We start from the raw sequence: 121896 nt of genomic DNA, 5'->3' as shown, positions 1-121896 counted from the left end.
TTTAGATTAAAGAAGAAACTTTACTATGAGGGTGGTGAGGCACTGGCACAGGTTGCCCACAGAAGCTGTGGCTGCCCCATCCCTGGCAGTGTTCAAGGCCAGGTTGGATGGGGCTTTGAGCAACCTGCTCTAGTGGAAGGTGTCCCTGCCCATGGCAGGGGAGTTGGAACTTGATAAATCTTTACGGTTCCTTCCAACCCAAACCATTCTGTTGTTCTAAGACTCTGCTGATTGCATTGACCCTTCGTCTCCAGGAACTACAAGTGGGAGTTTAGACCTCTGGCTTTTGTGTAAACACCTAGAATTTGCCAGGACAAACCCCTCTATACTTCAGGCTGGGATGATTTCTCCACTAGAGGTGCCTGTACTGTACTATAAAGTGTAGGAGAGCAATTAGGCTGGACACAACTATCACACAGCAATGACAGCACAGTGGGAGGGGATGAGATGGTGGGTGGAGGAGTTCCTCCTGCCACAGGTGGAGAGTACTGACTGTGTGCCCCCTCTCCACTCCCCTCCACCCTCAGCGTGCAGGGCTGAGCAGGCAATGCTCTCCCGCCTGGAAAGCCTGTCAGGAATGTGAAAGCCCCTCCTTGCTTGTCTGAGCTGCAGAGTCCCACACAACAGTCAGGCTGTTTGCAGGCACTTCATTTCTGACTGAGAAACAAGTCTTTCCTCCACCTCTAGACTGGGGACTTGTTTAGACTACATGGGCTATGATCTTTTTTACCTATCTATGTATTTAGTTAACTTCAAAACCAGAATTTTGCCCGTAAAAGCCTTTACAGGGGATGTTGGAAAACCAGTTTTTGCTCTGAAAAGACAGATAATGAAACCAGGACGAAGCCTGGTTTGCCATCCAGCTCTAATCAGTTCTGTGGAAACCCAGTTTAAATCTTAAGTATTAGATCAATTTGAGTCCAGACCCCAGGTAGCTCCTGCTTTGCTGTATGTCTTACAGACATGAAATCATAATCGCTATCATTAATGTGCTGGAAAGACTTGCTCTGATTTTACTATAGCTCATGCTCTGCCTACGGCAATGCACATGACTACTGGTGGAGCATCACACATGGTCAACAACTGTTAAGTCGCAGAAACATCTCTTAGAGCCATTGCAATGTTCATCCTATGTAACAGCTGCATTACCATTAACAACCACATAGCATTTTCTTCTGTGGCAGAACTTTTATTTGGAGGGAAATTATAACTTTTGCATTTACATGGCACAAATTATATACAGTACACTTTCCATGATAAGAATTACGATGCTGTTCACAGAAAGGTATCAAATTTGAGATAAATAATGCATAAGCTAAAATATACAAATGAGGGGTGGAGGTGAAACTATTGGCCATTTTTATTATCTATAGAAGAATTTAAAGGAACAATGTTAATTCAATGTTCAAAAATCTTTAACAAACTTCTAGTAAAGTTAATTGAAATATTTATAATACTATTCAGTTGTTGCACAGTATTTCCAATATACAATCAAGAAGATGCACAGAACACAACACTTAATATGAAAAAACCTATTGCACCCACAACTTAAAAGGTTTCACTGCCTTTTGGATGCTGCACTACCATATTTATATAAACATTTACAACACTTCAGTAAACACAAAGGTTCTAAATGTAGTGCAGCATTATGGGGGCCACTTTCAGCTCTTAAAATAAATGTTAAATGCCCATATACTGTGCCATTTATTCTAAGCTGATGGTTTAAGCTGTGACCCTTAATTCCCATTGTGAGTAGCAAACACACTTTCTCCATGTTCAGAAGATTACCATCCCCTCTGAATATTTAGTTTATATTCCGAGACCTAAACTGTCCTTGGCTTCATTGTCATTTTGGCATTTTGCCTCAGTGCTTGTGACAACTACCCTTATTTTTCTCTTTTAATGTCCTGTTAAGTAGTCCTGTGTAGAATCTGAAGCAAAAGAATCTGCATCTTCATTATCAGAATCATCACTGCTGTCATCAGCTGCTGGCTCTCCTGTCAGCGCTATCCGAGCATAATCATCAGTGTCTATAGACTTGCAGAAGTGAATGGCATACTTCAGTTTTTCCTCCAATACTTGCTTACAGGAATACCTGGGCAGCTTCAGGAGAAAGAAGCAAGTGTACGACTCAGGAAGGAAGTGGTCTGGAGGATTGTATTTATCCAATACCTGTTGAAAACAAAACACAAAATAGTTTTGATTCATTGTCCAAACCACAAATAAATATCAAAATTGAGATTTTTTTTTTTAACAGCACGTTAGATTTGTGATTCAGATGCTGAACTTTCTTAAAAGAACCATGAAAAGACCAAATCCATTTTCTCTACATTGAGTAAATAAATAAAACCAGGCATATATGAGCTTCTTTGATTATGACTGTGTGGTTGGGAACAATCTAAACAAGATTCTATTACTTCAGCAAATACCAAATATGATTTGAAGATTGTGGGGGGCTTTAATTTAGCTGAAATGATTAACTGAGCTGAATCAAATGCTAAACAAATGGCAGCAAAAGCAGCTGATGACAGTGGAAAGCTATCAAAATCCAGAGAAGCAAATGGTTGGGAAATGAACACCCAGTTGCCCAAGTCAACAGAGGAAAGTATTTATATACATTATAGGTCCCTGTTGCACTGTGAAACCTACAATATAATGTGGCATAAACATCTTCAGGAAATCAGCCTGTTCTCGCTGTGTTATGCTATTAATTCTCCACTCCCAGCTTTTTACAATAAAATTCCCATGGGCCCATCCCATATGCATCACCTGAATAACAAAGTCCCTCCCTCTGAAGTCTGCAATAGTCCTGGGCAGCCTTGTTCTGCCCCACACAAAACGAAGGAAGAGAGATCGCTCTGTATTGGAGAAGGATTCCATCACTTCCCAGAACCACTGTATCAAGGAAGCAGTTGGCTCGATGCCTTTATAAGTTGCTACAGATTTCAGAAGGTGAAGTGGAATATCTGGGCTTCCACATACCTGAAAAATAAAACGTACAGCTACAAAATTCTGAACAAATCAACTACAGGAGATTTGTTCCCTCCATCCTTTAAAATATTTGATCAGCTTTTACAGCAACAAAATGAACATTCAAATATTTGCAGTGCTGTGTACAGTCTCCTATTACAATAGCACTAAATACAAATCTTCTCATCGGGGCAAGAATGAACCTTCTTTCATTTCCCTGAATCACAAAGAATCAAATATTTACTTGGGATGAAGATCTCCATTTTACCTCCTAGGTCCACACTTTGTGGGGTTAACAACTGATAATTCAGAAATAATTCATTACATCACTGCTCAGCTACATCAAAATCATAGAATCACAGAATCAATTAGGAAAAGATCTGTAAGATCATCAAGTCCAACCTTTACCCCAGGACTGCCAAGACCACCACTAAACCATGTCAATGAGGGCCTCATCTACATGGTTTCTGAACACTTCCAGGAACAGTGATTCTACCACTTCCCTGGGCAGCCTGTTCCGATGCTTGACCTCCTTTTCGGTGAAGAAATTTTTCCTAATATCCAATCTAAACTTCCCCTGGTGCAGCTTGAGGCTGTTACCTCTTGTCCTATGACTTGTTACATGGGAGAAGAAACCAGCCACCTTCTTGCTCCATCCCCCTTTCAGGTAGTTGTAGAGAGCGATAAGGTCCCCCCTGAGCCTTCTCTTCTCCAGACTAAGCAACCCTCACAATCTTATTAATACCAAGAGAGCAAGTAAACATTTTCTAGTCTATCCTTGGACAAAATGTTTGCAATCACAGAGTGATCACTGTAAACAGTATATAATGAGGGAGTGGGGGACGAACGGGGCGGGGGGGGACGGGTGTTGTTCAATTAGTAAGATGTAAGTGACGAATCTCACTCCAAATTAGCCTGGCAGAGGTAGCAAAGCAGAAATTGTTACCATAGTTTCCAGTTCATATCCTGTAAAGAGTGAAAGTAGAGGAACTGGAACAACACGGGCCATCCCCTCACGAACTGCTGCAACTTGTTCATCAAATTCGTGAAGCCTGCAGAGACACATTTTTCAGTGTTTCTGTGAATGCCATTTCTAGCAGTTATTTCCAGCAATTACTGTACTATCAAGGAAACTCCATCCATTCTCCTCAAGTCTCCAGCTATATGCTAAGGAACGTTAATAAGCATTTATCACACTAAATAGTTGACTACCTGGTTTTTACACCAACTCATTGCACAACAAGCTCAGTATGGAGAAGTATCTCCAATTGTTTAGGATATCTTACTTCCAGTATTATTTGTGTGCTGTGCCTGGAAACAACAAACCCCATATGGCCTGGCAAGAAGAAGTGCCCCATATGGAAACAAGATGCTCTTGGGAAGAGAATAGCTGTGTTTTGGAATTCTGACCCCAAACATTCCCAACCCTAGACAGAGACTATGTTAAAAGAAAAATGTGTCTGAACTAAAACATGATGTTCTGAGGGGACAGTAGTATTTCAAAGCAGACATAGGTAAGTCTTCTAATGTTAGAAGACCCTGCTGCTTCTGTTGCCACCCATGATTTGTGGCTTGCTTTTTGTTTTCTTGTCAAATCATTTCTGACATGTTTTACAGAGCTTTCCAGAGCACAGATTTGCATCATTGACAAATCCTGTCCTTAGGCTCGTCATCATCAAAATAAAACAAGATGTCAGGACAAACTTGGTCTTTTGCACCCAACTTTTCCACATGGATTCTATTCAGATGATAGTTTGTATTTTTTCTCAAAGGCTTCATATAATTAAAAAAAATTATAATGATTCTAAGCAGTTAAATGTTTCTGCTTAAGACCTTTTAATTGTAAAATGCTTTAGAATTGCTCATGACCTTTAAGGAAATTTCTCATGTCCTTTGAAGATAACCAGAACTGGCAAGAGAAGAAAATCACTTGTTCAAAGGAACATAACAATTTACTAAAATTAGTACTAAATCTAGAGCTTAGATGATCAGGCCCATTACTTTATTATAAAGAACTAGATGGAGGGGGCATTTCTCGACCGGACTGGCTCCACTTCCAGCTGGCTGACAAAACTACTGTCAGGAAAGCTATTCAAATTTAGTCATATCTGCTAGTTTATTTTATCCTAAAAATTAAGTTTAATCTTTGGATAGATTAAAATAAATAAGAAAATCAGCTCTGTAATCATATGAAAATATTAAAATACTTGCATACAAGACATTAAAGTACTGTATTACTTAAAAGTTCATACATATTTTTCGAACAAAAAAGCTTATTTATGTCAGTAGTTTAAATAATGTATTCAACAAACCTGTAGTTTATTGCCAGCCTCACATATTCAGCTCTGTTATCCAGTGTAATATGGGTGTACTTGGAACTCAACTGAATATCTTGACCACTTGCATTAGGCACAGTGAATGGGAGGCTCATAGCTTCAAACTCTTCTGAAGTAGCTTCGTTGTCTCGAATATACATAAGGCCAGGAATAAAATCTTTATCAACCTATTGAAAATAACAAGCCCGAGTTAAAGTCAGTTTACTAGCACTATACATCATCTTTCATACCAAAAGCATCCCTTTCATACCAAAGCCATTCTGTCTCATCTACCAAAAGCACTGTCCAACCTCTGACCACAACTGATCTAACTTAATTTCAAAGATATAAAATGGCTTAGTATTTTACATAAAATTTCATTATACTCTGATGTGAGAGGGTGCATGTGTTATAGATTTCAACCCTTTGGGGGAGCATTTGCCAAGAAACTGCATTACACAAGAAAAGAGATTTAAAGCTTAAAAACATAATAATCTCTACAAAGTCCAATGCTTGTTTTGGTACAAAAGGAATCTCTTTACTGATGAACAAATGACTTGGTGCTTTTACAGTAAATACATATCTACCTAACAGCATTGGAGAAGAAACTCCTCTTCATAATGAAGACCTAACTCTTACTCCACATTTACTGAGCTCAGTAAACAGAAATTGAAAGTCTGATGTCTTCGGTACATAGGCACAAACTCTTTTCAGTAGTAGCCTGAACTCAATTTTCTTTAACTTCGAAACAATGGAGGTGTGTGCACCTAATCAGGTACTGCATCTTCGCACAACAGACAGTAACAGCTACAGAAAGGTCTACTGGAAAGTTGGAGTGGGACTACATTTGGCTAGTCAAATCCATGAGAGGATTTGCAAATGTTCTAGAATTCAAGTAGCTTATTTAACTAATTTCAAATTACTTAAATTTACAGTTTTAATAGTGAGTACAAGTCATTCCTGTATAACTGGCTCAAAATGTAAAAGGCCAGTCAAAATTCAAGCATATAGAAACCAGGGAAGCAAATCACTGGGGAAAAAATTATGCTAGAGTCTGCTTGTCTTCTGTACATGACATTGTACTCAGGAACTTCACACTTACCTCACTGAGATCAGCAATTGTTAAGTTCATTCCTGCAAGCTGTTTCCACACTGGCTCAGCCAGGTTGAGGCTCAGAGGGCTGCCAGTACGGATGGCAATGCCCAAAAGTACACCTGTAAGTTTAAACATAAGTTTTTGAAATGTTTGTTGTTAGATTCCCAATATTCTGAATATACAACATAATGCAAGTAGAACGTTACAGTGTTGCCAAGAAATTACCAAGAAAACGGAACATGTTCATATGCAAGAGTGACTTTGCAGCAGGATTTAACAGGAAACAATCTCTGTTTGCTCCAGATTCATCTCTTCCATTTGGTGTCACAATTAACAGAGGGGTGAGCCCATTCTGAAGCTCCTCACACATTTCTGCTATTGATTCACTATAACCTCCACCGCAGTCATCCACAGATTCACCTTGGAGAAGAAAAAAGGCTCAATATTAAATGTTCTTTCAAATCATATTTCTTTCTACAGGGGTGACTGAACAAACAAAACTTTACTAAAAGCTACACTGTCATACCTGTTCATACAAAAACCCCTTTATGTTTTGCTTTTGGTTTGGATGTTTCCAACTTATTGTACATCGTATTGTTTAGAAGATTATACAGCATGTCAGAGTGACAAAAGCACTGTTTTACCAGCGTATAACTAGCATTTTTGCCTAATACACTAACCAGAATAAGAAGGGGGGGTTGGAAGGAGAGTCAGAGCAAGAGATTCCTAAATGACATGTTAAACCAGATGTATTTTACGTATCTTATATAGAATCATAGAATAGTTAGGGTTGGAAAGGACCTTAAGATCATCAAGTTCCAAGCCCTCTGCCATGGGCAGGGACACCTCGCTCTAAACCATATCACCCAAGGTCTCGTCCAACCTGGCCTTGAACACTGCCAGGGATGGAGCATTCACAACCTCCCTGGGCAACCCATTCCAGTGCCTCAACACCCTAACAGGAAAGAATTTCCTCCTTATATCCAATCTAAACTTCCCATGTTTAAGTTTTAACCCGTTACCCCTTGTCCCATCACTACAGTCCCTAATGAAGAGGCCCTCCCCAGCATCCCTATAGGCCCCCTTCAGATACTGGAAGGCTGCTATGAGGTCTCCACACAGCCTTCTCTTCTCCAGGCTGAACAGCCCCAACTTTCTAAGCCTATGTTCATATGGGAGGTTCTCCAGTCCCCTGATCATCCTCGTGGCCCTCCTCTGGACTTGCTCCAACAGTTCCATGTCCTTTTTATGTTGAGGACACCAGAACTGCACACAATACTCCAAGTGAGGTCTCACTAGAGCCGAGTAGAGGGGCAGGATCACCTCCTTCGACCTGCTGGTCACACTCCTTTTGATGCAGCCCAGGTTGGCTTTCTGGGCTGCAAGTGCACACTGCCAGCTCATAGAACAGCTCATCAATCTAAAGTATTTTTCATCAAAAAACTCAAAGTGATATGTGAATTGCAAAAACAACCCTACCAATAAAATTGGCTACCCGGGATTCTTTACCAATTCAGACAGCTGAAAAGCAGGTTTAGGTTTTGCAGAATGTTTGTTGTAAGCAGAACAGTTGCTCCTGGAATTTGAGGAGAATTATAGACATTGCCGCTAATCCTGAGGGCTTTTTATAACATCATTTTAAAAGGCTTTTTTGCTTTCTAATGTTTCAAGCACCTTCCTCTGCCTACACACATACATTGTTTTCCTATACCCCTTCCTTTCTTCAGGTCTTCCAAAAGAGTAAACCTGAACAGAACTGTAAAGTTAAGTGCAAAATAGCTGGGGAGTAAAGAATCATCTTACCAACAAATTTGACTTTCCAAACACGATGAGGAAGCAGAAGGCTGTCAGGGCTAAAGGAACTCATTTTAGCACACATCTGTCCAAACACTGACTTTGTACCATCAGGCCCAGCCAGTCCTCCTTTACTCCTGGAACGTTTTACCTATTGAGTAAGCACATTGTAAAAGTCACTGTAAGAACATACTTCAGCTGGCATCACTGTGCAGATTAGACTGTAAGATTAATCCTTATAAAATACTAGTGTTCAGTGAAACATTTGCAGAAGTCCACAGTGTATCTTGTGATATATAGAAAAGAACAACCAAATTTCAAATTCAACATTATTTTTCAGTATCCATCCCTAGAAAGAGGTATCAAAGACTCCTATTACATCCCAATCCTCTTCAGGAGAACGAAAGGGCTTTAAAACTCAGGCTGTTAGCAAGCCCAGAACTATTTCAGAATCACAGGATGGTTACAGTTGGAAGCTATGTCTGGAGGCCATCTGACTCAAATCTCCTTCTCAAGCAGGGCCAACTAGAGCCAGCTGCCCAAGACTGTGTGCAGATGGCTTTCAAGTATCTCCAAGGATAGAGTCCAAACCTCCCTGGGCAGCCTGTGCCAGTGTCTGGCTGCCCTCACAGTGAGGAAGTGTTTCCTGATGGTCAGAAACCCTCCCATGTTTCAGTTTGCCCCATTGCCTAGGGTCCTGCTGCTGGGCACCACTGAGCAAAGCCTGGCTTCATCTTCTTTGTACCCTCCCATCAAGTATTCAAACATGCATTAATGCAATGCCCCCTGAGCTTTCTCTTCTCCAGCTGAACAGTCCCAACTCTCTCAGCTTCTCCTCACAGGAGAGATGTTTCAGTGCCTTTGGCATCTTCTTGGCCTTTCCCTGCACCCTCTCTTGTGTGTTCACATCTCTTGTACTTAGGAGCCCAGTACTGGACCCAGCACTCCAGGTGTGTCCTCACTAGTGCTGACTGGAGGAGAAGGATCACCTCCCTTGACCACAATGGCAATTATTATTTTATTTTTAATGAAACTAAAAACTTTGGAGGTTGATTCTGCCTTAATAATTTTAACATACTGTTACAGCTGGAAAAACAATAGACGTGCTCATTGCAGCTAGACAGAATGATTCTCGCTAGTCCAGATGACAATGCCATGGGCTTTCTTTCCTAGATAATAAATTTTACATTCCCACAACACTGACACTTTATCATTATTTCAAACCGTTCCCTATTTACCTGTCTCTACTCAGCATTGTATCTGTTCACCTTTAAAAAAAAATGGAAAGACCAGGGGGTATCAATGATAAAATCTGTTGATAAAGCCTTCTTCCCTCATTCTGAAGAAGCAGCCAATGCAGTGGTAAATTCAGTTTGTCTGGACTGAAATCCGCTTAGGTAATGCATCCTGTCTCTCACACACTCAACTGTCAAATCTGAGTAAATTTTCCATGCATAAAACAGATCAGAAGCAGTTGCATTGGCCAGAAAATTGAACAGATATTATTCTTATATTCATTAATGATAATACTTTAATATGACTCTATGAGACTTACTAGAAATCTCTAAAAATGTGTAAGCTTTACCAAACTACATATACACAGAGTAACATTTTACTCTGCTTAGGCAGTTACAGGAAAAAATGGATTTTAAGATTTTATGAAGATTCATAAGAAACAGAATACAAGGAAAATCCCATGGATTTTGCTGCAAGAGATGCACACTAAGTGGCTAAGAATACAAAAAGCATTTCACCAGTACAGAGAGGAAAGAAACAGAAAGCTGGAGAAACACAAGATTTTCTTCCCTCCTCTTCATGTTCTGCAGTTTATATTCTTAATCTCCCCTGTCTGCAAAGGTGCTCCTACAGTGCATGCAGTTCACCAGTTTCCATGGGATTGTTCATTCAGAAATAACCCAGACTCATCCCACTAATCTGTGTTTGGTCTTACTCCAAACTACAGTGCATCTCAAAAATCAAGTTGTTCTGGTGCTTTGGATAAAACATCCACCAGATTTCTTTCAGGTTTTATTGAAAAGCTGACACACCCTAGTTCTCCCCCGGTATAAGAGGTTCTGTATCTGGTTTTAATTCAATGGATCTCTAAGTAATTTGTATGCCCAAGAAGTTTTAAGTTGAGAACTCACTGAGTCTTCTCTTAAAAAGAGGAAAGTATGAGTAGAAGGTCTATGAAAGCAGTAGTTAATTCACTGTTTTTTCAAACCTCAGACCTAAAATAGAAATTAATCAAGTGACAACAAAAAGACAAGCAATCCAGCCTGAACTGAATAGGCTGGCATGCACATTTGCTATTACACATTTAATTTAGTATTCATTTACTAGCAACACAAAATTTTCATTTAATTTGATCATTTAGATGCAGGAATGGTTACAATTTGACATTTAACAAAGCAATGTAAGAACACCATGAAAGATTATTGGTATTCCTGCCAGCATTTTAATATACTGCTTGCTGACAAAGACAGATGCCCATATTAAAGTTTACTTGCTTAGTAGCAAAAACACTTTACTGAAAAATGGCAAAAATTCATATGAACATATTTAGGCCATGATTACCACACAGGTATTTTAGCTTTTTATTGTACAAGGCTGGAACACAGCATCTGGCTCATGTTTCCACATCATCCCTTTTAGAGGCGTAATAAGTATCCTGTGAAATCTATTTGGCTGACTAGGCTGAACAGGGTCAGATATAACCCTGATTTAATACATGCCTTATTAAACACAGATTATGCAGTATCTCAAGCTTTTTAAAATACAGTTCCAGCCTTCTTGCTGATAAGATAAATTTGTAGCACAAAACACGTTCATATATTGATTAGAACCCAAGAGGGATTTTCATAAAACAGTCTGCCATTAGAAGATACCAGCTTGTGGAAAATCAACTTTTCCTGGACCAAAGAGAAATGCAGCAGCTTAAAAGCAGCATAGAGTGAAGTGTGGAATAATGAAATTCAAGAATTTTCTCCAGTGAATAATCACTTATTGTGAGCAGAAACACTGCAACAAAGGGGAAGAGTCAATCAAATTAATCTGTGATCTCATTAAATCATTGTGAAATGATGAAGACCAAAATTTAAGTTCTTTCTCTGAATCTGAAGAACAAAACTTTGTATTTGCCTCAAGCACACTGAGACTGCCCACTGAAATCCTGGCCATTTGGTGGAACTCCCTCCAACCCATCTGAACTTGGGAGAAATGTAGTACATAAAGCCATGCACGGAGAGATTAATACTGAAGTTTTCAAAAAGATGACAGCTTATGAGCTGGAAACAGCTAAGAAAGATAAATATGTATTTTTAACAGAGAAAACAAGTCTATGAAGAAAACAAACAGAATTCAAGGATATGTCATGAAATCAATCTCCAGAAGAGGAAGCATCGCTGTGGTAATTGCAAAAGCACAGGCACCGTCTCACCTGTACCCTGAAGTTCCACTTATCTATGCTCAAACTAAAATGCTAAACAGAAAAATACAGTATAAAAAGATGAGGGATGGAGAAAGACTATTCTACACAAGCAGACAAAAATAGTGTAGCCTGATCAGTGCAGGAAAATGAAGACTTTCATTGAATGTGCGTTCTTTAAAGGCACATTTGATAAGGCAGAAGACAGTAACCAGGACAGAAGAATGTGATTTAAAGTGAAGTATGACACTCACAAAGGAACAAATAATTCATTCATTGATATATGCTGTGCCTACTTTAAGATCAGATAATTTTTAACCATCATGACAGTGAGATTTCTGTAACCCAAATTTAATAAGAAGTCCTAGTAAGGGGGGAGGGGAGAAATGTTCTTAAAATAGGATTTTGTATTTTCATATGTATGACATTCCTCCCATGACAACAGACAACACAAGACCAGGAGATCCTTTGCAATATTACATTCCTGAAAGCAGACATCCTCCTTAATAACTGAAATTTGTTCCCCTTGTAAAAGGGGGAGATTCTTTTCAACTGCTGTAATAAATCTTGTCCATCTAAAAGCAAAGATATGATTTAACAGCATTACGAATCTGTCTGCTTATAGGTCATAACACACTGACACCACATGAGCTACACTGCTACTTAAATACTAGGCAACTCAAAATGCCCAGATGCGATTTTGGAACATTTCGCTTAACAACAATTCCCAAAAAGTAACATAGATAAAACTGCATCAAGTTTGTTTTCTTCTGCCCTATGCAGTTCTCCAATAGCGTCCCAAACTGTCTCTGTGCATTCAAATCTGCCTTCGTGCTACACCTCAAAGCATAAAATACCTATCCTCAATTTTGTGCTAGAGAAATACCAGTCTAGCATGAGTTGCAGAGTTGGGTGAGTTGCAGAAATTTCAAGTGCCCACAAAAAATGGCAAAGCAGCAGAAACAGGGTCATCCAGCCACAACAGGATGTATTCCATTCACTAAGAGAAAACTAGTTAGTTGAAATTTTACACGAATTCTCCACTCTAACCTTACAAAGAACAGGGTTTTTTTTACTTTTTACAATGTACAATTTAAAAAACTCAAAAAACCTCCACCACTAATGGAAAGAAATGCATGAGGACTTTGTAAGACAAGGCATCAGTCCATTTAAACAATATTGTATTATTCTATGTTACAGAAATATCTGAAAAAAAGAGACTCCTCTAGCCTAAGGCACAACATTCCATTTTCCAACGTCAATGATAAGGAAAAAAGCCTTTTTGTATCAAAAGTTTTCTACAATCAATATGACCACGTGATAACCAGCAAAGGATAATTTATCAGCCTGATTTTTAATTATATTCAAAGGCACTTTTTTTCCTTGCCCTTTCCCCCCCCCCTTCATGTTCTCTGTTATGAAAGCAACAGCTGATTCATTCATCTGACCATTTGGAAAAGTAAGAAAGGCACCAGAATCGCTACTCTCTTAAGATTATCTAATGCAGCAAGTTTTGAAGAAGTTCTCCTTTGTCAAGCTGGACATACTTTGCTCATTAGAATCTAAATCATTCACTTAATATTTCAACAACTGTCCTGCTCCCTTGCGAACAATTACAGCATGGATGAAAACATACTGTAAAGAAAACAATCAGCCCTTGCTGCATTTATTTTTTTCATTGTCTGATTCTGATAAAAATTCAACTCTTTAGTATTCATACATCAAACAGTTACAACAAAGGGACTGGATAAATGTATGGAACTGCAGACAAAACAAAGATACTAAAATCTAAATTTCAGCTTTAGATACCTGTATTCTGTTGAGCTCTACGACTGGCCCGTGCTGACGATCTCTCACCATAGTTGCTTGCACAACTTTTCTGAAAGCTGCCTCCTAAAAAAGGAAGACACAAACAAATAAAGTAACAGCAAAACTGCAATCAAATAAGAAAGCTGCATATGCTTCACAGATAAATACATACTTAGTTCAACTTAGGGAGGGGAGAACGGGGAGAAAAAAGAAGACTTTTCAAGCAAAATAGAGAAACTGATTCTGCAATTGGATCTATCCTTCAGCAACTTCCTTCCGAGTAAGTCACAAAACACTAGAAAGGGCATAGTACCTCTAGTTTTAATTTAGGAGAAATGCAAACAAGCATCAAACACTTTTGAAATACTAAAAGAATCCCAAAAAGCAACATAAGATAAAGCTGTGAGATGTTGGTTAAGAATCGTGTTATTTGCGTTAATGCAATTCAAGTCCGTAACAGTTGGAATACTAAAGTAAAGAAAAAAATCTCTCCTGTATCCCTCAAAACCATGGCTGGAAAGCTGGGTGCTGTACTGCACCCGGTCAGTTATTAGTAAGCAACTAACATGCCACTGAGTACAGGTATAAATCAGTTTATACCAGAATAATACATGCATATGGAGAACAGTTGATGCCAGAGAAAAACAATCAAGCAAAAAAGACGAAGTTTAGATAAAATAAAAAAATTAACTCTTCATGCAAATTCAAGTATCTGAGGTTCTCTCACTAAATACTTGGATCAAATTTTATGATCAGTTTCAATCAAGCATTAAAAAGATTTTCAAGTCTTTAGAAGCTCTGAAGGTAAACCTGCCTTAAATGCCTAGACATGAACACGGCATCACAAATTCTGGTGTCTGTGTTGAATGCCTTTCACATAAAATATGCCTGATATGACATTTAATCTTACACCCAAAGACTTTCTGTAACTATTCTGCAAACTCTTAAGTAAATTATGTTGAATGGGCCTCCTGCACAACCATTCCTATACTTAACATTGTACACCTAAAGACTCCCTTATCTATAGCACTAACATTTGAAATGGTCATGAACAGAATTAGCTAGGATTTCTTTTTCCTTTTTTTTCAGTTTAGGTCTTGATGGAAAGCATGTGATCTTCTCTTGGTCTGTGAAGCATGTATTCTGCTGGTTTGCTCTACTACACAATCTCACTGGAGTCTGAAGAAAGAGAACTTCAGACAGTATGCTCTAAGGAGTGTAGTTACAGGCATGTCTTATTTAAGGGCATAGAACAGCACTGCAGAGGGAAATATAATTGCTTCTCTCTTCATATGTATCTCCCAGCAGATATTGTCTGTTTATATAAAATTATAATTTTTCTTGAGACAAGTTACTATGACATTGAGAAAATGCAGAGCCAAAACTGATGATCATACTGAAGGCAAGTCATGTTTTTAAAGACTTTCCACTTCTGAAGCTTTTAATAAGTGTTGTATCCTTGAAGCATTGTAATTATCCAGAGTTTCTCATGACTGACTTTACTTAGAACTACATAAAAATCCACTTTCTTTACCAATTTGAGAGTGAACTCTTAGGTATTCTGTCGTCTTTAGAGTTTTAACCCAGTCTAAAACAAGTCTGTACCTGCATAGAGCTTTGGATCAACTAGCGTGTCACCTGATCATGACAACTGAAATATGAAAAGCAGACAATGTCCATTTCATATCCATCTTATATTTTTTTTCCAGGATAGCATCTACTGAATAATCTAGGAGAATTCAGCTATACTGCAAACTGAAGATTTACAGTGTAAAGTTATTTTCAAGATCAACACAAAAAAGCACTATGATGAAGAACTGAGGGAAACATAATAAAAAGATCACACTCACAAAGAGAGAAGTTTGCATAATCAGAATGCAAATTGAGATATATAGTTCTATTCTTCAGAAACAGTTAAACAGTACATTTCACTTACAGTTACAAATCTCTGCTTTAAAAACGTTCTGATAAATACCTTTCCCTGTGATATCAGTATTCCCCGTAATGTGTCAAACCCAACAGAGGGTCCTTGGCCAGTTTCATCAAGTCTTCCTTCAAGATCAAACATTGGAATGCAAGGACAGAAGAGTTCAGAAATGTGATGCAACAGCAGAAGCCTGTTTCTCAATGAAATTATGGGAATTTCCTGCAGATGATTGTACTCCATAGGAACCTATGATAAAACAATATCCAAATGTAATTTAAAACTATTGTATACCTGATTTTATTAAACAGAACAATTCGTAAGATTTGTAGGTAAATTTGTATTAGAAATTCAGATATCTGCTTACTCACACTGTTAAAATTTAATACACAGAGTTCAGTTGTTTATCAATGATACCAACAGTATCTATCTAAACTGAAACAAGTATTAGAAACATGACAGTTGGGACTACTCTTGCTATTCCCTATTTTACAATTCTCTCTATCCATAAATAGATGTTATAAATAGATATTTTACATCCTGTCATCACTACACCTAGGCATTATAGTTGAAAGTCAGAATACTCAAAAAACCTATTTTCTCAATGTAAGGCAAACAATGAAGAATTCCCTTGGAAGGCATAAGATTTTCACAGCTGTAATACAGAATTAAAATGCATGCAGACTTGCAAACTGAACTGCTGTTCTGCACTGGATTAACAACAGAATGAAGAGGCTTTCTCACCTCAGAAAATTGGAATCCTTCTTTGGAAATATGGAAGCAAACCAAATAACTGGCTCAAACTTGAAATCAAATCAAAGCACTGAGCTTATGTGGAAACTTAGAAGGGCAGTATTTTTACTGAAAGATCAGCAATAAGTGTACTATGTAAGTTTAAAATCTGAATGTAATAAGACAAAAAAATAATACCTGTGTAGGGAGCTTGCCAGCATTAGCAGGTTTACTGGTTGACCAAGCCAAAGTATGTGCTGAGCCACAGGCTACTCTGTTGATCTTTTTACCCTGAAGTGCTGCAACCAAGCGCGGTCTTTGAATAGCATTAGTTGTTCCATCTCCAAGCTGTCCTTCATCATTATCTCCCCATGTATACACTTCCCCTAAACCAATAAAAAAATTAATTGTTCTAAAGGTAAGATAGAAGCTCTTTGACACCACCCCCCCTTTTTCTTTAATTAGCATTTATGAAATAATTTCATTGAATGAGGCCCTGGACTGTGATCAAGATTTCTAGGCCTGATGGCCACCCTGAAATCTACTCTCCAGTGTAGATATATCTTAAGTGACCCATGGTCTACACAGCACAGCTAGTATAAGATGCATGTATTTTCTCATAGTCTGTATGAATTAAAACTTCTGTTCCAGAACATAAGGAAATGGTGGAGCATAAGAATTAACAATGGATACACTAGAAGCCTGTATTTGACAGTTCGATAACAAAAAAAGCTGATATTAAAAAACCATTTTAAAAGGCTTAACATTTCACATGAGATGAAATAAAATATCTTGTAATAAGCTGTATTACCAGAGAGGACATTAAAATGTGTGCTTACTGTTGCAAGATAATTGGAAAATACTTTTAAAATAGCAACCTTATTTCTGAGCGTTCACTTTCTGCAGCTATATCCTACTTCACTCGGTCGCGGTTTAACCCCAGCTGGCAACTAAGTACCATGCAGCCCCCTGCTCCTATAAAACACTCAGTTATTGTGCAGACTTGTTAATTAAATGTAGGAGTGAATCTGCTACAAAGAGTATTCGGTATCTCAACCTGCTCTGTATGAAGCAATATTGTTGCACAGTGCTTCATTTAGCAAGTTAAACACCTCAGCAGGCTCAGAAAGAAAAGCCAAAATCCAAATCCATTCATTTTATTGCTTGACCAGTAAAAGTTACTAAAAGCTACTTTTAGTGCTCTGTGTTTTCCTTTGACCACCAACATTTATAAAGGTTAAACTCTATTTTTTATTAATTATAAAATTTCAGCTGGTTTTATGTGATCATTTTAAATCAGTAACATGCTTGTTGCTCAATAAATATGCAACTCAAGCAAACACAAGATATCCCAATCACACAGATGACCAGGATTTTCAGCAAGGGCAACCTACCAATAGCTGACTAATAAAGTTTTGTTTATTTCAAATTCAGTACTGAGAACTAAGTAAATTTGATTTTATACCATCTTCAGTGCAGCAAACGCAGTGCAAAGACCCAGTAGCAATTGCAATGACTTTCTTTCCTTGCAGTCCCTGTACTTGTCGCGGTCTTCTAACATGGTCATCAGATCCATGGCCTAACCGATGGTAATCTCCTTTGCCCCTGCAGAGAGAACATAAAACATTTCAAAACTGTGTTTTAATTGTGGAAAAAAAAAAAAACAAACAGAACAACAGACTGTGTTTGGTGTTTGATCTGTAGATGACATAAACAGCCCAATACTTAACATTAATCACATCCGTAGCTTGTGCAACATTTATGTGCTTCTGCTGATACAGTAAAAACTCTTAAACCTCCAATATGCTCCTCCTACTTACTCTGTGTAGGACTTTTTACCGCTTCTGCGGGGGTTGGTTGTTATCTGCCTCTTAAAGGGATCAAATATTAGAAGCATTCATCTGTATGTTTATTGACCTCAGAGACTGGAATCTTGTACAGTTTAAGGGTCCCCATAATGCCATGCAAACAAGGGAGCAGAAGGATTTTGGGATGGTACTTTGCTTAGTCTTTTTAAACATTTTAGTAGTTTAAGCTACAAAATTTGGAATGGCATAGGAAATTAAAACAACGAACTAAAATCAAGTTCTCAGACTACAGCCATCACAAGTTACACACAACTTCGATAATATACCAGAATGTTATTTATACTATAATCTTCCACCCTGCATGATACTTCATGCTTTCTCTTCTACTGACCTCCTTGGAACTTATGCATCTTGCAGTGGGGTCAGTGCCTGGAATGTCAACTCTGTTCCCCAAAACTGTAAATTTTATTACTAATCAAGACAGAGGAACTCAAAAACATTTTTGGTGGGTGTGGAGGGAAAGGGAGAGAAAATCCAAACAGTGAAGGCAGTATAACAATGATGACTATTGCTGACAAGGTTGCATCTAACACTGTCAGAATACCTAATACAAAGTACTTACCACGTATATACTGCTCCAGATTTGGTAAGAGCCACAGAAAATTGTGATCCACATTCTACTTTAACTACTCCAAGGCCTGTGAGGGAATCAATCTAGGAAAATAATATCAAATGAAATCAAAGTTAATTGAGGAGGCTATAGTTTCATACTGCACTGTCTTAAGTAAAACACAACATGTAAGTGTCTATGCATGAATTTATAAATTACGTACATGAATAGCAGAATTCTACTTCTTTCATATTTCTACTATTTACTACTTACACATTAAAAAGAAGCTCAGATTTGGTGAACTGTTGAAGATCACCTCTAGTATGTTTTGCCAACAGTTACTCAGCAACTGCCCCTCAGTAGACACAGTAAGGCTGTCTCCAAATACTCAACATTAATCATCCTTAGCTTGCATGACATCAAAGCAATTCTGCCAACACTGGGAAAATATTTAAACCTCCTGTACAATCTATTTATTCTGTGTAGGTCCTTATGCCACTTTACCATCAATTCTATGAGACTGATGATTGACAAAACATAAACAAGCTATTTTCGCTTTGTTTTACATGATAAAAACTTATTTGGGACTGGCTGTTAGACTTTGTCTATTTGGAAACAGAATGGGGACACTTGTATCCAGGTAGTAAAGTGTGATTCTGGACTAAGAATCTAAAATCCACTGTGCACAGGTATACACAGTGACACACATTTCTCTAATACAAATAATATTGACCTCCATAACAAACGCTGGAATTCAAATTAGATGGCTACATGGATTTCGTTTGTAACATATGAAGAAATTCCACATCAAACATGCATTCACATGAAAGGTTTAATATAAAATAGGATTACTTTTTAATCAATTGATTACCCCTTTCTGGAATGAAGTTATGACTTCAAAACAGTGTTATGGAAACTTTTTTTAACACATGGAAATACAAAGATTTCTTGGCAAAATCTAACATTTTGATAGGAACCAAAATTAAAATCAGAAATATTTCTCCAAAGGAAAAAAACCCTTCAAGCGCAGCTTCAACAGCCAGCACAAAATTTAAAGACTCGTCATTGCAGCCTACCAAGTTCATTCTTAACAACAATCAAAAACTCCTAATGTCTCAGGATGAATGGAAGTTTGCACATATTGGCAGATCTGTATTCAGTGTTCTCCATCAATGTCATGGCTTCTAAAACAATGAACAAATTACATTCAAATACCTTCATTGGTACTTTACAGCCATCACTGCCTCCTCTCCCAAGCTTTCCATAATCTCCATCACCCCAGGACCAGACTGTATCATCATCAGTCAGGCACAATGTCTGTGCATCTCCACTGCCACAGGCTATGTCGATCACACGGCAGCCCTGGAGAGCTTCCACCTGTGAAGAAATCCCCCATTTTTGTTAACAATGAAAGGCTTAAGTGATTTACTTTCAGAAAAGATGACAAATCCAGCTTGGAGACATGCTTCACTGGAACTTCAGGTCTGAAACATGTTGGTAACAAGCAAATAAATGCAACTCAGAGGGCTTTGCTATTTTCAACCCAGTAAAACAAAAACTAGCTATGGATCATTCTTTTTAATTAGTGAGCTAGTTAAATTTTTTTACCTAAAAAATCAGGGAAAACAATTTATACAAAACACGCAAGGTTATCAAAGACTATATTCTCTTGAAATTATTTCAGGCTCTCTGGGTGAGTGTTGTATATAGTAATGGGAAAAAAAAAATCTCATTTTCAAAAATCTCTTATTAGTTTACAGTTTTCTAGCACTTGCAGCATAATCTGAATTTAATTAACATCTTTTGAAATGCTGCCATCTAGTGATAAAGTATGGGATCTGGATTCACAAAGTAAAGGGATGGTAACCCACATACACCGCATCCTCCCAACCTTCACCACTACTTGAAACAGGTTATAGGCAGCACAATCTGTACAGTACTTCACATACTTCGACTCATTCACAGATTATCTATTTTCAAAGTAACCAAGAACATAAAGGGGAGGAAAGATGTATAAGAAAAATGGACAGACCTTGTAGTTTTGGAGGCAGGGGAACAAGAACATGCAGATACAAGTGATAAGGTCCCAAACTGGACAAAGAACGCATGAATGTATGATTATCTCACCATACATTCTCATCATACATTTAACTACTTTAACACTCACTTCTATATATGTAGGCAGCTTCAAGTACTGAAAAAACCTTAATGCTTGCATGAATAGAAATATATGCAGAGAGACTTGACTAAAAATAGCAAGCTAACCTTCAATTTGATTTAACTACAGTAATCTTACCCTTGGCTGAATTTTCAGCAAGAGAACACAGGTAACAAAACGATCTCAGATTTCAAACAGTCAGGGCAGTTGTCTTAATATTACTAACTTAAGTTTTAGTCTAGCTCACAGGAACATGACGGTTGAATTATAACTCGGCAGATAATCAGTTTACTCATTCTTCCTACATTCCATTCTGTCCTGGTTCTCAAATCTACCATTTCAGCTGTCTTCATCAGTAACTGCTTAAGTGTTTTTGGCAAATAACAATTAAATACTTCATAATTACTTAGGTTAAATTCTTACTAACTTAGTATATCGTTCAGTTAAATCCCAGTACTCATTCATGATTAATTGAGAGTACAGTAACATTGGGAAACAGTTTGCAAGTGTCTAAGTGGGTATCACTGTCATCACTGGTATTTTCCATGTGGTAAACAATTGGGGTACTCAGCTGATAAAGAGCTCGCTTGTTACTTCCAGTGCAAAGTACTCTTATGAAGGGGTAGAATTTACTCATGGAGGGGCGGGGTGTTTGATTTGGGGTTTTCCTGTAAGTCTTCTCTAAACTGAATTCCTTATAAGCTGTTTAGTAAAATCTAGTGAAGTTTTGCAGCTCTACTTTCAGTTTATTCTTCAAATCCATTCCTGTTTTCTAAAGCAACTGCTCATTTCTTACAAATACATGCTACCATTTTGCCCTTTCATTTCTTTATATGCAAAAATGCAAGAAGTTACTAATCGGAAGGTAAGAACTGGACTAAGAAAGTATAAAACTCCAAAGACTTCTTACCAGTTTAGGTTTCAGCTGGTCCTCACTGTCTCCATGGCCCAGGCGTCCGTATCTTCCCTTTCCCCATGTGAAAAGGTCTCCTGCCGCTGTAATACATGCGCTGTGTGCTCCCCCAGCAGCAATGTCAACCACTTCTATACCTCTCAGAGATTCAATTACACGAGGACGATCACAAGGGCTGAAATAAAAATACTTGCCTTGACAAAACTTTTAGAACAGACCATTCATGTTCAGAAATGTATACGGGGAGAGGGGAGAGTTAAAATAAGTACAAGAACACCTAAAATAACTGAGTATTTGCTTCTGTTTCAGTTTAATATCCTACAGATTTATGTTTAATAAGCCATGCAAAAAGTATTTTTAGAGGACTATAAAAGCTAGATATATTTTATCATACATTGAATTACAGCATTACAGGCAAGCTGAAACTACAAAACCACTTCCATTAAAATCAAGTGAAAGCTAAGCATTTACCCTGGAAAAATTTGGTATATAATTTAATATAATCAATTTAACCAATGTAATACAGATTATCAAAATTCCTAGCATGAAATGCACTGCTGCCCCCCATGGACTTCAGCATTCCTTTTTGGATCAAAACATTGCTGTCTCTAACACAACAGAACTTCTCCATTAACAGAGACAACAATGCATGTGGAAATCAGAAGCAGAATGGCAGTTCTGCTCTCTCTGAACAGCACTGAAGTTCTGTATACCTAAAAGAGAGATCCCAAAGGAAAATCACCAGACTTTAGCATCCACAGGTATGTTAGCATAGGTATATTTTAACCATCTTGAGACAGGCTAGTTTTACCCTACTGATGTGTTGTTGCAATAGTAATCCTGCTCAGTACGAGAGGAACCGCAGGTTCAGACCCCTGGTGCGTGCACTTGGCTGAGGAGCCACTGGCGCAAGGCTACCATCTGACTGAATGCCTCTAAGAATCCGCCTAGATGCTTTTGCTATTGCGTCGTTGTTGCTGTGATTGACCCAGGAGATGACAGCCTTGTACAGAATGCATGGCTAAAGCCCTTCCCGAACCTTCGTTAGCGAAGACAGGCCTTCCTCATAGGAGAAGGAAAACTCCTATCTTCAAACCCTGGCTGATGGAGCTCTTCTAGCCTTGTATGGTCTTCCATCAAAGAGAAGGACACTCTTACGAAACCTACGACCTGTGGACTTTGCTGTCACCATCCTAGATAACTAGGCCGTGCCAGTTAAACCTCAGGTTTAAAGGGTGGGGCCAGTTCTGTTCAAGCTGCACTCCACCTAAAAAAGCCACTGTGCAGGCTGGAAGGGCTCACTCTCACTTCTCTGTATGGACAGGCAAGGGCAAAACGGCAGGTGACAAGGTGCATGGGAAGCTGCAAGATCCAACACTGCATGTGGGCGGACCAGCGCATGCGTAGCTTGAGTTAGTTCAGGAGTTGTGAGTCGTGGTCAGACACTTTCTGATTGCCTCAGCACCCTTTTTTCCAACCAGATTTGCATGTCCCACATACCCTTGGTCATCGTGCTTGTAGTAAGCGTGGTTAAAGCCCTTCCCAAATCTTCGCTCGCAAAGCCAAGCCATCAATCAATCAATTTTAACAGATATGTTAGAACACAATATCCAATTACAGAAATCAGAATAACTGTTTATCTGAAAAATACTTTGTGATTCTCTCATCTAAAAATATAAATTTCCACATCACTACTTTAACACTCACTTATATATATGTATATGCTGTATATACTATATTACCTTATTAGTGTATATAAATATATAAAGGGAGAGTGTCACGAGGATGGAGCCAGGCTCTTCTCAGTGGCAAACAATGATAGGACAAGGGGCAATGGGTACAAACTGGAACACAAGAGGTTCCACTTAAACTTGAGAAGAAACTTCTTCTCAGTGAGGGTGACGGAACACTGGAACAGGCTGCCCAGGGAGGTTGTGGAATCTCCTTCTCTGGAGACATTCAAAACCCGCCTGGACACGTTCCTGTGTAACCTTATCTAGGTGTTCCTGCTAGGGCAGGGGGATTGGACTAGATGATCTTTTGAAGTCCCTTCCAATCTCTAACATACTGTGATACTGTGATACTGTAATATAGTATAATATATATACACTGCACATATATAGGCAGTACTCATATGACACTTCAAATACATAACTATAATAAGCATCCATTAATAGTTTTTAAAAACCACATTTCAAAGTGTTACTTACCTTCGATTTCCATGGCCCAGTTTACCATCTTCTGCTTCACCCCAGGAATAAACTTCTCCCTCAGAAGACAATGCCAAACAATGCTTTCCTCCTGAGTTCACAGCAACTTTCTTTATAAACACATGTTGAATGGATTCTAGTAAAGTTGGAGTAGAAACTGACTCTGTTCCTCCAATTCCAAGTCTGCCACCTGCTCCATATCCAGTGGCATACAGCTTTAAAATGAAGAATAAAATTGAAGAACACTCACTAGAGCTGTAGAGAAGAATTCTTAAGGAACATATACTAGAATACAGCTAAAGAAAAAAATGTCGCTCTCTCCTAGGAAGTAAGAAATATTTTGCAGTATTTCACACAAAAAAAAAAACAAACAAAAACCCACAAATAACAACAACAACCAAAAAAAAAATCTGTGAAAATATGGCTAGATTCAAGACCATATGAACCGTTAATGACTTAATGGGTTTTGGTTTAAAACCTAAGGCTAATCCTGTAAAAGTATGAAAAAATCATAGCACTAAGTGATAATGGCACAAAATCATCTATCACATGTAGGTCTCTTTCAAGCAGTACTAGTCTTGTTTTCTTTCTTCTGGGAACTGCACACACCTGAACACAGCTGCTTCTTCCCCTTCCATCCCATAAATGCAGTTTTAAGTACTGGTTTTCACTCTCTTTTTGTCTATCTGAAAGTAATTTCTCTCAACAGAATGATCTCAAGCAACGTCAGTAATCTGCCTTTACTCTTCTGTGAATCCTTAACAAGGACGATACTGACTCATTACAGTATCTCACAATATGAATGTAATTTAGAAAAAGCTCAAGCTAAGTTCTTGATCAAATACTTCACACAAAGCTGTGAACTATATAAAATACTTTTTCAAATTTGTGAACTTACTTTTTTTTCTCCTATACCTCCCACTAAGCCTCTGCATAGGTGCTCCTTTTCACTCAGGATTTAAGCATCTGCAAATTAGATCCTCCAATATCTAACTTAGAGGCATTTAGCCAACTGCCAACAACCTTAGATTCCAATTACACCTCTGTCCTGTCAGAGAGACATAATCACCACCACATTTTACTGTTTACCCTGGTTTATGGGACTGTGAGCACATTACTTGTATTCCAAAATCTCATCACAGTTTTGAACTGAGAATTAAAATACACATCTTGTTTCATGCATTTAATGCTATAGTACACCAAATTCCTAGACTGCACTGGTAGAGCTGGCATAGTTCCATTTCCTTGAAAAAGTAAAATAAATTAATTATAATAAATCTGTGCTATACACATCACTTTTTACTTAGACAAACATATTCTGATTGGGGATAAAATATTTCAAGGGAGACTAATAAACAACCATTTGTTGTATCCTTACTTTCCCATCAGCAGTCACTGCAAACAGAGTCTGTTCACCACCAATTAACTGCACTGGTCTAAGGGTAGCAAGGGCTTCACATGGAGTTGGGACTTTGACTTTTGCCCCTTCGATCCCGCCAAGTTGTCCTCTGTGATTATGACCCCAACCATAAATAGTTCCACTCCCTCCAGCTGAAAGTGTCCAATCATCAGGTCGTCTGCAGAAGATGCAAACCAATCAATTTTAAAAGTCATAAAAAATGCATTTTATTGTTATACAACAACAAAGTATCAGAAGACCAAACCAATGACAGCTGAAAGAAATAACCTGTTCATCCACTGGACAAGCTGCTCATCTTGTTCTCTCTTAAAGACATGATGGCACTCATGCAGAACATCCATATTTTCATTATCTGCCATTAATTCTCGAATTTTCTTTGCCACCTGTAAAATATTTTGGATTAATCAAATTATCCAAACTGCCAGTTACTCCCATCTCAGTTGGCATAAAATACTTCAAACTCAGTATATCTTTCAAATGAAACACTTTCCTGTGTTCCATGAACTATTTAAAATATTTCTTCAGTACCTCATCAAGGAAAAGGCGAGGTAATGATGTTCTTTTATCAAGAGCCACAGCAACCCTGGATGCCATACAGTATCTCCTGAACCAAGCCCATTTGTGTGTCTCTGCACAGCAAGGGAGAGTGTCCAACTCCAGATCACAAGCAAGAGCCACGAGCACCTGTAAACAATCAGAAAACATTTTAGAGGTATATCAAAAGTGTGTAACAAAAAGTAATATACATATGATGTAGCCGAACAGCTCATAGACCAGTAGAGCCTGAACACAGTCTCAAAGATGTGTAAAGTGCAAGGGGTATTAAAAGCCATTTTCGCTACAGTCATTGGTGGGGCAGCATCAAGTGTACCCACATTATCTCCTCTTCCAACCCAGAAAATTTCATCTCTGTGCCACAAAAAACATCCCTAGATTAATCAGCTTTTCTGTATCAAATACCATGTGCCGAACTTCCTTCTTACCTTGCATTTCTAAACTAAGTCTCCTGTCTAGAATTAAATAAATTTTCAACTGATTTTCAATTTGATTCAATTTCAAGTCAATGTTACTGATGAAGATTGTGAACAATGGATTACTTCTTCCCTGTATAAACCTCTACATATTTTAAGAATTTCTTTTCCATAAGACAGACAAGTCCTTTCAATTTAACTTCTACTACATAGGAGGCTTTTTCAGCCTTTTATTCTTGTTGCTCCTTTCTAGAGTTCGTCAGATTGTTTATTTTGAAGTACAGGATCCAAAACTGAATAGCCTTCCTTTAAAGACATTCTTACTTGTTCCAACTAGACATAAATAAAGCCTTCAGAATATTTAAACAAATCAGTAACACAACTGTCCTATTAGGATGACTCAGAAATCACTTCTTAAGTGTAGTTTACTGTACTTTCAAGCTGTTTTACTGACCTACCTACCTCTGCCTAGCTAGGTCCTCCTTATCTTTATTTGTATATTTGATTCTCCTTTTAGCAGTAATATTCTGATTTTGTCAGAAAACATTTATGATACAGGGCTATGTGAGCTTACCAAGTCTCACAAAAAATTCAGAAATATACTAATGAATTCTTTAATGTTTGTACCTCATTACCTTAAAGAAAGGGCTGTGGAGCAGTTGTTTGCCACCTCTCACAATGGGGTCTTCATAGTCAAACTGTCTCTGCAAAGCTTCTGGAAGACCTTTAACCAAAGCAGCTAATGCACTCCCTGTGAAACTCTAGAGAAACCACAGAACTAGAAAGTTAGTCTTACTGTATGTGGTACAAAAAGTAAATTATTTAGATGACCATGACAAAATGTTAATAATTACCCAAACTAGAGTTAGCTATGTGAAGTATCACTTCCATCCATTTCCTATTACAGAAGTATTCCTACACCACTTTTTGCCAATTCCAAAAGCACAATTGTACAGTACTGGAATTAACAATTTTATTTTTTTTTTCTAAGATGAAGTACCTTTACAGACTTGCAGACCTGTGCAAGAAGGCTATAAATTTGCCCATTTTCCACTCTGTCATCAACAGCAAAACAGTTGTTCATCAGGGCTGGTATTTTAATGCTTTTTATACATCTTAATGTGCAAAATGCAAAGAGAAGAGCACCACTGCCTTCTTACCAGAGCTCGTGTTTCTCCTTCATTATCCCCTAGAATTCGGTTGATGTTAATAGACTGGCCAAACTCTGTTGTGAGCAGTTTCTGTAGTCTCTGCAAGGCCCACATTCTGTGGCCAGCAGCTAAGGAAACATAAGCACAAAAAGATAATAATTATTTAAAATAGTCATTTTAACTTCCAAAAAAATGGACTTAATTTTAAGACCACACCTACCTAAGGCACTCAGTTGAGCACACGCTGCAAGAGAAGCTGCCAAGCGAGGAACTATACTCCTGTTGGAAGCAAAATTTAAGCGAAAATCCAACAAACACGTAACCAAATCCATTGAAGGACATGAAAGAATGCAACGATCTGAAAGAAGGTCTTTAGGGCCTGCAAGAAACAAAAAGAAAAAAGAATTAAAAAATTAAAAAGGTAGGGAAGGTTTGTCCTCAGACTGAAATAAGAATAGAACATAGGCAGGATTTAGCTGACCAAACACAGAAGGCTAGAATGCCAGTCTGCATCTCAGTTGGTGCATTCTACCTCCCTTGAAAGGGACTGGAAGAAAGAGGCACTTCCATGATATAATTCAAACTAATCCCAAGAATTTTACATTTAAAAAAACAGTAATAATAACTTCAGATTAATTGTGCCTCAAAAGTATCCTCTCTTCACTGATGAAGAGGCAAACTGGAGTGACTACAAATTATTTTTATCCCTTCCCTGTGTAAAAGTGCACCTCTCATGACTTTGTTGAAAACATTTCCTAAGTATGAATGAAAATATTTTCTTAGTATGAATAACAATGTCTTCTTAACAGGAATGACAATGAACTCTAAAACTCTGGCATGTAAATAACATGCCATAAATACAAGTGTAAAAAACAGACAAGTAAATGTACTTTCTTGTCCTTCTGTAAACATTATATATGCTATCTTACCTGCAGCTGGCATGATAGGGTAAACAGTGAACCGCCATCCCCATCCATTCACAGAGCCATCGCTGATGAACTTCCACTTCAGTTCATCCCCTGGAATTCGCAGTTCACTAGACCAATCTGACCACTCACGACCTGTTACAGTAGGTATTATGAACATGTTCATCTATATTGTCTGAGCCAATATGCAAGCCACTCACCAACACCAACTCCCCTTCATGATTATAAACACATTCAAGGAAAAAAGCTACCTAAATCATATGAATGTAACTACAATGATTATCATAACTTAAGTCTTAGAACAGTTCAGTTAGCACTGCTAACGGATAGTACTTTAATACCAGTCAAAAGACAATTATGAGATCTTAATAAAATCCACTGTCCTATTTTCAAATTACCTTTTCATATTACAAAACCATGTAACATCATATGCATTAAGCTTTACAGCTTTTTCTAACCAGGAATCCAGTCCGGAATACCTCAAATCCAGAGATAAGTATTTCAATAATGAAACAATGTGCACTTGAAACAGTCTGGGGAAAAACGGCCAACAGTAAGAGGCCACACCCTAACTGCTAAGAAATGTTAAGCACAAGCAGTAACTACTGAGACCCCTGCATATGTTGTCATCTACAGGTAGGCTCAGTGTAAAATCTGATGAAATTAAAAATATTCCTCTAAAACCTACTGCAAATTTATAGTACTTAAAAATGAAAACAGAGAAAACCAGATAAAAGATGTGAAGATTTCATGTAGTGTCACGTACACAGGCCAGAGTAGAAAACAGAAAGAGAAAGCCTAGCTATTATTTTGGGCATTTGACAGCAGAAGAGCTTTTGTCTTGACTGTATGAAAGCCTAAAATTCTGTCAGCACTACTTGAAAATGAAAAAACTCTAACAAAAGAAGTATCCTTTTCAAATCGTGTTCCAATTTGTTAAAATATACTTTGATTATACAGAAATTCACACATGTTGGCAGGGGTGTTAAACACCAACTTTTTATACTGTAACTTCTCTTAGGAAGAGCAGGACAACATGCTCTTCTCAGAGATTCTCTGTATTCAAAGACACAAGATCACTCTTGCATGTCTGTGCCTAGATCCTACATCTTGTTCAAAACACAGTATCAATTTATGTAGTCTTCCCTGGTTTTTTTACTGGCATATCCCTCACAATAAGTTGGTCACAGACAGTGATACATATTATTCAGCATTTAACAGTAAATCACACAAGACATTTTTGAAAAGCACTAGTTCTCATAACCTGATCGGACAGAAACAACTCTGTTGACACCATCCATTATGGTGAGTGGATCATGACGCCGCTCTGTAGAACACTGGCGATCAAATTCTACCCTCAGTCCCTCAGCACCTAAACAGCAACAAAGAGTTTACACATTGCTACAGAGCAATCAATACCACAACAAATGCAGTATTTTAGAAATCCACATGAAATCACAATTGTTTGGAAGCCATAGCAGTCATTAATAAAAGTAACTTCCTTTGGTTTAATGACATTATTTGTCTGTAATTTCTTCTCTTTAAGAAGCTTTTATATCATAGCAAGCTCACATGAGCAGGGGCTAGCAGTAAGAAGACTATATTCGGAACATTCCAAACTAAATTTGCAACAGACAAAAAATGTCTATTTACAGTTAAGGCAAACAGCTCTTTGTTGCCCATACCTTCTGATAAGTATTAGGTAACATACTGAGAGAAGCACTAAGTGAAAAGACAGCGTTAAAACAAAAAAGTATTTCCCAAACACTCAAGACTAGAAGGTAGGTGTTCAATTACTGACCCTGAAAAAGACCCAGTCCTTCTCAGCTTTGTAACTAAACAGAAGATAGCAATGATAAAAAGCCACAGGCACAGGCGGTTAACCTAAACATGCATATTTCACAGGATCAAGATGTTTGTTTAGTATGCAAGTGAAATTTAAGAAATACTTTTTACAGTGACAGGATACATAACATGGCTTTAAAAGTTCAAGGCACATTTTAACAAGCAAAGGAAAAAAATTATGCGTGCAGGCTTGAAATGAATTAAATTTTACTAATATAACTTTAAGAATTATATACCAGGTATTTTAACTGTGCCACTAGAAGATGTATCATCAGTATATGGATGGCTGCTTTCTACCACAACTGGCTGAGAAGAGAGGCGACCACTTTGTGAATCAGTTGCTACATCTTCGAGTTCAGTAACACACAGCTCCAGCAACATATCAGCAACCTAAGGAACAAAAACCATACACTTTATGAAAAGCTTGATTAGTCCAAGAAATCTAAGTCAACTACCATTCTTCACAATTTTTAAATAAATAAATAAATCCCTTGTTTTCAAAATTCTAATTCATAAGCCATCATATTCATTTAAAAATACTATTTTTGGTGGTCAAAGATAGAAAAACTCCTAAAACTAAAAGCAAAACTATGTAACTTTCCAGTAAGTAAATAACAACACAAAAAATTGTTTCCCCTTACAGAGAAAAACAAACTGTAAAATCTGAACTGCAAAGCATAGCCAAAGCAACTAATGAAAGGTGTAAATATTTAACACCATTTGCATTTAAAATGCAAAACACACGTTAGAGAGAAAATTCTAATAGTACTCATTTTTAAAGAGCCACTTCAAATAAAAATTCTGACTCTTAAAAAAAAAAAAAAAGAAGCAGACAAACAAACCACAAAGACAAAATTATTCAGCTACTGAATTCTAGAAGCAAAACACCAAGATTACGGCCCAGCACAAGCAATCCAGGAGGTTCCTCGATTGTGTGGAAGACAACTTCCTTCTGCAAGTAATAGAGGAACCGACAAGGAGAGGTGCCATGCTTGACCTTGTGCTCACCAACAGGGAAGGGCTCGTTGGAAATGTGGCACTGCAGGGCAGCCTTGGATGCAGCGACCACGAGATGGTTGAATTTGAGATCCTTAGGACAGTGAGAAGAGCGTGCAGCAAGCTCACTGCCCTAGACTTCAAGAGAGCAGACTTTGGCCTCTTCAGGAACCTGCTTAGTAAGGTTCCATGGGATATAGCCCTAGAGGGCAGGGGGGCTCAAGACTCTTGGTTGGTCTTCAAGGATCACCTGCTACAAGCTCAGGAGTGTTGCATCCCAACTAGAAGGAAGTGCAGCAGGAGGGCCAGGAGACCTCCTTGGATGGATAAGGAGCTGCTGAGGAAAATTCAAATGAAAAAAGAGTTTTATAGAAAGTGGAAGCAAGGACAGGCGGCCTGGGAAGAGTACAGGGATGCTGTGTGGGAAGCTAGGGACCAGGTTAGGAAAGCTAAGGCCCAGTTAGAATTAAACTTGGCTAGGGATATTAAGGATAACAGGAAGGGATTCTACAGGTACATAGCAAATAAAAAACAGACTAGGGAGAACGTAGGCCCCCTCAGGAAGCTCTCGGGTGAACCAGCTACACAGGATTTGGAGAAGACTGAGGTTCTCAATGACTTCTTTGCCTCAGTCTTCTCTAGCAAAGGCTCTGACTGCACCACCCAAGTCTTGGAAGGCAGACGCAGGGACTGTGAGAATGGAGACCTTGGGCCCACTGTAGGAGAGGAATTGGTTCGAGACCATCTTAAAAATCTGAACGTGCACAAGTCCATGGGTCCTGATGAAATCCATCTGCGGGTCCTGAAGGAGCTGGCAAATGAAGTTGCTAAGCCGCTGGCCATCATATTTGAAAAATCATGGCAGTCAGGTGAAGTTCCCAACGACTGGAAAAAGGGAAATATAACCCCCATTTTCAAGAAGGGGAAAATGGATGACCCAGGGAACTACAGACCAGTCAGTCTCACCTCTGTGCCTGGCAAAATCTTGGAGCAGATTCTCCTGGAAGGCATGCTAAGGCACATGAAAAACAACAAGGTGGCAGCATGGCTTCACTGAGGGGTAATGCTCTCTGACCAATTTGGTGGCCTTCTATGATGGGGCTGTGGAACTGATGGACAGCGGTAGAGCAGTTGATGTCATCTACCTGGACTTGTGTAAAGTGTTCGACACTGTCCCACACGACATCCTTGTCTCTAAATTGGAGAGACATCAATTTGATGAATGGACCACTCAGTGGATAAAGAACTGGCTGGATGGCCGCACACAAAGAGTTGTGGTCAATGGCTCAATGTCCAGCTGGAGACCAGTAACGAGTGGTGTCCCTCAGGGATCGGTGTTGGGACCGGTCTTGTTTAACATCTTTGTCGCTGACATGGACAGTGGGATTGAGTGCGCCCTCAGCAAGTTTGCCGATGACACCAAGCTGTGTGGTTCGGTTGATACGCTGGAGGGAAGGAATGCCATCCAGAGGGACCTTGACATGCTTGTGAGGTGGGCTGATGCCAACCTCATGAAGTTTAACCATGCCAAGTGCAAGGTCCTACACCTGGGTTGGAGCAATCCCAGGCACAGCTACAGGCTGGGCAGAGAAGAGATTCAGAGCAGCCCTGCGGAGAAGGACTTGGGGGTGTTGGTCGATGAGAAAATGAACATGAGCCAGCAGTGCACACTTGCAGCCCAGAAAGCCAACCGTATCCTGGGCTGCATTCAAAGAGGCGTGACCAGCAGGTCGAAGGAGGTGATCCTGAACCTTTATTCTGCTCTCATGAGACCTCACTTGGAGTATTGTGTGCAGTTCTGGTGTCCTCAACATAAAAAGGACATGGAACTGTTGGAAAAAGTCCAGAGGAGGGCCACGAGGATGATCAGGGGACTGGAGCACCTCCCGTATGAAGACAGGCTGAGAAAGTTGGGGCTGTTCAGTCTGGAGAAGAGAAGGCTGAGTGGAGACCTCATAGCAGCCTTCCAGTATCTGAAGGGGGCCTATAGGGATGCCGGGGAGGGACTCTTCATTACGGACTGTAGTGGTAGGACAAGGGGTAATGGGTTAAAACTTAAACAGGGGAAGCTCAGATTGGATATAAGGAGGAAATTCTTTCCTGTTAGGGTGTTGAGGCACTGGAATGGGTTGCCCAGGGAGGTTGTGAATGCTCCATCCCTGGCAGTGTTCAAGACCAGGTTGGACGAGGCCTTGGGTAATATGGTTTAGTGTGAGGTGTCCCTGCCCATGGCAGGGGGGTTGGAACTTGATGATCTTAAGGTCCTTTCCAACCCTAACTATTCTATGATTCTAAGATTTATGTATAGGTGTATACATAGCATGCATCTAGTTAGGGTGGGGGGGGACAACTACATCTACAGAATATGGGTACACCTAGCTGATCACTGAAAAGTGGGATATTAACAATTTGAGAAATAGCACTCAATTGCCTCTACATGAATAGCACCAGTTAGGCTTTCCCACAATCCTAGTTTACTCAAACAGAGATATCAGAAGATTTCATTGTTTGAAACAGAATTTGCCTTGTCATTAGTAAGTGAGTAAAATTTCTACTATCTCAATGCATTCTCCTTAGCAAAGTCATTATCGATCTTTTTGGTCAGTGAAGCCAAGTTTCATAGAGGAATACAAAAATCAGCTTTGCATAATCCCTTCTGATGTTTCAAATCAGTCTTTAAGATGTTCAAAGACAGAATTAACTAGATCATATGACCATCTTAAAGAAACACAGTTACTCATGGGGGGGGGGGGGATATTTGAAGGATAAAGTTACCAAAAAATTATTAAACAACTTTCAGTTCATTCCTGTAAGCAGATATTTTATAAATAATTTATGATTTGTAACATTCTTTCATTCTTTTATATAGCTGCTGGCAATCAATATTGCAGCATTCATTGATTCTGTTTGTCAGTTATCCCCAAGAAAGAAAAAAAATGACAGTAAAACATACCCATGGATACTTTGTAAATAGCTAAATTTCAATACACCAAATGTATATCTTAAGAATTAACAGTTACTAAATCATCAACAATGTATTAACAGTATTTTTAGCAATCCAAAAAATAAACCCAGATGCAAACCAAAATCAACATGCAAGTTTTTAAACTAACATTCTGCAGATGTAACAAGTAGGGCTTTGTAAAGTCAGCTACATTCCAATAACCACAGCCGCTTGTCTTACACATAAATACAGCTCATTAAGCTTCTATTTTAACATCTAATTGGAACATGACAAATCCAGGAAATAGTCTGTTACTGACATGTGTAGCACATGCATATGTTGACTTAATATTTCCATTAAAATCATTGATTCACTTGCATTTAATTTCAACTCAAATTTTCATGTTTATTAGTTTCTCAGTATGATGAGCTGTACTTCAGATACAATATTCCAGTAAGCCACTAATGAAAAGGACCTAGTTAAAATACAACAGAAACAAAACCTGACCTGTGGGTAAGCTGTGCCCATACCAGACAGCACAGCTGAAAGAACATCTCTTCCTTTTTCACCCGCTCGGTTGGACACAGCAAGCTTTAGCAGGTCAACCATGACTCGTGTGTCATCTGGTACTAAGAGACTAGTAAACTCATCCAAGTACTGTGGCTCTGGGCCAGATACTTTACTTTGACTTTCTACATCCTACAAAACAAATTGCAGAAATACTTAAGACAGTGAAGATTAAAGAATTTCACCAAATCCAAACAAGTTAACTTAAGACATTCAAAAGGCAGTTTAAAACACAATTCACATATCCAGGATTACGCAAGCCCAGAATTAACCTACTGTTAAACTCATTTCTCTAGAGAAAAGGCTTTCCTGCAACTAACCTACTTTAACTTCATTAAAAATAAAAAATAAAAAATCTTCTGCCTTTGGATATTATTTCAAGAATGCGGTCATTTATAGGGTAACTTTAAAAACACAAAAATAAAGCAAAACTGCTTGATAAAAGCATGGTAAGGAGTTAAGTTTTAAGGAAGGTGTTGACGACATTACTTCTTTGGTTTTTGTCATGGTTTCTGCAATGATACTGGCAGCTCCAGGATCATCTGTGACTGGAATGAAAGGACGGGAAGAGGCAGCAGCAGCTGAAGGAGTTACAGCAGATGGTGTCACAGCATCTTCTGAAGAAACAACCTAGCCAAAACAGACAATAACTAACAGAAGCTGCAATAACATATTGTAAAACCTGTAACAGTCTAAGGGCTTATGGTCAAAGACAGCAACAATTTAAAAGCAGCTATATATTCAAAAAACAACAGATTCACTTCCTGTATTTGTAGCTTCTATTTTATGTTGCTAGGATGGCAAACCAGCCAACACCCCCCCCACCAAGGCCAGCTGGTACAAAATGTACAATAAAATGTCAGAAAAGCCTACAATGTAGAAGACAAGCTACCAATACAAGCCAAATTAACAGTTTGTTAAAGTAAAGATCTCTTCAGTAGGAAGACTTTTCTTTTTAATGCTTCTGTTACCAGTTGGGAATCAACAGCGTACAATTCCACCCAGACATTCCTGCCTACATTAGCTGACAGAAGGTTACAATTACATTTCATTAAATAACAGTCAAATATTCCCCTAGTTTTGAAGTTTTGTTTTGTTTTTTTTTTTAAAAAGATCACTTCTGTAAAAGTAGTATCTGGTCGAATGGTTAATATGTTCATGTTAACTGTTAACTCTGAAATACTACCAGAAGTCATCAAAATTGCAATTCATTCAGCATTTAACAGTGCATTCTGAAAGTTCATAACTGACTTAACTCTAAAATTTAAGTTGCTTCAAATCTCACAGAGTAACTACACCTGAAATTAGGGCAAGAAAGAACTGATTAATCTCTGCTATTATCAAATTAAACCAGACAATATTTTTCAGTTTTTCCATTAACCATAGATGGAAAAATTCTTCCGACACTTTACCTCCCCTCTCCTGTCCTGCCATGGGTTTGGGCTCAGTCTCTCTTCTATATCTCCTAGAAGCATGCATTCATCACCATTCACAGAGCTTCCTGTAGAAGTAGCATCTGATGGAGGTGGTGGTGATGAAGAGGGACATTCTACTGGTGCAATCATACTTGCAGGCATCAGTGCTCCAACAACTGCATCCCTGAAATCATTTAGGACAGATCAACATAAACCTGACTGTATTCCCTTTTTGAACTTAGAAAAAATATACTAACTTGTCTTAATAAAATCAGGAAAGGTTCCCACACTCTGGAATTTAGAGTAATTTATCTCTGTTCTCCTTTGGGCCCAATGCTTAAATACTGTGTTTTAAGGCCACTATTTTATGTGAGCTCCTTTTCGTAAATTTTAGCACAAATACTCTGTTCTCCACCAACAAGGAGGGCACTGTAAAGTTTTATTGTTCTTTCCATCCTGCCTCCCACTGCTCCCTCAATGTCATCTATCACGATTTATTTACATGCCTTTTACACGATTTAATTGAGCATTCCTAAATAAACAGCTTTTCACAGGCACTGGGAGCTTCCGTAAAGAAAACAGCACAAAGCTAACACCAACATTAAAAAATGATTAAACGAAGCTTATGCCTATCCTGAGAAGTCCAAACAATTTATACCCAACTCAAGAGACGCTGATAGAAGGTACGTAACCCAGATAGATGGTAAGCTATGCCATCTTTTGCTCTGCATAAGAACAGAATGTTTGCATGCCTACCTGGCATACATGATTTGCAATGCCATTAGTATATGAGATAATGCCTGCTGCTTGGCGACATTCCCATCAAGTGATAGGAGAATCTTAGCAAGGGAAGGGCGATTCGGCTTGGAACTATTTGCCCCACTGATTTTGTTACTGGCAGCAGAAGAATCTGCATCTGAAGGAACACCTGGAGTGAGGGAGAAAAAGAGAAGCCAAGAATTCTTTAATGGTGTAATACCTGACATGAAATCAGATAATCTCCAGTTAAGTCAGAAGACTGTAAAACTTACTCTACAGTAGATTCATAAACCATAATGCCTGAAGTTACAACATTAAAGTCAATACTGAGGCTTTGCAAAGGGCTTTCATAAAGTAGTGTTCCACCTTGTTACTTCATAAAAAAGAGTAAGGTAATTCAGATAAGAATATTTTGGTGATTGGCATCTGAAACAAGTTTTACTTGCACAGAAATTTCTCAAGTAGCAAGAATATTTATTAGGTACTCTTAAAAATACTAATGAAATAGTCTATATATGTAGTTCTTCCTCTTTTTTAAGTACATTGCCTTGTTCATGAAAAAGTTTAATCAGCAAATTGTTTGGTGCTTTTATATTTGACACAAAAGAATTAGGAAGACAAAACAGCAATGTTTAGTCACCTGCCTTAGAAACAAAAGGTAACAGTAGAATCAAGAATTACAGCAACAGGTAAGATGTAATATCACCAACATTACAGTAGCATCCATTTACCATTTCCTCCATAAAGCTCTATCCCATATTAAAGATAGTCTTTGAAGTGTTTGATGAAGCATGTTGCATTTTTATTTCCTGAAGAACAATAAAAGTTCAAAGTAGTGCTACTTCCAAACAAGTGCTTTGCAACTTCCACTGCAAATAAGGTTTTGTTGGGGTTGAGAGTTGTGTATGTTTTTGTTGTTGTTTTGTGGTGTTTTTTTTTTTAAAGACAGTTTTCTTTTTGCACTCTTCTATCACCTATTAAACCACACACACAGCTAACTCTCAAAAGGCATACAAAACCCAAGCAAAAAAAAAAAAAGAAACAAACCCCTCCCCCCCAGAAAAAACCAACAACCACCAAACCAACATAAGACAATAAATACCAACCAAGATAAGAAGCACCTAAAGGGTCCCTCGCTGTCTGGAAAAGTACTGGTTCATGAACAGATGGTGTAGCTACATCCACTGTTGTCCATGCTACACTGTGAGAAGACCCACAGGCAACCCGGGTGATTTTCTGGCCTTCCAAGCCCTGGACAAGAGTGGGCTTCCTATTAACAGTAGTAGTTCCATTTCCTTGTTGTCCATGGTCATTGTCACCCCACGCATAAACCTGCCAGTAAACATTTCCACATATTACTTTGCTTCACTGGTTGCTTCATTTGACTGTTTCTTAAAAATTCCCCCAAAGGAATTTTAATAATTTTCATTATTAACCTAGGACACCTTAGAGAACCTGTTGTCATGACATCATCTCCCCATGCACCATTAAATAAGACAGGCATTAGCATATATTAAAAAAAATATATAAAATCATAGCAGCACTTTGTCAGATGATTCATAAATTATTATTCATTCATAACTCATCAGTTGATTCATAAATTAGTCAATGTTCACAGTGGACAATAAGCTAGAAGAGTTAGTTGCACAGTAATTATATTGGGGATCTGAATCAATACTGTGATAATCATAATGCTGAATCACAGCAGAAAAATTTGTCTAGATTACTGCTTCTGTATTTCAAGATTGAGAAGAAGAAAACTGATCCTGAGATAATACATCAACTAGGAAAATATTACAAAAGCTACTATGACAACAACATTCAAGCTCTGATTATAATATGAAAGCTAATATATTTTAAATTACAATCATGCTTATTCAGGACTTTGAAAAGCAAGTAAATATCATTAGAAATTTCTACCCCGTTTAATCAGCACCAATGCTATTACATTCTTCTTCAACAGTTTAGTTCATTCCTTTCTGGACCGAGTAAAAAGGGAAAAGAAGTGTGATGTACAACATACCTGTCCAGTGTCAGTAACTGCTAGACAATGGAGTGCACCTACAGCCACATGCACAATCTTTTTACCCCTCAGTCCTTCCACAACCTGTGGCTTTCGTACATGCACATCTGTGCCATGGCCTAGTCTGAAGTAGTCACCCTTACCCCTGCAACAGATAGTAAATGTAAAACTCAAAAAAATTATATTGTTTACATAGAAGTTGTGATTTTTCCCTCAAACTAGTACAAATTCAAGAAGAATAAAAGTTAAGAAGCCATCCTAAAGTGCAGACATGCACAGTTGAAACAGACCCAAAAACTCCCCCTGTAGACCTGTAATGTCATAAAATAGCTGTAGATTTTATGACTAGATGTAACAGTGTCAAGACAAACTGGGGTAAAGAAGGAATGAACTAGAACTTTGCAAAGAGTTCTTAGAGAGTGATAAATTCCCTTTCTTCTAACTCCTTTCATCACTACCAAAAGAAGAATTTAAAAGCGTGAAAGCAAAAGAGAGAAATAGTTTCCCGTGACCACTCTGAGAAATGGCACCTATGCTAAAATTTTTTTCAGAAGTAACTTATAAAAATTGAAGTTTTGAGGATTTCTCTTCATATCATTCATCAACTAGTGACAAATAATACAACAAAACTGACTATTTTAAGTCTTCTTAGCTTTGATATATGTCAAGCCTTATTACACAAGGATGGCAGTTAAGACCTTGATCTGGTTAGAGCTCTGAAGCTCATCTGCCACACAGTCAGCTCTCAAATTTTACAGAAAGGTTTATAAACAACTCAAAAAGCCATGTTTGTCTTCAAAATAGAAGCAAGCAAATAGAAGAAATAAAAACGGTTTTGGAATAATGCTATGCAATAACTTTGTATCAGTTCTTGCTTTGAGGTAGCATTACTGACAACTCAGTGACCTTCTGAGCAGCAAAGAGCTCTATAAAAACCGTGTGTTCCCAAGGAAATTCCTCCCATCTCCTCTGAACTTCAGCTTACTTCCTTACTCTACTACATCCTTACTCTCACAGTGTCTGCTGTAGCTGTAGGCTACATACTCCAAACTTTGATAATCATGTTCTTTTTTTGCCAAAGTCTTGAATTAACATTCCTTTACAGGCTCCATTGCTCCCAAGAGAGGGAATGATCTTCCCCTTCTTCCACTAATTCAGTAAGACCCAGGCATCCTATCAGAGTACAATATACAAGTGAGAACACTACAAGACAGTGTTGGAGCAATTGAACACATCAGAGCTTGCCTTTAGGACTTGCCAATTCAAAAGGCAAAGCACACAGATAAGGCACAATGGAGTTAAGACAGTCAAATATCAGTAAATACAACACATACTTAGCAATTGCTTTGTTAATACTTTCTGGCAAATGTAACATACCATGTCCACACCACTCCTGACTTGGTCAGTGCCAACGAAAACTGTGCACCACATTCAATCTGACAGACACCTTGGCCATTCAGTCTTTCAATGTTCTGAGGAATGTTGCATCCTTCACTTCCTCCTCGGCCCAGTTTTCCAAAATCACCATCACCCCAAGAAAACACCAAACCTAACAAACACCAAACTGCAGGTCAAACAAGGATCACGGTATTCCCTTGGGCTAGAAATCTTCTGGAACAAGATATCCCTACCTTCATCTGTCAAAGCAAGAGTCTGAGCATCTCTGCTTCCACAAGCAACCTGAATGACTCGGTGGCCAAGGAGCACTTTAACCTACAAAATAGAGAAGTAAGCAAGAAGTTTCAGAGAAATTATGTTTTAAAACCTTAGAGACAGTTTCAAGCTCTTCTGATCGATTTTGGTCATTGTGCCCAGCCTGAGCATGCCAGTTAGCACAGGATCATCTAGCCTTCCTCACTCAGGATCAAACATCATTCAATCACAGTAGTAGCTTCCACCTATGTATCAAAGAAACACAGCATGAATGTTCAAAACAGCAGTAGCCATTTCACCTCACTTTAAAAAAGATTGGATTTTACTGGCCTTTCTGAAATAGCTTGCCTGTTAAGAGGTATGTCTATCAAAACCTAATTTGGATCACTCCAAAATGATGTCTTCACAGTGTTTTCATGTTTTTTGCCTTTACTTTAGTTTTTATTTATCATTTATTAAACAAACACCTTCACATTTCAGAGACAAGAGAGATTTACCATTTTAGGTTTCAGCTGTGTGGTATTATCGCCATGTCCTAGCCTTCCATATTCTCCAAGACCCCATGTATACAGTTCACCACTAGAGGTAATGGCAGCACTGTGGGAACTGCCACAAGCAATATCACGGATGCGTTTGGTTTTCAAAGCTTCTATCAATCTGGGTTTATCACAGTTCCTAGAGAAAAAGAATAAGGAATTAATTGCATCAATTATGAAAGAATTGCATAATATACACCCATCTTTATAATCCAGACAGTTTTGTGCAATAACATCAACCTAAAAGTAAGAAGCAACATTATGATTCCAAGATATACGCTGTGGCAGTGCCATAAATCTAAAATTTACGCTATTTAAATGTACTTCAAAGTTTTATTTAAAGAAATATTTTATGTATACGCTGCAACACTTAGGTGACAAAGCCAAGATCCAAAGTGATGAATTAATTAAGAAGCATATAATACAAAGTGAAAACTGATATCCTGTTATTACCCAAAGTTGAGCATTTTGTTAGCTGTGGACACAGAGCCAGGTAGTAAGATCAAGAGACGACATTCCCATCCCAACTTTGAACTTTACAAGAGAGAAATTAGAACTTGGGTTTACTGTTAGGCCTCTGTGAGAAAACTGGAAACTTTATATTCATTATTTGTATAGCTACAATATTCTCTAAATTCAGGGAAGAGTTTCAACTCAAGGCTTTCTAATACTGTGTATCAGAACCACTATTAAAGTTTTATCAAATTATATGCAACCTCTGGAATATTTGCATCCATGAAACGCCCAAGAGTATCAAGTCTCACTTTTAATAAAATTACTGAAAACACAAGACAGTTGAACAATAAAGAATACTGCTTTAATCTGGACTTCACTTCTTTTTTTGTTCCTTTCAAAACATTGTTCTGTGGTGCCTACAAGAAAAAATCCCAAGACAATTCAAATCTTCCTCAAAGCCCTACTGTGGAGGATTAAATTATGTATTACTGGAAAGTGTAAGAAATTTATTTCTGGTTAACAAGTCTGTGAACGGATGTCTAAAGACAAGGGCTATTAAAAGCTCTATCAGGCTTACGTCATAAACTGTTACAGCTCAGTAATGTAAAATTGCTATGGTTTACACCTCAGAGCACCACTGTAAACCCTACCTTATAAAAGTAACCAAATGTGCGCCATTTCATCAGTAACATTAAAAATACTATTGAAAACTTTATCCACCAAGTATGTTTCCAAGTATTATATTGTCTCCTTTTTAAATGGTGATGGCTACAAATGCTGCACCATAAATTGACATACACTGCCGAAAAAAAATCCACCTTTTTCACAACCTAATTTTTTGTTCCCATTGTAATAAAAATCCTATCGTTGTCACTAGTGGTGGTCAGCTGTCTTGCAACAGGCAACACAGATGTTCTCTTACTGAAATATTTCTATGAAATAGAGACAAATTTGGCATACTTACATTCGACTGAAGTGACCAAGTTTTCCATCATCTCCTTCACCCCATGAAAATACTTTTCCATCAACAGTTAATGCCATAGCATGCCGGCCACCTAAAAGTGTAAACAGAAATTTAAATTTTCAATCTTTCAAGTGGGAAGCAGGTCTAGCAAAATCTCAGAATATTGACACTGCTGTACTTTAACAACGTAATTGCATGAGCCTTTCAACCCAATATGCATTACTTATTTTCTTCAGACTTACGTGATTTAATTTAAAATACAAATATATTCTTTGGATCAGACTGAAAAACTGTTAAGAAGTTATCAAATTTAACTTCCAGCGAGAAAGAAACTGTGTATAGTCTAAAATTACAGATTTTAACAACAGAACCGTTAGCTTTAATTTGACATTGTATGCAACAGACAGAACTTAATAAACTGTATTTATTTTTACAAAGTTTTTAAAAACATCAGTTATGCTGGGGCATCATGGCACCCAAGAAAATTGCAAAGCAACTATTTTTAGGCTTAACATGTTATGTTTATGTATCTAGAAATTGTAATAGTCAGTACCTGAGTGAACAGCCACTTTCTTTACCACATAGTTACTGAGAGCTGTAATCTGGCGTGGAATAGGCACAGTTCCGCTAGATATTCCTAAACCCAGCCTTCCATTTGTGGCTTCTCCACAAGCATATACTTTACCCTCTACAGTCACTAAAATGAAGAAATAAAGTTTGAAACATCATTAAAGTTTCACAACTGGAAATCCATTTCTTCCCTTAACATATTTATATTTATTTCAAACTTATATTACCTGCAAAGAGGCTTTTGGATCCTCCAGCTACTTGTACAACATTCAAGGCAGACAGGGTTTCAGAAAAGGAAGGGACCTTTATCTAGAGCAGACGGGAAATGAAACTCACTACAATTCACTGAAGTTTTATACTTTCAAAAGAAGAGCTATTCTTAAATCATAAACCCTATAATCTAACAGGTACTTTTCCTTTTTTTAAATATATGAAAATCTGTGTATTATTCAGACACTTCACACATACCAGGTAATATACACCAGGCAAAGCACAAAAACCAAGAAAAAGCATTTAACACTGAAACCATGATAAATACAAAGCCTGGGAAAAAAAAATAAATGTGATATAAGCAAGAAGTTTCCTTTAAGTAACGTTTTCTTGAGAAAACCACAGAATACAGAAATGGTTGATCTTTTGTTTCTTGAAAGGCACTCTATGGATACAACAATATACATTTTATTTGCAACATAAATTAAATAAATGCTCTCAACATACTTTTCACATTAACATTTTAAATTTATTAAATATTCATCATGTATCTCTGAACCTGTATTGTATTTAAAAATTATGTGTAAATAGCTGCACACAAGGCTAAAATTCCTTTCAAATTACACTGAATTGTAATCAAGTTATATCAAAAGATGGGAATTCAACTTTCTGATGAGTGTACCAGGTCCAAGTACTACACAGAAAGGTTCACCACTACCTTAACTGCATGCACACAAACCCAAAAGGAACAGAATGTGTATAGAGTGCTAAATAGTTTTAGAACAATTAGTTCACTGTCAACCAAAACAACAGATTAAGTGGCTGCTAATAATCAAACTGGATTTGAGAGAAACAACCAAAATGCAAGTTTTCTCCAATCTTCCACCCAGCAGATATCTAACATGTCTCAAACCAAAAAGCCACTAGAATTTATTATTTGTAGGTTTGATATTACACTGTAGAATTCTGGTTAAGTTTGAATTAATTTTGTGTTGTGTGAGACTTGTACACTTTATTTTGTACTGAACTATGAAAACAAACATACCTTGGAGCCTTTCAGCCCTCCCAATTGGTCTTTGTCATTCAACCCCCAAACAAAAACTTTAGTTCTTATTGTAGCCGCCGATTCCAGCCCAGCTGCCTTCTTTCTAACAAGACTGAACATATTGAGGAGAAAAAAACAAAAAATTAAAAAATATCAGTTTAGCAATGTGCATAACTATAGCATAGGCATCTTTTTACTGTATTTACTGATTTTACAAGAGTTTCAGTACTCAAGCACCACTACTACAGTTAATTGGTGGCTGTAACAAAACAAAAAGAAATCAAACAAACATGCAAAACAAACAAAACCCAGAGTATTTTGCTGAGCAGAGGTAAATATACCACATTCCAAACATAAAGTTTTTAGCTAGGTTTTCAACTCCAAGCATGCTGCACAAGCTGAAGAGTTGTACAAAATGTTACCACCTCAACAAATGACCTACTTACAATTCTGACAAACTAAGATACTCATTTCTCTTTACTACCATTCAACCTAATTAAGTAGTTGTTCTTACAATAATCTCCTGAATTACAGGACTATATCAACACTAAGGCTCTCCCCACTTTGCCACTGAAGTTACCTACCTCCCGGTGTTAGCTTTATCATCATCCTCTTCCTCATTATCAGAAGCAAGGAATGGGACTGCAGCCAAGTCTTCATCCTCTGCTCGTATACGTCCCAGTATGCTGAGACCATGTATTTTGCAATCAATCCCAGAGCTTCTGCACTGCTTGATTGCAATTTCAATATACCTGTGGTACTAAGAGGGAAAAGAAACCTCACTAAATTGCCATCTTTTGGATCCAGTGTAACCTTTTAGAAACATACGAAAGATTTAGAACTTCTGTTTGATTTTTCGCCTCATCAAAATTAATATGTAAATACTCAGCTTTTCAACCCTACAAAATTCATACTTTAAGATAAACATATGGCCTCATTAATTTCAGAATTATTTCACTTCCAATCTCCTGAAAAGTCATTATGCATTCCTCCTTGCTGTTACTGAGAAAGATCAGAAATACTATCCAAAATAAGCCCTAACACCCACCACACGTATCCCCAAAGTTAAGTTTATTGGGATTTCTTCTTGGTTCATAGGTATATTGATTTACATCAAAAGACCTAAATTAGCTTTACTACTAAAGCTATTAGAGTTATACTGAGATTATGGTAACATTTATCAGGGTAATCCACTTTAGTAAATTTCCAGAACTTAGAACAAAAGTAAAATACACAGGACACAGGCTTTAATAATCACAACAGTGCTTTTTATCCAGTTCTTGCAGCAAAATATTTTTCCATTACATAACGAGTTAATTCTCACACAAACTTCACTTACTTCTGTACAATCACTGAGAAGAGGCACTGTGGTGTCTGTCGGATTTATATTGATTGTCTTTAGCTCTATAAGGTTATTTAAGGAATTCCCCCCTAAAAACAAAACACAGAAAGAAAAAACATTTTCAGATATGATGTTTGTTCCATAAACAGGCACCATGCACTTGAAATAGATGACTATGTTAAATGAAACCTAATAAATACCTACTGCTAGATGTACAACACCAAAAAGTAATTCAGACTTCTCAAAGAACTTACACATACCTGAAACTACAACTAAAGAGGGCATGTAACTGCTGTCTGCAGGGTCCACAATCATCGTCAGCCTATGAACAAGAACATCTGGAAAAATCTCCAAGCGAATCCAGTGCTAGGGGAAACACAAAGAATTTAATTTTCAGTTAGTATTGCTAGGACCACCATATGGTTGACAAGAGTAAGTGTGTGCAGTTTTTGAAGCAAGCATGAAAAACATTTATTAATGGTATACAATAGCTGCGATGCATGGCGACTGGCCAAAGGAAGAGGACCTTGTGAACTTCTGACATGGACAGTGGGATTGAGCGCGCCCTCAGCAAGTTTGCCGATGACACCAAGCTGTGTGGTTCGGTTGATATGCTGGAGGGAAGGAATGCCATCCAGAGGGACCGTGACACACTTGTGAGGTGGGCTGATGCCAACCTCATGAAGTTTAACCATGCCAAGTGCAAGGTCCTACACCCGGGTCGGAGCAATCCCAGGCACAGCTACAGGCTGGGCAGAGAAGAGATTCAGAGCAGCCCTGCGGAGAAGCACTTGGGGGTGCTGGTCAATGAGAAAATGAACATGAGCCGGCTTCAGTGTGCGCTCACATCCCAGAAAGCCAACCGTATCCTGGGCTGCATCAAAAGGAGCGTGACCAGCAGGTCAAAGGAGGTGATCCTGCCCCTCTACTCCACTCCTGTGAGACCTCACCTGGAGTATTGTGTGCAATTCTGGTGTCCTCAACATAAAAAGGACATGGAACTGTTGGAACAAGTCCACAGGAGGGTCATGAGGATGGTCAGGGGACTGGAGCACCTCCCGTATGAAGATAGGCTGAGAAAGTTGGGGCTGTTCAGCCTGGAGAAGAGAAGGCTGCGTGGAGACCTCATAGCAGCCTTCCAGTTACTGAAGGGGGCCTATAAGGATGCTGAGGAGGAACTCTTCATTAGGGACTGTAGTGATAGGACAAGGGGTAACGGGTTAAAACTTAAAACAGGGGAAGCTCAGATTGGATATAAGGAGGAAATTCTTTCCTGTAAGGGTGGTGAGGCACTGGAATGGGTTGCCCAGGGAGGTTGTGAATGCTCCATCCCTGGCAGTGTTCAAGATCAGGTTGGACGAGGCCTTGGGTGATATGGTTTAGTACGAGGTGTCCCTGCCCATGGCAGGGGGGTTGGAACTTGATGATCTTAAAGTCCTTTCCAACCCTAACTATTCTATGGTTCTGATTCTCACCTGACCAACCTTCAAATGCAAGAGAAACAGCTGCAGCAGCTCAAGAGCGACACCATTGATGAGACTGAGAAAGCACAATACCACTGGAGGTCAAGAATTGGGACACAATGTAAATCTTTGATTACAGCCTGTAAACAACCTGAAGGAAGGGTACCTGGGGATATCCTCAGCATGGCCATCAATACAGCATCAAAACACACGGGACAGAAGTGTAGCTGCAAATCTTGGTATCTACACTGGCCACAAAGTAATGCTGCAGGCTGATAAAACCGGTAAACCACAAATTAAGCAACAATGCTTTCTATAAGTGATCTGGATGTAGGAGTCAAATGTATGTTAAGCAAGTTTGCCACTGCCACTAAACTAGGAGAAGTTGTGGCCTACCTCAATGGGTAAAGAGGACTTAAAAGAGAGATCTGAAGAGACTAGAGAGATGGGCAAATACCAACTGCATGGAACTTCAGAGCAAGTGTGAGATGCTCCACTTGGGATGGGGTAAACCTGCTTATATGTACAAACTGAGGACAAGAGCAGCTATGCAGAAAGAGACCTGGAGATCTGAGTTGATGGCAAATTGAACAGGAGTCAACTATGTGCCCTAGAAGCCTAAAGAGCCAACCAGACATGTCCTGGGGTGCATCAAGCACAGCACTGCTAACTGGTCGAAGGAGGTGACAGTTCCACTCTACACTGCACTGGTGCAGCCCTACCTTGCACACTGCAGATAGCCTGGGGCACCTCAACAAAAGGAGGACATAAAATTATTAGTGTCCAGAAGAAAGCAGCCAGAATGGTAAAAGGTCTCAAGGGCAAGACTTATTTTCAGCTTGAAAAGAAGGCTGACAGGAAACCTTATCACTATTTAAAACTTCCTCAAGTGGGAGCAGCAGAGGAGCTCCTCTCTGGTGACCATTGATAGGACACAAGGAATGTATCAGGAGAACTTCATTAGGAAAAGGTTTTTCACCAAGAGGGTAGTCAGTCACTGCAATAGGTTACAGAGAGAAGTGGTCACAGCACCAAGCCTGTCGGAGTTCAAGAAGTATCTAGAAGATGCTCTTAGTCATGTGGTTTAATTAGTCCCACCAAGAGTAGGAAGTTAGACTCTGTGATCCTTATAGGTCCTTAAACTTGAGGTATTCTATGCAAGTGAGAGTGCTCAGAAGCAAGAGCATAAGTGCTTTTTGTATTGCAACACTTAAGTAAAATATAATCAACATGATCATTAAGAACAACTCCCCATTGTTTATTATACTGAAAGAGCAACTGTAACCATATAACCAACTACACAATAATTACCCCTTATTTAAAAAAAAAACAAAACAAAACACAGAAGTTCCTTATAATGAAATAGTTCACAAAAGTTTCTTCACATAAAATAATTAAAAAGATAAAGCTTAAAAAAAAGTCACATTCAAAAATATAAAGAAACATAGTTTTGTACGTGAGATGTCTGTTTTTACTACTCTTCTATCTTACAGAAAGGTAACATATATTTCACTACGTTAAATATTTTTCCTCTTCATAAAAAGTATGCCAAATTAAACTAGTTATGGCTTAGTTACCTTTCCTTGTGAACCAGAAGACTGCCAGCACTGCTCACTACCATCAATAAGACGTGAAGCCTGATTCACAGAGGAGGAGACATTCAAATTCTTAACTATTCTTGACCAATCATCCAGTAACATTCCCCGCTGGCTGCTATGCCGTCTCTTCAACTGCTTTCCAGAACGCCCACAAAATACTGGAGACTGACCTGCATGTTTAAGTGAAACATTAAGCATGTATCTCTCTAAGAAAACTGCTTCTATTACACCCACAACCAATGTGAAAGGAAATATAACAAAGCAAACATTTCAGGTATGTAATCTGAAAGCAGAGAAGCATGTCACATAGGTATAGTAATGCTACTCATGCTTAAAGGGCACAGCTCAAGATTTGGGTATTTTTAAAGGAGTTTCAAGCACTTTACCTGACCACAAGCCTTCAATGCAGTCACTGGGGATAGTCACACTTTCTGTTCTTACACTTATTTGTAAGTGTAAGATTACACTTGTGTTTACAGATTAATTTGTACCAAGAAACCAAGTAAAATATTAGAAACAAAAGGAAAACTACTCTCTTCAGGAATGTAGGACACTAAGAGTAATACATAAAATTGAATGATAAAATATTACAGGGGCACACAATATTTAAACTGATTTTTTTTTCATAAAAACAAATTCAATGCATTTTTAATCAAAGAACCACTTAGATTTTTTAAAAAACTTACCTGGCTCATTTATTCTTCCAAAAGTATGTCGGGTGTTATGCTTCCTGGTTTTAAAACAAGTTTCACAGAAATCAAAATCATCACAGTTTCTGCATTTGAATCTAGGCCCATTGATAGGAAACATCTGACAGCCATCACACCTGATTTCACAAAAGAACAATGAGTAAATACATTTCCAGTGGTCCAAGTTAATCGAGACACAAGGCAAGATAATGGAATCAAAACAATAAGGCTAAAGGATAACCCATATACATTAAGGAAAACTTAAATCATCACATACGTGACTCCAGGATGAATGCTCGGAACCAGTTCCATTTCTGACAACAAGCCAGTCCAATGAGACTGCTGAGGGAAGTCTACAATGACATCTTTTCCATTGGCACTAAAAGCTGTGACAAAAATATGGAGAAAACAGTGTTGCAAATTTCTACAAAATGAAGCAGGAAGAGTCCAGTTTGACATCAGAGAGCAGAAATACTTATTAAAAATTACTTTCAAAAGTAATCTTTTCTTGCAATGGAACTATGCATTAACTTTGTCAGTCTATGAAGAGAGTTCTAAAGATTTTTTAAAGGTATATATTATTCTACTTCAGTTCTTTGACTCTGATTTTTTTCTTTTATTAAAAAACAGTTCCCAAAGGGACAGAGTACTTCAAAGAAGAATATAATATGACCAAAAACTGTACCGCCTCAAACAATCTATGCTGAACAGACTACTTCTGTATTTTATAGTTCCATCATCATGCAATAGTCCACAAAGCACTGTGATTTGTAAGTGTGTCTAAAATATTCTCTCCTTAAATGCAGCAGAAAGTCTGTTTCCAGTTATATTGCCTCCCCATTTTGAATATACATTACCTTTGACAACTCCTACACTTCGGTGAGTAACTGATCCCCATTTGTATTTGGGTGTGGTCACAGAGCTTTTCACACGCACTTTGTCACCTATCTTGATATGAGAGGCAGAACTCTGTGGTGGGAATCCTAGCAATTGCAAGAATAAATACATGGTGAGTGGCTTTTTTGCTTCCAAAAATATATCCCCCTTAGTGTACCACTCAATTCTTTATTAGAAAGCAGTTAGCAGTGAACTTACCTAACAGCTCAACATGGATATATCTGACCCAGTAGGTACCACCCTTCTGTTGCCAATCACACTGTACGTTCAGGTCATGCAATCCATCTCGATCCAACTTAATAACTTTGCCTACATCTCCTTCACAAACCTCCTCGTAGGTTCTGCAGCACCTAACCATCATTCCCACCTAGGGAAAAAGGACAACAGAATGCCATAGCTATGCAAAGACTTCTGTACAAGAAGGAAACTAGTTTCAATATAGCATTTGAACATCATGCTTACCTGAATATTCTCCCTCACATACACAGCATAGTCATCATTACTTAAGAAATCAGATCGTTTCTTATAGGTCTGGCTCTCTGTTACAATAGCACCACTTGGCTGCAAAAAAATCCAAAATAAACATAAAGCAGCTAGAAAATTACTAATAAATAAAATTATTAGTAGAGACTGAAGATAACCCCCCAAAAAACACACTTAATATGTAAGATACATGCCAATATGAGAAACGTCTTCAATAGGTCAATTCACAACATGGCTAACATTTATGAATTACTTTGAAGTTTAGTTTCTGAAATAACTTGTCCAGGAATGTAGCTGCAAGTTCTAAAAACACATGAAACAAGCTACAAGTTTCTTTTATGAAAATCCGTTTGCCAAAGAAAATCAGAACAAAGACAAATTGCAAAAACAGTGGTAAATGGTAATCTCCTAGCTAAAGTACACTACAAAACTTTTTGTTATATAATACAACAGGACTTAAAGTATTCCCTTAGAAAAACAAGCTGACAAAAAGCGTAAGATTGCAGTTATCAGAAATTATTACTTTCACAATAAACTTAAAAAGACAGAACTGCTGCATTCCAGCTGTAATGAGACTTTACAGAACACTTGTTTCGAGGATTAAATTTTGGGGTTTTTTTCCATTTGAGTCAACATACAGCACAATTTCTCACTCCAGTACCGGCAAAAAATGTATTGAAACAAAATGCCAAGTTAATTTCCTCTAAAATATAATGCATTTCTTTCAATTACAAAATCTCACATTTGCCAGAAAACTCAATATCTCCTTAAACATCCTTAAAAAAATAAACAGAAACACAGAACCCATTTCATTTTATTGGCAAAACCTTACTGAAATACTTCCTGAAAGTCAGCAATAGAAGACCAATATAAATTAAAGCCATCACATTCAACAGACACTGTAAAGGTCTTTTTATCACCAGTACATGAGAATAGTTTTTAGAAAAAGCTGTTATTTCACTGACTTTTTTTTCTTTTTTTCCATTTATTCACTAATTGCTCAGTCATTCCTTGCACCTAATACACATTTGCTTTTCAAGCCAAAGGAAGGTGGAGGGGGGATACGGAAAAAAAAATAAATTAAAAAATGAAGAGTCCTTTCCAAATATTACACTATAGGACTGACTATGTGAGATGAAACTAAGACCAACTATCATCGATACTTACAGCTACCATTACTGAAACAACTATCTGGATTTCACTCTTACATTGTGCTACTCTTATATACGTATTTATAGATACTTTGACTTCTTTTATGATATGCCTTAGAAGCATATGGCAAATGTCATCCTTGTTACAGTCTTGAAAGCTTGCAACAGCAAAACATCCTTGCGCTCTAACCAAGGTCATAAAAGGAAAGAACTACAAAATTTGCAGCCAACTAGCATGACTTAGGTTTTAATAAGTTGATACTTACCACAGGGCAAGCAGCTTCAGCTTCTTCCACCTCCTCTACTATCTCCTCATCTGAATATTCATCAGAGATAGTATCAGCATCAGAGAGATCCGTAATTTGAACATCAGGGTGATCCAACAACCAGCCAACTAAGGCTTCCACTCCTAATACAGAAAAACACAAACTCATTCTGTCTTTAAGGGATTCTCTAACATTCTTAAGATAGTATCCAAAAAGAGAAGTAATAATTGCTCCCTTATAAGTAGCATTTTAACTACTCACAAGTTGCCTCCTACTATCATTAATTAAATGACATACCTGGTAATCCAGAAGCACTTCCAGAGGTTCCAGACAGAGATTTTAGTGCAAATTCTATGTTTTTCCTAGGAAATCCCATTTCCATAAGTTGAACTACAATGGGGAGAGGTGGAATTGGAGACTGCTTGCGTTTCTTCATTTTTGTGGGTCGGATATGCTGCACTGTGATGGGTGTTGTAGCTTCACTAGAGCTGCAGTCTTCAAACACTGGAGTTGAAGGATGTGTAGACTCTACAGCCAGATACTGGCATACTGCCAAAGCAGCAGCCTAAATGAGAACAAATAAATCAGTCCAAGTTGAAAAAAGCATATTTAGTATGTTTTTGTGCACACGTGCGTCTGAAATTACAGGTTATTTGCCAAGAGGGGTTCAGTGACATATTTTTAAAACCCATAGCTTAACAACTTTTAGTTGTAATATGAATTAGAAAGATTTATTTATTAGGTTACTTGGCAGAAAACAGACTCTACCTCAAGCTCTTGTTTGTCAAATATTGCTTTCACAGGTGACGGTTGTGTAGCAGCTGTCAAAAGTTGCTGTAGAAGAATCATTGGAGGCTGTGGTCCTTCAGGAGACATATCTCCGATGTCAGGAGAGGCAACTGCTCCATCCTCTTGAAATAGAAACATTATTTCAACCAAAACCACGTTAAGTCAATTGCGAGATTTATGCTGGAGCCTACCAGTGGATCAAGGATATTGTTGTCTTTCCCACATTTCTTCTCCACAGCAACCTCGAGTTTAAGATCAAACCATGCGTGCCACTATCTCCATAAAAAGAAGTAAATGAGCAATTTGTAGATAAACAATATTTTTACTAAAATACATCTAGAACATATCTAGCAGACACTGCTCAGTGAAGAGTGAATTTGTGCAAGTATCTTCTGAGTTCACCTTTGACAATAGGACTATTACAAAGAGGTTCTTCCCCCTTTATACAGACAGCCAGCAATTTCACTGACCCCCAAATCACAGTGCATACTTTCTAGACTGAGTAATTTCCCCTTCTAATACACCTCTTAGGGAAGAGCTCCCTGTTCTGGCTCACGATTCTGCAACTTTATATTTGATTTTGTGTTCTTTTGGGCATAAATATTCACGTTGCCTAGATCTGTACTCTGGCTTTACTCCAGCTACACTCTTTACCATGGCTATCTCAGGGAAGTGTTCTCACTCTTCACCCCGCTCCAACGAAAAAAAGTTCTCATATTTGAAACAGTAACAGAACAGTTAATAGTCCTCATGTACTTATGCTGTTCTGGTTAAGAAAAAAAGTTCCGTTCCTGGAAAAAAAATCTGATCATTCTGTTGATTTAAAATTTAACAACCCCTAGAAAGATACAAATAAGCTGAATATATTTAAAGATGTTACATGTTTTCCAAATGCCTAAATGAACTATAAGGGCATCAATAGCTATCCTGAAAGGCAACAGAGCTATTTACTTTTATATGTAGAGTGAATGTACAGATAGAATGAATTCAAATTATTAAAACTACAATTTTTTAAACTTTTTAAGATTAAGCTTAAGACTCTGTAACCTGGTATTTGTTTCACTGGAAACTGCAAAACATTTGGAATAAAAGGAATAGCCAATTGAGAACTCGTACTTTAAGCTTTGAAGAAGAAAGAGACTCCACTGCAAAAAAAAAGTTATATTTTTAAAATTAATTACAAAGCTTACTAACTATAGAAGACTTACAAATTTAGCTAACTCCAATATTTCAAGCTTCAAACACTTGATCCATTTAGACTTCCAAACCCAAGTTAAAAAGTCAAAATGCTTTTAATATCTAAGGTTAAAACATTCCTGATTTTGAATTTTTAATTTTTAGTCTTTAGAGGGCAAACTTAATTTCTACCCTTCGACTGCCATTAGCACATACTCTATCTACAACCTAAACAAACAGCAGTACACTCAGGCTGCATTTCAGAATACCTGCAGGGTTTAATACAGATTCCTGAACAGCTGGCTGAGATAAGATCTGCCTTAGTGTATCCTGGTGAGAAAGAAGAGCTCGGCCTGCTTTCAGTATGTACAGCTTTAATTGCTGGCATCGCAGCAGATCCAAATCCACTTGACCTATCAGAAATATAAAACAGCTGTTAGCACTAGGAATCTCTGGTATTAGAGAAGAAAGGCTATCATTCATACAAGCTCAGCCCAAAGATCAGTTTACACCTTAAATCACTATGTGAAAACTTGTGAAATACTGATGATATGAGGTAGTTTGAAAAGCACCTGGATAAAAAGTCTGCACACATTCTATGACCCATGATACTAAAAACACTGCCTTCCTACTTTTCATATTAATACACAGCACAGTAGGCACAGTGAAGATGGACCCAGATTTTAAATAATTCACGACAAGAAGTCCAGCCCCAAACTTTATTTACACTTTCTCACCAAAGTAAAATGGTATTTCACCTACAGTGCAGAGTAATTCACCTCTTAGCTAAGCTTGTCTCATTAATGCTATTATTCAATACTGACTAAGGAAAACGCCAAGGTTCCAGAAAACCCTTTTTCTTATGTACATTTGCTGTTAGCAGTATCTTTCCAAAAGCATATCCATCTATTTAAAAACAAAACAAGAAACAAAAAAAAGAAAAGATTACTGTACCTGAAAGACCCTGACTGGGAGACTTCATTCTTTGTTTTTCTACTTTACTTCCAGCCAGGTTTACTAGTTGAGCCCAAATGGATAGCATAGGTTCAGTGAAAGGCAAGTTGTTCACATTAAAAGCCACAACTGGAAGCTGGACAGTGAGGGAAGAACCAGACAAAAACAAAGTATAGATAAACGTTTTTGTAAAATTTTACAAAATTATTCAAAGTTTCAATGTTTATTAACTGACAAATGCTACTTTTTCTCTTCTTCAATTAAATACAAATAAACATGCTCCTCTCATACCACAGCTATAAATAACATTGTCATGACTTGGGATTCTACCTCAAGTCAAACGACTTCAGCAAAAATCCCCTTTCCTTATATCTCCTCAACAAATGAGGACATGCTTTAATGGCCCTACAGAGGTTCACATGAGTACAATCTTAGATTTTCATTCAGAGCATTGTACATATTGAATGTCGATGTATTTACTGAATGAACAACAAATATTTTCTTTGCTCCATATCAGAGTCTTAAACCATGCTCCTCCTTGTATTAAAGTCTCTATAAAATGAACTTACTGGCTTCAGCTGATTCAAAGGGCACACTCTACATGTTCGCATATCATAGAACTGTACAGTGATTTTCCCTTTTGGGGTGATGCGTGTCACTGTGCCTTCTCCAAATTCATCATGAACTACTTGTCCACCCAGTCTCAAGCGACTGTCTATGCCACCAATCACCGCTAGCACTGCCATTAGGCCTCCGACCTCTGGATTCTCAGTGTCAGGGAAGTAGTCATCCAACAGAGCCTAACAAAGAACAATAAAATTAACTGTAGGGAGAAAACATAATACCTCTACCTGCTTTAAAATACAAAGTTAATCACACATACTTCAATTTAAAAATTACAACACATAAATACTTACATATATACACACAAATAGAAAAATGGTTTTAAAATTAAGTTTAATATTGTTTACAAACATTTAATATTTATAATTTAAAAATAAATAATGCTAAAAAAATGAGCTATTTTAAAACGTGGAAACTACCCCTTCTGACTGTTTTCCTGCAAAGATGTGGGTGATGGAGGTTAGCTGAGAGTTGATGTACTTGTTTATGAGTCCATTCCACTGGCCGAGTGAATGAAGCGTCCTCAGCAGTGCCACTATCTCTTCTGCTAAAGTACTACTGTGAGTGGCCGTTAGAGATGCTTGAGGTCTGGCCTTTCTCCTTCTCAGAGTAGATTCTAGAAAGACAAAACAATTGCACAACAGTTATGAATTTAATGCACACATTTTTTTATACATGAAAATAAGCCACTAATGGAAAATTTTTCTACCTCTGAGTAGTGGGATATCTGAAGAACAAGTACTAAGCAGGCTGCCTAAAAACCCAAACAGTTTTTCCACAAGAAATTTCATGTCTCTTGACCTTTCATTTTTATCCCAGGATGGAAGTACTGCTTTCAATAAATGTACAGCAAGTATCTAAAAAGAGAATAAAAATCAGTGTTATTCCATCCTAAGTCACCAAATATTAAAAAAACTTGCAAACATGTTAAGTACAGAAGAAGCTTTCCTTCGTAATTATTTCTATAATGCTGATTTCTTTCCAGCTGTGGAAATTAAGAGCTACTGATATTCAGGTTGCTGAGAAATATTCTAAAAGAAGTTGTGCCAGTTCCAAGTCAGTAACAATTTTATTGGCACATTATATTAGTGAATCCAACCTCTTCAATACTCAGGACATTAGACGAACACACAGTTAGAAAGAATGTAAATTACTAAAACACATAGGAAAGATAGTAGTATAGAATGGAAAGGTTTGTTCAGATTCCAGACTCAGATCTTAGTACTAAGATGTATTTCAGATTGAAAGTTTCCAAGTGTTCTGCAATGAAGGTATGATAATTAAAAATTATGAGACATAAAGCTGACTAATAGAAGGTGGCAAAACAGCAACCACAGTGATACCCAAGAGCAGTTACTGTGAAAGTAAGGCCTCTGACATGTACAGAACGAACTGGCTGGCATTTCTAAACCTAGACAGTGCAGGACTGACAAGGAACATGAGAAGGTGCAGTGCTGTAGTACCAAAGAGCAGATGGGGTTGCATGTTCTGAACAGAAATATTCCACATTTTGAGCTTTCTCATCTTCTACACATAAGACCAATACAGAGACCTCTCTTCTTCTAAACCTCTGTCAATAACACGTCTTTCTAAACTTCAACATCTCATCATTTTCTTGTTACTCTGTTAGATGCTGGTACATCGGGAATGCTCATTGCTCTTCAGTATTCTCTGAACAGCACAGGTAACTCTAATGCACTAAGGCCTGGATGATGACAGAAGTTTCATCACAGTAAAAATACTGGCAAGAATTTGATGGAGGATCACAAGAAATTTACAGGCCTTTATGATACAAGGCTTTAAAAAATGTCTTATCAAGGAAAAGACTAAGACCTTTTGATCTCCAAGCCTTAAAACTCGGAAGAATTATTCCATAATAAGGCTGCTTTTGAATCTCATGAAAAAGATGCTAAGGAAAGTGAAGAAAAAAAAAAAAAAAGGAAAAAAAAGAGAGAGAGAGAAGACAAAAGGGGAAAAGGGACAAGGGAAAAACAATACCAAAATAAGATGCATAGATGCAGCTTCTTAAGAGAGACTGTAACTAAACAATAATAACAGCTTGTTATGGAAGGAAGGGCAGTAAATAATACACAATTTGTTAACTGTAAAATGAAATTGCACATTTTTCCTAATCATCTTTTTGTTATTCTTTTCTTTATGCAACTTCTAGGAAACATTCTATGGGAGTTTCTGGAATACAGTTTTGGAACACTGTTTTGACCTCTCATCTGTACAGAACTTTCAGGCTTTCAACAGAACCATGGAGCCTGTAGTGGCCTGAAGGCTCAGAAACTCAACAGATATGTTTTTAAAGCAATGAATTCCAAATACAAGACAAGATGTTATCTTTTTCCCAATTAATTAATGTTTTTAATATACACTTTTTTTCTACTTTTAAAGACAGCTGAAGTGTACTAAATTAATCACCTATCAAAGTAATTTGGAAATACACACATTACCTGTCTCTGTAGTGAAGCAGCAGTGAAAGATTCATGCCCCTCAACAATTTTCATTAGCAAAGTTATCCACTGAGATGTACTAAGAGTGCTGCACATCTGAGGCATGAGTGCTATACTTCGAATGAATCCCAACGTGCACCAACTCCTATGCTGCTCTTTATAAACTAATTTATTTGGCAAGGAAGCTAAAAACAAAAAGATACATACATATAACAGTTGACTTTTCCGCCAGCTACATAATTCTCTATATACTACATGGGGAATTTTTGGACAAATCAGAACACTGAGCTTTAGAGCCTGTAATTAATTTTATTAAAAATGCCTTTAAAGCAATTCTCATCCTCACACAGTTTCCTCATTTCAACGTAGTTAACAGCATTACTTTTGAAATCAACAATGAAGCTGTGGAAATGAATAGGACATATCCAGTCATATTGTTGTACCCAAACAGGAAAAAAAAAAAAAAACAAACCAACCCTGTTAAGAAATTCACTGCCCAAGCTAACCATACATATTCTGATGCTCCACATCTCGTGTGTTTCTCTTGCTTTTACAATTATAAGAATGCTCAAGACCATTTATATGTTGCCTTTGCTAACAATTAAGATTTTAAAAGCTCTGAAAATGCCTTCTTTATCCTTTGGCCTCAAAGGATTAAAAACTAGTAACAAAAGATTTACAAAATTACAAGACAACAAAGCACAAAACAGAAACACATAGTTGAATCAGACTGTTTCTGCATAATGTACCTGATTTATCTATTGTTCCACTTTCCACAAGCATACGGAGTAGACCACACAGAGTCCTAGTAGCATCACTTTGCATGACTTCAGCATGGACACCAGCAGAGAGACAAAGTGTCTGTAACAGGTTCACTGTACTTGTCAGCATCATGGAAGTAGGGTGGAGATTCCTTTCAACTTGTTCTCCTTCTGAAGAGAGACAGAGAAAGCAAAGGAATGTATTAATATTGAGTTAAACTATTTCACAAAGACTTTTGAAAGAAACTGTGAGAAATTTGTTATAAATATTTCCCCTAAAATGATTTGACATTAAGAAGATTCCTTACCTCCAACTGCAAGAGCAAAATATAAACCAGACATTTTGTGCAGAGATTTTCAAGTTATTCTCTAGCAGTACACAACTTAAAAGGAATTCCAAATGCAGTGCCAAGAACCAGGGAAGCAGTGTAACTAGATGTATAATTAGGCCATATAAAAAAAAACTGCAGAAGGACATTAATGTATGCTAAAACGTGTATCTCCTGGTATCTGTAACTGAAACTATTTCAGTTGGGTAATACCGTTTTCTTTAGCCCACAAATATGCAACAAATGTGACACCATGCTCTCTACCCTCCTTTATCAGAGGAAAGCTATCTTAAGAAACATTCTGGTCAGAAATATACACCTATTAAATGAATCTTCTTTGGTGAAGCACTAATTTCCTATGAAAGAAGCTTTTTGATATTACAAGATATCAATTTTGGAATTCAATTAAAATCCTGCCTCTACTTTTATAAAAAAATAGCTTTTTTACCAGAATCATCTTCAGTGTCTGAATCCTCTGTTGTGGGCTGAGTTGCTGGCGGCGGCTCAGCTAGTTTGAGATCGTATTTCCCCTCCTTCCCCATTCTGTAAGAATTTGTACTTCCGGTGTCCCACTGCACTCTAATCCAGCCATCTTCTCCCAGTTCTCCAATCACACGACCCAAACCTGGAGTGGGTCCATCCTGACAAAAGAGAGGAACTCAAAGTTACACAATCAACAACACTAATTCATACTCAAAATTTGTAAAATAATAATGCAATTACTCTTGTTTGCTGCTAAACTAAGTTAGGCAGTAAACATTCAATGATGTTTCAAAATCCAGCATAAAGCTGAAAAGCATTTCACAGTTTTCAAAAGGAACGACGCCAGTAAACCACAGCAATACTCATGTTTAGATCTGTTTTACTATGTACTACGTAGGTGCCACACATCTAGTCATACGTGTATGATACTACTGTAGCATAGAAGTGATTCAATTTCCTCTTAAATCATTAATCAGAACAGTCTTACTAAAAAGAATTTTCATCTCTGAAAATGAAGTTAAACAAATAATATATTTTCTGTCAATTCTCCAAGCCTTTGAAATGTAAAGTAACCTTTAAAGTTTGAACATTAAATTCACAGACATTCCACTGAACAGACTTTAGATTTTAACACAGCCGAATCTGTACAAAGGAAATTGTACCTGATCACCCCATTTCCAGTCTACCCCTCTCACCACTCTGGTACCAATTTTCATCATGGCTGCCAGCTCTGGTCCAGAAACAGGGAGCTGAACAGGTGTAGTCTCCTTTCTTGATTCTTCCAGGACTGTGGCAGAAGCTCCATGAGAAGAGGCAATCATATCTTCTTCAATGTTATCAGAACTAGGTCCTAAATAGGAAAAAGCATGAAAAAATTTCAAACCAGCTGTGTTTATATGCATATATGCATATATATATATGCAAAACTTTAAGGCACATAAGGTTTGCGATTTAAAAGCAATAATAAATAGGAAAGCTGACTTAACAGGCGATGCAGTCAGATGAGCTTTTAGGAAACTTTGATGTAATTGCTTTGAATATACAAGACTGTAAATACTTAATTTTAAACAAAATAAGAAACAAAATAAGGTAGCTATATTATAATGAAAAGTCCAGTGGCTAAATGGTTCTACTAACAGAATTTTTTTGTAAAAACTTCCTAGAAGCATTCCAGTTACGTACAAGTTATAAGAACTATCTAAAAAGAAAAATCAAAAAAAAATCCAAAAAAAAACCCACCAAGAAATAAAAAACAGGGTAACTTGAATCACAGCAAAACACACTACAGAACTTCTTATAGCAGAATAAACAAAGGATCTTCCAGTTTAAATATAGGTAGAACAAATGAAACTGAATGAGTAGGGAGTAGGCACTTCCTAATGTTTCAATTTTAAATTTTCCATTTTTAATTTATTTGTAATGTTTCTATCAAAATTACACTATCATTCCTAAATTCTAGCAAGGGATGGCCAAAGCAAACACTTAGGAAGAAAACTGTGACTGAATAAAGGCTATTGTAACACTAACTTCCTTCTCAATCATGCTTACAGATACAGATAAATACGGTTTATATACTGGGGTAAAAGTAAACATCATTAAGTACTATCTTTCAGAAACAAAGTAATTCTGTAGTTTGGGTACACCAACAGGTAAAAAATACAGGAGATTTACAGAACACGTGCTTTCTCCCAAACAAGAAGATCTCATACCTATCAGCCGCAGAGTTGTTTGTGTCAACGCTAGCATGCCAGAATTAAGGAGGAGGCTCAATGTATTTGCACCATGCTGCAGAGTCAGCATGTTGAGCATGACCAGCAGAAAACGTGCTTGTGGAATAGTTCCAAGACTTGGTCCTGCTGGATTTTCATTAGTAATTGTTTGTAGAGGAACAGGCTGCACACCTAATTCAAAAGTAATACAAATAAGAAAGTCAATTAACACATGGGAACTACAGTAAAATAGGTTATAGAATCATTTAATTGATGGTTTGAAATATCTGAATTCCATGCTTCGCTTTAAGAAATTACAGGCTGAAGCTCCAAGAAACTTTGAATTTTTAGATGTTAATGGAGAAATATTACAAATGAGTAATCAATCACCTCCTGCTGGGAAACCAGCAACACTCTTAAATACTGAAAACTGAGTTAAGGAGGCTGGGGAGGGGAGCACAAAATGACACACTGACAGATAGAAAGTCAACGTAATCCTCAGTGAAAAACAAAGGAACTGATTTTAAGATCCTAACTATGAAGAACTTCAAAAAACCCCACCAAACTGCAACAGTATTCACTTAAAATAGTTTTCTCCCCAGCCAACATCAACAAATGAGATTTACCTAGTTCTTTAAATTTTGCACTGGCATCTAGCAAGATGTTCCGGACATTTTGAATAGCCCACGCATACAACTTCCCAAAAGTTACTTCTAGCAGCATTCTGTTAAATGGTGGGATTAGATCAACATCCTTCAAGCAGTCAGTAAGAGGTTCCCTTCATAGGAAAAAAACAACAAAATAAGTACATTTTTTTCTTATTGAAGAACTGTGAAAGCAAAAAGCAACAAAAAAATTTACCCTATATTGGCTCCTTCCGGAATAAGCCTCTGCCATCCACAGAACATAGCATACTGCACAGATGGGAGCAAAAAATTTTTTGCTGCCAATTTCAGGATAGTATCTATTCCCTCCAGACGAACTTCTGCTCTTTCCAACTGCAAAAGAGGAAAAATTGTCATATTTAGGTAAACTCCTAACACATGCAAGCCCGTTTTCATACATTTTACCTGTTTTAATAAACATTTTCTCATTTTTTCTACATCCACCGGCTCTTCTTTAAGTGCAAATTCAACAATAGTGTTAAGAAGGGCAGACTGTGGATACAAGCCTTGGACATTCTGCTTCAGCCATTTGTATTTGTGGACACCTGTAACTGTACTCAGAAGTGGCTGCCACTTATCCTGCAAAACAGGAAGGTAGAATCTTAAAACATTTTCAACAACTTCATTTTAAATTACTGAAAATATAAGGTACTTCATGTAAAACCATATTCAAATTTAAAATAGTAGAGGAACTTCTTCAAATCCAGGAAAAAGCTTAGTATTATTTGCAATTCATTCTCATTTACCATTGCTTCATAAAATTTTGAATGCATCAGTACTCAAAAAAAGAGGAAGTAACCCAGCAAAATCTTTTATTTTGAAATGAAGCGTTGTCTGGAAACTTCTAAGACTATCTAAAAATTAGAGAAGGTATATTTACATATTCTAAATATGCAGTATGTAGAATTGTTTTAGGAATTATTCCAGCTCTCACCAAAACAATGAACCATACTTAAGTATATACCCTAAACACCATTATCAGAATATTAAATGTCAAGTTATAACAATCCTGCTTCATCTTATATTTTTTTCTCTTGTTATTTTTATTCACAAGGTTGAGTCAGTATCTGATATGCTACCTTGGGTGATTTGATTGGTATGGGCCTTTTATCTATCGGTACAGGACTATGAGGTACCACGCAGGATTCTTCTAAATCACTCTCTTCATTTCCGATTTTGGATTCTTCCACATCAGCAGATTCAGATTTTTTTGGCACTAGAAACAAAAATTACATTATTTCATGTAATCTGATAACATTTTACAGTGCCACAATTTTACATTTGCATGATTAACCTAAGCATATAGAATGCTTAAGATCTGCCTGTAATAAAACGGAAATGTACTCTTGGTGAACAGTATGTCCAACTACGATTAAATTAGCTCTGTAGTATCTGCAACATGCTTTTATCTTTAAAAAACAACTTCAAAGGCACTTTGCTGTTTGTTCAGCACATTATTTCCAGTTAAACAGTTCTCCAGCTACACTGCTTTAATAAAACACAATATTTGATAAGATTTCACTTCTAGTTAGAATCTACTAAAACAAATTCAGAGGGACTGATACTGATGGATCATCTTTAATATGCTGGAACACAAAGAAGCCTGCCTCACCTCTTGTCTGCCTGTTCTTGCTTAGGAACTGACACGTAGCCATTGATTTAGAAAACTTCATGAAAATGCATCAGAAAGCAAATGGCTTTGATGCTTTACCTAACAAGTCTTAAATATAGAGCAGCAAACCTTGGAATGAGATTGATTTTCAATGTTTCAAAGAAAATACATTAATGTCACCTTACCTCTTTTTTTCCTTTTTTCTCTAATTATTTTCTGAGCTACCCTCCGCCATCGGGGCAAGGAACTCAAAAGTTTAAATTTAGACATTATAGAGAGATCATTGCAAACTGCAGGACGTAATTCATTGAATAAGAATCTCAAACGCTCAATGACAGGAGCACAAACTTCCTTGTAAGAACGACCTTGTTCTTGATGGGTCTAGAAATAGTATTGAAAGATTAGGTTACTGCTTAATATTCCATAAAATGAACAATATGTAACTTATTAATAAAACATTTAAAATGAAAAACAATCTGAACTACAGCAGCTACGAGGCTTACCTTTATCAGTGAGCATTTTGCTTGGTAGACAACACGACACACATCCACTACAGATTTTGGTAAAGTTTTGTGCTTTACCTGGTCAACTCCAAGGGTACCAGGATGAACAAGAGACAGTGCTATGTGACCTTAACAGGAAAAGACAATCTCTAAATATGCATTTCCAAAATCATCCATAGCATAGTTTAAACTGGTCCAAGATGTATTCTGGGACAGCTGTGCCACAAGCCTACCTACCCAAATCTTCATGCTTCAGAAGGCAACATAATAACAAACGTCCTACTTCTTCCACAGGATGCTCAGGAGGGAATGTGATTGGTGTTGTTAAGTGACACTGTTTACAGTATCTCTCTATCTGACACAAGAAGTCCTACAGAAACACACAACAGCTTCTGTTTAACTTCAGTTTTAAGTAAAATGAAAGGACCCAAAATACTGCAGCCAAGATTTAAATAACACTGAATAACCTCCATAATCTGAAGTAACAGGTGAAGTGAGATACAACACACAGTATGCACTTTTTAATACACAGGAAATACAATTCAATACTGCAAAGAATACCCTTTATCATTCTTGTATGAAAAACAACATGGCTCAAACAACAAAGCTACTACTGCCTTTATCTTTTTCTGACATAGCCAGGTCACCTAAGAATTTTTTATTCTCTTCTGGTTCATCATTATTGCTGTGTTATTCTCCCATTGACTTATTTGAGGGGTATAAAATATCAAAGGACCTGAACTCAACAGGTTCAAAAACCTGAAGATACTATAAAAGACAGTGATCAATGTAAATTTTAGGAGCTTTCATAATGCCTGTGAATCCAGCTAAGTGAAACCTGAACCCTAAGGCACAAAGGGACTTCAAGGCACCTGACACACAAAATACATTTGAACTTGGGCAAAGAAAACTCCATCTTAGTTCAACTGAAGGTAAGCAGGGTCTGTCAATACTACTAAAACTTGACATAGAAAGTAATGCATTATTATTTTTTTGTAAGATACATTTATACTTTTTAGTTCTACCACTCAAAAATTCAAAAGAAGAAACTGTACTAAAGTGAAATACACAAATTTTACCCACTAGCAGTACTCAACCACTCCTTTCACTTTTTCAACTATTTTGCTATAACTATTGGAAAATATATTGCTATAACTATTTTCAACTTTTTTCAACTATTTTGCTATAACTTCTGGAAAATTCTGACCAACAAAACTGCTTCAGGCCATCACTGTCACCCTTCAGCAATATTTTTTGTGAACAGAATTACTGAAGGCTTACCTTTACAGTGTGATCCTGAATATTATTGTCTGCAATAGCTTGGAGAAAAGGTTGTGAATGGTCACTCAAAGTTAATCGATGTGTATATAGTTTTGATTTGTTTGGGGTAGTGTTACCAGGTGAACTGCAATGGTCTTCATCTTTTTCCTCATTGTAACTATAATGAATCTGACTAGTTTGCAAGCCTCCAGAAAAGATAGATGATTTCAACCATTCTAAAAGAAAGGAAACACACATGTATATTCTGATGAAAGATTAAGCTATCAACAGTTAACAAGTCCATCAAACAAAATGCTTATATAGTCTTCAAACAAGGTTTAGCAGCTCTTCCATTTGATGAAACTTTTTCACACAAAAAAAAAAAAGGAAAAAAAAAGAAAAAAGGGATGGGTGCTGCAACTGAGAAACAAGTAACAGGGCAGCCATCACCCGTTCAGATATATTAGGGCCTTAGCTATTTTTCTGTGATTAATATTGAATTATCCCATCTATTCACCAAACTAAGATACCCAACAAGATAGACTCCAACACCAGATGATTCAGGGACTCTTAACTGAACACAAATTGTGAGATAACTGTGCTATACAGTCTCCTTTCTCCTACAGTATTCTGTCTTGCATATTACAAAAAATATGGTATTTAACTGTTCAAAATTATCTAATCCCCATTTCAATCTTGCTACATTAGTGGACCTTGATGAGTGTGGTAATTAATGTTACGAATAAAGAACTTCTGGAGAAGACAGCAAAACTGAAGAGGTGATAGATTCCAAGTTAATTTATTTGGACTGTGTCTTTTTATTGTATGCTTTCACTGGTATTTATCACACAAAATGAGGTTCGGCTTACTGGCACATTCAACTTCCAGAGGTGAAAGTGGTGTGCTCATTGCCAGGTAGGAAGCATGCAGTCCAAGGAGAAGACCCAAATTCCTTTCAGTGTCTATTAGAGGTGATGACAAAGTGCTGAGATCTGGCGTCGTAATTACTTCCTGGTCAGGCTAATTAAAAGAAACACAAGTTGAAAGCTAGAAATGAGCTCCCACAAGGATTCTCATATCAAAGCAGTACTTTAGAAGGTATGTATCCATTAACATGTAACATTTTTACCTCCATATAGTGCCCAACACAGAAGGCATGCATTGATTCCCGTGTGTCTTCAAACTGCAAAGCAGCTTCCAAAGCAACAACTGGGTCCTCACCTGCAAACTGAGCTAATGAAAGAATGAGGTAGTCAGTATAATATTTAAAAAGATGTTCATCTAATCTAGTTTTGAAACAGAAGTAATCTGTGTTTTCAATTCAGATGCTCATTCTCACCAAGTATGCTACTGCCAGTTAAAGACTGGGTTTGGAAGTCCTTTATATCATACACTTTCCCATCAATCACTGTCCAAAATCCTCCATCTTTGTTATGGTTCTCTAGATCAGCTTTACGTATAAGTGTCACCTCCTCATTATTTCTGCAACTCTGGCCAGTAAAAAATGAACCTACAGGTATGAAACAGAATAGAGAAATTATCAGCAGAAAAACAAAGGTTTTTGAACATTCTTTAAATAGTTGTCTAACCAAATTCTACACTTCTGCTCAAAGGCTGTTTGTCTTTCGATATGCTCAGAAGTCAAAGGGCTATTAATATTTCCCTGTCTGCATACCATGCAATTAAATTGTCTTTATGCTGTATTCTTTTATGAACTAATCTCCAATGTCACATTATCAAAAACCTAGCAATGCCAAACTAGACAGCTGTTTTGTTTGGAGGTACACCAGAACAACCAGTGTTCTGGCAAATCACTGCCATAGTCTGTTGTCCCTCCAAACTACTTCAGTTTTATTACATGCTTGCCTACAAGGCATTGGCTGTATCTTTAATTTTAGTCTAAATCCGAATCTTATTTTTTATATGAAAGAAGGAAGGTTAAATACATGTTAGAACGCCTCCCCATCTACATACAAGTAAACTATTTCAAACCAAAGGTGATTTCATCCAGGCAAGAAACATCAGAGTAATGTTTGCACACATGCACCTTTATATCAGTTTTCTCTATTAAAAACCAATAACTGAATTTTGAGTTTTTGCTCTCCCCAGCACACTACTGTCTATCAGTGTGACGTCTGGCTCTTAAGTTATGCTAACCATGTTTCATTCCTCCCTCTGCCAGTAAAATGCTTACAGTCCAAAATGCTCATTTTTAACTTCTTTTCATCCCAGATTCAGCTCTATAATAAAGTGCCTCAGGAAAAGAAAACTTCTTTATTTCAAAGCTTTCACATTGCTCTGCCTTTACATTACAGATAGAATTTAGTAACAAGATGCACAGATGTACCACTCCTGGTTTTCACTGCAACTTTTCACACTCAAAATTACCTGAACTACTTGATTTTAAAAGTTGCATTTGTACTCTGCTTAATATAACTTCCTTAAGAATTTACAGGCAGAAATAAATACTGATGTGTGAATTGGTAAATAAAAATTTGTAGTATAAAGTAGAATTCCCTTCTCAAGAGCAGCTCATGAACAGTCACCATTTTTATATAGCTACTTTATGAAAACATAAATAAACAGCCCAGATGTTTTTGTACATACCCATTATTCCTGGCCATGCTAAATCCTCATTGTCATCCCTTTCCTTTCCAGGGGCTAAATGGTTAAATCTGTCTAGATGTTCAAGCAAGCCAGCTAACAGAGGGATAGCACCAGCTTCCTGCATTAATCCAGCATTTTTACTGAGAAGTAGCACTACAGAAACCACCAATTCTGGAAGAAGAATGCCTAGAACACAGAAAAAAACACAAGTAAATCACCAAGCAATACATTCTGCCTTCAAGTACTACTTCATTACAAAGCTCTTGCTTTCCCCATCAAATTTCCCCTTCTTGACTTTATTTTGTAATTTACAACTTTCAAGAACAGCTACAATACAACTTTATAATTTGTGAAGGAAAGGAGGACAGCAAAGAAAAACCTACCTGTTAAATCCCCATCCACGACACGAGACACTTCCGCAAAATGCCTATGACTAGTAGAAGCAATGCTGGTTGCCACAGGAAGTATATCGCCAATGTGTGTGCACAGGAGAGCAGTGTATTTCTTCAGTAAAGAGCCAACACCTAAGAGGTCAGGACCTATGTACAAAGGAGGAAGAATACAGAAAACCATCACATAGTCGTGTTTGAGAGACAGATTTCAAAAGCTGTCACTCTTCTGAAATGCAGCTACTCAGCACTGCATTTAGAAATTACATCCTTTTAAAACTTCAGAAGTTTATAAATTTGTTATCTAGATCCTGTTGCCTTCAGAAAAGAAATTTCCCTTTACAGAAAAAAAATAAAGAACTACTTTCAAGCACTTTTCAGACAGATTCAGCAACTAAGCTGATAAATGAGGTAAGCTAAAGAAAGAAACTAATATCCTCTGAAAAACATATTACAGAAATGCTGGAAGAAGGGGGGCTTATTTTTGTACAGTAACTTACCGTATGTATTAGGGACCTGCCCAACACAATCTCCTGGGTAAAGTTTACTAATAAGCAGCCGCTGAAAACGGAGCAACAGGTCCAGAGAAGCAGACCTCTCTTTGCTACAATGTTCATGGTCCATGCAGGAAGAAATGCGACGAGCAACATCTTTTAATTTGACTATCGTCTGTGAAGCGATGTTCCTAATTGGTACAAAAGTATTGTAAAGTACTTAAAGGCAGCTGGTAGTGAAGACAGTCCACAGAAACACAGGTTAAGCTTTGGCTAGAGTTTTGCACAGCTATATAAGAAACCTATGCGAAGTTTCTTTGTAGGATGTTCCCTTGTTTGCATCATAGTATCCAAAAAAGTCAACAGTTTTTGTGGAGGCATTCCGTTTTACAGGATTTATAAAAAGTACATCAATTCTGGTTCTTTTGTCAATCACTCACTACAAAAATCAATCTGACCATTTTCACTGAAAGGCTGCAATGAAAGTCATGACATTATGTAGATCAGAAGAGTCTCAGTACTGATTAAATTACTTTGTTACCAGCACAATTAAGTGAAAAAGCACAATATATCTCTCAGTAGTCTCATAATTACTTCCTGTTACATATACTATATATGACATACCGATGTAGCTGACATAAAGGAGCTTTGTTCTCAGCACCCTGTTGGTCATGTATTCACAATTCTTTCTCAGTGTCAAGAATTTAAAATTCATGTTTAGGCCCACTTACAGCCCCAACTACAGTCTCCTTAAGGAAAAATTGTCCATTCTAAATAAATTTGTGCTGAATCTCATATTTCATAAGGACAGGCTTGTTGAGTGTTTATCCTTTTTTTTGTTACAGAGACTTTCAGGGTACAGGAAGAAGCACACAAATCATAAAAGCAAGGCAGTAAGTTTTCCTAAAATCAGTCATTAAGTATAGAACTGTGGTCTTCAGCAAATATAAAATAGCAGAACTATAGGAAAGCTAGGAGAATGTTCAATATTTTGTATTCTGATGAGCTAAAATGCTAGCAGGAGACTGTTTTATCTGTTAACCAAAATTAGTCATCCTTTAGTTGACTAGTTCATAAAACTTCTGAACAGATCTTCTGTACAAGAGTAAAAGACAAATTCAAAGCAACTACCTTAGTAACTGCTGAATTAACTGAACTAATGGCAAACTTTGCTTTCCTGCAGATTCATAAATTCCAGTATTAATAAGGTCTTTGTCCAATGGAGTCCTGCTCCTATGAAGCGTTGATGCATTTGCTTCTTGTTCATCAATTTCTTTTTCTTTCTGTGCTTCTTTTTTTGCTTCTATATCCTAAAAAAGTATATAAAGAAAATGGGCGAACTGCCACTGTAATTATGAAACATTTTACTAACAAGTATTCATGTTAACATGATCGAGTTATTTTTAAATATGCCAGAAATGAAACAATCCCTACCAGACAAATGTGTACTGAATATTCCATAACAAGTCCATGAGCACACATTTTTAAAAATATATAAAATGAAAGGAAGGGAGATGAAAGTAAGAAAGAGCAGACAGCTACCAAATTCAATTTCCACCAAACCAAGTTAACAATTGCTTTGTGTTTGACCTATGTTTAACCATGCCAATAGCTGGTGCACAGTTCAAAACCAAAGGCATGTTTACTCTATAAAAATAACAAATTCAGTCCACTGCAGAAGAACCTGGCATAGATTTGCTACTGAGCTACAGTCATACAGAACTCTGGAAATAGACTCACCCAGGTTTTAGACAACATAAATTAACCCGTGCAGTGACATACGCTGCCACCTAGGTCAGTTTAAGCATATACCTGAAGTTGGCTCTGGCATCTCTGACCCACGCTATAACAAATGTGCCCTAGGAGACTTGGTTAAAAATCAAGAGCTGTTACATGTCTTTGAATACAACAGAAAAAGCTAATGCTAGACTATGCAGTAAAGCAAAAAATAATACATGCATTTTCTCTCATCATAAACCTCCCCATTTACCAACAGTGGAGGAAAAAAAAAAAGAAAGTATACTTGGAAGAATAAAACAAGTGAAGAGGCAAGTGAAAAGCACACTTTTTTTTTTCATAGCCACAGATAAATATGGCAATTTAAAGCAGTCTCTGCAGAGAATGTCTTATCTCCGAGGAACTAATGGAGAAGACAAGAAACACAGAATGTTTCTTTCTTCCTTTATCTAACTAGTCAGCACTTACTACACATTCAAACCTGCCTGAAATGGAACCTATGGAAAATTGGGATGCTGCAAAGAATTCATTCACCTTGAATTCCTGAGTACTATGACTGAAATTTCTGCTGGAGAGACATCGGTGAAATCAAGGAAGTGAAGAACTGAAGAATCCCATAGAAAGGTACAAACTGCTTTGTAAAATTATACTCCTATTATAGAGCTTTATTAAAAGTTTGTTACCTTTGTTGATATCACCACTCCAGGCGACGAGAAGAAACACACTACTAAAAAGGAGAATGTGATTCACACTTCCATACAAACACTGGCTCAAGTTTCAGGTCAAAGGAGGATAAGATCAATCTACAAACTCAAACAAACACTTGATACATCTTCTTATTCTGTTTATACAGACCTTCAAAGCTGCTGAAACATACCTGAATTTCTGCAGTAATAGCAGCATTTAGTGCAGACTCTAAGCCTCCATCAGCCATCAAGCTCCCCACCAACAGGTCAAGCATAAATCTACGGCCTGGACTTACATTCATTTCATTTCCTGAAACTTAAGAATGGAAGGAGCTATTAATGAACTAGAAATGAAACCTCCAAACAAACAGGTTTAAATATTAAGACCAACCTGCACTGGGTAAGAGCGCCGAGAGAGCTCTAGCCCGCTCTTCTGCTGTTGGCAGTAACACAGACCATCCACTCTGCAGCACTGCTTGAGCAGCCGATTGCACAGTATTAAGGACACCAGCATTGCTTGCTAATGTCACCACTGTCTGTTTCAGGCTATTGAGCAGAATACTGCCCAGACCTAAGCCAAGGCATTCCGGATCCACCTGATGACTAATGGCAGCATGAAGCTGAAAAAAAAAAAAAAAACGTGGAGGGAGAAAGCAAATTTTAATTAAGAAGAGATGTGAACTTTGGGAGGGGAAAATCGTCAAAATTGGAGAAAATAAGTGCATTGACCAAGACACAAACTTTCACATCTGTAAGTTCATGAAATTAAGGGAATTGCTGGCTTGCCCAAACACACACTCAATTTAAACTAATACCCAAATATTATGTCATATATTTAATTATATACCATAAACTCTGAACTGCAATAACCTAAATAATGGCCTAAACTGTTCCGACTTTGCTACAGTATGCTAGGAAAAGTAGCACATCTTCCGTAGCTGTCAGATACCCTCTAAAGAGGACAATCACTCTTAAAAACGCTGTTTAAAATTCTTAGAAATGCTCAAAATCTTGGCTTATTGTGTGACTATACCATGCTTAATCCATTTAAATTTTATTTTTATGGTTCATTTTTAAAGAGATCCAAAAGCTGTCAAGAAGAAAAAAAGCCAACCATTAGCTGCCAAATTTCAAAGAGTAGAAAGTGATACTGTACTTACTTCACTTTTAAAATCAATAAAAACATTTTAAAGCACATTAAGTCTGCTATTTTCATCCATTACTGAAACAATTAGCTCAAGGACTGCTGAATGTGTAAGAAACTGAAGGTACCTGAAGCCTTAGAAGGTTTAATGTTGCCACAGCCATACACTCTTTCTCCTGAGGAGGGGGCCAGTCAGAGGAGCCATCCATTCCCTCTGTCACTTGTCTTAGTAACAGATCTAGCTGCTCAAATGTCATGGGGCAAATATCCACCACAAAAGGCACCCGCAAACCTATTGACCATTCTGAACACGATGACCAAGCAAAACTCTATAAATAGAAACAAAATTCAACCGTTATTTCCCAAAGGTAAGATGACACTGATTACAGATAGGAGTGTAAAGCCAACATCTGCCTTCAAACAGTAACAGAAGATGAAGAAATAATATCAGCACCTCTGTTGAAGAGAACCCTCCACTTCCATCCTTGTCAACATGCACAAAACCCTACCAAGGCCAGAAAAAAAAAATTCTCTTATCACATTTTCCAAACTGCTGTTATGCCAGTCCAGAGAGCTCACTATCTTTGTTGCAAGAAACCTTCTGCTTGACAATTCTTCAATTCCTATACCAGACTAAAATCACATCAGGTAAATAGCTACTCCTCAGAACACCACAGGGAAGGAAAGCTAGTCACCCCCTTCTGGCAGAATTGCATAAGACTTGTTTTTTCCAAGCCCTCATTTATTCAGAATAAGAAATAATAAAAAAAAGTCATGCAAACACAGAAAGAAGGACTGGGATTAGTGTACAGAACTAGTCTCAGTTAGAGACGAAGACAAATCATAATTAACAAATCAATAATAAAACTTACCTGAGCAGGCCCACAGGCGATTCCAACAATATGCTTCGTGTCTAATCCTGGGAGAGCTGCGGGCTCTGGTTTGGTGATCCGCAAAGTATCAAAATGTTGATACTGATCATTGCTTCCCCAGCTGTGCACTTCACTATCTTCAGTCAGTGCTAAACAATGGGTAGATCCAGCTGCCACATCTATCACCTTTTTCCCTGATAGGAAAGTGAATATTGAAAACATAAATTAAAGATTACAATCATTAACAGAAAAATATCAGTGGTAAGGAAAACTGTGCTAATTACAAACATACTTCACTATGAACACATTATGGATGTCAGAAGTCTCACCTTTGCCTTAGCAGTGGATTGGAAGAGTACAGCAAAAGAAAAACCAGGGAAATATTTAAAATTCTTAAGAGACAGCTTAAGTACAAAAGTTGACAAGCCTGTTAGAAAAAGAATCTTCCATTTTGTATCCCTTCTACTTAGATAGTTTTTCAGGAAAGGTTTATTCATAGATGGGGATACCTTTCAACAGAGACTGTAAAGTTATATGGTAGTCATCAGTTCAGAAGTTACTATCTATTAGACCATTATATACGAATAACAATTTTAGGAATGACAGAGCAATAAAGGATTTTTCCTACTCATCTTCTCCTACAGAACTCAGGTTTCTCTCAAATGCAATAAGCGATCTTCACTTTATTACAAAATAGTCAAAAGTACTGGCACAAACACAGTTTTAACATTATTTGTTGCCTGTGACTGTCATTTATTCCATTCACATGCCCTAATCTAAGCATAAATATATCTTTTTAATATATATTCATCTGTATAACAATGCAAAGGTACAGGTTCATATGAACACTTAAATCATAATAAAAGAAAAGCAGAAAGAATACAAGACAAGCAGCATTTAAAGTAGTCATAATACAGTGTCTCTAAGTCTGCTAGAATTTTAAAGGTATAAATGCAGAAGTCCTGGGAAATGTGCATTATCTTTTTCAATGCAACTAGCATAGAGTATGACAGAGTACATGGTACCATCATTCTTAAAGTTGAGGTCATTAGTGTCCCATAAAAGACTGCAACAACAGCAAAAAGAACTTTGGAATACTTTCAGTTCTGGTTACTACCTTTCAAGCCATCCAGCAGTTTTGGATATCGAACATGCTCTTCCGTTCCATGCCCAAGTCTCTGATTGTCACCTTTGCCCCAGGTATAAACCTGTCCATCTTTGGTTAATGCAATAGAAAACTGACTCCCACAGCGTACTTTCACAATGTCCAGATCCTGAAGTTTTTCTATTAACTTGGGAGTCTTGCAACCATCACTGCCTCCTCTTCCCAATTTTCCATAATCTCCATCACCCCAAGACCACACTTGGCCTTTAAATCAAGAGAAAGAAAACAAAAATACTGCATCACTTTTTCATGTAATGAAGTTACCTGTTTTGACAAGCAAGTTCTTACAAAGATAAGATTCTATAATAAGCAGAATTTTCAAATTGCAATTTAAGAATAGCAGTTATAAATTAATTTTTAATTCTTTATGAAAATACGAAGAAAAATATTAGAAAAGTTTTCATGTTGATAGAACTAAGGGCAGCACATAACATGCACTGAAAACTCATCAGTGTACAGAAATTCCTTCTTAAAAACATACGAAGTAAGGACTTACTGCAAATCAAACCTGTGGTTAAAAACTGCCTTCTTTTATTATAAGGTGTTACAAGAACTTGCAAGATCTTTTTCCACATTAAATGCTCGAATAGTCTGTGAAACCTGTTTTATTTGCAGTTGTCACTCAACCATTTCACAAAATGTAATTAAGAGTGCCATTGTCTATCCTGTACTTTTGAAACACACTACTAAATCTAAGTCCTGATGTAGGAACTTTGAAAAAGCCCAAGTCATTCTGCATCTGCATTAAATACGATTATGGTTCAAGAATGGTAAATATATGATTGTCCAAAAAGAAAGTCTTGATTCTGATGCATTTATGTTCCCTGCTTGCATAAGCTAGTCCCTAAGGTACTCTGATAAGAAATGGAAGCATGCAATGAGGACACCAGGGAGTAGGGGGTAGGTGTTTGGGTTTCCATTTCCTGAATGAGTAAATCTTGCAGTTTTTAAATACTGCACATCCACATAACCAGCTACATTTTAAAACAGCTTCCAAGCACTATCTGCTTTCTCAAGGATGACTCTGGTGCTTAACCTCACCCAGTGGAATTCAGGTTTTGAATCTGTCTCACCCTAGACACCTCACTCAGGGATGCTGGGAAGCAGAATTTCAATACGTTCTCTCTTTGGCACTTCCCATGGGTGCCATGGGAACTGAAGTTAGTTAGTCAAATTCTTAGTCAAAATTCTGGCTGTGGTGACAACATGAGTTATTTGCACTCACATAACAGTGAATAAAACTTTGATGTGCACATAGATATATGTAATTTTTTGTGTGTATATTTTACATTTACATCACAATTTTACACATATATGCCATATAAGGAAATACATATTTCACAATTATTTCATTATTTCATAATTCATAATTAATAACTTGCATATCTATGCATGGGAATATATCTGCATATATTATATGTGCAATAACACATTTTGCATTTATCTTTCCCCAAAAGGAATTTCAGCTTCTTGTTTTTACAGATTTCAAGCCACTAGAAATAAGCATATCTAAGGTATAAATACCTTCAGAATGAAAGGAAGAAAAGGCAAGCTATATTTTGCTACTAACCGTTTTCAGTAACTGCAAGAGTCTGAGCATCTCCACTCCCACAGGACACATCAATAACTTTGAGTCCTTTCAGCCCTGTCACCAGCATTGGGATGGTCTGATCTTCACTGGAACCTTCAAAACAAAGTAGTTCTATGAGAATCAAAACCAAGAAGGCCTGGTAGGTTCTTTGGTTTTGTCTTATTTGGTTACTGTTTGGGGTTGGATTATTTTTTTTTTTTTATTTGCTTCTGGGTGTTTCATTTTGTGGGGGCGGAAGGGTGCTGGTTTGCTTTTGTTTTCAGATTGGAGCATCATGATTAAGCTCCCATAAGCTCCCATAAGGTTTCTTAGGTATCTAATACAGGTTTAACACATGAGATAGTCTTGGCTTCACAAGGAAGGGAACAGAACACAGTAGATTTTTCTTCTCAATCCGATTGCTTTCTTTCACACAGCTCATCAAAATTTAGTGGTTTTGAGACAGTCCCTCCCTTAATCATTTCAATTCATTTGAAGCCACACGCAGTTCTTAAATTAGCTTTAGGTGAGTTGGATAAAAGATCATTTGAGACAAGCAGTAAATAATTCCTTGACAAGCAATTTTCTTTAAGGTATCAGGTAACATACCATGGCCAAGCCTGCCATAGTTTCCTCGTCCCCATGTATATAGCTCTCCTTCAGCAGTAATGGCTGCGCTATAGGTGCTTCCACATGCAATATGAACAACGTGTTTCCCAGCTTGCTTTCCCGATAAAGCAGATATCATCTTAGGTTCCTCCAGAGGGCTATTTAAAGAAAAAGTTACATATTTCACAAAATGTATGTGACAAGTAGGTAATAAAAGGCGTGGCATACTTGTTAGAAAACAATTGCTGCAATTCTACCTGCAAACCTTATCATTAGTCTGAAGTTGAAAGGTATTAATAGAGCTATAAGCCAAAAATTAAGTTCATATTGTTCAATAACATACAAACCACTGAAGAAATTTCTGACAACTATGAATTCTACTTCCAATTAAATTAATGCAGTCTTCTCAAATATTTGTCTATTATAAATATTATCTTTAATTACTTCATCTGAACAATTAACAATTGATTTCATGACACTGTTAACTCTTGTGCAGTGACTCCTTTGCTTTTATAGGGAATTCAGCACTGGAGGAAGACACTTAAACTCTAAAATACATTAATGTACAACCCTCACAGAACACCCATGTAGAAGACTGCTCCTGCACAGAAGTATGACAGTAACATTACTGTTTAACACAAGGGAAAAAACTATATGCAACATGACTGCACAGGAAATTATGACCCCACTCTGACATTTGAGTCAATGTTTCTAGAGAAAATGTGCTGTGGATTCATAAAACCATAATTAAAGGACCTAACAACAGTGCAACCACTACTGTACCCTCTATCTACAAGTATCTCAGAAAGCAGCATTAATACAGAACCAGGAATATTACAGGCAGAGAAAAAATGCAGGGAGAATACAACTTCTGTTCAATAGCAGAGACTGCTGTCAAATAATGAACGTGCTTCTTCACAGAACAGTTTTTATTATGAATTCAGAACACTGGCAAATAACTGCTATGATTATTTTTATTACATACACTGTATCTCCATGACCTAGTCTTCCACCATCTCCACAGCCCCAGGAGAAAACTTCACCATTTGCTGACAAAGCAAGATAGTGATGTCCATCTGAATGTGCTGCTATCTTCACAATATTTCTGGAAGCTAGACTCTGCACCAGCTGTGGTCCCTGTGAACCAAAAAAAAAGCAATACACTTACAAAAAATGCTTATATTTTTCATCACTTGTCTAGAATAACTAGGTATAGTTTTCCTTTATCAAAACTTGCCCTCAAATTAACACAGCAAAAGGTATAAGGAAAAAAAAAAGGTCAAATCTACTATTCAACCTGACAGGAACAATGCTTTGAAGTTATTTTGTTCCCATTCTTACCACATCTTCAGTATACATGAGAATGGTGCTAATCTTACAGGCAAATTTAGTTTACAAGTGTTTCTATAACTACACAGTTTAGGCACAGTGTTACATCACTTAAGTAAAACCCACTTCACATCTGCCAATTTCTGAAGTTATCAAGGCAAGTGTATCAATGAAAGTGATTATCATTATTATAACCTCTAGCCTGATAAAAATTACAAAAACCAGATGCATTTCATCAAGTCCATACAAAAATATCAAAACCACTATTTCTGAAAGTTCAAATACAACGTCCCAAAAGCTCACAAAAATCAGTGCATCTCCCATCTACTCTTCCAAGAAACTGCAAACAGCTAAAGGAGCAGACTGATGTTATGAAGTAATACAGAAAAGGAACACATTTTTGAACGCATGTAAAAAAAAAAAAAACTCTCACCAGAGTATCACTGTTGTATGCTTGTGTATAAACTCTTCCGTTTCTAGATAATATTAGAAAACGTTTCTCTGCACAGGCAACCTGCACGATACCAAGACTGGCAAGTCCTTCACACTGAATCGGACCACTCACATTAGCATAGTATTTCCAACCTATTAAACCCCAAGCGATGACCTCTTGCAGAGATCCCTAGAAAATAAGAAATTCTGTAAGTACTAATTTGGAAATATGCAACTTAATAAAACGCATAGAGTAGATTATTTTTTAAAGCTTTGTATGTCAAACATACTCAGACCTGTGATAGTCATTACTGCCAGTAGTCAATAAAGCTTATCTATTAAAAGATGTCAAAAATAAAGGCTTGTATGCATCATATTCAGTTTATTCAGTCTGGTACTGAATAAGCTATAAATATCTACAGTAGGTGTTTAAACGTTTTCAAAGCTGGGAAGCTTAACAGTTACCTTTTTTTTTTTTCCAAATACATCACACCCCTAACATTTATAAAGTCTGGTCTTGAGCGTTTACTCTGATAAAACACACAGAACAGCCCAAAATATGGCAGAATTAGCCACAGTGTTGTCATAAGAAAGGATGGTTCACAAACCATAGAATTATATTCCAAGTCTGACTGAAAGAACACAGATATAATAAAAGATACTCAAGGAAGACAAATATAGGCAACTCAAGGTTACCTTGTAAAAATTAAAAGGAAATCTGAAGACTCTTAGGAGTTGTTTTCCTTCAAAACTGAAAATCAGTTACACTTTTAGGAAAAATATCTTACAAAATTTGACATTGCAAACAGTTACCTTATGAGATGTAGGAGAGCTGCACTGTGGAGGCATACATGGAGTGGCTAGGCGATCTAAATGGGCCATGATCACAACAGCTGTTTGTCTCAGATCAATTGCTAGCTCATTATCCTGTGGTAAAGTCAGATACCTCAGAAAACTTTCATTTGGACTCAGAGGGTAAGTCAGGATCTGGAAGAGAAAAATGAGCAGTCAGAAGAGCCCTCAAGGTATTTTGATGCCACTACACATACAGATAGACAGTATGTTTTACCCATGCTGAGTATCTGCACAAGCTTAAGAGAAAACAAATTAACTCTGCACATCTTCTGCTTGCAGTAGAGGAAAATTCCAAACACATATATTGAAAATATAGTCAGACTGTGAATGTAACAGAAACCTACAAGCATAATAAAACTGGTTTACTATGTTTTATCAACCTCAATAATATTCACCAAGAGTCATCGTTCAATTAACTTCAAACACAACTAAATAAAAATGACTATGCAGAAAAGTTAACTGGCTATATATCCAAATTATCACAAAATCATTAACTCTGAAACACAACATTTACCTCTAATTATACTACAACATTCATCCTCCCACCTCAAGAAACTCAAAACATACGCATGAAAACCAAACAACAGTGGTGTATACGCATCTTACATGGAAAATATGACTGCCAATTTTGTTCAGATAATTTTAAAATTGTTTTAGCCAGCCAAATTAAATTTGATGCCAACATAATAACCTCAGATTATTTAGAAAGGGCAAGTACCTGAATCTCTTCTTCAGTATTGGGCACGTCTTTATTACATATTATACTTTGAAATCTCTGTAGCAAAGGTAGAAGGGGTGCACTTGTTCCCTGTGCAGATCGTTCATTGTCCGTTTCCCTTGTTCCATTATCCCAAAGTTGAAGCAACAACATAACTGCTGACAACATTTGGCTGAAAGAGGAAGTTCACATTTTTTATTAATAAGGATTTCCAAAAACACTTTTTTTTGGTGTCCTGCGTTTAGCAGTAGCAGTCTTTTTTTTTTTTTCTCTTTCTTGGTAGCTGGTGCAGTGCTGTGTTTTGACTTTCGGCCTGGGAGCAGAGCTGATAACAATGATGTTTTGGTTTGGCCAAGGACTTTGTGAGCCTCATGCTCTGCCAGGGAGGAGGGGAAGCCGGGAAGAAGCAGAGACAGGACACCTGACCCAAACTGACCAAAGAGGTATTCCATACCACAGCACATCATGCGCCCAGGAGGTAACTGGAAGTTACCCGGAAGGACAGGGGGTCTGCTGGGTCCGACTCGTTGTTCGGCGGGTGGTATTGTACTCCTTTTCCTTGTTATTATCTCTTATCATTGTTGTCTTGGTGGTAGCAGTGGTGATTTGTGTTGTACATCGGTTGCTGGACTGTTCTTATCTCAAACCGTGGGAGTTGCATTCTTTCAACTCTCCTCCCCATCCCTCTGGGAGCAGAGAAGGGGGGGAGCCCGTGGGAGGGGACACGGGCCTCGACTCCTTCCAGCCCGGCACCACTCACTAAGAGTGAGTGCACAAGCTGTCTGGCTGGATTTAGTTATCCATACAATTCACTTTCCACATTTTGAAGCTCAGCAATATCAGACATCACGGCTTTCCTTTTTAAACAGATTATCAATACAGCAAAAATGGGATTTTGCAATCTAGCTAACACAAGATCTTGACCACCACTGCATTACTGAAAGAGTTCATATGCTTTGAACCATAATTATTACGTTAATCCCAAACCCATGAAAACTGAAACAGGCACTGCTCAGGCCATTCCAATAGACAGTGATGTTTAAAAATCAGAGTGTTTCTCACCTTAATGTACCCCTCTGCACTGCCAGTTCTAGCAATATGGCAAGTGCCAAGTGCTGGTCTTGTAACGGAATGTTTCCTGGCCCTTTGGTACTGGGAGCTCCATGTACATCTCTAGAAGTCAAAGAAGGGATTGGAAACAATACGTGGTTATCTACCAAAATCATCTACAACACACCAAGAACCACTAAACTTCCAGAAAAACATAAAACTGGTGATGAAAGCAGGTGTGAAGAAAAGCTGACACATTCCACACAAGGTCAATTTTTTGAGTGGCAGCCCAAGCTCTATTAAACATGTTGAAAACATGAAAAACTTTTTCACAGGTGAAATTAAAATACCCTTATAGTGGATATCATAAAGAATGTAGCTCCAGTATTCAAAAGACAATTTCTGGAAGTTATTGTAAAAATGTAACTTTAAGCTTCCTCAAATAATAGGGAAAGAGCAGGGAAGTGCTTTAAGTCCAATAGGAATATTGTTTCCCCCTCACATGCAAAGAAGTCTGCATTATTTTAGTATACTAGAAAGGAACAGTTAAGGGTACACATATACTGTATTACCAAAGAATTCAACATGCCAATACAGTTTACACTAATGAAACACTATTTTTCAGTTAAGTCTATATGCAGTGATTCAGAATATTCAAATTCTTATTTTCCTTAAATAGGCAAAGCCTTGGGTGACATGGTCTAGCGTGAAGTGTCCATACCCATGCCAGGGGGGGGCTAGAACTCAGTGATCTTAAGGTCCTTTCCGACCCTAACCACCCCATGAGTCTATGAAATAAATCATATTTAAAGAACATAATTTCCATAGTTCATGTATGAGCAAAATCAAAAGCAATCTTTTTAATTTTACATAAATTATTACGCTTATACCATCAGCTGCTACGAGATGCAAGTTTGCCATTTAACACCTACTTCAACAATGCTCAAAAAAAAGAAACTTACCCAGTCACAACAGACCTTAGGAATTTAGTAGCTCTTTCCACCACTTCCAGCCATACAGAAGATACAGTCCCTTCATCAAAAAGGGATGCCTCCGGTAAAGCTCGTAGTGCATCAAGTGATTCTTGCAGCAATTCACTGCACAGGTCTGCATCTTCACCTAAGGAACACAGTAATATTAGTTACATCTCCCATAACATACAAGTCATGCAATTTTTTGTATAGAATGTTTTGCAGATTTTTTTTTTTACATCAAGCATACATGTTCCTTAATAATATGTACAAAGTTCTCAAATTTCACACACTTTGACTGCAAGATTTCTGAACAGCTATCTGCTTCACAAAAAACATTCAAAAAGATGACAACTCTTAAACCAGTTCATTCCACTACACATCTGCTGAGGAAATCAGAAGAGGAACTAGCGCTGGCTGGACAACACATGTGCTGCCATCTGAACAAACAGTGTTTGTTCAGACAAACATTCTGCCATCAGACAAGCAGACAGTATAAAGTGACACGTGACAATTCTGCCAACCTCTGCAATTTGACAATCACTGTCAAGTACACAAATTAAACACAAGTTTGACACTACTGCTCCCAAATCTTTTTTGCTGCTCTCATGAAGTAATATAGTGGATGGACCATGACTGAAGAATAAATCTCACTTTTCTGAAACCTGGCATTAAAAGATATATTCTCTTAATGAAATACCAATTTGCCTTCGTAAGCATAAAAGGATCCTAGCACAAAACAGCCTTGGGTAATGGCTTGGATGGCTTTGATGAGCAACGGTATTGCTTGGCATAGTACTACATAAACATAAAACACAATTATGCAAATCTAATATTTACAAATGTATAGTTCCATGCAAATACCTAATAGACACAGATGCTTTAATGAATCATCTGTCTTTTAATGAAAAATACATGCAAAACAGACCTACCTGACCTCCAGGCTCTACGAAGGAATGCAAATGCAAATGAAAGTGCTGCTCGGGATCCAACTCGTGCAAGTCCTTCCACACCTTTGCCTACAGGTCTTGGGCTAAATAAAATTATATATACACTGGCTTAGTGTAATTTATATCATAATAATATATATCTATATTAGTAGTTATTTGTATAATTTGTATATTCGACAATTTTACGATTTAGATATATGCATGCATATATAATTACATAATTTTCATTTGTAAAGAAACGTAATTGTCTCTTGAGAATGAAGGCGATCAACATCGAGATGTCAACAACAAAACCTTAACTTCAGCTGCCTGAAAGTACAATCAGTTCAACCCCCAACATTAAAAAGCTCCAGAGAAATAATAAACTAGACTGGCATAATTGACTGGCATCAGAAAGATGCCTATAGTTCTTCAGGGTGAAATTATGATCATATATTTAAGATAGAGACATAAGATACTTCATGTACTCATTACCTACTCAGGAAGTTTATATTTCTAGATAATTTGGACTGCACAGATTATGCTTATAGGCTATTTCTTTATAAAAGCTTCAATTACTAATAATTAATTCCATCAATGTTGTCATTTCTTATCTTTCCATTCAAGTGCCAATGTTATTAATCTCTCTTTGCAGCTTCTGTATTGGTGTGTGTAAGGAAGAGATAGTTTGAACTTTCATTAATACCCACTGGGCTCACATATATTTCTCTGAACTTTTCATGCTAACAATCCCATTAATTTAAGCAAGCATTCCTTTGTACTTAATGACAGGAGATTCCCTACTGCTCCCTCTCAGAAGGACACCAACAATTCTGGTTTTTTAATCTCACATCAAAAGAAAGTGAACTGCTTAAGCCTTTTTCAAGAGAGAAAAAAAATTAAGCTGGCATTTTTAGCAATCTGATAATTTAAATATACTAATGCTCTTTTTCAATCAGAACAAAAAAAAAAAGCCAGATAACAGATTATTGAGGGGAAAAATATCATTGTCAGAACTTCAATCACATAATAACTAATCATGATATTAACGTCTTGCCTCCTTTCCTTTTAGAAGCTAGAGACAAGCATAAAAATTTCCCAGGCTGAACTGCTTATTCTGTCAGACAGCAACCTTGTTCAGCTACTGAATAGCATTCTTAATGCCTCATCTGATAGATTTTTCTATTTTTAGGTCAATAAGCTATCAGACGATTTCTTATTCAGTTAGTTCTCTTGAAACAGTTTCTCACCCAAGCTAACAAAAACTATGCTAAACTTTCATGTATTTGTATTTTTAAATTTATTATATGCCTTAATTGAATGAATATTGACAAAAATGTATTGTTATTAGAACTAAGTAACCTCCACCAGCATCATTTCTGAAATAAGCGTCTCCATACTTTTTCAGTAGAACAAAATACCTCAATAAAAGTATACCTATAGCTCAAAGAACAGTATCTACAGCAATGTATTATAATAAAAAAACACTAGTATGAACAGAGACACTATAAGCAAGCATGAGCTGAAGAGAAAAACTGTGCAGCAGGTGACAGCACATAAAACCATCTTAAGAAATAAGAAGAGTTTTTTTACTGCTAATGTTTCACAAGGAGGAGTAAATCACATTAAGCTCCCACACACAGGTTGATAACCTTTCTATAACTTTTCTTAATGTATTAGCTTGTTCATGCTTGTGTCATTACCTTTTCTTATCTGCAGCAGGCAGAGGAATACTACTGCTTTTCCACTTAACTTTGACATTCTCCTGAAGAACTGTTCTGTTCAATGCAATGAAATATCGTTCCAGGATAACCAACCTCTGCTTTATCCTCATAGCTGAAAGAGCTGTTGTAGCTGTTTGTGTGGCCAGAGTTTGTTGTTCTTTCACTAGTACCTGAAGGCACTCCTTCAACTCATTCACATCTGAGAATCAAAGAAAGATATTATTTTATGGGTGTTTATCTTTGTTACATATAGTATCACGAAAAATCAAGACAAATTGAAAACTGTGAACCAATAGGAAGTCTGAGCCTCAGAATCCACTGAAACTCCCTGCTTCCATATTTAATGTGCACATTTCTAATCCACAGTATTTAATAATCACAATCACACTTAAAAGTGTTTACACAAAGGTTATAATCAAAACACATCAGAACCCTCGTATTTCTTGTCTACAATTAAAATGTCACAGGAAATACTTAAGAGTTTAAAATAAATAAAAAAGAAACAAATTCTATCATCCAACCTCAGAGTCAGACTTCTCGTAAGCGCCCACAACAACTTCACAAGTCCTCGCAAGGACATGCTTTCATTTTGCACTGACACACATTATCTTAAGTTGCTCAGAAGTTATAAAACTACTCTCAGAAGCTCTAGGATCGTTGCCAAGAGCTGCTAAGTTTCTGAAACAAATAATGTCAGAAATTTAAGATGCTTGCAAACACTATTAGCAAATAAAAGATCTTATGTTCCAACGCTAGAGAATTAATCCTTCACTAACCAGAAAAAGCAGTCAATAGCTCAACATACAGACTTTAAAACAAAAGTCTGGAAATCATTTATTTTTACATTCTCTCTAACAACTTTACCTTTATGAAGTATTTCAAAGTTTTGTTCCCACTATGCAATGCATCTCTGCATACCCAGCAGAAAATTCAAATGGCCTTCTCTGCCACTGGATTGCATTGCACAGCGACTTAGTTTGTTGCCACCCATCACCCCAGCCTATTTTCCGCATTGCTATTCACATTTCACCATTTCATAATATGTTAGATTATTTTCCCTGACGCAATTTACATCTTTCCACCTAACGATGATGTCCTCGGTATAAGCCCTACAAAATTTCCTAAAGAACTCTATAGCACAGTCAAAAATCAACAAGTTACATACATACAGCTACTTCAAATCAAAATGTAAAGTAACCCATAAATAAAACAGATGCTTGCCAAAAGCATGTTTGATTTGGCTTTTATAATGGCCCTTAACATTATGGCCACATAGAAGTCTGCTCAGGTTTCAAGGATGACTGCATCAGTTCTTGCTAAGTAATGTTTACTCTGACCAAGGACTTTTTGAGTCTCATGCTCTGCCAGGGAGGAGGGCAAGCCGGAAGGAAGCGGAGACAGGACACCTGACTCAAACCACCCGAAGAGGTATTCCATACCACAGCACATCATAGAATCATAGAATAGTTAGGGTTGGAAAGGACCTTAAGATCATCAAGTTCCAACCCCCCTGCCATGGGCAGGACGCCTCACACTAAACCATGTCACCCAAGGCTCTGTCCAACCTGGCCTTTAACACTGCCACGGATGGAGCATTCACAACTTCCCTGGGCAACCCATTCCAGTGCCTCACCACGCTCACAGGAAACAATTTCTTCCCTATATCTAAACTAAACTTCCCCTGTTTAAGTTTTAACCGGTTACCCCTTGTACTATCACTACAGTCCCTAATGAAGAGGCCCTCCTCAGCATCATTATAGGCCCCCTTCAGGTACTGGAAGGCTGCTATGAGGTCTCCACGCAGCCATCTCTTCTCCAGACTGAACAGCCCCAACTTTCTCAGCTTATCTTCATATGGGAGATGCTCCAGCCTCCTGATCGCCCTCATGGCCCTCCTCTGGACTTGCTCTAACAGATCCATGTCCTTTTTATGTTGAAGATACCAGAACTGCACACAATACTCCAAGTGAGGTCTCACGAGAGCAGAGTAGAGGGGCAGGATAACCTCCTTCGACCTGCTGGTCACGCTCCTTTTGAAGCAGTCCAGGATACGGTTGCCTTCTTAGGCTGCGAGCACACACTGAAGCCAGCTCATGTTAAGTTTCCCATCAACCAACACCCCCAAGTCCTTCTCCACAGGGCTGCTCTGAATCTCTTCTCTGCCCAACCTGTAGCTGTGCCTGGGATTGCTCCGACCCAGGTGTAGGGCCTTGCACTTGGCATGTCATCATGCCCAGTATATAAACTGAGGGAGGTTACCCGGAAAGGCTAGATCACTGCTCGGGTCCAGCTGGGTATCGGTAGGCAGGTGGTGAGCAATTGTGTTCTCTTCCCTTGTTATTTCCCTTATCATTATTATTGGTGGTAGCAGCAGTGGTTTGTGTTATACCTTAGTTACTGGACTGCTCTTATCTCAGCCCATAGGAGTTACATTTTTTTTAATGAAGTTCCTGAAGTTCCAGTATACCTCCAGGTTGATCCACCTAAAATTTTGTTTCATTAAATAGCACCACTTTGAGCAAAAAATCTGAATTCTGAAGTGTCAGCATTACTCAGAATAGCAAAGTAAAAGCTTCTACGAAATATAAACTACGTGTTCTCAGGCTGCTGCTCTTATCTTAGGTGTCCCGTAACCTTTATTTTCTAAGCAAAAATACAAAAAAAACCATCTTGCACCTCAGGGTTTCATAACAGAACATACCAAGGAGATTACAGGGCAATTTCACGATCATTCTCAACAAATAAACACAAGAGATAAACAGGGGTTTTTTTTCTTCCCTCTCTGAACATGAAAGCCCTATCAAGCTGTAAGTACCAAGAGGATACAATGAAGTAAGAAATGACCATACTTTCTGCTGTACAAAGAGACTTTTGTTAACATTGTTCTTTTTGGCAAATGATTTCCTTCTGCATATTCATTATGGTCTATTTTTTCACTATCCATATGAAAAATGAAAAAAATAGTGGGGGGGGGGACGGGGAACCACAAGGCAATTTAACACTCATGTTTGAGGGAGAGAGCCTATACTTGGTGCTAAAGGAATCAAACCCTAGGTGCCAGACTCAGCACAGTCTATAAGGTAACACAGAGCCACAGCATTCATCATCCCTTTTTAGTTGGCAACTAATCTGAATGTGGACATGCTCTAAATGTATTTCTGAGAGTTGAAGAATTAGATGAAAAAGTCTTTCATTTCAAAATAACACACTTATTAAACACATGTCATGGGGACTACTAGAAAGAAACACTTGGGACAGACAGAGCCCACCTCCAGCAACTACTTTACAGGGAACTTTCCCTAGAAGTCTGTAACTACATACCATTCAAATCACTTTGGATCAGCCACAGGACTGCCATTATTAGCATTCCAACCTTTCTGATACTAGGTGACACAAACTACTGTAAGAACTCTGCTTAGAAAACAGAATCCTACAGAAGCACATGGAATGCACACACATCATGCTGTACCAGTTGAAAGCTGGCCATTTTTATACACACACAATATTGTGTCTCTGCAGAAGAAAAAAAAAGTTTCATAGCAGCACCTAAAAATTAATTCCTACTGTTTCAACAACATACACAGGATAGCCTGTAAGATACTCAACACCATACTCAATGATCTGATAGGACAACTTGCTCATTTGACAAAAAAATTAACATTATTGTTGGTTCCAAATACCTCAAAGATTCAATTGTGTTTTAATACAAAAATCTGTAGTTTCACAAACTATGGAATGCTTCACTAAACAAAACCTCACTATAGCACTTTCTAAAGTAAATGATTTTAAAAGCAAGTTATTTTGCTTTCCTGTCAATCAAGTCACCATCAACAAATAAAGTGAAATTAAGACAATACCAAAACTGTCGCCACTTTTTATGAATAAAAAGGGCTAGAAAGAGCTCAATTTTCAAGTGACTGGCCCTAAAAGTCACAATGTTTTATATTCAGAAACTAGCAACATTAAGAACTGTTCCTTACAATATACTTTTTTCTTAACAACTGCATGCAAAAATATTTTTTCTAATGGAAAATATCATTTACCATCTATGAGATTCAAACCATATAAAACTAACCTGCATGAACCACAAACATTATTTTAATGAATTTAGTTATAATAAGAATCTTTCCTTTCCCCCTTCTCACTTTGCCTTCACTATCTCAAATGGCTACAACTTTAGGAAAGCTTTCCACCAAAATTAAATTATTCCAGTCATATATTTTATACATACTTCGTTAGTATTTCAAAAATGTAAAAGAAAACTTATATGCAAAGCACAGTAAAGGCTGGAACAAGTTATAGTAGTCCTATAACTCAGACATTCCAAAATTGAACCAAGGACTGTCTTGATTTATTAAAAGAAATACTATTTTTAAATGAGATATATCTACGCATTTTCCCACTTTAAATCTTCTCTTATTCCGTAAGTGATCTTTACAAAAATTCAGTTCATCTTTAGAAAGATTTAAATACATCTGGGAATCAACCTAGTGAAACTGACTTCAATAAACCCTCAAGTCTGAACAACACTACCAATGAGCTAAACAGTCTAATGAGAGAATAGCTTATTAATAGTAACGATTCAAATTTCATCTGAGAAGGTTACAGGGAACCCTTTGCACAAAACTGTTCATATGCCACTATGCCAGCCCCTGATGCCAACCATCCCTTGCAATGCTTTGCTTTGTCAGTTATTTTACAAAGGGTGGAGCCAGATTACTTACTTAATCCATACCTAGAATGTAAGCATTGAAGTCATACCATAAAAGTTTAAATTCTCAAACTAACATTAGCAGAATACTTGTTAATTGACAACTACAGTCAGACACGTTTCTGGCTGCAGAAGAGATACAGAAGGGTTTTAACATCTTCTGTTGTAACTTATCACATCTCTTCCTCCCCTCAGCAACTAACATAACTACACGTCTTCACTTCTTAATTCACCCTGCCAGAAATTCTCTGCATTAGAAGGAAAAATACCAGTAGTGCTTAACCCAGGTCATCTGACAGAGTAAAGAAGTGACATGTTATTTAGGTAAGCCAGCAAAACTAGGGGACAAAACAAGTACCTGAAGACAGTAGCTTCTTAAACCATCTCAGCCACAGCCAGAACATCAACCTGACATGAGTCTAAGACAAGTAGACTGTCCAAGAGCACATCTGCTCCTCTCTTAGCAGCTAAAAAAAAAAAAAAAAAAAAAAAAAAAAACACAAAACCACACAAACCCAAAATTATCCCACAGTTAATGGTTTCTTCACACTTATTCCATCAGCCCTTGTAGGGAACTGCACAGGCTTGTAACTGGTAAATTAAGGGCCTTAAAAATGCCAATACCAAACTGAAAAGTTTCAAGAACTTCAGTTGAGTCACAAGCTTTATTAAAAGCAAAGAGGGATGTTACAGTGTGGGGAGATTTCAGACTTCAAAAATCAAAAAACGTATGAAACAGAATTTGGCAAGAATCTACTGTTATAATGAGCACACATTCCTGCCAGCAGCATAACTAAGGTGCTCGAATTTCCTAGAGATTATATTTTGTCTCTTCTTTCCCCTTCTACTACATGTCATTTCCACTGTACATACAGTAGAATTGGCTTAACAGTCATTTAATGACCCTGCAAAAGCCATGCCACAGAATGAGTGGATTCCTAAGTCAGAGGGAAAGGCAAATATATGATCACACACACACAATTTTCTTCAGAAACAAGGCTAAATACGATCCAAAACTTATTTTAAACCCAGAGAATGTAATTCCTAAAGGGCATTTAGCTTTCAGCTTCCTTCTGTCTGCTCCCCTATTCAAAAGATGACCAACAGCAGATCTCACCTTATTAGTATTCAGCAGGAGCAATAATGAATAGTTGCATGCACATTCAGAATGCATCTCACTACATGGCTGAGTACTTAACTTCCTAAGTTTTGTATCATGAGCAATACTTATTTAAGTTGATGTTCAAATACTCATGCATGGAAAGAAGTAACAAGAAAGGACACTCGTGTTTGTGTGTAAAAATACACACACACACATACCTCTTAAGAACATAAACAGCAACCAAACAGATACTTGGAGCTGGACAACAGCTTTCAAGTTGGGGGCAGGGTAGGAGGCAAGTTAAAATCTGTTCCAAGTGGCAAGAAAGTAAAAGAAAAACACAGGGATGAAGGAGTTCTGAGAAGGAAAATGCAAAACAGAGGGCAAATTTCATCCTTTGACTAAACCATTCTCTTACTAGCCCTTCCAAAACTGTATTTAAAAAGTATTGATCGAGAAATTTTATTAGAATAGGAAATGTCACTATAAAGGAGATTAAAACCAGTCTTTTTCAATGCCATGACTGCTCTTAACTGTGTAACCACTAGTTCCCAGCCCACTTTCCCTGGCAGAAAACTGGGGGGGTGGGAAGAAACAAGTGTTTACAAAAGCTTCTGTACTCAAAGAAGTTTAATGAGGTAAGATTTTCAGTGAGGAAAAGACACAACTGGGAGATGATTATGACAGAATCCTTAAAACACAAAAACCCCACCCCACCAGTGCTGGGGAAGACAAGTAAGGAACAAGCACTCAATCCCTCTTCAAGTGTAAGAGCAGAGCATAAGGTGAAACCGACAGATGCCAATAACAAGTCAAGCTCTAGGAGGAGATAATATTCATGTAACAAGCAGTTGAATTACAAAGCTCCTTGCTACATATATCTGTGGATGCTAAAATTTAGAATGTTTAAAAAGGGACTAGACAAATTAATGGAAAAAAATCAACATCAGAAATTATTAAAGCCTGTTAAGTTATGCTATGCACACATACGCTTCAGCAAAATAAAAGGGGAGGGGATCTAAGCACATATTCTTATTCCCCCATACCACCACCACTGGCTCAAGTCTATATGCTACAAATAATGTACCATAAACACAGAAGGCAACTATCCACTTGGCTACTGCTATTTATGCTGTTGCTGTCGACATTCCTGACAGCAATGTTGGTTAGACTTGTCCTTAGGTTTGACTCAATAGAGCCAACCTTAAGCATATGATGACTAACAAATGCAAGTTAAGTACTGTCCTATTTTCTGTATGTTTTGTACAACTGCTTTAGGAGTTTCCTCTTCTCATCTCCCCATATCCACGGCTGAACACCCAGACTTCTCTCAGGATCATGTAAGATGCTAAAGACAAACATTTTCAGAAAAGAAAACTGCTAAAAGTAGTAAACCAAAATTTTTGTGAAGAATCAGAAGAAATACCTAATGAACACATAACCTGGCAGGAACAGAATAGGGGAAGATGTATTAAAGCACCATTAACGTCAAAAATAATGCCTGAATAGTTCAACACTGACGGTTAAGAGCTGAATACAAATTGGATGAACACTAAGATGCAAGGAAAAAGGAAAACCAACTTAAAGCCATATAATAAAACTTACCAATGTATTTATAACTACTTTCTCAATTTTACAGCACTTGGCCTAAGACCATTAAAAAAAAAAAAACAAAAAAACCTATGCCCTGTTATGGCAGAGCAGTGATCTCAGCATAAATCAGAATTGAAGGAAAGCATTTTGCTCCCCTGAACTTGTGCCAGGATGACCAAAAAACAAGCACAGGGCTCAGGAGGGGGGGACAAAAAGTACTGCTTCACATCACAATTCAACAATTTCATGAACAGGTTTTTGTGTGTGATCTCAAAATCTCTCAGCCCTCATGGGGTACGGATGTCACAAGACCCACTGACCTGGATTAGCCTGCTGAAGTTCAATAGCATGGTCCTCCACACTTCTTGGCAAAGTAAGATTGTATTGCAACACTTCTAAAACGTAAATACATACTGTCTAATACCTACACACTAATCTCACAATGTAAGACTGGAAATCGTTAAAACTCTGTAGAAATAGTTCAGGGTATTGACCTGAAGCACAGATTTCAGACACCTCTTCAGTTCTTTTTACAATATAATTCCAAATTATACCTTCCTTGTAAAGATATATAAAACATTAACGAAAACACAGAAAGTTGATCAGCAACTTGATCTTACTTGATCAGCAACAATATATTTAAGAAACAATTCTTCTTTTCAGAATTTCCTTCATGCTTTTGACAGGCAAATGTTCAAAGGTTCATTTTATTTTTATGTAGGATGACAAAAGAAAAGTTTAAAACTGTTTTCCACATTTTATGAAACACGTGAAGTATCCACATTGATTATCTGTATTTATCTTTAATTAATTACCAAGCCACAAAAGCTAAAAGAGCTCAATAGCAACTGTTAGCCATCTCTCTGACAAACACAAAAGTTACTTACAATCATGTACAAAAGATACCTGTAACATTTCTATAAATAAACTGTGTGTTCATAGTGTTGAGGATTCATATGTCACAGCTAGGTGATGCAAACTTCCAGAAGAAATGGTAATGAAGACCAAGGAATACAAATCTATTAGACAAAGTTTTCCTAAGTTATTTCTATAATAATTACCTATTTGTGCGCTAATAAACCACACTATATATATAGGCATTAAAAATAAATACAAGGGAGTAAGTTACTTCTTTTGAAAACTTCAAATACACATACATCCTTTTTTTTTATTTTTTCTAAGCAACTGTTTTTTTCAATTTTTAAGAAATAATTGAAGGGTGAGCTTAAAAGCCAGCTCCTGTCCGCAGCGTCTTGGTCAGCTGGAAGAAATTTGGTAAGATACTCAGCCTTTAGATTTATTTTGTTCATTTTATTTTACTCTTCAGCAACAAACACTGAATAAAAACATAAAACAAAGTGACCTTCAGCTTATATCTCTTCAACATATTCAATTCTCACTCCCCCTGCCACTGTAATGGCAATTCTTTTCATTCCTCCTACACTGCAAAATTCTGTCTAGAGTGACAGCAAGCCCATCTGTCCTCCTGTCCTTAAGAAAAGGGAGCAAGCTGGCTGGCACAGAGCAGATGACAGAAGACTGGCAGCTGACCTGTGGCTCAACAAATACAAACAGCTTCCCTAGCAAAAGGGGCTACACAGATGCAGATTCTGGCACTGAAGAGACAATACTTTTTCCAGGGATCTTCAAGAGGTTCTGGGTTAAGGGAAAGGAAAACGGGCAAACAGATGTCTCCAAAGCTTGCACATGCCAACATCTGAATCGAGCAATGTCATGCACCAGAACTGTAAAACAAACCACTGAAGTGAAGCTTCTCTGCTATTTCTAACACAGACAATGGCAGGCAACGAATTGCTGCTCTGCAGTAATAAACAGTCATGAGCTTCAACTGGTTTCAGTATCAAAATCAGTATTTCATAGATATGAAGACATGAACACAAACCATTTTTCCACTGCCACCACGCATGATACTACTGTCAGCAAAGGTCAGCACAGTTAATTGAACTAACCATTTTAACCTTCCTCCCGTAATTCACTTAACCTAAGCTACCAGACCATGAAATCAAAAAGATCTATCACCTATTAAACCTTTACTGCCTGCAGAAAATTCAGGCTTCAGAAACCAAGCAATTTAGTCTCAGCAACTGAAAAGAAATATTCTGAAGACATCCTAACATTTCACCATATGACTGCATTTGTTCCAAATCAGTGTACCATTCCTTCAAGCAGGATGAAAGGTAGAAATTGTCTCAAGTCATGAGCCTAATGAAATCTGAAAGTAATTACACTAAATGTTTAACTTTAATCACAGTTAACTACTTATCCAACTTACTCCACTAACAGATGCATCTGTCAGCAAGTATACATGACCCAGTTACTTCTTGATGATACAAAAGTAGTGATCTACATAGAATACATAGTGCTTCAGTGAGAATAACTGAAACAACTGCAATACCTGGTTGTTTGCCCCAAACCCAACTCTCAACAATTGATTTGGCCCTGTAAGTGGGCAGTGGAGCCTCTTCTTCATCTTTCTTTTCTTTGTCGTTTTGCTCTTCTTTCTTTGATGCAGTTTGGCATTCAGTACTATCATCTAAAGAGAAAAAGAAAGAAAAAAAAAAAAAAGAAAAAAAGACCAGTTAAGCTAGTTCCTCCTTGAATTTAGTTGTAGGTTACAAATGCATAAGTGAAATGTCCAGCCCACAAGTTTACAGCAATATTGTCTATCAAGAGTAAAGGGTGTGGAGAAGTAGTATTTTACCATGTTAACTGTCAAACGTGCTAGGCCTCGTGTTACATTCATAAGACAGTGACCTTATAATCCAGAAATCACTGCTGTAACCTCCAAGGGAGGATGAACGTTTAATATCAATATCATCATGGAAGACTTGCAAAGGATTTGCAATATACAGTGTCACAAAGGATGCACTTTCAAAGGATGCACTTTAAGTAAGATTTTGCTCTCAACTTATCTGCATTTCTGCACTATTTGTTTTCATATTCCATTTCCAACACAGAAAAAGACAGCAACTACCTCAATTTCAAAAACAAGGAGCTATATATTGACATTTACACTAATTTTATGCAGTCATATTTCAATATCTGTAACATTATCTAACATCTTAGTCATTACCAGCAAGCAAAGAAAATAATACCATCACTTTCTGCCCAACCAACAAAAGAGCATTTCAGTGTTTTTGAGACTACTATCATAAGGAGAGAGAATACACAGTCACTTATCTCTGTAATCAAGGGGTGCATGAAAGTCCCAATTTTTTTAAACATAGTAGAACTACACAGCTGGAAGTCTCTCCTTAATCATACTGGGGACATGGATCTCCATAACCATACCTCCCATCAACTCAATGCACAAGACTGCCTTGCAATCAAGGGCCAACATGGAAACTCCTTTCCTCACCTTGATCTTCTTTTCTAAAAATATCTCCAAAAAAATCTCATTTGCAACTTGCCCATGAAGAGTTTAGATCCTTTTCCAACAGGCTTGTAGAAATGACTGGTACTCTATTCCTATCTGCAAGTCTAATCTGCAGAGACCTACACACACACACACATACACACACACACACACACACACAAAATTTCCCAGCCACAAGACAACAAATGAGCATTAGAATTTTGTCTTTTTTTTTTTACTGTCCCACCCCACCCACCCAAAACACGTGCATTTGTACCAGCATATTTCAGAAGACAGTAATAAGCAAGAGGTTTACAGCTGTTGCCAGGCCCAGCACATATGACTCACCATGACCCCACTTGGAGATCAAAAGGCTCTTATTGCCTCAAAACAAACAAATACAACAATGTACAAAAACACTGAACTATTCTTTCCATCTGGCCTGAACAAAAATAAAAATGACTGCCTAATCTGGTTGTAACCGGATCAGTGATTGCCTCTTTGTTAAAAATTTGTCAGACTGTAGACAATAGCACCTCTCAAAATAAACCTTTTTAACACGCCTTAACTTTACAAGTTTTAAATTAAAGCCAGTGTTTCCTAACCTATAACACACACTACTGCCCAGGAGGTGGCAGATGAAAACTGAGGGAGAACAGGGTAAAAAAGGAGACATAACCTCAGTATGCATGCTGCAGCTAAAATTATGGGTTACGGAAGGAATAGCAAAGTCACTTGTATATGGTAACCACAGAGAGAACATAACCATTTCTCTCAAATGCCAAGTAACAGCCAGTAGTACAGCAGTCATCAGTATGATAACACATCGACAAAGTGTGACTGAATCTAGCTGTTTCTACTCCAAGTCACAAGCAAATAATATTAAAGGCACAGATTCCATTATAGAGTTAAATCAGTGGCTAAGGACCCGGTTTAGACTCAGTAGTTCAGAATATTCTCACAGTAATCTTACTATTTCTCCACTCACCCACACATCTAGACACACTCTGCAGGGTCTGGGATTTAACTCAGTGGGTGAAGGGTGTTGTGCCAAGACACCACATTTCAGAGGCAACTGTAAGAGAGCCTGTTACATTTTTTAACAGATCTTCAGCAAAGGGTAACAAAGGGCTACAAACTACATCATTTTGCCCAACTCCTCAGGGCTAGTAAAGAAGGTCCCAATCCAGGTGGAACTTAAGCTTTGTATTGCATAAAAACAACCTTGTCATGCAAATCCACAAGGAAGATTTTATTTTCTTCATGGTCTGTATGAACAGCAAACAGAAGCAATGAGAGAAAAAGCAAGAAGGAGCTGATGTAAAAAAAAAAAAAAAACACATTAAAAACCCATATCAAATTGTTCCACAAAGACTTTTCACTATACTTGCAAAAAGCCAAACACTTGCTTTGTAAGAGACAAAGTTTGTATCTCTCTAGATTGAAAGCAGCAACACAGGAATCATATTTGTGGAAGCTCAGTTACACTTAATGAAAGGGATTTTTAAAAAGGGAACTCCAAAGATTTTTCTGAAAGAGAGGCAGGGGAAAGACATCTTGAGTGAAGCCAGCACAGGCCAAAATAACTAGCAGTAAGATAGTTTTCATACCAATGCACACAAGAACATGCTACAGTGTGCCAACCTGTTTTAAATTCATTTTTCTTAGACTGAAGCCTGAATGTTAGGGTGGGGAAAAATAACCATGTAATATTTCCCTTAAAGAACTTTCTTTAACTATGCTCTGGCTTAGAACCTTAAACCTCCAAGCTGAGGTAGGTATGCTTAGCCAGGCAAAACAGAGCAACTGAAGTAACCATTCTCAGTCAGAAGTTAGCTCCCAAAGCAAAGCACAATAGCTCACGAAGTGTGCTCTACCTTGCATAGCAACAGCCTAATCCAATATAAACAAGAGGATAAAAAGGAAGCAGCTGAAGTTGGAACTTACATTTCATACTCAATTTAAAAAATAACTGGCACCGCTTAGTTGCCTCCCGCACCTACTACAGTAGTATCTGCTTTTATTATATGCTGCTTTTAAATGCCAATGAACTGATAGCTAGGAATCCCTCAGTAGAAAGAAAAAGCCTGCAACAATTTCCCAATAGATGTTGCCATGAACAAGGCAAAAGTTACACAGTGTGCTTTTGGCAAGGGCTGTATTTTACAACCTCTCCCAAATAATATTTGGTAGCTCCAGATCCAGGAAGTATTTCAGCTGCAATACAAAACAATTATGTTTTCTGTCAGAGAACTGTGCACTTATAAAATCATAGAATAGTTAGGGTTGGAAAGGACCTTAAGATCATCAAGTTCCAACCCCCCTGCCATGGGCAGGGACACCTCGCTCTAAACCGTATCACCCAAGGCCTCGTCTAACCTGGCCTTGAACACTGCCAGGGATGAAGCATTCACAACCTCCCTGGGCAACCTATTCCAGTGCCTCACCACCTTAACAGGAAAGAATTCCTCCTTATATCCAATCTAAACTTCCCCTGTTTAAGCTTTAAACCATTACCCCTTGTCCTATCACTACAGTCCCTAATGAAGAGTCCATCCGCAGCATCCCTATATGCCCCCTTCAGATACTGGAAGGCTGCTATGAGGTCTCCATGCAGCCTTCTCTTCTCCAGGCTGAACAGCCCCAACTTTCTCAGCCTATCTTCATATGGGAGGTGCTCCAGTCCCCTGATCATCCTCATGACCCTCCTCTGGACTTGTTCCAACAGATCCATGTCCTTTTTATGTTGAGGACACCAGAACTGCACACAATACTCCAAGCGAGGTCTCATGAGCACAGAATAAAGGGGCAGGATCACCTCCTTGGACCTGCTGGTCACGCTCCTTTTGAGGCAGCACAGGATACGGTTGGCTTTCTGGGCTGCAAGTGCACACTGAAGCCAGCTCATGTTCATCTTCTCATCGACCAGCACCCCCAAGTCCTTCTCCGCAGGGCTGCTCTGAATCTCTTCTCTGCCCAACCTGTAGCTGTGCCTGGGATTGCTCTGAGCCAGGTGTAGGACCTTGCACTTGGCATGGTTAGACTTCATGAGGTTGGCATCAGCCCACCTCACAAGCGTGTCAAGGTCCCTCTGGATTGCATTCCTTCCCTCCAGCGTACCAACCGAACCACACAGCTCAGTGTCATCAGCAAACTTGCTGAGGGCGCACTCAATCCCACTGTCCATGTCAGCGACGAAGATGTTGAACAAGTCCGCTCCCAACACCGATCCCTGAGGGACACCACTCGTTACTGGTCTCCAGCTGGACATTGAGCCATTGACCACAACTCTTTGTGTGCGGCCATCCAGCCAGTTCCTTATCCACCGAGTGGTCCATTCATCAAATTGATGTCTCTCCAATTTAGAAGCAAGGATGTCGTGTGAGACAGTGTTAAACACTTTGCACAAGCCCAGGTAGATGACATCAACTGCCTTACCCCTGTCCATCAGTTCTGTAGGCCCATCATAAAATGCCACCAATTTGGTCAGGCAGGATTTCCCCTTAGTGAAGCCATGCTGGCTGTCACCAAGCACCTTGTTGTTTTTCATGTGTCTTAGCATGCCTTCCAGGAGAATCTGCTCCAAGATTTTGCCAGGTACAAAGGTGAGACTGACTGGTCTGTAATTCCGTGGGTCATCCATTTTCCCCTTCTTGAAAATGGGGGTTATATTTCCCTTTTTCCAGTTGTCAGAACTGCACCTGACTGCCATGATTTTTCATAATATGATGGCCAGCGGCTTAGCAACTTCCGAGGCAAAGAAGTCATTCAGAACCTCAGCCTTCTCCAAATCCTGTGTAGCTAGTTCACCCGAGAGCTTCCTGAGGGGGCCTGCGTTCTCCTTAATCTGTTTTTTATTTGCTATGTACCTGTAGAATCCCTTCCTGTTATCCTTAATATCCCTAGCCAAGTTTAATTCTAACTGGGCCTTAGCTTTCCTCACCTGGTCCCTAACTTCCCGGGCAACATCCCTGTACAACATCCCAGGCTGCCTGTCCTTGCTTCCACTTTCTATAAAACTCTTTTTTCATTTGAATTTTCCTCAGCAGCTCCTTATCCATCCAAGGAGGTCTCCTGCCCCTCCTGCTGCACTTCCTTCTGGCAGGGATGCAACGCTCCTGAGCTTGTAACAGGTGATCCTTGAAGACCAACCAAGAGTCTTGAGCCTTCCTGCCCTCTAGGGCTATGTCCCATGGAACCTTACTAAGCAGGTTCCTGAACAGGCCAAAGTCTGCTCTCTTGAAGTCTAGGGCAGTGAGCTTGCTGCACGCTCTTCTCACTGTCCTGAGGATCTCAAATTCAACCATCTTGTGGTCACTGCATCCAAGGCTGCCCTGCAGTGCCACATTTCCAACAAGCCCTTCCCCGGTGGTGAGCACAAGGTCAAGCATGGCACCTCTCCTTGTCAACTTGTCTATTACTTGCAGGAGGAAGTTGTCTTCCACACAATCGAGGAACCTCCTGGATTGCTTGTGCCGGGCCGTACCGTCATTCCAACAGATGTCAGGGTGGTTGAAGTCACCCATGAGAACGAGCTTTTCCTATCTGTCTATAGATTGCATCATCCGCAGATTCCTCTTGATCAGGTGGTCTGTAACAGACACCCACAGTAATGTCTCCCATCACTGTTTTCCCTTTAACCCTGACCCACAAACTCTCTTTTAACTGCTCACCAGTCCCCAGACAGAGTTCCATACTCTCCAGCCTATCCCTAACATAAAGGGCAACTCCCCCACCACGCCTGCCAGGCCTGTCTTTTCTAAAGAGCCTGTAACCTTCCATTCCAACGCTCCAGTCATAGGAGCCATCCCACCATGTTTCTGTGATGCCCATAATATCCTACCCCCGTAGATGAGCACACATCTCTAATTCCTCTTGTCTGTTCCCCATGCTATGGGCATCTGCATAGAGGCTCCAAATGAAGCTGGCTCATTGACTGGAGCAGCCAGAATATCTCTGCATTGCTCCAAGCATTTATTATAGGTGCTGGCAACTGCCTGGGTGTGTTGGGATGGAATAATGCCCCCCCTCCCCCAACACATCTAGTTTAAAGCCTCCTTGACCAGTGGCAAGCCTCCTACCAAAACTGCTCTTCCCCTTCTTTATCGGACCAGCAATATACATATATACATACATATACAAACTTCAACTGGTAAGTCATTTGCGAAGGAAGAATGCATGCCTAACCACCTGCAAGCTATGTTTATACATGGCTTCCAGGTATAGAAGTCCAGATGACAGAAGATTCTAATTTCCTAACACTAATCGGAAATAAAGTTTCTTTTCCTCCCTGGTATACTGTATTTTAAAATTCATTCTTTAAATTATCTGTTGAATATGCAATACAACATTTTACACTTATGAAGTTAAACTGTCCAAGGGGGTAGAACTATGACACCTCTCTGTCCTATACAGAGTAGGATAACCCACAGCTGAGTACTGAATGCTTGAGCCACTGGATATAGCCAATATTTAGGAGTTGGGGAAGCAGAAAAGAAGGAGCTAAAAGATGCACTTTTCACTTCTAACAAGTTCTCTTAGCACGAAAAGGAAGGCTCAAAGGAGAGCCTTGCCTATATGTCTGCTTGCTACAACAGTTTGATACATATGTGCTCTGAACAGTAACCAACATAAACAATTTTCACATACTGTTACTCTTATCATAAACATTTAGTTTCTGTCAGCCTCTCTGGAATTGCTTGTGGCATTCGGACTTTATTACCTGCAGGTGCAACAGGGAATGAGGTTTGTGGATTCAACAGCACTAGGCTGACAAAGGTTGAGCTTTCAGGAAACAGTGAACAGAAGAGGAAGCCCGAAGTGTTTACGAAAGGCAGGACAGAGCCATGAAGCTGATGATTTTGTATTTACAGTAATGGTTCAGTAACTTAAAAATATAGTAAAAATAACAGTATTTAATACTTTACTATTTTCACTACATAGCTTCCAGTATACAAGACGATAATCTCATACAAACATCCTGAAGGCAGCCTGATTATCTTTTAATCATATGCCATGCTGCAAGTGCACCTGTATTTGGACATCACTACTGTCACAGCTATGTCCTCAGCTGATACTTGGAAACACGCAAACACATTCTGCTGAATGCATTTATCAACATGTTTTCTGCAAGTGCCACAAAGAAAAAAACAAAGAGGTTACTCCTAACCAAACATTCTTGCTAACAGGCAACAAAAAATACAGTATTTGCATATTTTTCATAGAGAGAAAAGGAAAGTTTCTCGCTATCAATAGCATGTTCTTCCAGCCTATTGCCACTGCTGATATCCAGTGAAAGAATGAAGTACCTCTTGTGAGCAGTGCAGTCAGTACCAACAGAGAGCTAGTGCACTACTGAAGAAAAGCAGTCACGATGGATGGACATAAAATAAAACTTCTGAAGAGCGACTGAATAAAAAGGACTACTTACAGCAACCTCTCTTATTTATCTCCAAATTAAGTCAATTTAGCATCAAAACCTGAATGTTGATATCAAAACACATGCTTTTGATAGAAAAGCACTGTAGTTTATATACTTTCCATTACTTATATGTACTTTTCCCTCTCCTCTTGAATTACATTTGTAGATCCTTTATGAAAAAAAAGTTAACTACCAACGAAGCAAACTGAAATACTCCAGATTTTAATTTCATGAAACTCAATTTGAGCTGCATATTCAGATGTGCAAACTGACCACCAAGTTTTCTGGTTCCATGATTCACTACTGCCCGTCTAAATCAAATCCACAACCTAATCAACACTGACCAAAATAGCCACAAGTCAAGTCCATTTTGACCATGGCAGTGACTGGTAAGGGATCTCCCTGGCTTTATCTTGATGCACAAGCTTTTCCCATTTCATTTTCCCTCTTTTTCCTGTTGAGGAGGGACTGCAAGTGAGAAGCTGGGTAGGCAGCTGGCTAAGGTCAGTACACCACAGTACACTACTGGAAACAGCAAGTAGCAGTCTTCCTTTAACAAAACAAACAAAAAAAAACTTTAATGTTTACAAAAATACAATATACACACACACACAAAACAACCAGCCACCACCACAGACATCAGAAAGCTTTTGAAAGCCTCATCACAGGTTGTACCACTGATGCTTTATTTCTACAGAAAAGCAGCAGCACCCTACAGGCTTTTACACTTTATACCTTTTTGATCCTTGGAAGTCATGTCTACGCACATACATCCAGCATTTAAAAACAAAAAATTCACATCATTATTCAGTCCCAAGTGTGGATGAATGTGAGGCCACAGATGACTGACTTGCAGAATCTCTGACAGCACTATAGCACCATAACTAACAAAAATCCCAATTATCTGTGGCTACTCAGCTACAAAGATATTGTAAGAATAGTTCTCTGTCAAATACCAGCATAGCTGCAACTCTAAATACAATGTGTAAGTATCTGACACAAAAAAAAACCAAAGGAAACTGCAGCAATTTCCTTTGTAAAGCAAAATATTATTACAGATGTTTGTTATCTTTTTGCAGAGTGTGTTGAACCATTACACCATGACCATCACACCACCTTTCTCATGAGCTGTCAGTGAATGGGAAAGCATTTCCCACACTTCATTTAGGGGATAACCCTTCCCTTCATTGCATCAAGTGTATGACACCTTCTAGTAAGATCCATAAAGCTAGCTAAAACTAAGAAAAAAATATTACACTACCTCCAGTCATGAGTAGCTACTGAAGCAGCCTTTCTGATAAGATCAGCAATATTTTTGTTCTGTGTCAGCAACAATAGCCAAAATGACCAGCAGCAGCAGGACAAAACAAGAAAGCTTAACTCCAAAACAGTTAGAAGCATAATCCTTGTCCTTACTGCAGCATGCAGCCACTCATAACCTACAAAGCTTATACTCTTCATAAAAATTACATATAATTCTCTTTCCTCTCAAACTATTTATTATAGCTTCTTTCCTGCAGAATTAACTTCCTCTAGTCAAAAAGATTCCCCTTCCACCCCAGATTTTAAGACTAACCACAGGTACAAAAAAAATTCTCTCCACAAGGAATTGAGCATTACTGGTTTGAAATATCATGCCTATCCAGCAGTACAGTTCAGGAAGTAACAGAAGCTGAAATAATAGTTCACTGCTAAAGGCAGTATTTCTATGCTTCTCCTAGACAGAGCCTCATTTATTTGGGGGCCACATAAATTACTGACAAAACTTATGGGACCATTTGGTGAGCCCCCTTCAGTCACGTTAGGAAACAAACCTTTTCCTTTTTTCACCAGTTTAACTCCCTGTTCAATAAGGAGTCAAAAAAGCACCACACTCAGAAGAAAGAAAAAATACAAGAGCGGAATTGTTTCATTTTCGCATAGCCCACCATGAAACAAAATCCACCTTCATCAAAGTAACCTCTCTGAACAGATGCATTAATCTCACATTTGCAGGATTGGTGGTGTTTGAGATACTCTCAAGTACAACAAACAAAAAAAAAAACACAGAAAAACCCTACTACACTCTCAGAGAGACTGTGGACAGTTTTTTCAGCTGACCTTTTAGTTACTTTATGAAGACGGTAAACAAAATTAGAAATAGCAGTATCTTGCCCACTCCTCAGTCCACTTCCTTTAAACAAAGGCTTCAGCTGTATACACACCAACCATACCAAAGAAAAGGACACTGCCAAGCCTCTCTCAACATGCCTAGTTATGAAGTTTAATTTCAAAAGGCTGGAACAAATTTAAGCCTTCATTTGAAGGCTCAGACATTACCCTTCTGTACACTTTTAAGAAACCAGTTTCAATTGTATTTAATTCAAGACATAAACACCTGCAAATTGTATAGATAGGTGACAATACACTAAAGTTGTGTGACGGCATGAAATTTGAATTCCATTTTCATCATTACAATGCAAAAAAAAAAAAAAGTACAAAGAAAAAATAATTTTAAAATCCATACCTTTTCTTGGAGGTAGTTCGCCACTTTGCGTTAACTCTGTTCCAGGATATACGATCTCCCCATCTTTTACCATTTCATTCCACAAGCCACATAGTCCATCTCGTGTAAAAGCGAGCTGTCAAAAATAATACATTACATATAGTTTCACACAACAATTTTACCTTAAGCCAACTCAAGCTAACATTTAAAATACATCAGATTTTACATTTGGACCCAGAAGAAAGAAAACACACATACCACCTCACTCATATATTCACTGTGTGTATATGACAGGTGTGTGTATGATAGCAACTGTAAATAATCTTCAGGATGTCTGATTCTCCAGCTATGCTATTTTCAGACTAAAAGCACGAAACAGTAACTTTTAGATAGGTTCAGACAGGTTTAGAAATACAAGAAGATGAACTTCCTCTCAGTGAAAATCTCTCATCAAAAGCATGGATTTTATCCACACATTCAAGATGACATGCAATGGTCAGGTGCATGGAGCAGTGTCCCCCTTTATCCCTTCAAGAAAAGATATCCAAACAAAGTCAAGCTTTATAAAGTCACAAAACTTTTATATAAGGAAGTGTGAAGAAAGTCAATACAGTCTCCTCTCCCAGCCAGCAACTGTAGAGCTGGGCACTCAACCAGAACATATGACATCAAGGCACAGATTCATGAACATATTTTCATCAGTTCAAGCTGGTCCTGCTGTGCAAAGTATCTCTCCCAGCCATCCCTCTTACTTCCAGCTGCTACAACACCTCCTATTGCATGCAGAACCAGACTATACAACCAATCAAGACTAAACCTGGGGGAAGAGAAAGGGGCCACCCCCGCCCCGGTCACTTCCCAACACGCTATGCAAGCAACAGGACAAACATTCACAACAGAACAAATGGCAGGAATGGCTCATGAAACTGCAGGCTGCAACATGACTTCTCCTAATGATTTATGAATTTTTATCTCCCTTGAAGGATCCTAACCACCAGGATAACTTGTCTTCTACTGATGCTGTTCTCTGCTTTACAAAATGCTGCAAAACAAGTATCAACATCCCAAGCAAATTCCGTAATAATCATGCTGTAATTTTCAACCATATTGCATAAGGGAGGAGGGGAATACATGAAATTGAAAAACAGAATACCTTTAGCATACCAAAGTGGTGCAGTGGAGATATTAAAAAAAAAAAAAAAAAAAAACAAACAACAAAACAAAACAAAACAAAAACCTGCTGAAGGCTCATTCAAAAGCATCTTTGTGTTATGCAACTAGCATTCAAAAACAAAGTGTTTTAACTGAGGGGTAATACAAAGATACTACTTGCACAACTGCTGTAAGGTATTTATCATTATATGCAGAAGTCTGCTTATACTTTATTTTGATATATTTCCTAAAGATATTTAACAATTAAGGATTACAGGTTTTAAGAGTCAGAATCACTAGGAAGTCCTTTGCTGATCTAGCTAATCAAAGTCAACGGGAGGAATTAGACAAATTGCCTGTTTTGACTTCACTGTAACACACTAGTTTATCATAGTTTGACTTCACATTGCATACTTCAGAAATTTACTCCAAAATATATTAGCGATTTCAACTGTTTTTCTTTCAGTATAAAATACAAGCTAACACACTGTAGGTACTTGTCACTTGCTATTTCCCAATCTCAGGGAGATAAAATGAAAGAGAAAGACAGTGGAAGGTAGGAATTATTCAGCTTATCTGTGGTTTATCAATTGTGCAGCACCAGAATTACACTGTGACCAAGGAATTTATTTTTCACGTTTTTCCTTACAAAAATAGCTAAACACAACTGTTCCATTATGTTGGGCTCATATGTGATACATTATTTTTCTTTTTTTTTTTTTTTTTAACATTCACCTCTTGAATGCTAACATATGCTAAAATGCAAGCTTGGAAAAGAGTGATGGAGGCAACCCTCCAGATGGGTTGCATAATAAATTATGGTTTTCATATAATTAAGATATTTGTCCGATAATCTTTTCAAACATTTTATTTTACATTCTCAGATCACATTTTTATCAAAAATTGTCACAGCCTTTAAGTTTACAATCTCAAGGCCTGCAGGCTATGAATTCAAGGTTCTTCATAATGCAGCAGTGTTTATTTCAGAAAACTTACTACTTTTGCAAGCATTGCTGTAAAGCAGAATCAACAATTATATTCTTGGTTTTAACCTCTAATCCTTTCACACAGCACAAAGTTTACTCAAGTCTTTCAAACAGCTAAGAACTGAGAAAGTAAACAAATTTTTTTCTGCCTTGGGTTTGTGTTCAAATTCTTATCAAAGTAATTTCCTTGGTATGTTGCATAAAGATAGAGCAACCACCAAGATCATAGGTTAGAGGGAGTTCCTCCTCCTTCTCCAGATACCTCATGTGGAAGCTTACAGCATAAGCAGCCTTCAGATAAACAGTTTTGCATTTCTTCATGTTGCAGTTAACATTTTGACAGTAGTATTTGTGTTGGGGAGGAAGAAAGGGAGACATGTTGAAAGAAACTAGGCTTTTTTGTAGCAATAATCAAAGCAACCCACTGAAAGGACAATTAAGAAACAGTATTTACAACCAACTCCTTCCATAACTGAATGCAACTCGATTCTAACTGTAACAAGTTTATTATTAATCTACTTTACATTGAGCAGACATATTAAACAGTGAATCACCACTACAATACTCAAGTGAAAGAAAAGTCTGAGGTTTTAAATGATAAATTATTCCAGCAACTTTTATAACCATAATAGAAGCTTCACAAATCCCTAGAGGAAAATATTTCACTTAACCAACAGAAACAGGGAGGAGTGGTTGATATACCAGAGTCATCCAGAGGGATCTTGACAGCCTAGAAATGGGGTGACAGGAACCTCATGAATTCTAACAAGAATTTGAACAATCCTGCACATGGGGAGAACGACCCCAGGCACCAAAACAAGTGCTGAGGGTACCCCACCTGGAAAGCAGCTTTGTAGTAAACTCCTTGGGAGTCCTGGTGGGCACCAAGTTGACCATGAGCCATGAATGTACCCTTGGCATAAAGAAGGTTAATGGGTTCTCAGGCTGCATTAGAAGAAATGTTGCCAGCAGGCTGAGGGAGGTGATCTTTCCCCTCTACTTATCTTTAGTGAGGTCACACCTGGAGTACTGGGTCCAGTTCTGGGCTCCCCTGTATGAGCAAGACATAGGCATACTGGAGAGAGTGCAACAAAGGACCACAAAGATGATTAAGGGACTGGAGCATCTCTCCTATGAGGAAAGGCTGAGAGAGCTGGGACTGTTTAGCCTGGAGAAGGCTTGGGGGGGAAACTCATCAAAAGGGAAGGTATAAAAAAGATGGAGTCAGGCTTTTTTCAGTGGTGCCCAGTGGCAACATCATAGGCAATGGGCATAAGCTGAAACACAAGAGGTTCCCTCTGAACATCAGGAAACACTTTCTCACTGTAAGGGTGCCAGAGCTGTGGCACAGGCTGCCCAGGGAGGCTGTGGAGTCTTCATTTTCAAAAATATTAAAAAGCTATTCAGACACAGTCCTGGGCAACTGTCTCTAAGTGAATCTGCTTCAGCAGGGGGGTTAAACCAGATGACCTTCAGAGGTACCTTCTGACCTCAACCATTCATTATTCTGTAAAACCAGCAGCTGTATGGCAGAAAAGTCAAATATCTACTTTGACTATACAATCATGCTTTTCTTTCTACAGTGTTTTAAGACTATCTTAGGCAGCATAAGCACGTATTACTTCAGTCTTTTGCTACCACCAACTCTTCCTGCATTCAGTCATTTGCAAAGAGTCTGCCAACACATCCAAGTGCTTCAACAGAAGACTGAACTTTGCTCAGAACAGATTTGGAAAACATCTCTCTGGTTTCTATTTTCAAAAAAAATGTGACTCTTCTTCCACTCAGTTCTTTGAAGAAAGTTCACAGGGCAGTCAATGGTGCAGTGCAAGAGAAGAAAAACACATTTGGTGTCTTCATTATTTCTGACATACTGGGGTTGCAAGTACAAGAGCACCTGCCTGTACTTTGTTAAGTCTAACACTCTCCCATTAGATTGCCTGATTTATATGGACATCCTTCCCCCTAATAACTTAGTAATTTCATTTGTGAATGTTTAAAGAGATGAACTCGGCAAACTCAGTAAGTTAACAAATTAGGAATAATTGAGTTTTCACTGAACTTTTGAAACTGGCAACAGTGCCAGAGATGTACACCCTGTAAAAATCCACAAGGATTCAAGTCCCTCCTGGTCTCACAGCCTATACGCTGCCTTCCCAAGACAACAGCAGCTCTATGCTCCATCAGCACTACTCACCACCTTACAACCTTGACCTGTGCTCAAGTTCCACCAAATCAAGGGTCATTCTCCATGCCCAAAATCTCCCTTGCTCTTCCCATGATGTTTCCTGACCTCCTCTCAGATAAGACCATAGCCACATACCCTCATCTCCGACACACCTCACCTTCACAAACCCCAACAGTCTTTCACCGTTTGTTACACGTTCTCATCCCCAGATGACATCTTGATCTCTGTGCTTGTAAGGCATGTACCTCACCACATTCATATTTCCCACACAGACCTCAGCCCTGCTCGCTTCTCCCAAGCCAAAAAAGCAAGGATCTAAGCAGACTTATACTATGTTGTAAACTGGGCAGCCCCCAATGTAATCTTTTGCTAATTTGATCTCTGCAGTTAAACTGTAATTTATTCTGTCTGGTACAACATGTAAGTCAAAGGGATGCCTAGTCTGATTGCTGGCATAACCTGCTGCCATCTTCCAAAAGGACTTGCAGTGAAATTCCCATCCATCCCCATCAAATTTCGAGAATAAGACATTGGCATTAACATTTCCTTACATGTGAAGAAAAGTAAATCCTGAAACCATAACCAGTTAAGTTTCTAAGAATTCTAAAAGCAGCACTACAATTTGCATTTAATAAACTATTTTAAGAATAATCAGCAGCTATGATTTTGTTCATACATTTTTCTGCAGAAAGCACAGAAGACTCCATAAAAGTTCACTTGAGCTCAAGAAAAATTAAGCCAAGAAAAGGAAATAACACAAAAGGACAAGGACTGACCAGGTAGAATTCCTGATTATATAACTGCACTGGAAGTTCAAGAAAGTGGCTTCATAGCCATAAAATGTCAATATGGATTTGAAATACAAACTATTTAAATAATGTTCACCTCAAAATTGCCAGGGAGTGTGGGGAAGAGAGTATCTGTTCTTCCATTTGGTTACTTCTACATTAGACACTGGCTGTATTTAAGACTACATGAAAACATTTTTCTTTAGAAATAGATTTAAAAAAATAATAAAAAAATCAGCCAGTAATGGTAAAGAAAAATCACAGAACAGTCTTTTCCCAAGTCCCTCTGTTGGTTTTGCTTTTTTGAATCCATTCAGCTTGTGGGTTTTTTTTCATTGTTTTTTTCAGCATTTCATCCTAGCTTCCTTCCTTCCCTGCTGAAGCATGCCCTGAAACCACAGCTGCTTATCGCACCTAGGCAAAGCACAATAAAACATCATTAGATCTAAACATATTGCTCTAAAACTCTGACAGCAAAAAGTTCAGCAGCCCCACATTACTTCAAAGGATTTGAGGTTAAGCTACCAAGGTCTCTATAATAACAGTCTACCAGTCTTCCACTTGCTTCCAAAGACTACTAACAGTTAATGGTCATACACAAAGAAAAAATATGAAATTCCATCAAACTTAGAAGAGAAATTCTCTTTCTCCATTTGCAGAACAGTAATTCTGTCTGAGCCCAAATATTTGCATAATTTAATTTCTCTAACTGATTACGCCACATATGGTCCTCACCCCTCCTTCTGGAAATCACTATTTTGGCGGAACAGAATTACTTTGTTTTTTAAATAATTGAAAAATATCTCTACTGCAAACTTCACTTCCTTTAGAAATGTAGGAATTCTCATTTGCGGTTTGCTACAAGAACTTCCACACAAGCCCTTCAATTTTTTATCAGAAAGCCTAAATTAAGAAGAAGATTAACAGGAAATCAACGAAGCAGAGAAAGCAACTTTCACTAACTTCTTCTAATAGGCAAGACAGCATTTATTCACATTATCTTCTTAAAAGCAGTGATCTAGATGCCAGAAAAGTGGAATTTCCATTAAAATGCCAAATGTAACTTTGAATGGAAGGTAAAACGATTTCAGACCAATGCAACTCCTACAGGTGAGTGTTTCATTTTAAAAAGCTTACTGTCATCTCCGTAACAAAAAAAAAAAAAAAAAGACAGAAATAGCCTGCCAACCATGAACTCAATTAAAACTGATGGGAATGCATCATATTCCTCTTGCAGGCACCTTGACTGTTGCCTAAAGTTTTTTTCCACACTGCAGGAAAATTAAAGTTTTTCACTCTAACCCCTGCTATTAAGCTCCCTGCAGGATCTAGAATAGGCAAACTAATTAAACACCATTTGAATGCACACATGCATTCCATTAACTGACAGCAAATCTCGCTTTTTGTTATTCAGACGTTGCTGATTAAAATTCTCTGCATAAAGTTCTAAATTAGTAGGACAGTACATCTACTGAATCAGAATTATTTTAAGCACAGTTTGACTCAGCAAAGTGGGTATCTAGGTTTAAGTAAACAATTTTAATCTTCCCTTCCTGAAGGATTTGTGTATTCTTCATGCTTTCCTTTTTTCAAAAAAAAAGGATGTCTTCCTCAGAAACAGCCATTAAAACACAATCTCCCATTACACATAAGCTTTCGCTATAAATGTGGTTTCTGCCAGTAACAGATAGGTATTTTTAAATATGTTAATTCAAATCTAAAAACAATAAACTAGAAATTTAAGTGATACACTAACCTAACTACATTAACATGACCTGTGAAAAAGTGGCCTGCACTAAAATTCACCTGTTTCATAACTTCATAGGACTATTTTATTAATGGGAGATGTTATACACGTTATATGTTGTACTACTGATGTTACTTCATATTGAGCTAAATTACTCTTATTTTTCAGCAGCTGTAACAGTTTGTGGGTTTTTTTCAGACAACTTCATGTATCTTAGTTTTGCTCCACCAGGAAATTTATTTTTAATACAGCAATTACTTCTCAGTTCAAAATTATACTAGCAGCTTAAATCATATAATACTAGGTTAAAAATTACCAAGTTAGTAAAAAGACATGGCATAGTTACAGTGTCCACTTGTGTCTCTGTAAACCATTTTGGCTTCCTATAATAATTTGATTACTTTCAGATAAATTTATGTAAGTAAGAAATACATTGTTACAATAAAGTTCCACTAACATTCCAAATCAGTTCATTCTGCAGGCTAGAGGCTGACTGCTATTACAAAAGAGCTTGTGTCTTTGATATTGTCTTAAGAACAATAACAGTATGCTACATCACACTAGCTTTGTCTCTGAACAGCAACATCCCAAAACTGAGTAAGAACATTTAAATTTGGCCTGGATGCCAGCTGGAACAGTGACGCATGCAGGTGATTAAACACAATCCATGCTAAAATCCATGTGTCATTCTTTTCTTATTATACTAATACCACTATATTATAGACTTATTAATGCACATAGTATTATAATACCATATATTACATTATTAATGTAAGATTGTCTTGTGCTAAAGCAAAAAAAGAATCCCATGATTTTCAGAGAGATTTCACTCGCTTAATCCACAATAACTGCCACAGCCATCAATTCTGAAGAGCAAACTCTCTGGCAACAGTGACCAAAAACAGAAAGCTAGCCCATCAAATGAAACACTTCACTTATATGTAATTCTAGCTATACTCCGTACATTGTGCAGGACAAAGAACACTTAAAAACCAAAAAGTTGGTTTTAAAGACTAATCAATCTTTGTATGTCTCCTAAGGCAAGAATTCCCCAGTACAATTCTGGTCCTCCAAGGGCTTTTACCTACCCACTCTTGCACTGCTGTACAGTGAAAATTTAAGGATCTAGCTGCAGTATGATGAGTTTCAGGGTCTGATTCCAAACCCTAATTTGTAGTCAGCTTGATTCACATAAATTAGCATGTCTTTCTTTAAACCTCTCCTAGGTACTATGCTCATCTTTTCAATTCCTGTTGACAGTCTCTTGAACAACAATAAAGCCCTTCTACAGTTAGCTTGTAAAAAATATACACTGTAGGGAATCAGTATATTCAGTACACATAAAACTTCAAGGATTAAGAGATAGGATTTATATCTACAAAGAAATTTCACACGTAGCTAGGTCACACTAGTCAACCAGCAGCTAAAGAAGTCAATCATCCAACAGAAAAATTCCCCAGAGCCCAAAACCTTTACTTGACAGAAAATATCTGCCATTTAATAAATTAAAAAAGAGTAATTCAAGATTCATACACACGTTGTTTAAATACAGAACACACATCCAAGTAGAGTTCTGTGGTAAGGAGCTGTGTCATACCAAAAACAGTTAACCTAATACGAAAATTATATTATACCCAGGAGGCCTGGCTACTCTTCAGATTCCACAGAAGTGATGTTTGCGTCCAGCAGATCACAAATGATTACTGTTCTCTTATTTCATTAATCTCATCATTTCGACTACAGCATGATTGGAAGAAAACAAAGGGAGTACCCCTGCAATTAGAGTCTAGCTTGTTATTACTTGTAAAGAACTCCTACTTAGAGCTTATTCACAGAAATTTGTTACAAATTAAGACTTTTATTATTAAAAGGAATTATTACAACACATTAACTAAACAACAGTCTCATAAAGACAAATATTTCACTGCATTTATACACACTCAGCTGAAAATAATCCTTAAGAATGGATGGCAACTGAAAGCCTCCTGTCAAGACTTTACATAAACAGAAAAAGAGATGCAGAAAAAAGGCACTACAAATGACAGGAAAAATCTGACAAATCACATGGTCACATTTTTCACAATATATAAAAGAGAAGAAAAATAGGCAATGCATAATCAGCAGCTGCTACAAAGATTGTCACTTTTAAAGCTAAAATTTTTCTCTATTCTACAATCACTGAAGCAACATATCTGTAATCTAGAAGCCAGCCTTCAGGGAACAGAAATATATTCCTGTAGTTCTTACTATGTTTCAGCTTGGTTTCTATTATGTTTATTTATCACATTAGCCAAAATAGCCAAAGTTGGATCGAAATTTTTACTCTGGTAGAAATAAAAGATGAAAATAGAACTACTGTAGCCAAACCAAAAGCATTACCTGTCATTTCATACCATTTACATATAAGACCTACCAAATAATATAGGCTCTAAATCTGTATCTGCCACTTCTGATTATGATTTAGCTTGTTTGATGTAAAATACTGGAGAAAGGCTGCTTCTGAATTACAACTGCATGAGGACAAAAACCCCTGCCTAACCAGAAGAACAGCTGAACTCAACATGTAATCAGCATGCAATCCAGAGTAAAGTCACTCAGGATGTAATTTTTAAAATGTTTTATTATTATTAATCTGTAACAAAAGAATAGCATTGGCTGGCCTGTCCAAACAATTTCAAAGTTTTGAAAGGTTATTCAAAGTAAGGTTTCTATATGCAACCTACCCTGGAAGTAGGAGGAAGACTGACAAGACAAGGACTTAACTCTAGTTACCTATTTCACCTGAAACAAACATATCTGACCCAAACCTCTCTACTTCTTTATACTTTCCATTTCATTTTCAAACCTGAATCAGGAAGACACAATAGCATGCTCACACCTATATCACACAACTGATATCTGAGCAGACCATCTTCTAAGACAAAAAACTTTCACCAAACACCAGCACATTTCAAAGATCAGGTGCATTTCAACCATGTATCTGACAAAAAATTAACTCCCTTCAAAAAGAATAAAATGTAACGGAAGCCTATACCCATTATATGAACAACTACAATAAAACCTAATCTGAATTCTTCAAATTATAAATTAATTTCCATCATCTTCTGTTTCAGTTGCCTAGTGCATTAAAGCTGCTAGCCCATATGCAGTAAAGAAGTTTAGCAACAGCATAAATGAAGGATTTATAGATCCAGCAGCAATGCTACATATTCAACCATGTGCCTTGACACTCTGCAAAGATAACATACATATGCAGTCCAGCTTGTTTCTAAGCAGAAGGGGAAGGCCTTACAATACAGATCTGTCTGCAGCAAAAAAATAAGTTAGTATTTCTGCAATATCAGCTCTAAATCAGCATACTGAAAAAAACAAACAAACAAAAAAAAAAAAACCCTACACATCTATCTCAACAGAAATGCTGCCGTTTTCTGTCTGTCAGCTACTTGGACTGAAAGCATCCTTGATCTGCACCTTAAAGGTCACAGTGCAACACAACTATATAACCCTACCTGTAAGTCTGTCTTCAACCATTTGGAGTCAAACCTTGCTTGAGCAGCCAGACAAAAAGGTTCAGAAGACATGTTTCCTTCTCCAGCCTTCTCTCCAGGCTGGCTGAGCAGCCCAACCTGCCACAGAATAAGAAAAATACCAATCTAGCACATGAAATAAATCATACAAGGTTATTTTTGCTCAGACTAGGGTGTCTTGCACTTGATCTTCACGAATGTATCGTAAATAAGGACCTCCCTCGATCATATCCCCGAAATCCCACAGGGAGAGGCACATACATTAAGAAGGTTATTAAAAGCTCCCCAAATACCCCTCCACTTCCCTTCCCTGTACCACCCGTGGAAGGAAGCCTCCCTTCCGCTGCGCTCAGCTACATCAGAGGCCTAACACTGTCCCTCAGACCCGTAAGTGGTGCATGAAATAAATAATTGATCGCAGATTACGCAAGCCGCAGGCCAACATAAAGCGATTACCAGGGGCACCCGCACCCCCTCCTCTCAGGCAGCAGCAGAGGCCGCGGGGCTCCCCCTCGCCACAGGCAACCCTCTCTCCCAGGCGCAACCCACCCCGCCTTCCCTCACGCTTCGCTGTCACCGCCCCTCACGGCCCCCGGCCGCGGGGATAACGCGAGGCGGGGGCCGCCGGGCGGCGGAAGGCCCCGCCAGGTAGGGGTCGCTGCACACAGCGCGGGGCCCCCCCTGCCCCCTACTGCGGCCAGCTCCACGGGGAGGGGAGGAGGGGGAAGCGCGCGCGCGCCCGCCCCCCACCACCGCCGCCAAGCTCCCTCGCACTCACCGGCCAGCCGCGACAACGGCGGCGGCGGCAGCTCCTCGCTTCTCGCCTCGGTGTACCACCACCCACTCGGTCCCGATTAATCCTCGCCCCTCCTTCCCTAGCCCGCCCGCCCCCCCACCCGCTCCTCCGCCGGCAGAGCCGCTCGCCGCTCCCTCCCTCGGTACTGGAGACACGGGAAACTCGACCAATTCGCGACTCAGCCCCCTGTGCGCCAGCAAAGCGTTCGGCCAATCAAGAGAGGAGCTGGAGGCGGGACATCCTGTCCCGGAGAGGGGGCAGCGGGGCGCCTCACGGCGTCGCCCGGGCTGGTGGGGAGTGGCATGGCAGGGGTTCCTGCTGGGTGGGATGCGGAGATTAAAAACCCTAGGGTTTGGTTGTCGTTTTTTGTAAATCCCGTTAGGGACTATTTGCAAATTATGCTGTTGAGTTCGTTTCTAAAAAGAAAAGCGGCATTTACATATTTCAGTGCAGAAGGGTCAATAGTGAGCAGTTCAGACGCAAAGAATATGGCAGAAACAGCCTGAAGAAGTCGAGGCTGGAAAAGGGGAGGTGATGCTATTACACACAAGAATGATGGTGAGGAAGAAAGCAGGAGCTGCCTAAGTGCAGGAGGTGTCTGGAGTCTGGAGCCAATTGCCTCTAGCTGTTAGCACCCAGGTGAGAAACTGCACTGAGGCAAATAATAGAATGGTTTGGGTTGGAAGGGACCTTAAAACTCATCCAGTTCCAGCCCCCTGCCATGGGCAGGAACATATTCCACTAGACCAGTTTGCTCAAAGCCCCATCCAACCCGGCCTTGAACACTGCCAGGGATGGGGCAGCCACAAGTTCCCTGGGTACCCTGTGCCAGTCTCTTACCACTGTCATAGTGAAGAATTTCTTGTGCCTAAATCTCCCATCTATCAGTTTAAAGCCTTTCCCCCTTGTGGTGTTACTATATGCCCTTGTAAAAAATCCAGATTTCTTCAGGCACTGGAAGCTGCTCTTAAGGTCTCCCCAGAGCCTTCTCCATGCTGAACAGCCACAGCTCTTTCAGCCTGTCTTGGCAGGAGAGATGCTCCAGCCCTCTGATCATGGCCTCCTCTGGACTTAGTTGGGCAGGTCCACGTCCCTGTTGTTCTGAGAATCCCAGAGTTGAACACAGTACTGCAGGTGGGGTCTCACAAGAGCAGAGCAGAGGGACAGGATCACCTCCTTTGACCTGCTGGTCACTTTTGGTGCAGCCCAGGATACTTTCTTTCTGGGCTGCGAGCGCACACTGCTGGCTCATGTTTAGCTTCTCATCAAGAAACAGCTCCAAATCCTTCTTCTCAGGGCTACTTTCAGTCTGTTCTTCTTCCGGCCTGTATTTGTGCTTGGGATTGCCCCAACCCAGGACAAGGACCTTGCACAGATGTCATGCTTCAGTGTAAGTTTTTCGGGGATGATGAAATATATCCACAGTCTGGAATTAAAATTAACCAAAAGTAAAGTTTTTTTATAGTACTTACACTTCAGTTGCCTGACAGCTGAGGAGTAACAGGATTTTAGGAGCAAGGCTTGGCAGCTGGGGCCATAATTGGCTTTGACCAACATGAAACCACAGACTGAATGTCAATGAAATTCTAATAAAACTGAGTCCATTTGCTGGCATTTAGGCAAAGGTACACAACATTTATTTGTTTATTTAAGAACCACTGTAATAAAACACAGTGTTTCAGGGTTCATTTTCGAAGTGACAGATGCAACCATGACCTAACCACTTAGCCTGTCATGTACCACAGACCTTTCTTGGATCAAGATACAGTAGCCAATTTAAGTAAAATACCGTAAAAATTTTCTGAAGTGCCTGAAAATTTATATAAAGTTACAGAAATACCTAATTTCCTCAAGTTACTCCAGAAACTTTAAAATACAAACCCTCAAAACCAAGGGTAGTTTCCCTGGAAAAGAATCTGCCCAGATGCCTACATCTCAAAAGCCTTAAGTTTAACACAAAGGGACTGGAAGTTTTTCATGCATATCATGTTGTATCTATCTATTCTGACTACTCCATGGTTGAACAAGAATTAGCACACTAGGATGAGAAATACTTTAGTGTCTTCTTACCTGGTAAACTGGAAATATAAGAAAATAGTTACATTGTCATATTCCAAGTAGGGGTAGAAACTGCTTTGGAATGTGTGGAGCCCTAAGCAGAAGGAATTAGGAAAATGTCAAAACCACAGTGCAAACCAATGCAAGTCAGATCTAAGTGAGATACTTTGCATGTTCAATATTCACTGCCAGTTTTTGTTTGGCTCTTCAAGAAGATCATCTTTACATGATCTGCATTTATTTGAGAGAGTTTTCTTTTGTCAAATAACAAATGTCAGTAGCCTGTTGCTGGCACTCTTGATACGAATAAAGTGAAGAGTGCATAACTAGCTAACTTGTCAGACTTGAATCACTGGCTCAATTAGCAGGTATGCACCCACTTCAGCAAAATTCAAAACATATTCGGTTGCAGTAACCATGGAAATTCAAAGCCAGAAATACTTCTGAAGAATTTATGGATTATTTTGTATTTCCTGATTTAGATTTCACTTCCAATGAATAATTTTTGTTTGCATTTGAAATGCACTGTGATAGCGTAATGCAATGCCAAATGGCATTCTCATTTATAAAAATATGTACCCCCCAGAAAGAAAAGTACTTCTGGTAGGACAACATGAATAAATACTTGGATAATATTATTAAAAATAATTTTACTTTTACAAATAATCAGAAAATTCAAAGATGCCAGAACCTGAAATTTGTCTTTGTACAAGTATTTGCAGTATTGTCTACCAATAACTGTTCTTCTGCTGTTATTTAAATAGCGATGGCATTTTGTTTCACTTCAGACTGACCAAGGTAATAAAGATAATATATACAGGTTAGACAGACTGCAGGAGCAAATTCAAGCCAAATACTTGGAGTGTTACCATTCCAAGTCTTGTGCTCCGCTCTTCTGATGCATATTTCCATCTTAAAGCAGGGTTCTATGATCCTGTGAATCAGTACTTCAGCCATCATCCTTTGTGCCCCAGCTTGCTAAAGTAACCTACTTTACACACAAGAAAATAATTAAGCGGATCTGATGGGCCTGCCTGACATCTTCAGGAGCTGCAGGGCAGACTTCTAGTGAGTTGGAATTAACTTCATCTCTCTACTTTCACTGCAAGTCTGCCAAAATCCTTGCACATCTTTCTTACTTCCTCCAGAGAAATGGCTGGATGTGGAAAAATCCAGCTTCTGTGGCCAGACACGGTCTTTCATTTACATGTATCTTCTTCTAGGCATATGGTCAAATCACTATTATTATAGATTAAGCAAAAAGTAAATACATCAGAATGAAAGGCACAGTAAAATCAAGGGGTCAGACTTTCTAATCCACTCTCAGAACACCTGCAAACAGTACAGAGTGCTCTAAAAATGTCTGACTCTCAGCAGACCTCTCTTGTTGTAAGTGTGGCAGAGAAGCCATACCATCTTCAACAAGAGGGACTGTAGAGATGCAGGATATAGAGAAAAAGAAGGATGGCTGTAAATGTGGGATCTGTGCAGACCATGCAAGACTAAAGAATGTAGGGTTGGTAGTATGGTAGTATGAATTCTGCCTTCCTCTCACCTCCATGCAGTGCCAATTCGTAGCACTGTCAGGCAGGCCTAAGGAGGTAGGGAAGAGCAGACACTAACTGAATGAAGTAAAACTATCCCAGTAATGTAAAGCAGAACATACAGAAGAAGGAGAAGTATCTTCGGACAATCTGAGCAGCACTGTATTTCTTTTTATTTCACTTGTGACAATGGGCCCATAAGTATTGACAAGGTCAGTCTCAAAAATTGAGGCAACTGCATTCTCAAGTAAAAATCCAAAACCTTAAGAGCCAACAAATTCTGAGAATGAACCTTTTTCTAATCAAAAAGGATCAAAAATAAGGAAATATATGTTTACATAAAAATGGTATCTAGTCCTACCTGCAGGCTTTCTAGCTATAAGCATGAAATTTTCACTAATTAGTAATTATTTAAACTGTGTGAGCTCTAGGGAATCCATTCTCATTCTAACAGCAGTGGAATGTGGGGCATTTTTTTCTCTCATTAGTGAATATCAAGAATTGTTATGCATGTGAACGGGACACAAAACTATCTCTATCAGAGCAGTGCCTAACTGTTCACTGCAAAACAATGCCTTTTTTGTTTGTGATATTTTCAAGAGCCATTTGTGTGGAGCTCTCTCACTGCATTTATTATGTATTATTGTGTAGTAGTATCCACAAAATTCAAAATCCAGGCAGTTCTAGGCTTAAAACAAGTCTCAAAGAATTTCCTGGCTTACTTCTCAGTGATGAAGTTTTTTTCAAAGAAAGTGAGAAACTTCCACAGTTAGCCTTTATTATTTTAATACCCTCTGAACTGAACTGTTTGCCAAAATTTTGGGTTTAGACAATTAAAAGCTCCTTATGAGGGCCAGTATTTATTTATTATATTAATTGCAAAGAAGGCAGTCAGTTCAGATTGGTCAATACATATTGTTATGCCACACCAGTGCTTCCTACGGGGGGAAAAAAGAGAACAGTTTTCCCCCTGTAGGAAAACTTGTGTCATTCCCACATACACTAGTGTTTCTGAATAGTTACAATGGAACTTTCTACTAGCCAGTTTTATTAGTGAATAAATATTATTTACATACGAAGAACAATCAGACAAAGGAAGCAGCTTCCATGCTCAAAAATGCAAGCCTCTTGCAAACAATATACTAAACCCTCTTTCCTCATGCCATCACAGGACAATGAAACCAGATCTTCCATCGCTGTGCATGGCTTTCTGCTCCTTTCTCACCTTCAGTGGTAACAGCCCTGCTACTTCTCATCCTCTTCTCTATCTCTGTTGAAGCCTGTATCTTTTGCATTCATTACATTTATACACTTCCAAGGTGATTTCTCTCCTACCTTTATAAGACGGTGAAACATCTGTTCTGGTTTTGAAACTGTATTGTTCCTCCATTAAAGAGAAATAGTTTAACCCCTCCCTGGCTTTTTTTATTAACCCTGATTTTAAGTGAGAAATATCGCTTACACCCAAAATTTCAACAAGTTCTTCTCCTGTGTCAGTTTTTATTAAAATCCATTGTTAATTAAATTTTGCATAGTTAATTATTTTTAAAATTAGGGTGAATCCTAATTCAGTAACGTTTCAGAAAGAAGTAACTTTTGAGCAACTTCATTAAGCTGAGAAATTAATTGTCATATATCCTTTATTTTACTCGTAAAATGCCAACCACACTAGTTTATAGTATCCCAGAAAAACACAATCCCAAAAGCTTACTTTCCAGGTTATGTCTTCCATTACAGAGAAGAAATGTTGTTTTGCTTCCCCTAGGCTAGCCCCAGTGTTTCTCTCCAGGGAGTCTCTTGCTTTACAGCCCAAACCAGTCTGATCTGATTTCATCCTACAGATCTGAACTCAACAACAATAATGAATTCTCTGTGGCTCTCCTTGTTATTTCTTTAAACTATCAATTCAAAGTAATCACTTCATAAAATACTTGAGATGGATGTTGTTCTCTGACTTGCAAAGTAGCTTTGGAAATGCCAGCTTGAGTATGCTCACTAGACAGATCTCCAGGAGATTTTGAAAATAAAAACTATGTAAATATTCAGCTATCCATTACAGGCCTCTTGAAATTAAAAGCTTTTGATGTACTGTAACAGACATATCAGAAATTCAGGTGGAAAAAAATATGTATTCCATCTACTAAACAATCTCCATAAGCTCTATATCATTTTCAAATTAAATACAATTAACTTCAAGCAAAGCAGAAAATGTTTGCATTTAAAAGGTGATTTCAATTACAGGAATATTCTGTGTAAGATTTGCTAATAATACCAGCTAAAGGTACATTACACCTACAAATATTAGATTTTCAAAATGATCAAGATATAATTTAAAACTACACCCAAAATCAAGGCAGCACTAGGGGTAGTAAAAATCAACATGGTATTACACAGGAGGTTGAAATGCTCACTAACACATATATTGAGGGCAGAATTATTCTGTATAATCATCATACGTACTAATAGATCAGTACTTATATATATAGTATCTGATAGGATGATAGTTGCCTAGTTTACGAATTAACCCATCAATGAGCAATGCAACATGCTTTGCAATCACTAAACATGATGGAGAGAAGTTCAGTAGCCACTCTTAGCAGCAAGAACATTTCAGATTTTGAATTTAAGCACATAGACAAGAATGATGCATTTTTTCCCCTAAATTATTATGCAAATCATAGACCACTGCAGAAGGCTTAGAAAAAACATGG

At 38.0% G+C, this 121896-nt stretch overlaps 1 protein-coding gene across 4 annotated transcripts; it reads right to left on the bottom strand.

The window, feature by feature from the left end:
• Positions 1-1168: 1168 nt before the first annotated feature.
• HERC2 (HECT and RLD domain containing E3 ubiquitin protein ligase 2) lies at positions 1169-115701 on the bottom strand. 4 transcript variants are annotated; one of them, XM_061377580.1, is made up of 94 exons: positions 115566-115701; positions 114770-114886; positions 104421-104535; positions 94534-94671; positions 92438-92512; positions 84691-84910; positions 82991-83091; positions 82050-82206; positions 81100-81210; positions 80038-80209; positions 79278-79451; positions 78466-78654; positions 77689-77840; positions 76704-76861; positions 76095-76208; positions 74477-74728; positions 73360-73553; positions 72616-72816; positions 71735-71963; positions 71535-71659; positions 70052-70230; positions 68927-69111; positions 68421-68576; positions 68038-68223; positions 66770-66940; positions 66560-66663; positions 66300-66450; positions 65452-65666; positions 64408-64540; positions 64171-64298; positions 63853-64048; positions 63135-63271; positions 62461-62634; positions 62252-62388; positions 62017-62168; positions 61391-61582; positions 60344-60531; positions 59647-59839; positions 58858-59040; positions 58109-58293; positions 56359-56506; positions 56069-56265; positions 55595-55825; positions 55026-55161; positions 54341-54484; positions 52875-53017; positions 52404-52671; positions 52107-52249; positions 50669-50767; positions 50405-50573; positions 50167-50292; positions 49587-49695; positions 49307-49446; positions 48600-48790; positions 45820-45925; positions 45557-45648; positions 44802-44977; positions 44218-44329; positions 43190-43271; positions 42946-43089; positions 42393-42483; positions 40934-41111; positions 40415-40496; positions 40161-40332; positions 38784-38928; positions 37867-38092; positions 36758-36929; positions 35999-36185; positions 35076-35216; positions 34527-34718; positions 30316-30469; positions 29499-29606; positions 28238-28369; positions 27529-27687; positions 27318-27436; positions 26793-26918; positions 25715-25870; positions 25454-25569; positions 25145-25343; positions 23767-23981; positions 21554-21731; positions 19701-19862; positions 18498-18589; positions 17533-17672; positions 16266-16453; positions 15387-15584; positions 13412-13495; positions 8185-8326; positions 6607-6801; positions 6388-6500; positions 5283-5473; positions 3917-4022; positions 2770-2982; positions 1169-2172 (listed from the first exon to the last, which is right to left on the bottom strand). In XM_061377580.1, exons 2-94 carry the CDS (start codon positions 114839-114841, stop codon positions 1900-1902), a joined length of 14595 nt encoding a protein of 4864 aa, XP_061233564.1. In that variant the 5' UTR covers positions 114842-114886; positions 115566-115701; the 3' UTR covers positions 1169-1899. The 4 variants fall into 4 exon arrangements, with proteins under 4 accessions (XP_061233564.1, XP_061233565.1, XP_061233568.1 ...); XM_061377581.1 differs by having other exon boundaries at positions 82065-82206; XM_061377584.1 differs by lacking the exon at positions 29499-29606.
• Between the last annotated feature and the right edge of the window lie 6195 nt (positions 115702-121896).

This window comes from Neopsephotus bourkii, unplaced genomic scaffold (assembly GCF_033783945.1).
Source record: "Neopsephotus bourkii isolate Nb327-2 ecotype Australia unplaced genomic scaffold, CSIRO-AGI_Nbou_v1 NB_1760, whole genome shotgun sequence".
NCBI lineage: Eukaryota > Metazoa > Chordata > Aves > Psittaciformes > Psittacidae > Neopsephotus > Neopsephotus bourkii.
This window is presented reverse-complemented; position numbering and strand designations above follow the sequence as displayed.

Bases quoted from the DNA above. Each gene is read 5' to 3' on its own strand.
- HERC2 (XM_061377580.1), bottom strand. From the start codon at position 114,841: ATGTCTTCTGAACCTTTTTGTCTGGCTGCTCAAGCAAGGTTTGACTCC. The intron at 45,926-48,599 runs GTAACTAAGCCA...TGTTTCCCCTAG, and splicing joins CTTCTGGTTCACAAGGAAAG to CACTGGATTCGCTTGGAGAT. The intron at 34,719-35,075 runs GTAATGTCGTCA...TTTGTTTTGTAG, and splicing joins CCATGACAAAAACCAAAGAA to GATGTAGAAAGTCAAAGTAA.